This window comes from Gavia stellata, chromosome 4 (genome assembly GCF_030936135.1).
Source record: "Gavia stellata isolate bGavSte3 chromosome 4, bGavSte3.hap2, whole genome shotgun sequence".
NCBI classification, from domain to species: Eukaryota; Metazoa; Chordata; class Aves; order Gaviiformes; family Gaviidae; genus Gavia; species Gavia stellata.
In genome coordinates this window covers 40,969,296-41,113,474 of record NC_082597.1, presented here as the reverse complement: position 1 = coordinate 41,113,474, position 144,179 = coordinate 40,969,296, and the positions used below count along the sequence as shown (strand labels likewise).

At 39.6% G+C, this 144,179-nt stretch overlaps 1 protein-coding gene across 1 annotated transcript; it reads right to left on the bottom strand.

Moving 5' to 3' along the window:
• Nucleotides 1–27,555: 27,555 nt before the first annotated feature.
• On the bottom strand, nt 27,556–120,649 carry LGR5 (leucine rich repeat containing G protein-coupled receptor 5). Its single transcript, XM_059816428.1, has 18 exons — nt 120,438–120,649; nt 82,617–82,688; nt 67,915–67,986; nt 66,235–66,306; nt 52,848–53,063; nt 50,154–50,225; nt 47,497–47,565; nt 44,425–44,496; nt 43,569–43,640; nt 43,404–43,472; nt 43,183–43,254; nt 40,194–40,259; nt 39,911–39,982; nt 38,944–39,015; nt 36,909–37,034; nt 31,538–31,683; nt 30,445–30,528; nt 27,556–28,646 (listed from the first exon to the last, which is right to left on the bottom strand). Exons 1-18 carry the CDS (start codon nt 120,647–120,649, stop codon nt 27,556–27,558), a joined length of 2,727 nt encoding a protein of 908 aa, XP_059672411.1.
• Between the last annotated feature and the right edge of the window lie 23,530 nt (nt 120,650–144,179).

The window sequence follows — 144,179 nt, the reverse complement described above, 5'->3', positions numbered from 1 at the left end:
GAACACTGTGCAAAATGGAAGACTGCTTCAATTAGACAAGAGCAGTAGGTGAACTTCAACAGTACTGTAACAACAGTATGCAATCAGCATGCTATAGATGTCAGCTGGGCACCTCTTGTTCTGCTGCTGAGCTTTCGGAAGCTCTTCAGAAGAGCACTGTAGTCTTGCAAGAAGCTTGATGCACCGTCCAGCTTGCTATTAGTTTTAGCTGTTGCCAGCTGCCCTGCTGCCTCCTGTAAGCCTTGGTGTTCTCCTGAACGTGGTGGACAGTGCTCTTACATTCTTACAGGTAGAGATCACTACCTGGGGGCCTACTTGACCATCTGTGAATGAGACAAAACAGAGTTCTCACGCTGTGACTTACAAACTATTCTTTTCTGTGCTTCTAGAAATAACTTGTTTTCATTGAACAATATTAATTTCACTTTAGTCATGCTGCTTGTGTTTGGGGGCACTTGTGCCTCCTGTTTCCAAAATGTAAAAAATGAGAAAAGCCTCGAACTGTTCTTACTGCCTGGGATTGCGAGGCAGAACCCTGTGATGTCCGTTTCCCTTTACTTACTTGATTCTCCAATTCATCTGTAAGTTTCTTAAACTTTTGTGAGGGGAAAGGAGAAAGAGAACAGTGAGTAAGTCAAATAAAAAAACAGGAAGAAAGATCCCCCTGGGAGTTACCTTCTTCTAAAGAATATAGGGAATATCTACTCCTTGACTTCAGGCATCATTTATGACAGCTTTTTTTTTAGCAGTGCACGTTCTAAGGTTCCACATAGCTTCAATTCCACTCTTCAGTTTTTCTTAGGGCAAAGCATTGCCAGATGTTGAGTTATCCCCACCTCTTTTCTATTTCACTTTTTTGAGGTCCCTCTGAATGACTGGCTTTGCTCTGAGCTTGAGGCTGCTTGTGAGCCCTTACTTTCCTCTGGGATTCAGAAAAGAAGGAATTTTTCTCCAAGGTCTCAACTGATCAGTGTCTCAAAGCTAAGCAGCCTTCAACTATGAAAGCAGACCCACCGACGAATGGGATTTCCATCACTAATGTTTATACAATCAGTGGTGTTCTGAAACACTGGGCTAGTATTGGGTGACGCAGAGATGGCTACACTGGTGTTGGATACAGTCGTTCTGGATGACTGTGCCATGGGTTTATTGGCTCTGAACATTTGGCATTGGTATCTGTGGGTGCAGAAAGGGGATGGGCTCTGATCTGATGCAAATCCCTAGACAGCTGAGTAGACTGATGTCCCCGTGGGCAGGGACATCTTCCACTAGATCAGGTTGTTCAAAGCCCTGTCCAACCTGGCCTTGAATGCTTCCAGCAATGGGGCACCCTCAACTTCTCTTCACCACCTTCATGGTGAAGAATTAATTCCTTATGTCCAATCTAAACCTACTCTCTTTCAGTTTAAAACCGTTGCCCCTTGTCCTGTCACTACAGGCCTTGGTAAAAAGTCTCCACCTTTCTTATAAGCCCTAGTTCTTAAGCCCTACTGCATGTCAGATGTCAGTAAGAAGTGTCAGACTGAGAGTGATCCTCAGGCTCATTAGCTCAGAAGTTTTGAATGCTAGGAGTTAGAGCTGTTGGCCTCCACGTCTAGCAAGTTGTTTTGCAGCAGCATCCAGGCTTTTGAATTACAGTCATTGGTCATGGAAGCATACCTACTTGGTTTTTATTTCTGCTTATAGTGCTGAGTTAATGCTATTGCCATATGAATTGCATTCTGTGCTTTGATGGTAAATTCTTGAGCTGCCTGATGTGACTTTTTTCATGCTTCTAGGACATACTGTGAACACAGGGACAAGTTTTTTTTCTTTTCTATCCAGATTACAAGCCTTGAGCGAGGAGTGAAGGGAAGGAAAACAAAGCTTTGGCTTAATTCATTAATTTATTGACAGTTTTTCCTGGTTATATAAAACTGCAAAGATACCAAAAATGCAATCATATAAAAAGAATAGGACTTTTTACCCAATTAAAACATGCTTCCTCCTGTTCATCCATGCTGACAATTAATAGCCTGCTACCTTTATTTTTTGGAGTACTGATTTATATTGAGACTACAAGAGCTGTTTGAGCTGTGCATCAGAACCTGACCAGTACTTATAAGCTTAAGTGGATGCTGGTATTTGATACTAAAGATTTCATAACCAATTTCTCTCATATCTGACAACCCACTTAACAGCCACTGCAATGTTGTCACTCTCATACCAAGTTAGGTGTCTGTAAGGAAGCTAGACTCACAGGAGTATGTGGGGGGAAGATGCAGAGTTCTTCCATGGTCAATAGTCATGGGAAGTGGTATGCCATCCTCGTAGAGAAGCTGATGAAGTATGGACCGGATGAGCAGACAGTGAGGTAGACTGAAAACTGGCTCAACAGCTGGGTCCATAGGGTGGTGATCAGTGGTACAAAGTCTAGTTGGACGTCAGTCACTAGTGGTGTAGCCTGGGGATAAATACTGGGTCCAGTCCTGTTTAACATCTTCATTAATGATCTGGATGATGGGGCAGGGTGTATCCACAGCACGTTTGCTGATAACACAAAACTGTGAGGAGTGACTGGTATGCCGGAGGGTCATGCTGCCATCCAGACAGACGTCCACAGGCTGGAGAAATGGGCCGACAGGAACCTCATGAAGTTCAACAAAGGTAAGTGCAAAGTCCTGTGCCTGGGGAGAAATACCCCAGGCACCAGTACAGGCTGGAAGGCAGCTTTGTAAAAAGGACCTGGGGATCCTGCTGGACGCCAAGTTGAACGTGAGCCAACAGTGTTCCCCTGTGGCAAAGGCAGCCAACAGCCTCCTGTACTCCATTAGGAAGAGCATTGCCAGCAGGTCAAGGGAGGTGATCCTCCTCAGCACTAATGAGGCCACACCTGGAGTGATGTGTCCAGGTCTGGCTCCCCAGTACAAGAGAGGTACGGAGCTACTGGAGAGACCCCACTGAACGGCCACGAAGATAATTAAGGGACTGGAGCACCTCACATATAAGGAAAGGCTGTGAGAGCTGGGACTCTTCAGCCTGAAGAAGGCTTGGGGGAAGGTCTTATCAATGTGTACAAAAGGAGGGTGTAAAGAGGATGGAGCCATGCTTTTCTTAGTGGTGCCCAGTAACAGGACAAGAAGCAATGGCCACAAACTGAAATGTAGGAGGTTTCGGCTGAACATCAGGAAACACTTTCTTACTGTGAAAGTGACCGAGCACTGGCACAGGTTGGCCAGAGAGGTGGTAGAGTCTCCATCCTTGAAGACATTTGAAAGCTCTCTGGACATGGTCCTGGGCTACTGGCTCTAGGTGGCCCTGCTTGAGGAGGGGGTTGGACCAGATGACCTCCAGAGGCCCCTTCCAGCCTCAACCATTCTGTGATTCTGTCATGTTCCTGGTGTACATTAAATCTGTGTGCTTTCGCCACCTTTGTCTAATCAGCTGCATCTGGCCCCTAATTGCCTTCATGCTCCTTTAGTCAAGGGCAAAAAGCATGGAGCCAGGCCAGCAATCCAAGTTCTTTCCTACCATCCCTGGCTGAGACAGAGCTGTGAGCGTGTGATCTGTTGCACTTGACTATCTTTGTAAATATTTCTTAACTTAGTGTATACAGTAGCTTAAGAGTTAGCTATGGGCTTTATAGAGTTTCTTTAGTGCTTTTATTGAGGTGTTCTCCCACTGCACACCCTTTGTTTTATATAGTCAGTACAGGGGTTGCAGTTACTGATAGAGACTTTCTGCCCAGCTTTATTCTTTCTGGAGGTAACCATGGCCTTCAATGAAAGATGTATTTTTAGTTTTGTTTAGGTGATTGGCAGAAACAAAAAATTAATGGTTTAAATCGAGAAGACGAAGGGTGCTTGTTGATCTTGTATGGCAGGTGGTTGAGACCCTGCTTCAGATCTGTGACGGTCAGGTCTCAAAATCTGGCTTGCTCTCAAAATTCTTTGGGCATATTCCTTGTACACCTGTGCAGGTGCTGCCCTCGGTGCTCATTAACTGCTACTCAAAGGAGTGGCTAACTTTTCAAAGTGACAATATCCCGCCAAACAGTAGAAATCATCTTCAGAGAAGCTAAGTGAAAAGGGGCGGTGAAAACTTCCACATCCTCCAGCTTTCCTGAAGAGCCCAATACAGCTCAACCCCCTATATATTCATTGGGCTGTGACACTGTCCTGTATGTATACCATGTCCAGCCGGTTGCTTGGAACCAATTCCACAATACCCAAGGTTGAGATTGTGTTGATAATGAAAGACTGGGTCCATTTCTGTCTAATCAGGAAGCATTAGCTCTTTTTTTTTTCTCCAGGCTTTTACTATAAATGTCACCAAAAATCTTACCCAGCCTTGAAGATTCTCTGTAATTATCACCTAGGACCTGGGATTAAAATTCTTTGAAGGATTAATCATTGTTTTCCAGTCCTAAGGGTCTGAACAACAATTATGTGGTGAGAAACAAATCCAGTGAGAAATAGCAGAGGCCTTCCTTGCTGCCATTTCTTCCTCATTCTGCCAGTTCTTCATTTGCTGATGATAACTTTTTACTCTAGCATTTGGTAAATATAACGGCCAAATCTCTTTAAGTAGATGTCAAAATAGTCTGAAACTTTTGCCTATTCTTCAGCCCTTACTGCTGGAAAGACTATCCATGCCAGACAAAATTTGCTGGAATTTTCCATGCCACCTGTTGCTGATGGCATAATCTGTATTTAGCTGAGAAAACTGATGAACTACCCAGCATCCTATTTTATTTTTTTAAAAAAGAACATATCCACATCTATATTTTGCTTACTAACTGTATGTATTGGGTTTGCGTGGCAGCACTTTGGTAGCGGGGGGGCTACAGGGGTGGCTTCTCTGAGAAGCTGCTGGAAACTTCCCCTATGTCTGATAGAGCCAATGCCAGCCGGCTCCAAGATGGACCTGCCACTGGCTAAGGCCGAGCTGATCGGCAACAGTGGTAGCGCCTCTGGGACAACGTATTTAAGAAGGGGGGGAAAAACCGGGAAATGGCAGCCGGAGAAGAGAGTGAGAATCTGTGAGAGAAACAACTCTGCAGACACCAAGGTCAGCGAAGAAGGAGGAGGAGGAGGAGGTGCTCCAGGCACAGGAGCAGAGATTCCCCTGCAGCCCGTGGTGAAGACCATGGTGAGGCAGGCTGTCCCCTGCAGCCCATGGAGGTCCACGGTGGAGCAGATATCCACCTGCAGCCCGTGGAGGTCCATGGTGGAGCAGATATCCACCTGCAGCCCATGGAGGTCCATGGTGGAGCAGATATCCACCTGCAGCCCGTGGAGGACCCCACGCCGGAGCAGGTGGATGCCTGAAGGAGGCTGTGACCCCGTGGGAAGCCTGCGCTGGAACAGGCTCCTGGCAGGACCTGTAGACCCGTGGAGAGAGGAGCCCACACTGGAGCAGGTTTTCTGGCAGGACTTGCGATCCCATGGGGGACCCACATTGGAGCAGCCTGTTCCTGAAGGACTGTACCCCATGGAAGGGACCCATGCTGGAGCAGTTCGTGAAGAACTGCAGCCCGTGGGAAGGACCCACGTTGGAGAAGTTCGTGGAGAACTGTCTCCCATGGGAGGGACCCCACGCTGGAGCAGGGGAAGAGTGTGAGGAGGAAGAAGCGGCAGAAACAACGTGTGATGAACTGACCCATCCCCCTGCGCTGCTCGGGGGGGGGAGGTAGAAAAATCGGGAGTGAAGTTGAGCCCGGGAAGAAGGGAGGGGTGGGGGGAAGGTGTTGTTTTTTAAGGTTTGGTTTTATTTCTCATTATCCTACTCTGATTTTGATTGGTAATAAATTAAACTAATTTCCCCACATCAAGTCTATTTTGCCCATGATGGTAGTTGGTGAGTGATCTCCCTATGTCCTTATCTCGACCTACGAGCCTTTCCTCATATTTTCTCTCTCCTGTCCAGCTGAGGAAGGGGAGTGCGTGAGCGGCTGTGTGGTGATTAGTCCGGCTGGGCTTAAACCACGACACTGTAGCAAATTGAACACTCCCCCTTCACTCCCTCGCCCTAAACTCTAGGTATGTAGCAAGTGTCAAAGGAAGCCTTCCTGAGACAAGCAGAAGTGATCGGACTTGGAGCACTCTTGAGCTGGACTGTTTTAAAATTGCAAACCATGATGACTGTTACAGAGGTGAAATTATCCCAGTGGAGTTAATGATCGCGAGCACATTTCTCCTAGCAATATACGGATAGCAATGTATGGATGAGTTGAAATTTCTTTGATCAAGGAATACTCACTTCTAACATGTTTGAGGAAGCAATTGATGGTCCTGATGTGGCCTTAAGATATATAAACTCTTCATTGTAACTGCAGTTGGTACCATGGTTGTACTCTTCAAAATCTGGAAGCTGCAAATCTCTAGAGAAATTCTCACCTCTGAGATACTCACATGATGATTAAAATGGAGGACGTCTTCACTCAGAGAGGACTGTCAGAGACTCTGGCCTCTAGTGAAGAGGAGCGATTGGAAACATGCATCATAAACAGGCACCGATCACAGAAAGCTGCCCCTTGGAAGCAGGTAAATCATCAGTGAAGGAAGAAAATCATCATAAAATAAAAATCTTTTCCTTGCAGAAGCTGGTTTCTCTGTGTTCCTGAGAACCACTTGGTCTGGCCCTCTGTTAGTTCTTCTGCTCTTTTCTAGCAATTTTGGACATTGCCTGGTTTTGGTTTTCCTTTGGTCTATGAAGAAGACCACCTCAAGATTTTGGAAATCATCAAAATAGATTATATTTATCAAGTAGAGTATTTAATAGGATAGACTTGAATGAATTTTCTGATAGAAGAAAAAAACTAATTCTCGACTTGCCCATCACTAGATCTGTGGGATGGGTTTGTGTCCCCGAGGCTCTGGAATGCTCATGGACCTGCATCTCTCCTTAAGCTGGTCAGACCCTGAGTAAGCCCCTTCCTCCTCACAGGTAATTTGAGTTGGTGTCCCTTGAAATGTTGTTCAAAATTACAGGGCGACAAAGATTATGTTTTATGTGAAGTCTGATCACCCAAATTTATGTCATGGAACAATTCAGCTGAAGGATGAGTGTATCGGTCATCCGATCAGCTTTTTAGGATTATGAGCAGACTTCTTCCATAGGAACATGGAAACACAATCTGATTAATAATGTCATTTCTCCCCACTAGTAATATTTCTTCGGATTTCATATATAAGGTTCCCAAGTGATGGTCAGCTAGTCAAACCAATTGCAAACCCATTTCCCTTTGCAGTTTTATGTTGACTGACTCTGGTCACATCTCTGCTGGATAGCTTTCTGTGCTTTGGTTTTGTCTTTCTTTCCCCCTGATAACCATTAGCTTTCTGAACTGTTGTGGAACAAACTGAATTCCATCCTCTTGGTTTGAAGGACACCATTTGTGCATCCACAGAAAATCACAGGCTGTTTTACTGACACGGATTTTGGTGGGGTAGGGAGAATGCACGGTATTTACATTGGTGTAGGAATACAGAATTTTTAACGAACTGCGTGTAATCAAGCCTATTTATGTTTATGGAGTTTTCTTGTCTGTTGTTTCTTAAAACCTAGCTTTTCAGCATCTGACTAGTAATTTATTTCCTAGGTGCTGGCAATCTCAAAAGGAAATAATTTGAATAATTTTGCTAGATGCCGTGTCACATCTTTGCATCTGAAAGATTTCAAAGGTAGTTTCTAAGTGAGTTGAATGTAAGCATCTCTGTCTTGGTGGTATTTAGTTACAAGACAATAAATTTGTGGGTTATATATCCAATGAAAAGACTGTTAGTTGACTATCTCTACCTGCTTCATCTAACGTACAAGATATACTAGTTATATCTCTATCCTGTAATGGGAGTATAATTGTAGATGTGGCGATGCTCCTAACTAGCTTGGATAGAATACAAAGAAAGATGTAGCAGCATTGACTTCAACATTTTTCACCATCTTTCAAATTCTTTAGAAATTCGAAGTAGGTTACTGAGGTAATTATAGTGCATAGAAATAGATGGACCTGTATCTTACCTGAGGAATCTAGACTAAAATTAGCAGATGTCCTTGCACGTCCTGCCATTTCACCTGAAACTGGGGGTCATCCTACCGTTGGTTTTAGGGAGCGGTCAGGAATGAGATGAGAGCAAAAAAGGTTTGTTTTCCAGAGTCGGTCAGTATTTCATGCCAGGGGATATCTGTTGCTCTGAAGAACAGAGCAGGGGTGTTAGCTTATCTTTATCTGTAAGGTGGCTTAATGTTTGCAATGAACCCAAGATCAAAATTTGGCTTAAAAGAGGATATAGATGTTAACTGCTACTTTTCTTTTTTATTGCGTACTAGTATTTGTTGTTGTCCTACCTGAGTAGCAGATAATAAAGCACAGTATGGCTTGTAACTGAAACTTAACCTTGTAAAATTGTTGGCAATGAATTATCTATGTGTCTGTTTGCTCTCTGTTAATGGGAGCATAAAATCCAATCATAAAGTTTGCAGTGCTGCACCTGGGGGTACTGGCAGAAGTGACCGTATCATGGCTCAGTAAAATGTTGACAAAGAGTAAATGGGAAGAAGCCTGTCAGTGCAGACAGCAGGGCCTGATCTAGCAGAAAATAGCATAGAAAATACAGTGATGCTGTCATATAAGTGACTTGCTTCAAAGAGCTGGGGAAAACTCTGCATCTTTGAAAAAGGGAACGATTTTTAACTAATTTCTCAGGTCATCTGTGAGGAACATTTGCTCTTTGAGATTATAATCCTCATTGATTTCTATATCTGCTTTTTATTTTTGTGACAACTATCAATCTGGCTCTCATTTGTGACCCTTGTACTTAGGTCAGTCCCTTTTCTCGTCAGTTTGAGAAAACTGTGTGGCTGAGGAAGGATGGTTGGGGAACCTGTAAGTACGAGTCTCGAGGGCAACAATGTTTTCTCTTGTATTGACCAGAGTTAATACAGCATGAGTAGGAAGGGAGAAGAACTGCTCTGACAAGCTTGCATGAGGAAGTTTTAGTTATGACGATGTGATGTGGGAATAGCCCATATTTTTCAGCCTCTGCCCCCTGTAATCGCATCTGCCTTTCCCATTAGCTTTCACCTTTCCCTCCTGAGGCTTCCTTCTCCCTCTGAAACCTTCTGTGAACTTCCTTTCTCTTCTAGAAGAGATGTTAAGGCACCTTTTTCTGCCAGGAGTGGTTGGACAGACTTTGGCAGGAAGGTCACCACCAAGACCTGCACAGTTCAGACCTCTGTACAGTCAAGAAAAGCCAAACTTTGTCTAATCTCTTGTTGGGACAGCAAGAAATAGTTGCAGTGCATTCCTTACATGGCCCTAGATAGACCAACAGGACTGAAGCATGCTTTCAAAAGGGCAGTGGCTCCAAAGTGTGCTATTACAGGTATGATACCATTGTTCCTGTAAAGCGATTGAGGGAGGATCAACTAAAAATCTGCCTACACAGAGGAAAAACTCAGTAGTTTAAAAAATGGTATTCACAGAAGTCTTAAGATAGCTCAGGCTAAGCCTAAAGACACCAGTGCAAGTTATGCTGAAGGTCTGATGGCGGATGCAGAAGATGGTGTATAGCAAGACCAGATTCTGTGGCAGATGCATACTCCAGCACTGTGTGGACAGCACAGACACCTCTTTGCCTCCTAAGCCAAAGTCTCTCGGCCCAGTAGTGGGCAGAGGACTCTGAAGTACTCAGGTACTCTGAGGCACTCATTAAAGAATCAGAGTCAGGCTCCCTACTGTAATCACAGAATCACAGAATCACACAGGTTGGAAAAGACCTGTAAGATCATCAAGTCCAACCATCAACTAACACCACCATGCCCATTAAACCATGTCCCACAATGCCTCTTCCACACGTTCCTTGAACACCTCCAGTGATGGTGACTCCACCACTTCCCTGGGCAGCCTGTTCCAATGTTTCACCATTCTCTCAGTAAAGAAATTTTTCCTAATATCCAGCCTGAACCTCCCCTGGTGCAACTTGAGGCCATTTCCTCTTGTCCTGTTGCTAGTCACTTGGGAGAAGAGACCAACACCCACCTCTCTGCAACCCCCTTTCAGGTAATTGTAGAGAGCGATAAGGTCTCCCCTCAGCCTCCTCTTCTCCAGGCTGAACATCCCCAGTTCCCTCAGCTGCTCCTCATAAGACTTGTGTTCCAGACCCCTCACCAGCTTCGTGGCCCTTCTCCGGACACGCTCCAGCACCTCAATGTCCTTCTTGTAGTGAGGGGCCCAAAACTGAACACAGTAGTCGAGGTGCGGCCTCACCAGCGCCGAGTACAGGGGCACGATCACCTCCCTACTCCTGATTCTCTTAAAGGAGCCTATGTCTCTGTGTTACTACAGAAGGAGCCTGGCGAGGTCAGCATCCATGCCTCAAACTAGCTTTTGGTGCCACCAGTCAATAGGACAGTCTATGGCGTCTTTGGGAGGAGCACCGGGTACGGACTCAGAAACCTACGATAAACTTTAGAGTATAGAGACTAGGGCTTTGAGATACATGTGCTACACTGGGAAACAGCATTTGGCATTCCCTGTCCACCGATGAGGGCTCAGGCTACTTGCAGAAGATAATGTGCTTTTTATTATCCAGAGGATTTTGTTGGTCTTTGTGGTGCATTCATTTGCTGTCGCTCTGACACCACAGGTTTTCATGGTGTGTTACTGTGCTCCCTACAGCACAAATATATGATAAAGGCATTGTTGACTCTAGAAGGCACAAACTGGAAGAATATTGTGTATATGCATATTTTCTTTAAGCAGAAGCTGGACAACATCATAAAAGCAAGCACAGGTTGGTGACAGTAATTATCTCCAAGAAAGGGTTAGGCTTTTTTTTTTTTTCCCCTCCTTTCTTTCCCCCCTCCTCCCTGGAGACAGAAAAAAGAGGCAGGACTGTCTTGCACTTAAAACATTTTTCAGCCAGCAACCCATGGCATATTTTCTGCTAAATTGTCAGAAGACAATTGTGGGAGACTTGGATAAAGCCAAAGACTGAATCATGGGCAACAATCTTGTTTAGACTGCAAAGACCTTCTGCTTCTTGTTTTTACAGTGGGTCTGTTTGCTCCAGCTGAGCAATGTCCAGGGGGACTGGCATGTGGCGCTTGTGCACTATCTCTGAATGGAGTAGTTTTGACTGGTTAAGTAGGAAGTCCTGCTTCCACGTGTTTTCTTGTTGTAAAGTCCCAGTATAAACTAATGGATTGTCTGGAGAATAGTGTGGAGAGAGAAATATATCTCACCATAAATAATGTAAGTGGATTTATAATTGCATGATGGAAGTTAGGAAAGTGACCATTGGAATTCATCTGTGAGGCAAAAAGTCAATGTTTTTGTCTGAAATCAGCACATGAGTGGGTCAGTATCTGTAAAGTGTCAAGGAAGACAAAGCCTGTGCTTTTATCACTTGTTCAGCATAATCCTTCCAGAGTGCTATATTGAGTTGTTTTTGAAGGCCCTGTGCCAGGGCTTTATCAGATCAACCTAGATCAAAGGTTAGGCTTGATTATTGTATTTGTATATCTTTCTGCCCTTTTTTCTGTCCAATTCTACTAAGCAGTCCAGAGGCTTTAAATTATGAAAAGCGTTTGTTGAACTGGAGCAATGAAAACTGTTTCAGCCTGGCCTTCTCTCACCCAGCATGTAAATGGGTAGAGAACACAGAGGTACAACGCCAGGACCTGAGCTCACTCCCTGTATTGTACACGCTCTGGTTTCTGATGTGGTGGAAGTCCTAAATCGTAATTGGGACAAATGGCTACATAGAGAATCGTCCATAGAAACTTGGAGTTAAGAAGCCTTGATCCTGTCACAAAGCACCCGCTGATGGTCTACTGGACCATAGCCAAAATTGTTTTTTGTGTTTTCTAGCTCACAGGCAATTGGACAATGGAGTGGACTGGGAAGTCTCCAAGCAAGGCCAAAAATCAACGCAGTTGCCTGGGATATAGTGCTTCCAGGTCTGCTGGACACACTGATAGGATGATAAGCCTAAACCCTGGACCCTATCCCTCTGAACCATCTGGTTTGTTCCAGAAACTCCAGAAACATTGGTTGTGTTAGTGTGGTTGGGCAAGATACGGACTCGAGCACAGGCTAACAGTTCAACATGCTGTTAGCAGGCTCCCTGGCATGGTTTTGGCCCATGCAGCATCTGTCGCAGGTATTGTTTGGTGAATTATTAACGTAGACCAGACACTGTTCCCAATATGGTTTATGGAGAAGACCACTCTATTTTGAGGGAAAGAGGGACTGGGGGGAGTGTAAGCATGTAGACCTGGATTATGCCCTGAGGGCAGAGAATAGCCCCAGACTGTTTTAATTCACAGTACAGACGTAGCCACTGCATCTAGAGGCATGAGGCACGTTGTGTGATGGTATTTTGGAGCTAGCGGAGCTCACAGAGCTAAGCACACTGACTGGAGCACCCTGGCTTTTTGCTGGATGGAGCTGGGATCCTGGAAGTCCTGAGAGCCCAAATTGCCGAAGACGGTACCCTGACGCCTTTTCCTGGAGGCAGCAAGAAGTAGCAGCTGGACTGCTCCACTGCCTGAGTGCCCTTCCAGCTGAAGCCCTCCAGTGCAGCTCACATCTCTTTTCCTTCAGGTCCCCTGAGCCAGCATGAAATGTCAACTTTCTCAAGACTGTAGTGATTAAAGAACAAGTATGTAAACAGTTATGCAGGGTGAAAGAGGGGATGCTTTCCTAATAAAATGATTATTTTTCCATGTGGCTTATAGAAACTGTGGTGGTGGTGGCAATGAAGATTCCAGTTTGACTGAGCAGTCAAATGTGTGCAGATTATGGTATATTCTAGGACATTTTTGCTTTTGGGGAGTATAAGTCTCATTATACATCCTTGCCATAATTTGCCCTCCTGTGCACTTGCTGGGCTGCAGTATTTAGGTTGGGCACGTGGGTTGGGAGACTGCTGTCAAAGTGGGTTGCAGAATTGACTGTTTTCTTGGCTTCTCCAGCACACTTTCTAATGTCCCACCTGCCTTAAGATTTTGGAATTGGGAACTGTAACACTTCAACAGGTTCAGGACATCCCCGTCCCATCTCCAGCCTTCCAAATACTTTGGGTTTAAAGCTTACCTTTTTAGATAGCTGAAGCGAACAGGAACACGTGCTTTTTATAGAATAATAAATGCTTAGATATGAAGAAACGTAAGTCCCAATACACTTAGTGTCCTTGATTTCCTGACCACTCTTCTGTGCAGACATGAGAGTCTTCTGTGCACGATTTCCTAGTCCCTGTTTTCCCTCAGCTGCTTGGTTGGGGTCTGTTTTCTATGCCTTTGGCTTTCCTGCCATCGTTTTCCTCAGCGTGGCTGATGAGATTCTTTTTTCTTATAACGCTTGAGCCCTTTGATCAGTTTTATCAGTTGATCTCTTCGTCGATTATTTCCTTTCTGCAGTTCAGAGTGTTTTGCCATGACTGGCAACCATCTTGCTGATCAAGGATGCTGTGTTTCAGACAGAAAACCATTGAAGCCTAAGGGCTTCTATTGCCAGCCTTGTGCCCATCTCCACCACCACCAACGTGGGAGATCCTGGGAGCATCCCTTCGGCCAGAATTCCCAAAATCTGTACATGGAGTTTCCTCAAATTGTCCTTATGAGCTTTCCGGAAGAGAGATGACTCACTGAACCAGAAAGGGAAAAGGGAAATAAGTGTTTCACAAGGGCGGTGAGGCACACTTGGGCACATGGTGGCACTAGGTGCCTGGGGAAACAAGACCGACTTTCTCCAGCTGTCCCTAACTGCCTGCGACTTCAGATCTACATCTGTGAGGGAAGAGGCAAAAGCCTGAGTATAGCACTGCAAGACAAAGTAAGAAATCTGGGTTTCTAATAGGATGTCTGGGAACACTCTCTTAGCAAGTGTCTTCCTCCGTCTGTCACGCGTCGTACAAATTCTGCTTCTGGTCATGTTACACCCGCAAATCCCTTGGGGCAAGCTTTTCCTGTAATGCTTTCTCATGCCTCCCTTGCAAATAAACCCAGGGCACATTCCTGCTACCTTATTAAAAGATCTATGACATAGTTATCAAAAATCCTGCTCGCATAAAAGAAAATATTAGTTTTTTGAAAGGTGATGGCTTAATTTTCAATCTGGGTCCTTCTTCGGAATCTTTTAATGGCTGGTTAACATCACATTGGCAGACTAAACTGCGGAGCCATAAAACGTGAAACTTCTAAATTTTTTCCTTATGACAGAGGTATTTGGGGTAGAAAATCTGAATGACACGAAAGGAGAAATTTGCCAGGGAGCCTTAAGGGGAAAATAGAGCTGAACAATCTTTTTCTAATTATCCTAATAGAATGCCATTATCAGAAATGCTCTGTGCTCCATTGGGAAAGAAAGTTATGTTAATAGGAAACAAAGATATTTAATCCTTCGTAGATCAAAGCACTTTTATGATGCTGCTGTCATTATGAAAGGCTCTTGGTGTAAGAATGGTACTTAGCGGACAATGGCTGTATTGTTTGTCACCTATTTACCTTCTTAAAAAAAAAAAAATCAGACCTAGTGTATCATTTATGAGGTCCCAGATTTGATGAGAAATGTTTCACTCTACCATAAAGCAACAGTTTTTAGGACTATGCTGTAGTTCACTGCCTACAAACATGAGAAGTTCCACCGTGCAAAGAGGAATATTTGGTATGGAAATAAAAACTTGCTGAAATCCACTGAAGTGCAGAAGGTCCTCGCAAAGCCTATGAATTCCATAGTGGAAAGGCCTGTGGACTTTCTTACCCATTTTTTCCCTGCTTACTTGCAGTCAGAGTTTAGCTCTGAGAGCTTCCAAGCAGCCTTTTTCCTTTCGTATTTATGCAGCGCTTAGCACAGTGGGATGCTGGTCCATGACCAAAGCTCCAAAGTGCTCTCCTAACACAGATAATAATAAAAGTAGAGATCGATACTGAGAACAGTTCACCTATGGCTCACAAAATGGTTTTCTTACTGCTGTAAAACCCTCCGAGGAGGGAAAAAGTGCTTAAAGATCTGGAAAGGCCTATGTACGCCAGCAGTGTTGTGTAAAGAATAGTGTCAAGAGTACGTGAAAAGGAGAGAGAATGTTTTCAAGGGAAAGCGTATCAGTTCTTGTAGGTAGAAAAGCAGTATTCAGGGACAGAACTAAATAATTAATACTGGTAATTTACTTTGTCTTGTATTTCAGTTCTGTACAAGCTAGTATCACTTATTCCTATTTAAGTGGATCGAACAGAAGAAAAAAAGTCTTTGCATTCTGTATAGCTTGTCAGTTCACCAAACTCAAGACTTAATGAACCCAATCAGACACCATGATTTATTGTTTTGTTTGTTTTCTACTGACCTTTGTATAACGGTGTTTTTTAAATTATTTTTTTCATGGAAATGCTTTGTTTCTGCATTAGTATCTTTATCCTCTTTCTTTGACTGGTGCTCCACAAATAGTCTCATACTGTGGATGCACATACATGTCTTTCTTTAAGACTGGAGATCTTTCTTCCCCCTTTTGCAGTACCAATAAAGGGTACTGTACAGTCCTCCCCCACGCCCAGCAATGGGTGCATATGCAGTTTGCCCACTGCCATCTCAGTTTCTGTTTGCCGCTTTTTGGAATGAGGCACTTGGTGACTATGAGATTTTTAAATGCTTTTGCTCCAGCTTCTTCAAAGGTTATCTTTTCTTGTGTTTCTTCCAAATTCCACCTCTCAACCTCTACACAACCTCTCTGTGTTTGCTGTCTTAGAGATGGGCAAATTTCTGTTAAGTGCTCCGCTTGCAGTACTTTTAAGCCTAGAGCAAGGAGGGCCCAGGACTTTCAGTTGCAAAGCTGCTTGTTCAGGAAGCCACGGAGGCTGCATCCAGTTCCAGGGGTGGCATTTCCTGGAGCAGATGTTTTGGCACCACTCACTGCACAGACAAAAGCCTCCAACAGAAGGGCTAGGGCTGGAGAGTCGGGGGCAGGTTCTCTGAAGAAGTCTACTCCAAAAGAATATTTCTCTGACCTGTATTCTCCATTTTCCTAAGGTAAAAGCACAACCTTTCTGGCCCATGGTGATCTTACAGAGTTTCCAGTCTGTCCTGACTTTACCTCCCTGCCGACTACTACAGTGAAATGGTATTTTTCTCTCACAGAACATATTGAGTCTTTCTCTTTGTGATACTGAACACGTGCCAAACTCTGCTGTAGGTGTTCTTAGCTATGCTTCCACCCTGTGTCCTTTATTGCTTTACATCAGCAAAGAAAGAATGTCATTGTCCCTTAGATACACACTCTCTCCCAATGTCTCAGGGCTTGGTGACTTTAGCTCCCCACATCCTCCAGAAATGGATACATCCCTCTGGGTCGAGAAGCCCACTTGGGTGGTCAGGTTGAGCAGAACTGGGTCCCAGGGGAGCAGAAGCTTTGTGTCAGTGTTAGACTCTCAGGCTGTTCAAAATACAAGGCTGACAAATCTCACAGGGAATGCTAACATGTCCAGGTGATGACGAGCAGCTCAATTACCATGCACTACATCAAAAAATGGCATGCTAGGAGGGCCGCTTTTTTCTTTTGGGGGATGGTAGTTATGGAGGACAGATGCCTAGAGAGTAAGGCTGTGTATTACATCACTCAAGTCTGCCGATTTTCAGGTAGATAAACCATGTACTTCTGTATCATACCTGAGATCTGCTCCCATATTCACACATGGCCCTCTCGGGAGTAAGTTCAATTTAACACAGACCTCTTTGCTTTCCTCCTCATCAGAAAGCACCATTGCTTTTTTGGCATAGGCATCATTGCTGAGGTTTCCTTCAGACATTCCCTTCTTACCACATCTGCACAGCCTGATAGTTCTAGTTTCCTCAATGTCTTTGTTGGAAAATGCTCTGGTTAAAGTAAGCAAGAGAAGGGCCTGGTCATAGCACATGGCTGAGGAAGTTTTGGTGTCAGATCTTTGTTCCTTGGTAAGGTCTTCAAGACTGCTGTTATTTCCAGATCAATTCAGTGAGAACTGAGTCATCTGACTCCCTCTGCTTTTGAAGTGCTTGGTTTCACAACATAGGCATTGGACGGCTCTCTTTCCTAGTGTACTTCTCCAGTAAGAGAGGAATAACTCCTCACAAAGGATAGCAATGATGTATTAGTTGCAGTTACCCTATTATGTGACTTAGCCCCTGGTCCTGATAATCTATTTCCCTTTCAAAGTAATCAGTTTCGCATACTGGAGTTATTTCCCAAGTAACACTTCTATCCAGCTGGTTAGGATCAGTTTACCACCATTGTGCTCCATGACCCCTCCTGTAGATTGATTCTTTGCTTTCTATAGTCATGCAGTTTGGAGACTATTTCAAGATGGGGGAGTGTTTAACCCATACAGGGGACTCCGTTTCTGCAAGGTTTGACCCTGTGCTGTGCATCTGTGCAGATCCCTACTTGCTAACTTCATTTTCCTATTAAGATGGTTTTCTCAACTGTAATGGTCAAGAGCAAGAAAATTTAAGACGTTATATCTGATCTTCTTTGTATCTTATTCTTCAAAAAAAGGGTGGCAGAGAGACATAGTTAAATAGCTGTCACGCTGTGCATAGGCAAAATCAAAATTCTTAAAATAAATACAGAATGAAAAAGGTCTTTATCTCCTTGGAGTACACGGCTCCCTGAAATGGTTTTAGACTGGGTTTTCAGGTAGCAATGCAAACTTGCCCACAAAAGCAGGTGAAAAAATGTCAATTGACTGGCCTGTAACTGCAGTTGTTGTATATTAGTGCAATGTATGATTGGGTAATTCCTGTCACTGCCTCTGCATCAGCCTATTCTGGCAGTACCATTTCCATGTGTGCAGGACACCAAGACTATAACATCAACAGCTCTAGTAATTCATATGGGTATTCCGTAGTTTGGGAAGAAAGTTATTTGAAACTAGGGGGTGATACAGACACCCCTTCACTGGGACAAATGCAAGAGCACGTCCCCAAAACTGCAAAGCTTTCTGGGATCTAAACTGATGTGCCAGAGGCACATTGGCCAGAAGCACGAGAGGAGTGGGACAGAGAAGCAGGTAGAAATGGCAGTGAGGAAGTACCAGCATCACCCAGAAAAGCAGATTTTGTATGAACAGGAAAGTTAACAGAGCATTTGGGTGAATTTGTGGCTGAACAGAGAAATTGTCCATAGCCGCCTTCAAGGTGACAGCATTTTGGAGTGTGCAGTAAATGAATGGGATAGCGCCAAAGAGGTATCCTTACTCTCTGAGGATGTCCCCTCCTCACTGGGCTTACGCAGTCAGGGTATGTAACCGTATCAGGGCATTTTAAAATATGAATCGGAGTTTCTGCACAGGCACATGGGGATTCCTGTTCTCCAACAGGAAATGTTGATTGACTTCAGTTATGGCTTGAGTTAGACTATACTGTAAATGAAGTGCCTAAACCCTGCCAGGTGGGGAGAACTAGGCCCTGGCCTTAAGAAATTCGTTCTGAAGTTGAATGATATTAAATGGACTCTCATGAATGTAGTCCTATTTTTGCCTTTTAAAATATTAAGTTAGCAAATTGGGTCAGAATGAAAATTGCTAGGTTGAAGACCGTTCCTGAAAGTTGTGAACTGAGGTGCTTTCTTGCAGGGTAGGTCTTGCAAACTTCTACTTGCTGTATTGTCTTGTATTTTGGGGTAGGACCTAGTATGATGGATTTTAGATCTTCAAGTGTGAACATAAGCAATGACCATTCTGGCAGCTGAAGCATCTCAAGCCTCTCTATATTCAACAGGATAGAGATAGATATGGGCTGGTGTTAAACTTGTTTGCAAAACAGAGACAAGTCCAGTGGAAAATTTCATGTGTTACTGTTTTCTTCAAGCTTCCTACAATTTTCAAGCAGCTGTAGGTGAAACTTGAGGTAAGTATATAAACTCCATTTTTAAGGAAATTGCTTTCTGTCTCATTCAATTCTACAAATGGGCCTTCCATCTTGCTCATCTATCACACTGAATTTAACAACTATCAAATATACCATGTTATCACCAAACAGAAGAGCAAACGTGTAGAACTATGGCTACCCTAGTGGCAAGCAATGGCCAGTTTTCTTGAGGCATAGTCAGCTCAGAGAAATCTGTGTATAAATTTGTATGCAGTTACACTTTAGCACTGAGGAATATGCTGAAATCTCATGAAATCCAGAATATCACCAGTTGCCCAAACGTAGCAAAAAACCCCAACCAACCCATGGGAAAATTCAACAATATGAAGGATTGTGTATACTGGGACAAGTATATAACAAATAAAGCAAAACTCCTCATACTTTGCATTCACAGTAGGGCATTCAATTAAGTCAGGGAACTACTTTTCCACTTCATGAATTAAGATGCTGATGGCTGGTTCTTCCACTTGGCTAGTTTGCCATGGTTTAGACATGTTTTTACCAATCATCTCTTCTATATATGTACTTCCCTGGAACAATGATCTTGGCTCCTCTTTTGTTTGCTGACTGATGACGACGTTCAGGGAGAGAAGTGCTGAGGCATTTGTTAACGTTGCAGACTTAAGACGGATTTCATATCCTAGAATTCATTCCCTGGCCACACAAAACTTTCTGGAGTTCATTTTCATAGTTAACCAGAAAAGAGACCTAGGAGGATTTCACGGAAGGCTGTGGTACTTCCTACAGGAGATGAAAACTCTGTTTCTAGTAGAAAAATCTCCCCAATTACTCTTTTCTTAGAAGGCCAGAAGAGCTCCTTCCTCCAGGAAAAGCTCAGTTCATAAACTGGAAATGCTTATAATAACTGCAGTGACATCTATAGATAGTCCTGAGAAGCTGTTGTTATGCATGGAACCAAATTAATAACTGCAGACACCTGTCAAAACAGTGATTACATATCAAGAATGACACCAGACAAAAAAGGAGATGTTTGAAACTTCCTTCAAGTATTGGTTTTGGAGTCCTGAGACTTTCAAGGCCAGTTGGAGAAGACTCTTGGTACATGCATGCAAAATAATTAGTGGAAGTCTTTAGATCCACAGATGGACAGTTTTTTCCCTTGTTAATGAAGCATATTTTTTGCTTGACAAGTGGAAAATATTGCCACCTGTGAAAAGATTAAACAGCAATTTTGAGTGGACTCTTTGTCTGTGACTGAGTTTTTTAGAAAACCTGGCTGTGGGCCAGCTCTCAAGAGGAATATTCCTAATGTTTGTTTTTCCCAATGACTGAGATCAGATCCTTAGATACTTTTGACAATGCCACAACAAATTGCTTTATGTAGGGAACATACTCATATTTCCTATGTCTCCAGAGTCACTGGAGCACAAGTCTGTGATTCTCATTATGTGAACAAGATGTTCTTAAAGTTGATACCGCCTTTTCTTTCCAGTACACTGGCAAGTGTTAGGTATAACACATGGAATTCATAGAATCATAGAATCATAGAACCATTTAGGTTGGAAAAGACCTTTAAGATCATCAAGTCCAACCTGCTAAGTCCACCACTAAACCACGTCCCTAAGCGCCTCATGCACAAGTCTTTTAAATACCTCCAGGGATGGTGGCTCAACCACCTCCCTGGGCAGCCTGTTCCAGTATCTGACAACCCTTTCAGTGAAGAAGTTTTTCCTAATATCCAGTCTAAAACTCCCCTGGCACAACTTGAGGCCGTTTCCTCTTGTCCTGTCACTTGTCACGTGGGAGAAAAGACCAACACCCACCTCTCTGCAACCCCCTTTCAGGTAATTGTAGAGAGCGATGAGGTCTCCCCTCAGCCTCCTCTTCTCCAGACTGAACAACCCCAGTTCCCTCAGCCGCTCCTCATAAGACTTGTGCTCCAGACCCCTCACCAGCTTTGTCGCCCTTCTTGGGACACGCTCCAGCACCTCAATGTCCTTCTTGTAGTGAAGGGCCCAAAACTGAACACAGGATTCGAGGTGCGGCCTCAAGACTGAGGCAAAGAAAGCATTAAGTACCTCAGCCTTCTGGAAAGCTGCCCCACAGAAAAGGACCTGGGGGTGTTGATTGACAGCCGGCTGAAGATGAGCCAGCAGTGTGCCCAGGTGGCCAAGAAGGCCAACGGCATCCTGGCCTGTATCAGAAATAGTGTGGCCAGCAGGAGCAGGGAGGTGATCATGCCCCTGTACTTGGCGCTGGTGAGGCTGCACCTCGAATCCTGTGTTCAGTTTTGGGCCCCTCACTCCAAGAAGGACATTGAGGTGCTGGAGAGTGTCCAGAGAAGGGCGACGAAGCTGGTGAGGGGTCTGGAGCACAAGTCTTATGAGGAGCGGCTGAGGGAACTGGGGTTGTTCGGTCTGGAGAAGAGGAGGCTGAGGGGAGACCTCATCGCTCTCTACAATCACCTGAAAGGGGGTTGCAGAGAGGTGGGTGTTGGTCTCTTCCCCCAAGTGACTAGCGGCAGGACAAGAGGAAATGGCCTCAAGTTGCACCAGGGGAGGTTCAGGCTGGATATTAGGAAAAATTTCTTTACTGAGAGAGTGGTGAGACACTGGAATAAGCTGCCCAGGGAAGTGGTGGAGTCACCCTCACCGGAGGTGTTCAAGGAACGTGTGGATGAGGCATTGTGGGACATGGTTTAATGTGCATGGTGGTGTTAGTTGATGGTTGGACTTGATGACCTTACAGGTCTTTTCCAACCTGTGTGATTCTGTGTGATTCTGTGTGATTCTTTATGGCTTTCACTTGTATCTCTGACTAGCTCTTTCTCCTTGGCCATTCAAGTATGTGCAACTTCCCTGAGGACCAAGTTCCCAGATAAAACTCAGTAATGTATCTAGTGCACCAAAGCAGTGAGCAGGTGGAGTGCTCAGTTCTGCTCTACCTAAATAATCCATCGCATGAGCCTGCAGTAAGCTCTCAGTCAGTTGTTATTGCAGATAACACTACATGTCTGTGGCGTGAGTACTTTAAGGGAGAAGTCACCTGTACTTATGTGTGATAGTACATTGCCTAGAACACCGAAGCTGTAACCACAGGCACTACTGCTCACTATTTGGTACATGAATTACTAAAAATCTTTCTTCCAAGTACCAAGATGTATAACCTTGATGCCTCTTTTTCCCTTTTGCACAGAGGCTTTCACTACCCACTCCATTCTTCCTTTGTAGTTATTCTCTTTCCCTTCTATGTTCAAGCCGTAGTATTTACCTCCTCAATGTCACCCTTCTCCCTTATGGCCACCAGCTCTAATATTGCTTGCGCTGTCTGGTGCAAATAAGTGCATGTGACAGCCTCTTCACTGACTGTGTTCTTACCATTTCAATCTCCTCAGCCATCACACTGCTTCCATCCTTTTGTATCCACTTTGAGCTCTTCATCCTTCACAAAACTCCACTGTGCTTTTTAATATCCCATAAAGCTCTGCCCCTGTTTGCATCCTGTCTCTTGAAGTTCTCTCTCCTCCCTGGCTTATGCACTCCCCTATGCTATCTTTGTCATGCTTCTGCTTTTTTCCTCCTAAAGGTAATTAATGTCTTTCTCATCCCCATTCACTGCTGGTTCTGTCCCACCTCAATAAGACTATTCTGAAACTCTCCCACCAAAATTACTTCTCCACTGGTCCTTCTGGCTGAAATTACCCCATCCACTCTAGCTTTCTTATCTATGCTGAGAACCTGCATACTCACTGCTAAAATCAATTTACATCTAGAATCATTTTACGTTATTTTTTTTAATCTTTGTAATTTGTTACTTACCATATGGAGTGAATTTCTGACTAAATGATTGCTTTCTCAGAGTTTTTACTTCACTGGTATTTTACCTCTTTCTTTCATGTACTTCACAGAAATGACTTACAAATCACAATCTCTGAAAAACCAAGCATATGTAACTGTTCTGTGCTGCAGTCCCTCCTAACACGAATGCATCCACTGTCTTGCCTTTCGTTGACACCTAGATGATGACATGACTGTGCTTAGCTGCTGCCTGTCTTTAATTCAATGGAGATGTAGCTCCTATTGCAGCCTGAGCAACCTGACTCTTGCCAAGTGCCATGTTTTAGGCCCCACCTTTCATTTGCCCTTAGCATCTGCATCCTATGCATTTCATACATGATGGTGCTACTGCCTCTCTGCTGTGTATCAGATGAACTTTGCCAGCTGTTTGGTAATCCCTGACCTGCTTCATCTGCCACATAAGGGATTGGAGAGAAAATAAGGAAGCATGTGGGATAATTTGCTGTCTCACCAAAGCCTAGTGCACCAGAACCTCATCTCTCATGTCGTCCAATATGGTCTGAAGCCTGCTGGTAACTCATGCATGTTCATCGCCTGACCTGATTGTAGTGGGTTGACCCTGGCTGGACGCCAGGTGCCCACCAAAGCCGCTCTATCACTCCCCTTCCTCAGCTGGACAGGGGAGACACAATATAACAAAAGGCTGATGGGTCGAGATAAGGACAGGGAGATCCCTCATCATTACTGTCATGGGCAAAACAGACTTGACTTGGGGAAAACTAGTTTAATTTATTACCAGTCAAAATCAGAGTAGGATAATGAGAAATAAAACCAAATCTTAAAAAAAACACCTTCCCCTCCATGCCTCCCTTTCTTCCCGGGCTCAACTTCACTCCCCATTTCCTCTACCTCCTCCCCCTGAGCGGCACAGGGGGACAGGGAATAAGGGTTGCAGTCAGTTCATCACATGTCGTTTCTGCCGCTCCTTCCTCCTCACACTCTTCACCTGCTCCAACATGGGGTCTCTCCCATGGGAGACAGTCCTCCATGAACTTCTCCAGCATGGGTCCTTCCCACGGGGTGCAGTCTTTCAGGAACAGGCTGCTCCTGTGTGGGTCCCCCATGGGCTCACAAGTCCTGCCAGCAAATCTGTTTCAGCGTGGACTCCTCTCTCCAGGGGTCCACAGGTCCTGCCAGAAGCCTTCTCCAGCGCAGGTTTCCCATGGGGTCACAGCCTCCTTCAGGCATCCACCTGCTCTGTCGTGGGGTCCTCCACGGGCTGCAGGTGGATATCTGCTCCACCATGGACCCCCATGGGCTGCAGGGGACAGCCTGCCTCACCATGGTCTTCATCACGGGCTGCAGGGGAATCTCTGCTCTGGCGCCTGGAGCACCTCCTCCTGCTCCTCCTTCAATGACCTTGGTGTCTGCAGAGTTGTTTCTCTCACAGATTCTCACTCCTCTGCTCTCTGGCTGCCATTGCACAGTTGTTTTTCCCCTTTCTTAAATGTGTTATCCCAGAGGTGCTACCACCATCACTGATCGGCTCGGCCTTGGCCAGCAGCGGGTCCGTCTTGGAGCCGGCTGGCATCCGTTCTATCGGACATAGGGGAAGCTTCTAGCAGCTTCTCACAGAAGCCACCCCTGTAGCCCCCCTGCTACCAAAACCTTGCCATGCAAACCCAATACACTGATGCATGCCCTTGTCAAGCGGTTGGGTGTGCCGGTCTCGCACGTGGCAATTGTGAGAGGTTGTCACTGAGATATGGACACCGTGCACGGGGAGCAGGATCTGTTCATAATGGTCTGTGAGTGAAATTTTGGTAAAAGACTTAGCCTATGTTGAAACACTATTATTTTTTTTTTTTTCTCCCTGGGCACCTAATGAGAGCACGCAACCTGTAACTCATACTTTGCCAAGAATTCCGGACATCTAGGGAGGTTAGTGTAAGTATTACAATAACGTGGAAAGGATTAATTGAGGATGCATGCCATTTTCTGAGGTGTTAGGTCCTGATTAAATGTTCTTTACTGTGTAGTCACATTTTATTACAACTTACATATGTTTGGAACACTGATAGAAAAGAAAGCATGTCATCTATTTACAATCACTACACATTTACATTATATTATTTACAGATAATGAATTTAGTAATATATATGAGCAGAAAATATAGCAAATATCAATATCAATATGAAACTGTACAGGGCTTAATCTCACGTCCTTTACTGTGGTTGCATTTCACTGTAATAATAAATACAGTTCTATATTTACACATTTTACTTTTAAAATCTATTAAATGAATTTTAACAATTTCAAGTTTAAAATATCTGATCAAAATATTTCAAACATGCTTATAAAAATAAGACATAAAGCCTTTGGGACTTTCTGCAAGCTAAAAAAGTTCTGATAAAAGACGCTTTCTTTAACTAGTCTTTAGAATTAGAACATTATTTTGCTTCTCACTTTACAAACTTCTTAAATATAGCGAGCTGAGAGGAATCTCACTGACATTAAGCAGTGCAGCACAGATGGACCCCAGTTAAATTAAAGCTAAGTAAACATGGTAATAGGTATTGTGCAATGGTTGACTGATCCTCTGTTTAATCCAAAGTGGTTTCAGGCATCGTTCTCCAGCTGTATGCTGCACTGCTTCAAAAGCCACAAGAGATAAAGGATTAAGATAAGTACTCAGCTGACTTCATCATACATAATTTCAGCATTGGTTCATTTTTTTTCCTGAAGGATGAACATGTCAGCCAAAGTCAACTTATGCCATCTATAACTGCAAAACTAAAAATATGCCAGTGTGAATGGACAAGAAAATCAAGGCATATCCATTGTTGGCAACAAATTCTTCATTGTGAAAATCTGTCCTTTGAGTCCCAGGAGGTTTTATATACAGTAACAGATGAACAACAGAGATCATCTGTAACTGATTACCTTAATTACTGGGCTAGCCTAACCTTGGTAATGTTAAAAAATTAGTCTCATTCACCTGGAGGTTGAGTGGCCATTAACTGAGCAGTGAGTACTGGGCTATTAAATGTTACTCCTCAGGGAGCTATTTTTAACAACAAAAAAAAGTAAATTTGTGCACTTTCATGTCTTAAATGATCAGCTCACTTGAGGAAAAGGTTCCAGCTCTGAGAAGAGAATACTGGAATATCCCATGGTGCCTTGGCCAAGGTCAAAGACTGATATTCTAGGGAAGTGAAGGTGCCTCTGTTGTCTGAGATATTTTAACAGTAGACTTGGCAAAGAACTGAAGTCTTTTCTCTCTAACTGGGATGCTTCTGATGTCTAAACATACACTTGATTCAGCAAAGTATTAACAGATCTAAAGCCAGAGAGGAACTCTGTGTTAATCTAATCTAACCTTTTTCTAAACTAAAGCCATCAGAAGTTCCTGAATTCCAATAGCTGCTCCAATACCTTTTGTGGTAATATATCCAATTCAAATTTAGACAATTTTGTTGACAGATCATTTCACTAGCTAATGACCATCAGTGTCAACAATTTGCACCTTTATTTCTATGCTGCATATTCCTAATGTGAACTTCCAGTCGATCTTACCAGAACCTTCTCCTCTTCACTGAGTGGTCCTCTGCTCTCAAACTTATGTTTCCCACAAATAGCTACTTATAAACTATGATCAAATCACTTCTTTCTTAAGCTGCTTTAAATTTATGATATTTATATCCTTTTCAATTTCACAATGTTCTTTACAGCATGTGAATGCAAGAACTGTTTGAAATATCCCAGTAGTACTTGAATCAGCGCTAAGAACACAGGTCATACCACCTCTTCACTCCTACTTGATATTACCTTGGCTAAGGATATTGGCTATCCTTAGTCAAAAGGACACAGTGGCCTCTAAATCTTCAACTGACTAGTGACCGTGAACTAGAGGCTTTCTAGAATCACTGTTTCACAGTGATCATGCCATGAGCAGGACTACAGTTTTTGTTCCTAGATAAATGACCTTAGATGAATGTTTCTATGTGAGTGTCTTTGGTGTCCTTTAATTGCCCTCAGCATGCCAGTCTTTTTGTAGTGATGACTTTCTATGTGATATTTTCCACCCTCAAATTCTAGGAGTCATCTGCCAATTTTATCAGCAGTAATTCTGGGAGTAATTCTACTGGCATGGTAGCAATTCAGGACCAAACTGTGCAGAACCTCACTAGAAAAATATCAATGTGACATTGGCTTGCCATTTGCAATTACATTTTAAGCCCTTAACAGGATCTTGATTAACTTTTTTCACACCATGTTAATTTTGTAGGTTTAGCTGACAATTAAAAATGCTTTGTCAAGTCAAATGACTTCTAAAATCCAAACCCAATGCCAGTTAAACTGTTAATTCAGCTTTATCAAACATGGAACTTCACCAAAGTCTATTCTGCAGGACCTTTAGGACTTGAACAGGACTACTCTTCCACTTAGATACCTTGCTGAATGACCACCATACACAGATGCTTATAAAAACAATCATGGCACTGAAAAACTATTATTAAAACCAAACTACAATAAATGGGAAAAAAACCCCAGCCCCTGAAAACAAACTGTACCAGGTGATGCTTTGAAAAAAAAGCTTACCAATTTAACGTGGCATTTTTGCTCTTGACCAGCTGATACCCTTTCTGAGTAGTGCTACTTTAAAAGAGAGCAGCTGATACAACCGCACAAACTGCAGCAGCTTTCAGTTTCTCTCTTCATCCCAGCATTTCAGAAACAGGCTGAGAAGGCTCAAGTGTTGGATTTTCAGCCTGCTGCAAGTTTTGTCACTGCCTGTTTTCTGATGTGTGTAACAATAATTCAGAGGCACTCTCTAGCTTGTATACACACACCCATACTTACTTTCAGGATTAAAAAATTTGTAAACATAGATATTTGCTGTACTGCCACTGAAACTAGCGACATGGAACAAATGCGACTGAAGAAAGATTGCAGCTTTCTGTCATTTGATAAGACGATGGCATTAGTGAATTGCTGGTAGGCATGTCATATGATATGCTGGCACTTGTGAAGGTTACCAATGCTTGTGTTGAGTCACAAGATTGTTTTTCTATGTCTTCTGAATTCACAGAGATCAGACTAGCATGTTTTGATCTCCTCCATAACAAAGTTTGCTTTCGCAGACTTCCCAAGTCCCCCTTAAAGTGTGGATTAAAAAGTATATAAAAGAGTGGGTTTAGAGATGCAGGCAGTGGGACAATAACTAGCAGTACTGACTTAATCACTTCTGGGCTGATAAAAGTGAGGTTCAGTAAGGAGGAAAAAGATAAGAAGGCCACAGGGCAATAAAGAATGCAATTAGTAAAAAGTAGCAAGGCTATATGTTTGACCATAGAGCAATCCCAAATGTTGTCTAACTCTCCCTTTTCTAAACTACAGTAGAGCTTTGTATAAGCAATAGTCATTACCAGAAAACAAAGGGAGTTCAGCAATACTAGTGCTACCATGTAGCCCATAGCAGTGGGTTCTCCAAATGGCAGTGGTAAACAAAGCGGAGAAACCCCATACTCACTCCCCGTGAGGAGTGGTATCACTGCAATGATTAGTGCTAACATAAAGCAAAAGAAAATGGCAATTTTTACACTAGCAATGGAGGATTTTGTTTCAAACTTTGTAGCCTGCTTTACAGAGAATGCACGTTCAAGTGCAGCTAGGGTAAGGAGGAAAATGGAAGCCTCTGAAGCAAAAATGGAGAGAAGGCCAGTTATTTGGCAACCAATTCCACTTTCCCACCGTGCTCCGTACTGAGCAAAGCTACCAAAAGTTGATGCATCCACGCTAGCCAGTACTCCGCTGGCCAGACCCATCAAGGTATTTACAATAGCTATTAAACCGATCAAAAGTTTTATGGAGGACACACACAATGGAGATCGGAAAACTGTAACAGACACGAGTGCATTGCAAATAAAGGTCAAAACCACTATGGTCCACACTCCAATTCTGATCAGCCAGCTACCAAACAGATGGTCACATGGTTTGAAGGGACCTGTAATGACAAAATAAAAGGGGCAAGGGAAACCCATGTAAACTAAAAAATAATTTTCTGCTTCCTAAGACATTAAATTTCACGCTTCTCAGGTTCACAGCACAGCCAAGCAGTGAATTTCAGTCCAAAAGGGGAGCTGGAAATTTGCTCTTCTTTGGAGTAATCCGAGACCTTGATAACAAGCTGCTTATATGCATGTTGCATTACTAGTACACATGAGTCTTTGTCCCTTGACCCGAATTGTCTATGCTTTTTTTTTTTTTTGCCTAGCAGTACAAGTGCAATGTGAATGACCAGCCTGTAGTTTCAAGAAATGCTGTGATGTTTGTCAGTGTGTGAAAAAACCTGAAAAAGATACTCTCACTAAACTAGGACAGGTTGCTAATGAGTCCCGGTGAAGTGTGATGTAATGGATATGGACAGATGCACTTTTGCTACCTTATAACACAGTCCAAGAAAACTTGAAGCTGTCTTTGCATTTGGAAGTGCTGCCTTTTTGGAGGGGCTTCTGATCACTTGTAGCTGAAGTCAGATCATTATGATTGAAGCTTGCTGTGTATTCTCATAGAATTGAGGTGCATATGCTGTGCAGCTGAAGCTGAATGCTCTGCAGTCTGAAAAACATTATTTATCTTAACACCAGCCAGCTATGCTCTCTCAAAGCAAGTCCTTCACAGTGGTCTGTGCTTCTCCATGAAGACACATACCCTGCAGCTGAGATGTACTCCATATGACTACAGCTGTTCCCATCAAGTAGGCATAAACATCTATTGTGTCAATTTGCAAGTTTTTCTAAGATACCATTTGAAAGATCAGCACGGAAGCTAAATTTTTCTCTTGGGTCTGGTGATAACTCACCTTAAAGACAGCAATGTTTTCGTGAACTCAGTGGTTATATTTAGGCCATAGAGAATATGTGATAGTCAAATGGTTCAAAATTCTTTGGCTTCCTGGCTCTTCCATTCCTCTTTACATAACTTTTAAAAATTTATTATTATTATTTGCTCTTACAAACAAGAATCTTGGCTTGGAATGAATGCTGAAGTACTAGTCGTCACTTGGGTTTTTTTATTCATGTTTCACAATGAAACTAGGGAAAATGTTCGCTGAATCACGTAAGCAAAACTTACGACCACGGCTGTTAAAGCTAGAAGCGACCTTCCAAAGACATGTTTCTTTCCGTGACTTAATGGAAACTTTCAGTGGAATTGGTTGCCTGTAGCTTTGCAATTCAATAGCTATATTTCTTTTTCCTTTCTGCCACACTGCAAAGCCAGGGATGCACTATTCTATAAAGAAAATGGCGGTGCTGGGGTTCCTTTGTAATAGACTGCGTACATCAATACAGTAGTGTTTGGTATTTCCTAGACATTGAACTAAACTGTGTGTTGTTCAAGAAGCTCAAGTGTAGACTAACTCTAAGCTAAGTTCAGAAGAATTACTTCAGCTTTGCAAAAGACTGAGCAAGCAAAGATTCTGCTCCCCTTTATTATCTGTGTCTTGGCTCTCTCATTCTCCTGATAAGGGGATCAATTCCTGTGAAAAGGGATCCAGAGTGAGGATCTGCTTGAGGACTGGGTAAAACTTCTGCTACATTCATAGATGAATTTAGTAGCTGAACAGTTTTCTGGACTTTAATGCAAAATTTTATATTATTGTGCAATCTATTTGTATTAATCTCATCAAATTATTGCAAAACATCATGTTACTATCCTAGTATCAGACTCAGAGTTTGTTCTGCATCTAGAATATCTGGTAATACTGTGCTTGGATTCCTATCTGTATGGCAGTTTCATACCTGGAGAAGGTGAGCATTGAACTGAATGATGAGCTTTCAAATCTTCTTCAAAGTCAAGAAAAAAATCTTCAAAGTCACGCTCATCTGTGGGGGCGAAAATACCTAGATTTGATACTGCAATTTTCAGGAAAACTTCTTTTAGTACAAATTGCAAAAATGTCTGTGGTATTTAAGTCCTGGTCTTGTCCCTTTGCCTGCCAAACTGTGAGCAGAAGCAGACATATGCCTACTTGGTTTTGAATTACTGTACTCAGCGTTATTTGAAAAGTTGGCACTGCCACTTCTCTGAAAATAATCACTTACAGGTACATTCTCTATTACCTAATTTGCAGTGTGACAACTGCCTAGGAAGGAGTTTAAAATATTAATTCTGCTGTTGTGCCAGGCTACTAAGAATTAACACAAGTTTTTCTGTGTTTCTTATGTCCTCGCTCTACCACATGTTCTTGGCTCTGTTCTTGCTGGTGCTAGCCCTGAACTCTTAGTTACTGGTTTGCAGGAGCAAGGATAGCACAGAAAGCAGCAGGATGGTATAACATGTATGTGTGCGCCTATGTAACGGGTAAGAGGTCAAGTAACAGACCTTGTGTGGAAGGGGAAGAAAAATACAGTAGTCTTCTATCCTGGAGAGCAGATGCACTCTCTGGTACCCAGGAAGTGCTGGGAAAAAAATATCGGCAGCTATGCCAAAGTAGCCACATAAGCTCTGTGACTCATCCTGAAGCATGTGGACAGCAAGAGAGCCAAAGATGTGTTGCTACTTCCAAGGCTGGCAAGAAACTAGATCTTTGCTGGCCTGCTTTTGTATGGGGTTACATACCAGCACCACTTCCCCGTCTCTCACATAAAGGGAAGATTTCACTTCCCACATTATTATAGTTATTATTTGGATGGAAAGATGAGCGAGTGAGATTTTTGAAAGGCAGACCTGAAAAAATGAGTTTGCTAAGCATAGGAATGCTTGAATAACATATCATCGGTCAAGAGAGAGGGAGAGGCTGCCTCTGTGACTGTAAAGGAGTATTGGATTTGTTTAACATCATAGGCTACTCACAGCCTTCAGGTAGATTTAAAAGCCAAAGATGACGATTACCTTGAATTTGTAACAACCCAGCATCCTTCCTGTGAAAATCGTCAATGCTGCTATTCTCATCTTTGTTCCATTGGCTGGAGATTTTGTAGTGGCTTTCACAAGCTCCAAAGGCACAGCACTGATAAGCATAAGGCATTTCCATGACCCTGTAGAAGAATAAGGAAGCATGCCATGATACTGCTCTAGCACCAGAGTTACTGGATTGTACTGCTCCTCTACTGTTAGCACAAAGGAACTTGTTTTAATAACCATGACTGAAAGTAAAAGTATCTATGGGTAAAAATCAGTCATGATAATACAAAACGAGGACTCACAAATAAAATTCCACATCAGAAATGCAGATGATTTCTAGGCTAATTTTAGTAAAAGCACAATGAAGTTTTCTTATGCATTTTTACAGGAGATATGAAAGTGGAAGATATGTGCCTTAGGTGAATGTTACTCTTAGGGCTGTATTTCTATTTTATGGTTTTGAATAATTTTACAGTGTAACTCAACAGTTTCTCCATGTTACTTTCTTAATGGTTTCTTTTAAAAAAGCAGATCCAAAGATCACAACTGCATCTACCTGCCTAACAGGCAAAACCAAAACATCATTTCCCAAATGGAATTTCTCCAGTTTTGGGAGAATGAGATCTTTTGGAATTCAGACTTCATCCACCTCTTTCTACATCTGACTCTTTTCACAGTAAGATGGCAAAAAGGAGATTGTCCTTGTGCACAGATCAAGAAAGCAGTGTTCTAAACCAAAACGTGAATGAATCAGAAGGGCGCTGTGTGTGAAAACAGATGTCACTGAAGAAAAGGTTTTACTTTATTAATTGTCTTAGAAATGAGCATGGTCGTTGCAGGACACTGGATGCTCATTCCTAACTCTTTTAAGACCATTGGTATTCCTAACACATAACTGAGTATAGGTCAGTGAGTTTCAATGATTTTGAGGGCTTCTTTTGTCAGAAAATTGCTCATTTCCAGTATGTTTTGAATTTAATTCCTTTGGGGATGTGCAAATTCTGGGGTAGCATAGAAGAGCTACATATATTCAAGTTCTGTAAACTACTTCTTCTATTCCTTGGATATATTTTGTGCTTTGGAAGCAGAGATACTTCATTTGCACATTTTGCCAATAGTAGATAGTAAAACCTAACAACTCACCTTAATTCCAAAAGCCCAATAAACCAAAAAACTCAAAGATAAAGAAGTGATTAGAAGTTATTCAGACTTAACTTAAAAGGAATAAAATAGAACTAGATCCTCCTATCAGATTACTTTCAACAGGTTAATCATGTAAATTAGCAGAATGAGCATTCCAAGCAACCGCTAACCCCCTGGAAAATCTGCAAAGAAATCAGTCTGAATTAGGCCCAGTACCAACAGGACTTACACTTGTGCGCTAGCCAAAAGCTTGGTACAAAGGGGAATAAACGGAACCCTAAGCTCTAAAGCAATTTTTAAATTAGTGCATTTTGGGGCATTTAGCTTCTATATACTTACATTTCTGTTGGGAATTAGCAATAATAATCTGTACCCTTGTACCCAGTACAAAAATCTGCATAAGGTATTTTTAAGGTACTCCAACAAAAGTTCAAGATAACCAAGATCTAACTATCAAGCAACCTCACGCCAGCAGATTTAAATATTTAATTTCTAACTCATTTCTGTGCATGCCATCTTTTAAAATAATGATATTACCTCGATTAAACATTTTTGAACACATTTCCGGAAGCTCTTTTTAAATAAACTATTATTAAACGCACAGATTACTAGACTGACCCATAGCTAGTCACATGGACTAAAACCAATCCCAATCCCCAAGTAGAAATCACAGAATCATAGAAGCACTACAGCTGGAAAAGACCTGTAAGATCATCAAGTCCAACCATCAACCCAACACCACCATGCCCATTAAACCATGTCCCACAATGCCTCATCCACACGTTCCTTGAACACCTCCGGTGAGGGTGACTCCACCACTTCCCTGGGCAGCTTATTCCGGTGTCTCACCACTCTCTCAGTAAAGAAATTTTTCCTAATATCCAGCCTGAACCTCCCCTGGTGCAACTTGAGGCCATTTCCTCTTGTCCTGCCGCTAGTCACTTGGGGGAAGAGGCCAACACCCACCTCTCTGCAACCCCCTTTCAGGTGATTGTAGAGAGCGATAAGGTCTCCCCTCAGCCTCCTCTTCTCCAGGCTGAAAATGCCTGTTTTCTGAAAAAAATCCCCACAAGCAACAACAACAAAAAAACCTTATCAAAAGAAACACTGACAGTTCTGCAAGGTGATCACTGCAACTTGTGGCTTCAGACCTTTTGGAAGACATTGATACAGATGGGGAAATGAACAGCTAGTGGATATTTTAGGTCCCAGGGACTAACAGAAATGTATACTCTGGTTATTCAAACAGCTCTGTGTGCTTAATAATGACAGATTTTCAGATGCAGTTGCGCTTCTACCAGCCTGCTGGCCTGTCATACACTGGAAACACGGACCTCTCACATTGTTCTGGTCCATTACTTTGATGAAGTAGCCAAAAAAACCCACCACTTTTAAATTATCTATAAAGAGCAAGACTCCCAGTTCTTATCCTCTCTGTAGGTCTTTCTAGCATCCTTTCTTAAACCTGAACAGTTTTTGGGTTTTTTTCCCCTGGGTTCGTAGGATATGCGTATAGGCCTCAAATGGATGAATGCTTCCGAATCTGTGTGCAAAGCATAATTGCACAGAATGACTGGGACCCAGAACACAGAGGTCAAAACATACTTTGCAATGCAGAGAAATTAGTATCAGCTCTTCCTGGTGACAGAGGAGTTTCTTTCTCGCAAAAGCTACATTTAACAAGAAAAAAAAAAAGGAAGCAACTCTCAGCCATACAATGCTGGAAGACGTCTTTTTTATGGCTGGTGCTTATTTGAAGTGGGTGATTAGATTTGGACTTTGTCAAATTAAACTATTTTAGAAACACTGGCTGAATTTATTTTTATGTACTGCTTATCTTACTGATGATATATGTATCCTTGACAATTTTTTTTCTGCAGCAAGGAATGGTTCTTTTTTCTGTTTTTAGATTAAGCAGCAGAGAACATAATGTCATTTTCTACCTCACAAAGGTGTGGGGTTGACGGTGAATGCGAAGGCACAGTTATAATGGATGGAGCAAATCACTGAGTTCTTTACAGCGTTGAATTAAAGCACCAGATAAAGAAGGAGTGGCTGGCAGCCTGACTTTACTTCCTCAAAGCTTGCCATAGCAGGCTGGGCTCAGCTCTGTATAGCATTCTCGTGCCATTGCTGAAGGTGGGGCAGAGGATGCTCAGCTCTTTGATGTGTCTGTGTACTGAACAGCAATGACCCATTTAGATGAGCAGGAAGCTTTTATGCAGGAATTTGTCTTTAATGTTGGAACCACTGTCTAGTTCCAACAATTACAAAGGGTGAAATTTCATTTTGTTTTAGATCTCTGTTCAAGTTTGGTGCTTCATGCATTGTCTGTGCAGTGATCCTGTGTGAAGTCCTGGCCTCATTTTGATTCATGATGAAAGTCCTGCAGACTCCAGGTCAGGATTTTACCCCATTCTCTCCTGACTGGGTATCATTTGTTCTTACAGACGTTAATCAACTCTAGATATATTAATCCCACTTTTATATCTTTTTTTAAGACTTAAGCTACTGCCTGACACATCCTTGTTAACTACTTACCCAGACTAAATACACTGTAGTTGCATTTGAGCAATGTACATGATTTTACTGGTGGAAAAATAATATGAAGTATAATTTTGATAAAAGAATTATAATTCAGTTGGATAGTGGATTATTCTAGGACTCCTGCAGCACCTCTTATTGCCTCTAGGCCATGGTATATACATCACTATATATTTGCTAGGTTGGAGTAATCCATTTTCTTGTGTTTACATTCTGTTAAAGAACCTTCAGGCATTTTAGAACTGTCACCTGCCTCAACATGTGGGCAAAGTCAGTAAGAGAAGAAGAACTATGGCATTAGCTCAGCCTCAACCATTCATGATTTCTTATGGTACTTGCTTCTTGACATCTCAGACCCATCTGAAGGTCTCTAGTGTGAGAAAGGCATAAGGCCTGTAGTACTTTGAATGTTTATGTATATAGAGTAGTTTCACACACTGTGAAGTCACTACCCAATCTCTTCTGTGACAAACTACAAATACTGGGTTTATTAAGTCTTTTAAGGCATTGTTTCCTAACCTTGGAAACATTTTTTGCAGCTCTTCTCTCTGTTTATATTAACATGCCATCACAGAAGTGTTCTAGTGTGGATCCCTCCAGTGTTGTAGGCAGAGCTTTAATCATCTCTGCACTTCTACTCATGACCCCCTTATTGATAACTCCAAACACTGCAGTCCTTTTCATCAGTGGTAAAGTCTCCTTGAGTTGTCTGCCTGCTAAGACCCATGAGACTTTTCCAGTGCAAAAGATAAATCTAGTGAGGACATACGGATGGAGTCTCCATCCTTGGAGATATTCAAAAGCCGTCTGGACATGGTCCTGGGCAACTGGCTCCAGGTGACCCTGCTTGAGCAGGGGGGGTTGGACAAGATGACCTCCAGAGGTGCCTTCCAACCTCAACCATTCTGTGATTCTGTAACCATGTGCACACTATTTAAATGTTTCAAATTTTATGATATCAAACCTTTTACATTAAAACATAGAAAAAATGTATGTTGCACTTGTCATCCTCTAGTTAAAATATAAAAACAGGGGAGAGTTAGGGGACATTCCCAAATACCCTGAAGTCAGAGGCAAAACTGTCTTTACTGTGATTTCTCCATGGTCATCCAGTGATGGGCAGAGCCACATATGATCTCTAGAGAACATTTCCTTCCTGTACCACAGACCATCCAGCAGAAAATTACTAGCGTCAAAATGTTTTAGTAATAATGGCAAAGTATTATCTGAATCTTAATCAAAAGATTACAGAAAAAACATGTTCAAACGAAAGAGGCCAAATATTTTGGAACTTCAGGAGTATATTCTTCCCTTGATATTTGCTGTGTTCTTATTAAATATAATGGAAGTTCTGTAAGCACAGTCTAGTAGAAGAAGGACATATCACTAAGCTGCTAGCAATATTGTTTTAACAGCTTTTGAAACATATCACCAGGAAGCAGATGTGGCTCGTATTAAGCAAGTACTGGGGTTAATATTTCAAAACCCTTCATAGTTTCTTCAGTTAAAAGTGAGCATAATAAAAGAAGTCTATCATTTTTATCATATTTGCTTTAGTTTTAATAGTACAGATCAAAGACTGACGATACGAAGTAACATGCGTTACACACTGACACACCTTCCATTGCACATGAACACAAATGTGGCTTATTAGTTTTAATGATATACTCACTTGAGTTCTGGAAAATTTTCAGATGATATCAAACTTTGTAGGGCATGATTTCCTGTTAATTTTAAATGAGTTAAACCATGTAGCCCCGTCACAGGAAAAGAGGACAAAAGGTTGGATGACACATCCCTGCATAACAGCAAATAAAAATCAGCTTATGAGTTTTCATTTTTTTTCCTGAGCACTAGAAATGTCACATTGGAAAAACTGGTCAGACTTTTCTAGCTCAGTCAAAAATGACTGCATTAAACAGAGGTCCCAGTCAGCAGAGCAAAGCTGCAACACCACTCAGGAGTATGCACGTATGTGTCTAGCCGAAAGCTAACAGTAATATTTAGCAGTTAGCTAAGTCTCTGTTGCCAAATTTTGACACCAAACATTCATAGTGCCAGTTTTGAGACCAGCAAATGAATTTAAAATCTGTTCATTAGATCGTTTGAATTAAAGGAAGCCAGTACCAGAACAGCTTCCCGCAGTTTAAAAGATTCAGTGTGATGCTAGAGGGCACGGCTGCTCTGAAAGCTCCACAGGAAGCAGGTCAGGTGTACAGGGAAGACATGTGTTTCAGGGTAGGATGGGTCTGGGCTGAAGTAGATAAAGGTGACAGTTCTAAGCTGAGGTTTGTCTGAGGAGCTGAGGGAAGACAGCACAGATGAACTAGGTAACTTGGGGAAAGTAAAACAGGTGAATGAAAAGTGAGAGTGATCAAGGAGATATGGTAAAGTAATCAGAGGGGGAAGTCCAGAGGTATTCTGTTTATTTCTCCCCCTCCTATTTATTCTATGAGCTTTTTCAGTCCTCTTCACAATGATCTACACTGCAATACTTAAGATGGTCATCAGTCAAGAAGGAGGAAGAAGGGGAGTCTGATGCTGCCAAAATGCTTCTATGCCCAAGGCTGAACAGCAAAGTTCCTGTCTCTTGGTCTATCTACTGAAATCTAAGGGCTAGACATATAATAAGGTATGTTGATGGACTGGTCTTCTACCTATCTGGTTTAATGTGTGTCCTCTTGCTCACAACATAGTTAAATACCAAAGGTGAAATACTGGTCGCGCGCGCGCGCGCGCGCGCGCGTGTGTGTGTGTGGTGGGTGTGTGTGGGGGGGTCTGTGTGTGTGGGTGTGTGTGGGGGTGTGTGTGTGTGTGTGTGTGTTAAAGGGCTTTTTTCTTTAACCCTCTCTGACTGTTCTATGCTATTGACCAAAGCTACAATTTATTGCTCACCTCACAAAGTAGGAGGGCCCCAAAAGTGATGTCATGGACAATATTGTCTTTATGGACATTTTTCAGTGCACCATTCAGAGAGGAGGCTTTACTTTTGCTTTTGAACACCCCTTTCCAAATTTAGGTTTCCCAGCAGTTACTGGCTTATCTGTGAGCAAATGCCCAGCAGTGTATCTTTGTGACAACCATGCAGCAGGATGACTCCAGAGGAATTTTCCCATACACCATATATTCCCCAGACACCCAGTGCCTCAGGGATTCACCTTAAAGAGACATTAAAAGGACAGTGGGAAGTAAGGAAAAGTTAGTAAGGACTGAGAAGTGCTTGTGAACAAGGCCTGCAAAATTGGTTGCTGATGTTTTGACCACCAACTACTTTCGCTGAATTACTAAAGAAGAAAAACTATTCCAATCAATGAGGAATGGTGAAATAAAGATACATACTAGAAAATGTTTCTTATTTAATTTTGAATTCAATTTCTTAGTCCTGGAGCACAACTAACAGGAAATATTCCCCACTTCTACAAGAGACTAAACTGCTAACAAATTCAATGAAGAAAGGCAGATACACTGGTGTTCTTCATGGACCCCAAATCACTCTGATTACACAGTGTTAATATGCAGCTTTGCTATAACACCTATGGGAATTGGTGAAGTACAAGAAAGCAGGCATTTAGATATGGATTCAACAGAACGGAAGATTAGAATAGAGAAAGTCTCAATTTCTGCTAGGGCATCAAGTTATTAAATTTTTGTATGCTCCTGGAAGAAAAATGTGAAAATTTGAATGTAAAAGATACACAAATACTTACAGTTTGATCAGAGATGGTAAAGAGGAGAAGGCATTGGGGTGAATAATTTTAATTTTGTTCCAAGCTAAATCCCTACAAGAAAAGTGAGTGGAAAATTACATACCCACTGAGGGAATATAGAAGTTTTCATACACTTGATTAGAAGGCCTAAATATAAAAAAGGTGTTAATTGCATGCAAATATTTTCAATAAGCTTCTGCATATCTCATAGTGCAAAATCTTTTTTCCATGTTTAAATTATGTTAGTCAGTTAATGGTGTTAGTTATTAAAGTGACAACTTTCTTAAAACATCTTAATGCCTTCTACAGTGTAAGGCAGTTATTTTCAGTCTGCTTCACAGCTTTCTAAGGCAGCAGAAAGAAGGGTGGGGTATATGGACTACTTCTAAGAGGTCCTCATGATGTGACTAAGAACAGCAAATCCATTGTCAACGGGCTTAACTTCCTAATCTCAATCTTCATCACCCCTGAAAAATCAAACAGACTGAAAGCAACTCTTAAAAAAAAAAGTGTGGGTTTGATCCTGCAAAAACTTACAACCATGAGTAATTTCTTGACAAAATTACTCTGCTAGCACATGGGTCTGTGTGAAAGCTAGAAACCTGCACATGACTGGACTCTATTTCTTAAGACACTGTTCTCTATAAAAAGATTTCATGCTCCCTAGAGCTGATTATTGGGTGAACCTGCCAACAGATACCAGCTCTGGCTCACTCTCTCTCTTCACCTCCATCAGATACATTTAAAAGTAACAGGTTTTATAGCTATAAGTTTACATCTTTGAATTCATTGTTGCAGATGCTGAACTTCACAATGTTAGTTCTCCTTTCACAGTTACGACCTAATGGGTGAAAGATCAAAGTGAGGAAAAACAGAAACAAGGACGTTTTGAGGCATATAGTGAGCAGACACTATATACCCCATGTTTTTGAGAACCAGGGTGAATGGCTGTTAGGGCTGTACTCACAGAGACCGAAGAGCAGCCAGCTGCTGAAAAGTGTCTGCTTTGATTTCACTGATTTCATTATGATGCAAGTCACTGAAATAGCAATAAGAATCTCCTCAGTTTCAAAGGCACTTGGAGGACACTTGGGGTGGTTTGAATTGTGTTTATGATCCACTTCAATATAGTGTAAGGGTATATATTTGGGATATGTGAAATTGGCCAGCAATAACCAAGTTAATGATGCTCAAACACATTTGTATATAGATGCTTCCTTTTAGCTTTTTAAGGGTAGTTTGTCGCTTACATTTTTTGGAGTTTTTTACAGGCAGTAAAACAGGGTAAATCTTCCAGCAGATTATAAGACAGATCCCTGTAATACACATGAAAAGAAAAGATTAACATCAAAGTAACGTTAAAAGGTCTTTCATTGTCTACCTTCACGCTCAATTTAAAATAACTTTTTTTATCCACACTCACAGAAGAATAGGAATGTGCAAACTCACTTATGTCTCATCTGTCAGATTTTGATTTCTAACTGAGGAGGAGAGAGAAGGGGAAAGGCAAGATGTATTAACTCCATATTCTACGTTTGCAAATTCCTTGCATTGTCTGAAGATTTCCTGCCTGAAGTGTAGACTTCTGCTGAGTGTTTTACAGTAACAATACTGGCCATCTGCTCATAGGGAATATTGGATTTACATCACAGACTTCATATTCATCATGTTTAAATTCTGACAAATATTTAAACCATTTAAAATAATCTACTAAATATATATACTCATATTTTTTCAGAGAAGATCCTGTATTTTTCTGGAAATAATCACAATGGACAGTATTCAGCTTTCCATTCTAAACTTTTAATTAAGTGCTATTGCCTCTGATCCTTAGACTGTTATATCTTATAACTGAGGGAAATGGTTAAAAAAAAAATATTGGAACTAACTTTGAAATCAATCACTACATTGGGGAAAAAAACCCTTAAAAAGACTTGAGCAAAAACTCAACAAATTACAGAATAGCTGAAACATCTGGACTGATTTATAGTATAATATAACTAATCAAAACCAAGCCCAGGCAATTTGCAGAAATTGGAGGGGGAAAAAAAAGGAACAAAACACCCGCCCCCACCACCCAACAGTCGCATCCTATATATACATGTTGCTCAGGGAAAACTGAATGGGAAATTTGCTGGTGAAAAGAATATAGAAACAAAGCTTATGGCTACAATTAGGAAAAATGTCCTTTTCCACAGTTCTCCAATATTATAATGTAAAAGAGTAATCTCTTTTCACTCCTGTTTCAAATTCTTTAAAACTTGTTCATCTCCACCCATTTATTTCCTCGATAAAATTTTATTTTCACTGTTACTATTCCAACAGGAGCATTTAGACTATTCTATATTTGATTTGTGGAAGTGGAGCAAGTAATGACTGTGTGTGTTTTTAAGGTATTCTACTCTGCTTTTACTATGCACAAAGGCTACCATCAATATATCTGTCTTTTTTGTTACAACAGGAAAGATTACGGCTTCTGTTTTTGTATTTTTCACAGGTACTCTGTGGTCCAAATGTCCACATGACAGAGGAGAATTCAAGTGAGCTGGAGGCTTTTAAGCCAAGGTAAAAGATGTTTGGTATGTCTGGTGGATTGTGGCTATTCTGTCATGCACAGATTTGTGACTTAGGTCTTCTTAAAAGTATGTTATCAGTTTGAATTTTGTACATACTGACATCCCCTCTTCACACATAGGAAAAAAAAACCCCAAAACCAAAACCCTCTCCCCTCAGTTTCTGTTACAGCTCCAGGAAATATTTTACTTGTTCAGCTTTAAGGATTTTTCCCCACTTTCTTAATACAGTAGGCTCTTGGCAGCAGCAGAAGGCAAGTGGTTTTGGTTCCTGTGTTGAGGTGTGTACCCAACTGCGCTGAGGGTAGTCTCTTGAGGACTGCTGGGACCGTGTTCTCACATACACCTTTACTGCAGGTGTGCAGATACCCAGGAAGCCTCCATATACATTAATCCACATTTGGAAGTATTGGTGGCTAGATAGGATGCACAAATTGTCTTTCAAAGCAGCATTTGCACTTGTAGTGTTTGTGCATGTATCTGAGCCAGGAAGCCCCTTCAAGATCGCAGTCTCCAAGTAACTTGTGGGGTTCAGTGCACCATTATACTTCATGGCACAGGCAAAACTAATGTGCAAACCTAAATGTGGGCTTGGCATGTTCCAATCTGATGAGAATGGGGAAAGAGCAACTCTGAGTACATGAAATTGCTGTTAAATTGGTTCCCCACCCTTTTAAATATCAGCTCTAATAATACAGGGTAATACTCAAAAAATGTGTATTTCCAATGGACAGTCCTACTCTACTATGAACTGTACAAGTTATTAATTACTTATAGTATTTGTTTGCCTTCTGTTTTGAGATTATTTATTGTTTTTGAATAATACAGGACATATTTAAACTTAAGTCTGTGTGCAGACTTTCTTTTGGCAATAGACTCTGTTTCTGTCTTTTATTGTTCTGGAACTGATTATATTGAGTTCATCAACTAAAACTTAATTTTTCCTGGAAATGTTCATAACATCCACACTGGTATTCAAATAATGTGTTATAATTAGTGCTATTTCAATGTTGGTTGGAGAACTAATACCAAATACATTCCTAGTGATGTAATACATAGAGGAAAGTGCTGTTGGCTCATTCTCAAAGAAGCGGACATGATTACTTTCGTTAGTGATTAAGCAAACTCCAAGGAAATCTCCAAGCTAAAATAATATTGGATATTTAGTATAAAAACTATGTCCCAACTATGCCAAGGAATAGTCTATTAAAATTTCAGTCAGCTACTTATGTCTGGTTGGAAAAGAAACTAAAAGAGGAGCATAACAAGGACTCAAAACTGCACTCCTTACTCAGTTATATTTTCCATTCACTTCACTGAATTATCTGTGTCAGCGAGGAAAAAAACCCCAGACTATTGTAGGAGAGACAGAATGGATCAAAATAAGGTAGTTCTGTTGTTTTTTAAACAAAATCAAGAACTGTTATACCCTTTCCTAAAAATATGCAAAGTTATTATCTTTTTCAGCAATGTATGGGAAATCCTGACTGATAAGTGGGTTGTGAACTTTTTGAGTAACACGGGGGCCGCTCCCTGAGCTGAATTCCTAAGAAGTAACATGATATACAGAAATAGCAGTAATTGGGTAATTTTGAAATCATAATGATTTCATTTGTCCATTAATCTCTTGCATTAACGTAATGGTAATAATCTTACTGAGACGTACAGCACTTGGAGATTACGTAACTGGTCACAAGCTGATTTGGGGAGAGAGGTGATCTGTGCTCCTGTGAGTGTCCTGTTGAAAGTATTTAGAAAAAAAAAAAGAAAAAAAAAGATTACTTTTTAAAGATTGCAAAACAAATTTTTTTTTGGGACATTCTTTAGAATAAGTCAGTATCCAAAAAAAAAAATAAAACAAAGCAAAAATACTTCTCTAGCACTTACAAACTCTCCAGACTTGTAGTCCCTGTCAGATCAGGAAACTCTGTTATCTGTGAAGCACCATTTAAAGTCCTAGAATTTTAAAACATCATTTCAATACAACTGTGGTGAGAGAACTCTAATATTGCAATATATAAAGACAATTAAGACAAAAAAGTAAACACGTACAGAGTTCTGAGTTCTGGTAAGTGTTGAAAAGCAGATTTTCCAACAAGCTGGATAGGGTTATCATAAAAATGTCTGCAAAAGGAGGATAAAAAGACATATTATGAAAAATATTTTAAAAGATTCTAAATATACTACATGATTATACTATAAGCAAATGAGTAAACTCTCTATGATGAATCACAGACTGTGCACCTCTGGTTGTAGCAGAGGTGCACCTCTGGGCTTTTCTGACCCACTAATCCATCAACCACATTTCACATTTTGAATATTCAAGTAGTCATTGTTTTCTCAGTTTTAAAGCCAGAAGCCAGTCAACAAAATATTCCCTCTTCCTCCCAGGTTTGCAAAGATAGAAATCCAAATATGAAGAACTTTGTTATGACCTGAGACAAATTTAAGGTTAGCAGGTGAAGAAGTCAGAATTTCACCTACTCAGAAGAGGTTCCCTTGCACTTTTGAAGTCATGGGGCTTTTGCTCATAGAATAATATTCCTCAAGATGAGTCATTATTTTTCTTACATTTATTTTATAATTTCTTATTTTGAGGTTTGCCCATTAAATGCATTCGTATGTAAGACAATGGGAACTCAGACTGGAATCCATCAAGAGTAGTTTTTGCTAGCTTCTACATTGCCAGTAATGCTAAGAGACTTAGAAAAAATAGTTCAAATAAAAGGTCAAAGGCCAGAGACCACTACTCACTTCCCTTAAACAGGGCATGCAAACTGCCATTCTTTCCACGAAGTTGGTTGTATAATGATGTGCTACGCAGTACGCTCACAAGAAGAGCTATTGGACATACTTAGTTCCACATTCTCTAATAAGAAGAGTCACTGAAAAGATTCTTATCACTTACATTGTAATAAGTGATGGATTACCCACAAATGCACGCTCAGGTATTGACTTGATGTTATTGCTATGAAATCCCCTACAAAAGGAAGAATGGTTTACATAATAAGAAAAAAAAAGTGAAGGCACAATCTGTGTTTGCAATGCACAACATTTTTTTTTTTTTGTAATACAAAAAGTGCCTGTATGTAAAGGTATGTCCTTGTTTTCTGGAATAAGACAGAACCAAGAAAAGCAAAAGAAAAGAAAAGCAACAAAATAGCTGGAATTCTGCATTTTTCTAAATGAACAAAACCATTTGGATGAAGTAAACTGCAAAATGGCTTTTTAAAATTCAGATGCTCTCAGTCGGAAACTGCTTCATAGCTGTATGTCATGTATCTATGAATCTATGTGGGTATGCATGTAGATATAATGTAAATATACACACACACATATGAACTAATAACATTATCAGATAATTATTAATAATTAAATAAATAACAATAAAATAATATATCTGTTTCCCCCTGTACTTGTTAAACTGCAACTATTTCTTTTGCTGGAATAATGGATTGCACAAGTTTATCAAGTAAATGATTTTATACATTATATTGTAATATGCTGAGCCTCCCACAGCCACCTTTTTCTTGAAATATTTTAGAAGTGGACATGAACAAACTCTCCAGTGTAGTTGTGCCTGCTGGATAGAGGGCCAAATCTTTGTCTCATCATTAATTACTAGATTTTATTCATATGAGTAATTCTCCATTGTGAAAAACAAAAGAAATAACTAAGATTTCAAAAGAACAATGATGATTTGTGTGGGAAACTCCCATTAGTTCAGTCAGGTATGAAAAAGGCTTCCCAGCTTAAATTTATGCATTTAGAAAGCCTCAAATTGTTCACTGATGCAAGCACACTTGGCCATTACTTGAACAGGTCCCACATTATTGGTTTTACTTGTTTAGGCATTGTGCTACTGCTGATGAGCTACAGAGCAAGGCTCTAAATCCCTAGGTCTTTTGCATGCAATAAAAACTGCATCCATGCAGATGCAGACTCTAAGCAATATGAGTATCCCATATAATCCAGGACCAGCAAACAGACTGGTTTTGTGGCTGTATTGAATGGGATCCCTTGCATGGCTGAAAAGCTGAGGAAATGGAATGACTACTTCCCAGGGCAGTATCCGGCCCCTCATCACCATTCTGACTTGAGTTAGACTGAGGGAGCAGCCCATCATCCACCAAAAGCAGACTCCAGTGCATTTATGCACAGAAGAGCCTGAAGACTTCTGAACTGGTCAGAAGAGAGCATGCTCACAGCTGCAGCCTGTGTCCTGGCACACTGTACCCAAGTGATACACCCTGTCTGAACTGAAGGCACTTTACAGCCTGTCAGTTCACATACTGACCAAAGAGCAGTAACATCTATCTGCACCCCTGGGTAAAAAGACTATATTAAGGCCACAATGGGAAAAATGTTTCTATAGGTATCTTCAAAATCCAGTCTGGAAAACAACGTACGCATTAACTTTGGGTAACAGCTATAACCACTTAGGAGAGGTAAGTACTCCTACAGCTGAGAACTCGAAGTGCAGAGCATTGGGACAATGGTGTCCCTGTGGCATCAAACAGATACGGCCCTGACTCACTGGCCACTTGACAGCAGAACTCCAGCTCTGACTTACTGCCTTGGATGCCTCCAAGCTGCAGACAAAAAGCCATAGTCCGTGTTTTCAGCCCAGGCACAAATTCTGAGAGAGAAATGAGGTCCAACCCAGAAACACCCTTACTAAAGTGGCCCTAGAATGAGCTGAACCTCTGTGGGCCTGGGCTCCCACTTGAGTAAGAATGGCAGGGCGTGCACAACCTTGTGGGAGACACCTTGTGCTTATAAAATTGGTTTCCAGGGCCCAAACAAAGCACTGAAGCACATGGTGTCATGGTCTGTGCTGGATTTGGGATGTCAGGTTGCAATTTCACACTCCAAAGATTTCTTGCACCTAGGAGCTTATCTGAAACAACAAGTTTGATACTTAGAGGTGAAGTCCTACAGGGCTAGTGAGTAATCTGCCATCAAGCAGTTTGCTGGACTGGGCAAGGTGCATTTACTGCAAACCTAGGTTATCCATGTTTGGCTACTGACTTCAGAGGTTAGCAAAGAGGCACTCCTTCAAGGCCGCTGGATTTCATACCAATTATTTTAGCTGACAGATGACATAACAGCAGCTGAGAACAATTGGGCTGAGAAACTCACATCCCCACTCCCTCCTCCAGAGCAGCACTCATTGCCAGCACTGGAGGTGGTGAGCTGGAGTCAACACTGCCTAGGGATCCCTGCTTTGGAAAAAATTCCAGGTAGCTACTTAAAGCGGCTTTAAGATAAGTCTGTCATGTAGCAGGGGTACAACCATGTCCAACTACTATATGATTACCTATTTTTTTCATGCTGATGGTACCAGTAACATGGTAAATAATTCAAATGGAAAGAATTCTGAACATATGCATTGATGTCTACATTGTGTGTATGATGTGTGAATATAATTTTTTTTTTTTTTTTGTAATTGAGCTTACAATAAACTTGGCTGGTTTCTTTTCATTGTTGATTTTTTTTTAAATGCAAACTATGCCTGTGCATCCAGAATTATTTTATTTACAGCATTACAAAGGACTATTTCTATTGAAAAGAAATGGCTTTAATTTAATGGGGGGAAGAGAGGGAAGAAGGTAAAGACTTTTAAACCTGATGGACTAGTAAGGGTGCCACACCTTATTCTTAGACTATAAGACTGTGATATATTGGATTGCTTGCAAAATCCAGCTGTTGTGCTTAGGACTCAAAGTGAATTAATTGTGTTTGTATTCCAAGGATGATGTTCCTGGAAAAAAACACTGCACAGTGCAGTATAAAAGTTGTCAGAACATGAATGCTCTAAACTGAATGTTGAAAATGATCTTTCATGCATGTTGGCATGTTTATTAGTTTTTCCTAGGATATCAGTTTTTAAGAATTACTGATAAAATCACCAGCATGAAAAAAAATAATCACACACTAGACAAAACATCCTCCTTCCTAATATGAGCTTTGTACTTACAGTTCTTTTAGGTTTGTTAGTGTCCTGATAGCAGTGGGGAACTCGTCCAGATTGTTGTAATTTAAATCTCTGTGTGAAAATAGATTTTATTATTTAGGTTATGCACCGCATAACGGATAACACAGAATTGTTGGCATTTGTAATGAAATATCATCTCCCATGCATTGAATAAATACATACAGCCAAAAGCCAGGAAATCCTCAAAAGTGTATGGATGTTTTCCAACAAACGCTATTTAGGGCACATTATCATTCCTATTTTTTGTCAGCATCCTATTTTTAGTTATATCTTAGCTATTCTGCAATAAAGAAAACATAAGCGGATTCAGATACTACTAAGGGATTTGCTGTTTTGTAAATTGCCCATCCTTTTCATTGCTTGAAAGTATTAATGGGAAAAAAATCTTTCAAACAGAATATTCAACAACGTTGTATGGTGAGATGCATTTTACATGGCTAATACATCTCACTATAAAGGTTTCATTTCTGACTCACTGTCTAGTTGTATTAGTCTTTCTTTATTTTTTTTTTTTGCTGCTGAAAAAATATCTGAAGAGATTTTTCCCAATGGTTAAGTATTAAAAATAGGAGATACTGGAGTTTGGAGGGTAAAAATGATTGGGGGAAATCTCCCTCTGGCTAAAACAAGTGGGAAAACATACAGTAAGTTCAATGTTACCATTAACTGTGTTGTTAAATCTAAGATTTGTCAATATTCATACAGAGAATGTTTCTAACCACACAAATTGTAAAAATGGTAGTTTAGCTAGGGTAGTGACCTATATTTTAAGAACTGCTCATGTTGCAGTGGTAATTATACTTTATTCTGGTAGGCTGAATAGACCAGAAGCCTGCTTCTGCCCTTAGCATGACATGTGCATCCTTTAGCATTCAGGAGACACCTGAAACAAAAATTGAGATATGCCAGTTTACTATGATGCTCTCTGGCACTGCTTTGTGAAAACTATAGTCTGAAAAACTTGAGCAAAAGCCTTTTTGAACAGGCAAAACACAAATCACAGTTTACAATAGATTGAAAGTGAAATAGTATCAGGCTGAAGTAATGCAGGCAGGAAACTGCTGTCTGAACTCAACAAGGCTTTCCTTCCTGCTTGTAAACCTCTCTCTCCTGCTTATTGACAAAAAGAGATTACAGGCATGTACGGTTTGGTTTTGCCCTCCAGTGATACGCGATTTCCAGACCTATGTGTCGATGCAAACAAATGATTTTAAAGCTGGAGTCCATCATTTACACCGAGATCTCTTTAGATTATCTTGAAACTATCTGGAAACCGGTCTACAGAGTATGCAATTACTGTGCTTGAGGCAAGTGCTACATTCTCCTATTGCAGTGAAATGCCTGCACCTACACTTATTCCCAGGTTCATGTCTGTCCTCTACGTTTTCATCTCTCTCATGCCAGGTGGCTGGGACTGGGTTTGCAATTACTTATTCCATTGTTCTGTTTTTCCCCATTTTTGACCAAATGCCATGTGAATCTCAGTTAAAAAAACAAAACAAACGATTACATTTTCCTTCTCCCTTTCCTGTCCCCCTTTCCGGTGCTACACTGAGGGACTTCCTCTCAACTCACAGCCGGCTAGAAGTCGAAATTGTAAAATTGCAATTCAGTGCCAAGGGATCAATGTAATCAAAACTAGTGATTAAAAAAAAAGCCCAAAACTTCTTGCTTTCTGATCTTAATGAAACATGAAAGTGGGCAGTACATAGTTCTGTGGATGAGAAAGCAAACAGTCACCTTTAGACTAGCATTATCCATATTTGAAACTTTGTCTATTTGTTCCTTATAACAGGACTTTTAGCCTCTGTCCTGGTTGAGTGAAATATCTAAAATCTCTGAAAATGATGCAGCTGATTCTGGCAGGTGCCGGGGGGAGGATAGGACTGTTCCTGTAGCATTTTTGGGGTCTATGGTCTACTCTAGCAGACAACATCTTTATTCGATTAACTCTGTAGGAAAATACTTTGTGCGAACTATCAGCACTGCATTCCTGTTTGGCGTTCTTCTGTAGAATTATTAAAATACTCAAGAAAATTTGAATTGGTCTGAACAGAATTCAAGTGAAAACTTGAGGAAATGTCAATCTTTACCAGTGCTATTCTTTACCAGAGCCCTTTAAAGACAAAAACTTGGATACAATTGAAACATTTCTCTTCCCCCCTTGTAAAACACATGCATACTTTGGCTACCTGGCACTTTTGCATTTTCCAGGGATAAAAAAAGTAAACCCATCTAATTTTATAACCCTCCTCTATGGTGAGACAGTTTCTTAATATTAAAGCTTTTCATTGTGATGATTTCCCAGTCTAGCTATTAGCTTTCTTGATTAAACAAGACAAACAAATAGTACTAAACTAAGCAAAAATAGCTGTTCATGAATAGCCACTTCTTTTTCAATGCTCAGTACAGTTTTCAACTGTCCTTCAATTTATCAGTTGACAATGCTTATTAAAAAGGCAAAGTAATTTTATAGTAAAAAATAGGATTTGCTACATAAAGTCATTGTAAACCATTACTTAGATCCTGTAACGATTAGGCAAGCCAAAAACCACATTTGGCTTTTAGGCTATTTTTATTCTTTCAGAATATTAATGAAAACACTGAATAAAAAGGAAACAAATAAGAGGTCAACTCACAAAGTCTCTAGGCTGTGAAGCCCATCAAAGCATTTCTTTCCCAGGGAGTAGATTCTATTGTTATGGAGATGTCTGCAGGGGAACATTAAGCACACAGTCAGGAAAGCACACTGCACACAGTGGACTTAAGCAAAACATTTTGATGGTTAAATCAAAAGAAACTTATTTTCAGGCATGCACTGATTATATGCAAGTCATGCTTTTGCAAGAGCATGTATAGGAGGCACCTCCACTGCCCTATACCCCCTTTCTCCCAATATGACCCCACCCACGCAGGCTTCCATTTGGTTTCATAGAAGGGATTTGTATACTGAATATTGGGAAATTGTAGACATGTTCTCATTGGTGGTTAATTAACATGTTGCCTTAAAAACTGTGTGTGGGATATGAGGTGCATATTTGGAAGATGTATATTCAGACAGTGTTAGAGGATATGGCACAGAACAGGAGCAGGTGATGAGATGGATAACACGGCAGACAGGAAAGGGGCGTTAGGCTTGCAGAATGAAAGAAGACACAAAGCCAGAGGACAAAAAAGTCATAGCTTCACTGAGATGAGTAAACTAACCGATCTTAAAAGTGCTGTAACTTGCCTTCCTTTGAAACTATAAAAATCAACAAATTTTTGTCAAATGTTTAGCAGTTGTTATATATTTCAACCAATCCCCCCACGGGAAAGCTGAGAGTGCTGCCTATTTCTAAGTCTTTTAGACCAACGTGGAAAAAATCCACTCTGTGTGAAGCTCATTAATGTGAGTACATACAACTTGGAGCTACTTCAGGTTGTTTTTTAAAAAGGATGCCTTTTTCCCAGCAGATTTTTCCTTTTATTTTATTCTTGACACTCTACCTCTATGGAGGAGGGAAACTCTGGGAGTAGCACTTTAAAAGAAAAGAAAGGCTGTGAATGAGGGGCTGCCAGGCACTTTCCCTTCAATGCAAATTGAGTCTACCTGTCCATAAAAGGCAGGGATTCTGATGGCAAAATGCAAACGTTCTGTGGGCTTTTCCTTTCCTAGGAAGAAACCTAATCAAATTATTTTTTTAATGACTACACTGACCTTTAATGCTTTAGTTTGCATGAAAAGTGCATCTTTGATTTCCAATTATGTTCAGACCTTTAATGATAGAGCTTCAAACCTGCTCCAACTGACCAGGCGTTTTTGCATTGAATTGAAAATTTGCTAGCCTGAATAGAGTAGCAAACAAAAGAAAGCAGAACCACACACAAAGATTCTGATGAGCCAAAAATATCAGATGTTGTGGATCATGAGGAATGATTCCATTATTAATCAATATGAAGCCCAGAAGATTAGAAATAAGCAAGGCAGATCCAAAACAAGGAAACCTAACTGAGCAGAAGCAATCAGGGCATGAAAAGAAATAAATTTCTCCTGCATTTCTTAGTTGTCCTCTTACCACCATATTTCTGGTAGGGATCTAAAGAATAACATACAAGACAGTCTTTTGTCTTTAGAATTACTGAGGTAAGTCTAGAAGCTCAGTCAATTGACTTGAATGGGACTGATAATGTAAACAGAAGGCAAAGATTTTGTGGCACATGGCAGCTGTTACCCTCCATTTCTGGTGCCCTATATGCTTATATGAATATATTAAGCACTAAGCAGAGATGGTGATTATAACTGTAATAGAGAACCCTGGAGTGTGCCAGGTTCAGTGCTTACACTGGGGCTAGAATATGCTAAAATATGTTAAGTATCTTACAGACTATGGTTTCAGACAGCTTGTAAAGCTTGAATATATTATTCTCTCTTTAATAATGCTAATATTTTCCAAAGTATCCTGAAATAACTTCTCCATCTCAGTTCTCCTCCTCAGTTTCTCCAGTCAGTCTAGAATTTTTTCCACTCGGTACATTCCCAGAAGCAAAAAGCTGAAACTGCGCTCCATAGTATTCCTTCCAGATTTTGGTGTGAGCTACACATGTTTCATTTAGTTAAACTGGTATGCAAACATAACAAAATATAAAACTACATATACTTTCTATGAAGTGAAATGCATACTTTTTCTACTGGACAGCATTCTTTCCGAGTCACCCAGAAAGCTTTCAGTTAATTTCCTTTTCCTAATCTTCCCTCATTCAGTACACACTGCCTTAGAGTCTTAGAGGACACACAATTCATCTCTCCCTGTTTGTTTTGCTGTCCAGATAGGGTGATTTTTTTCATTCCCTTACATAGGTCTTTACTGGAGATGGAAACTTTTAAGTTAGATCAAACCAAGTGATTTAGCAAATGCTAGTTTAACTGTAGGAAGATGTAAAAAATCTGTTTATCCAAGATAATTTTGCAAAATTTTGTTTTGTAGTACATATACAATCCAGAAAACTTTTTTAAAAAGAACATTTCCTGCAACAAATGGAATTGACCTCTTGGTAAAGGAATATCACTAAGCCTAGTGCAAATGTAGAAGGGAAACTGCAGATTTAGAGCCCCAAGATAACAGTTTAATACTACGACTGTAAGACAAAACAGACGTTTAATTAACTCATGTATATAGCTCTTTACCTATCATTCGCCAGCTGGGAAGGGACTAGGGAAATATTTAATTATTAAAGGTTGTTTCAAGCAACGTCTAAATTAAACATTGCATCTTCAAGTAATTTATCACAAAATGGCCAAAGTCCTGCAAAGAAGCAGAGACTGTGGCTAAAAAACAATTGATAAAACTTACAGAACTACCAAACTAGAGAGGTTTCCAAAAGCATAGTCTGGTATGTAATGAATTTTATTCAGTGCCAATGTCATTGCCTGAAGTGCTGGTAAACTTCTAAAAGCTTGGACGGGAATTTCTGTCAAAGAATTATCGTCTAGCCACAGGTGTCTAAGGGAGACCAAGCCATTGAAGCAGTTGGGGGGCACATAGTTGATGTGGTTGGCATCCAGACGTCTAGGAGAGAAAGAAATAGAGAAAATTGACTCTGAGAAAAGAACAGTGGACTTACACAATGGATATCAGAAATTATCACCAAGAATACAACCCCAAAGGAGGGACATGGGTTGCCACATCCATTCTTTATTTCCTGGAGATTCTACATTTCCACAATGTTTGCAACCTCACCCCTGAGACCTCACATCATGTTTACAAGTCTCCTTGTCCGCTGGTTCTCCACAGACAGCTCTCCTCTGGAGCCATCAACTCACTGAGTGCACACACAGATCATTTATGAGCAAAGCCTCTCTACAGACTGGGTATGAATTTGTTTCCTTTCCCAATTATTTGAAAGTATGGAATAAAAAAAATGCAAGAAACTTAGCCAGTGATTCTCTTTCAGAACCTATAAATGACTGAGCTGCAAGATGATTTGGGTTTCCATACGCTAGACACCCATTCTAAGAGCCAAAAATAAAACTCCTAAGTCTCTGTTCCTGTTTTAACTTTCTTACATATTGTTTATTCCAATGATTCTAATGAGGACTGAAGTTCATATTTTTTAGTAGTGGAGCAAAATGTTTTTTAAGTAGAGATCAGTGTTGCTAAGGTGATGTATTTATCTTGAAAAAGAAGTTATTAAATACACTTCAGTTGCTGTAGAGCCAACAGAGGGAGTTCAACTGCACATTGTACCTCTTCAGAGTCTGCAGGTGGTATCTTGCTCTCACACTTGTGTAAATAAGGATTAAATCTACTGAACCTTTTGCAGATGTGGTGCTAGAAATATTATGTCATATATTCATCACTTTTGCTTTTGCTTTGTTTTGCTTTCCCATTGTGATGCTTTCAGGGAAATATTCAAAAGTGTGCTTCAGATTTCTGAAACTTCATGAAACATCCAGATGGTGATATGTACTCCGATACACTTTTTCTGCTTTTAATGTGTTGTAGTAACTTGTACCTTGTTCAGAACATGAAAGCCACACTCTAAAACTTTTCTTGAAGATGTCTGTACAGAGGAGTAATTAAGTGAATGGTGAAACAGAAATAAATTTAAATAGATGTTTGAAAACATTACAGAACAAACAGACACACCCAGGGTACAAAGAAGTAATTCTGTACAACCTAAATTTGGTCTGTTTGAGAGAAATGCAATACTCTTTGTGGCGGGCATACTAATCTCTTTATTTAAAGCTGCTTCTTTATTTACAGTCATGTAAAATGTCAGGTCCATTCTATCTCCTGCTCCATGCTGCTCCTACCTACTGCACGAGAACAAATAATGACTGCTAAGGCTCCGTGCCAGGTTGGCAAATAACTGAGACAAGGTCAGTTGGAACAAATTTATAAAGTTCAGTGTCAAAGCCCTTGTACAATTAAATTTTCAATATAATAACTGACATGGCAGGCAGCAGAGACAGAGCTTCCAAAATAACTCAAGGGTCTGTCAACAAATGGGTGAGGTTGGAAATGTTTAGAAATACTCATGCTGTACCTCCCCCATTCCCCAGGCAACAACCATGCTACGCCTGTGTTTTCAAATAAGGTATAATTTGAATGAGTAGATGAGGTTTCTTTGTGTTCAGTCAGAAGTAAATTTCTTCCCTGGGTGATGCTGGTATGTAAACTAAGAAGTTACAGTTGCCTTAGTTTGACAGTTACACTGATTAAAGAACAGAGGCTTTATTCAACATAAATGTGTTACTGTATTACAGCTAACATCTTGTTCAATACGAAGCTTGCCTGTGCAGCTCTGATGTCTCCATTGACTCCACAGGAGTTACTCACAGGATGCCTGGCTGTGTGGCAAAGCCAATTGTCAGTTGTTTATATGTGACCCTGGGGCTGAAATGGCAATATTTCTGCTGTGGTGAGTGAGACCAGAATTTTTAACCTTACCAATATTTGGTAGCAAATAAAGGAACTGATTTTGTTTATAGCTGAAGTTTCCAGATATAAACCCACCACTGGCTATGTAAACAAAATACACAATATAGAAAGAAAAACAGGACTGCTGTAATAAAAATTAGATTCTGTGTAGTTGGATTATTGTTTAAATAAGCTTTGGAAGAAATCAAGAAGCTACGATGATTCATGCTGCAGGTCCTATAACTGGATTACATATACTGCAAGTGTTCATAAGAAGTACTGCCTCAAGTGCTCTTTTGTTATCTAATCTTTTTAAAATTTCCAAGTACCATTTTCCCTCTTGCAGATATTAAAAGGTTTCAGCACTGGTTATGTTTCCTATCATACTGTAAGTAATGCACACTGATGTATAAAGCATTGATCAAAATCGCCGTTTTCAGCCAATTGTTTTACATGCGTTGATCAAAGTTTTGGCACTTCCAGAACTAAACCCATTAACTCACAAACATGACCCTATTTATAATTGAAAATACATAGATAACATGTGGTGAGTTTGAAAGCTGCTATTATATTCCAGAGAGAGCCAATTTAGAGAAACAGAAATGCTTGATCTCTTCTGATAGGCAGCATGTAAATAAAGCAGCCAGTATGAAATTCACCATGAGCTCACTTAAAATGTCCAAACCTTTCAAAGTAAATGCTTGAGCTATGCAGACTGTATCCCACTGGTGTTTCCTGTGACATACTGTGAACGCTACAACCATATGCATAAATGATGAAAAGATATTATTCATATAGAATTGTAAACAGGACTCATTTATTGGTACTCTGGAATGAGTGAAGGTAGATGTTTGAAAAATATTTGATTTGCATTTTTTTTATCAATTCAGTATGACTGGATACTTCGTTTTACGCCACTGATAGGTTTCTAAGGGAATATATATTTTTTTCCTCTTTCTGAGTCTTCTCTCAAGAGCAAGCCCAGCTACAACCTGGATGTACCCTGTGATCAAGAAATTCCTTAATGTCTTGTTGGAGTGTCTTGCTCATTCATTCAGGGTTAAATCAAACACTAGAAAAGGGATCAGGAAGGAGATTTCTCCCAGGTCATTCTCCCCTCTGAAATAAACAGCTATTACATGGATTGCCTCTTCTTACAGTGGATAAGGGCCTGAATACAACAAAGGAACTGGAGAAGAGGAAAGCCACAAAGACAGGTAAAGAAGTCAAGGCCAAAATATTTCTTCTGACATTTATGTTTAAAATAGGAGAGGTAAAAATCAAATGACTATATGTAACAGGCAGGGGAGGCAGACAAGTGAGAGTACATGGCAGATTAAAGAAGGGATGCGCTCCTCCCTTTCCTACCACCTTGCTCCTCTCCCAACCTGGCTCTGTTATGCAGGGACAAGCCTCTCCACAAGGTACGGAGCAATGATGGACAGAGGTTGGGTAGAGGGCTTGCTGGGGAGGGTTTAACGGGCAGGAGGGTGTCACCTGCAGCCCCACTATCTTTGCTAGTGTGTGGTGACACGGACCCTCTTAAGGGTTTGTTCACGGGAGTTTGATTAAAGCCTCATTTAAGTAATGGCAAGTGACATTGAAACTGGCTCTGAAAAGTCGATGTAATGAAAATATAGCTGGCTATTGTAAGCCATGTTTTTCGAACATGGCCCTTTACGCAGGATATCCCCTTCAGTCCACAGGGGAAAATGCTAGGACTACTGTAAAAGCTTAATTACAACACACCAGCACAGCAGTTTCCACAGCTCACTTGCAGCTCTGCCCTTATATGGGCTTCTACAGGACTGATACAAAGAACCCTGTGTGGCAACAGCAAGACCAAAAAAGAAAGTCACAAGTCACAGTTTAGGAGCATTCTTTTCTGTCGCACTGCTCAGTTTTACATGAGGAGGTCTCTGCAGCTCTGGGAGTTTCAATCCTTAGTGTTTCTCTTCATATCCAAACATGCTGCTCAGGTGTTTTGGTAAACCTGCATTCAAGACAGTGGGCCAGGATGCTAGCATGTTGCATAAGGCACAAACGTCCAGTTGCAATGCTATGTTTATATAAAAATTGGCTCTGATACCAGATACCCTCAATCCCCACAGATGGGAAAAAGTGGGGGCCAGCAGGAGTTGTTGGGTTACCCTAGGAATCTGCCTGCAGACTCAGATCAGGAGTCCACAGTTAGACTGGCACATTTGGTGTGGCTGGGAATGCTTCCAGGTCCTGCAGCCAACTGGCTCAGAGTGGCCCGCGTTACGCTAGTGACCTCTCCTAGCCTCCCAAACGAGGTGGCTGTATGCAGAGCACGTACAGGGGACAGTCCCAGGGGCATGCGAACTGCCAGATGGCCCACAGGAACAGTTTAGGCAAATGTTATTTGGCACGGGTCAAAAGTGTGCCAAGGACTCTGTTAACAGTGCAGCAGGACAGACGGTCATGGCTGGTGCCTAAGGAGCACTCTGAAGCACTATTTGCTTTGCTAGGCTGGCTCTAGCAACAGTCTGTCACTGTACGGTGCCCAGGAGGATCTCTTGATCTAGTGTGAGCCCCCACACTGCTAACCACTCCAACAGTGGCTTCTTGTCCTCCTCCCATGTGTGGTGTACGTCCTGGTGGGCTTCAGCCATGCAGGATGATTTTTGGCTAGCAGTTCTGAGGTTGAGAAATTTGTCTGTCCCTTACAAATGTGATAAAACAGTCCCTCTTTTTAGATTGCTCCGAAGATAGAAAAGAGTGAGATGCCTAGTAGCTTCTACTGGATGAAAGAACATCACCCACTGGCCTGGAATTGCTGATCTAGTTCAGCCTAATTGGACCCCACTCGGAAAGCAACAGCTGGTTGAGTTAGGGACTGCACCCCAAAAAAAGAGTAGCACATGCATTTTAGGGAACCTTGCACCTCTATCTTCCTCCCAGCCGCTTATCAAGCTAGAAAAGTGTCTGTGACTGAGGGGGTGGTCTGATATTGTACTAGCGCTTCACGTTTCAGTTACTCTTCTGTTATCTAGTGTGCCCCAGAGCTCTAGTAGCTCAGATGGTTAAGACGTGCAATAAAATGAGGAGATTGCAGTGGTGAGTTTTGAGACATCTTTGCCTATGTGTACAGACACCTGCATGTGTACACACAACCTTGATTTAAACTGTGGGAAATTCCTCCTCAGGGAGTTTGTGGGTACCTGTGAGGTACTGGGTTTCCTAAGAAGGATAATGCCTTCTGTAGGCTTCATTATCATGGGGTGTGACATGGAAAACCACAACTAAAGCTCCTGTCTTTTCATGAAAACAGTTCTCTTGGGAGAATGTGATTTCATTAAAGTTGTTTTTTGATTATTAACACAAGCATCAAACCAGAAAAAAATTGATTAAAGTTATCATTTCTGAATAAAAAGGCTTTTTAACTTCAAGCCTGAACTGGAAGCATTTCAGAACTCTGTGCCCTCAAAGTCTTCAACTCTTTGTTCAGATTAAGAATGGAAACTTCTCTTGAAATGTCAAATATTTGGAGGACAAGGAAGATGAAAAATCCACTTGCTGACCTGTTCGAGCAGGCAATTTTTAAGAACATCTGAGATGATTTCTAGATAACCTTTTATGTAAAACTCAGTGTCACCATCAGGTACTCCACAAAACTGAAATATCTTAAAAATAAAATTTAAGCTATTTACAAATTCTGTTAGGAAATTTAAAACAGATTTAATTGATACTATTTTCTTGTTAATTGTATAGTCAAATTAATTTGCTGCACTAAATTCCAACTTTGCAGGTTGTCAAGGGAGAAAAGATCGTTTAATTTTTCCCTCTATCAACTGTTTCCAGTGCTTTGGAAGATGGGCTATGTCGTATTCTGTCCCATTTTCTACTATTAAAGTAAAAGTCCTCTTAAATTTTACAGGAATGAAAGCAGCTGATATAGCAAATAATGCTTGCTTTTAAATGTCCTTCATGACTGGTTTGGCGTGGGCAGTGAGATAGAATCCGACCTGTTCTTGATTTTGACTGTTCCTGTGTCTGACAATGTAGCAGTAAAAGCTGCTCATTAGCAATGATGTCTAAACAAGAAAATAAACAGGGAGTGAAGTTTCATCTGTAGTATTCACTGCAAAGAGATGTATTACAATAGTCCCAGTAAAAGAATAGCAGAAGCTTTGCTTTTCCATCAGCAATGCCAATTACGCTTTCCTTCTTTATTTAGCAACATTTGCAAGTGGAGATCTGCAACTTATCGGTTGCTAGTAATAAAATTTGTGTTAACATGGTCAGGGAAAAAATAAAAAAAAATTTATTGCTATGTCATTTCCTGTTTTACCAATCCCTTCTTGTTCAAAAATACTTTAAAAATATGTCAATTCTGGTACCTAAGGAATGTCATGAGAAATGACAAGACAATTACAGTAGAGAAAAAAAGATACCTATTTAAACAAATACATACATCAAAAGAAAGAAGTTGGACAGAAAACAAGCTGTTAATAAAGTTATTTGAAAATCAATATAAATATGTAATAGGCTTTTGGGCTATATAAGTATGTTCAAAATCACTAAAAGGCTTCTTGACTTAAAAGCAGAATGGATATATTGATGCTGTGGGGAAAACAAAATCCAAAGACCATCTGCTTATAGTTGGTTCTAAAGAAATACATCTGCTCAAGGTGAGTAACAGGGAAGACAGCATTCAAGTGATACTTCAAACCCTGCTGCCAAGATCTAAGTTGTGACACATCAGTGATTGTGTGTTCCTCCCTTTCAATCATGATACCTGCGAACATTTTTTCCTCTTTTTGGCTTAACAGAAATAAATGCCATTTGAAATGTTAGGACGAGTAATCCAGATAATTTGTATTCACACTAGATTTCAAGGGAAAATTATAGCCCATATAATAAGCTGAAGATATCCTTCTGCTGAACTTGGGAGATCAAAACTACATCTCAAGATCAACATGTTCTGGTTACTTCCTTAAATCCTCCTGCCACAAAGGGAACTGGAGTCCTACACAATCATTGTCCAAGCTCTGGTAGCTGAACTGATTTATTAATCAAAGTAGCACGTCACTGTTGTTGACTATTGAACTACAAAGACCTTTATAAAATTTGAGAATCACAGAATCACAGAATCACTAAGGTTGGAAAAGACCTGTAAGATCATCAAGTCCAACCATCAACCCAACACCACCATGCCCACTAAACCATGTCCCACAATGCCATGTCCACAAGTTCCTTGAACACCTCCAGTGATGGTGACTCCACCACTTCCCTGGGCAGCTTATTCCAGTGTCTCACCACTCTCTCAGTAAAGAAATTTTTCTAATATCCAGCCTGAACCTCCCCTGGCACAACTTGAGGCCATTTCCTCTTGTCCTGTCGCTAGTCACTTGGGGGAAGAGACCAACACCCACCTCTCTGCAACCCCCTTTCAGATAATTGTAGAGAGCGATAAGGTCTCCCCTCAGCCTCCTCTTCTCCAGATTGAACAACCCCAGTTCCCTCAGCCGCTCCTCATAAGACTTGTGTTCCAGACCCCTCACCAGCTTCGCCGCCCTTCTCTGGACACGCTCCAGTACCTCAATGTCCTTCTTGTAGTGAGGGGCCCAAAACTGAACACAGGATTCGAGGTGCGGCCTCACCAGCGCCAAGTACAGGGGCACCATCACCTCCCTACTCCTGCTGGCCACACTATTTCTGATACAGGCCAGGATGCCGTTGGCCTTCTTGGCCACCTGGGCACACTGCTGGCTCATCTTCAGCCGGCTGTCAATCAACACCCCCAGGTCCTTTTCTGTGGGGCAGCTTTCCAGCCACTCATCCCCAAGCCTGTAGCGTTGCATGGGGTTGTTGTGACCCAAGTGCAGGACCCGGCACTTGGCCTTGTTGAACCTCATACAATTGGCCTCGGCCCATGGATCCAGCCTGTCCAGATCCCTCTGCAGAGCCTTCCGACCCTCCAGCAGATCAACACTCCCGCCCAACTTGGTGTCGTCTGCAAACCTGCTGAGGGTGCACTCAATCCCCTCATCCAGATCATCGATAAAGATATTAAACAGGACAGGCCCCAAAATTGAGCCCTGGGGGACTCCACTTGTGACTGGATTGTCAATATTGTGACAATATTTTAATATTGTTTAATCTTATTTTTTGCTTCAGTGACAGAAAAAAAATAGTGTTGTTTGTTTTGAGGCAACAGTATAATGGTTTTCTCACAGATTTTTGCTGTTGAAGATGAAATTCACAAATCTTAGGGTTTTTTGTTAATTTTTTTGTGCCCATTTCTCATTTTAAAGTATTTGTTGAATAATGTCTGCTCTCTGAAGAAGACTGATCTATTCTAGACATAGTTCAAGCTTTAAGAAATTTATGAATATTTATCACTCAAACTTGTCACGCCATTCTGCATGCCAGCAATATTACAACTTGGGCAAGAAAGTGGAATAAATTGTTGCTGATTCCTGCAATACATAGCTTCTTGTTCTGTGTGCCACAGGCCATTTACCATCAATTAATGTATCTATCAATATTCATACCTATACTGTCATTTTTGAGCCTGGAACTAGATAATAAGGAGAGCATATCATCCAGAAGTACTTTTTTGTGCAAAAATTTGTGACAAATTTGCATTACGAGTGAATACGGAAAACTTGTGTGTGCACATATATACCCATATATTGTGCATACACACACACAATTATATATGTATACTTATATAAAAATGATTTTAACATAATCCTCTTCACATTGATTAAGGTAGCAAGGCAGTTAGTATGGCTTGCCCCTCTACATGACTGCCTTTCTTGAGTAAAACCACAAAAGGCAGAGATTTGAGTCCTGTCACCAGTTTTCAGTTTTTCACATCTATACTAACCTAAAGCAAAGGGTTAATGAGGCTTTCAGAAATCATGCCACCTGCATAGTTAAACATAATAAACACAAGAAGTTACTATCTTATAGGAGTTGTCTTTGTGAAGGCTTTTAACCTCTTAATTACACTCTTGAAAAGACTCCCGCTATTTCAAAAGTTTCAAGAAATAATTCCTATTGTAAATCAGAAACCAATGCAAGAACCACCTTGTGAACAGAAAATGCCTGGACTATATGAAACAAGAAATTAAATCTGCGCACACCTTTATCTGACAGGCACAACCCCGTTTAAGCAAACAAAAGAATAATAGTTCTCTTTTCCTCAAAGAGGTCTCTCTTGCTGGTGATCGCCTTTCAGGTGATAGTAGCTTTTCTGTACAAACCCGTATCATTCCATCTTCGGTCTGCTACACAGCTGTTTAAAGGTTTCCACTGACCACTCCTATTCTCCCTCTGTTTTAATTCTGTCACAAAATATTGGTCCTTTACATAGACTGCACAAACTATGTTTGGTTTACTTCAACTTTTTCACCCAAGGAAAAAATATTTGCAACAAAGCCTGAGTAAGACTGTCATTTTGTTTAGAAACTGTGCTGAAAATTCAACAGTCTCTTTCAGAGCAACAAAGGAACTCTTGTTTGCTTGGCTTATCACATTTTGGTCCAGAATGTGTATAGAGTGATGTGATCTCAGCAAGATTTTTTTTGTTTGTTTAGCAGAAAGAAAATCTAATATAGTCACTAGACCAGCATTTTCTCATGACTTTTTCAAAGATCAAAGGAAACAACTGTAACCTCAAAAGTATATGGCTGAGCTATTTCAGTCTGTGTCTGGTCAATAAAGAAAAAAGGCACTGACCAAATAACAATTAGAAGATAATTAATTCTTAGGGCTCTTTCACCTTTAGAAACCTTAACGAATGCTTTGTATATTAAGGAGGTAAATGTTGTTCAAGACGGACATAAGAACCTGGGAGCTAATACAGTATAATGTGTGTCTGTGTAGTGGTAAGTTATACACAGATGACATAATTTTGCTGAAAATCAATTCATTTCATTAATTCTGCTCTTCAGATTTTGGCTGAATTGAATGTATGCAAAATATGTTAACCTTCTGGTGGAGCTCCTTTATACACAAAAAAAGAAGAGCATGTTCAACACAGTATATTTCTCAACCAATATGTCTAAACTCTAACCAGACTGGATAGCTTGGTACATATGTTCACTCTATCCTTGTCATTGTTAGACTTTTATCAGTGACATTGGTGATCACTGCACACTGTAGCAACATTTTCTGTGATAGTTATTTGAACTTCCAGATTGACTTCCACATTCAGATCTTGGAACTTTTTAGGAAAACAATTTCATTTCAAAGTAATTCTGTGAAAATATAAGATGGTCAACTAAAGCACAGAGAAGAGTCAGTTGACATTTTCTCCTGTCCAAAGACCCTGCCTGCCTATCTTCAATCATCTAGATATTTTATGCTGCACATTCAAAATCAGTAGGTCCTTTAGAAAATTTGGTAATTTTTTTTGTATCAGGTGACAATGGAATTCTGTGGATAATTCAGAAACATACTCTATTTACTGCATCCTGTGTTGAGACAGCAAGAGTGGCCTTGTGGTTGCAAAATGTGAAATGCAAGTGCAGCAGAAGGAACTCATGATACTCAATTGACTGAAGAACATGGCAGATGTTAGGTGTCAAGTAAGGCACTTAGGGAAAGGCAATTCAAACTTTACATGAGAAACTCTTGAGTAGTTACTAACATGCTAGAAAGAGGTCTTGCAGTTGTAATAAGTATGCAAATAAGAGCTCAGTGTTCAGTAAAGGTTAAAAAAATTAAGCAAAACAAAGTTTGGGGAGTTAGTAGGAAAGTGAACCAAAAAAGCATCCATAGTTCCCCTCTATAAATCAATGGTGTGCGAACACTTTAAACATGCTGTGCAGGTCCCTTCTTGACTTGTCTCAAATCAAATATATGAGAACTGAAAAAAAGTTCAGTAAGAGTGACAAGGATGACCACAGGAAGGGAATAGCTCCCACATGAGAAACAAACCTAACAGCCTACATCTGAAAAACATGACTAATGGAGATTCAACAGAGGTCTATAAAATCTGGTGTACAACAATAAGGAACTGCATTTCCACTTTCTCCTGATGCTGCACTTAGGGGACAGCAAATATGGTGTGAAGTTCCAAGTAAATAACAGGAGGTACTTCACCATGCTGCACAGGACTAGCTGATCAGCAGATATGCTCCCACAAAAAATCATGAGTGTTAAAATCAGCTCGTTCTGGGCGTCATCTCAAAGCATCTGGAGGAAAAGAAGGTCATCAGAAGTAGTCAACATGGATTCACCAAGGGAAAGTCATGTCTGACCAATCTGACAGCCTTCTACGATGGCATGACTTGGATGGATAGATGAGGGGAGGGCAGTGGATGTTGTCTACCTTGACTTCAGCAAGGCTTTCGACACCGTCTCCCACATCATCCTCATAGACAAGCTTAGGAAGTGTGGGTTAGATGAACGGACAGTGGGGTGGATTGAAAACTGGCTGATAGATAGAGCTCAGAGGGTTGTGATTAGTGGCACAGAGTCTAGCTGGAGGTGTGTAACAAGTGGTGTTCCCCAGGGGTCAGGACTGGGTCCAGTCCTGTTCAATATATTCATCAATGACCTGGATGAAGGGACAGAGTGTGCCCTCAGCAAGTTTGCTGATGACACAAAACTGGGAGGAGTGGCGGGCACACGGGAAGGCTGCGCTGCCATTCAGCATGACCTGGACGGGCTGGAGAGTTGGGCAGAGAGGAACCTTATGAAATTCAACAAAGGCAAGTGTAGGGTACTGCACCTGGGGCGGAATAACCCCATGCATCAGTACAGGTCAGGGGCTGACCTGCTGGATTGCCGCCCTGTGGAAAGGGACCTGGGAGTCCTGGGGGACAACAGGATGACCATGAGCCACCAATGTGCCCTTGTGGCCAAGAAGGCCAATGGCATCCTGGGGTGCATCAAGAAGAGGGTGGCTAGCAGGTCGAGGGAGGTTATCCTCCCCCTCTACTCTGCCCCGGTGAGGCCGCATCTGGAGTACTGTGTCCAGTTCTGGGCTCCCCCATTCAAGAAGGACAGGGTGCTGGTGGAGAGGGTGCAACAAAGGGCTACGAAGATGATTAGGGGACTGGAACATCTTTCTTATGAGGAAAGGCTGAGGGGCTTGGGTCTTTTTAGTCTGGAGAAGAGAAGACTGAGGGGGGATCTTATTAATGCTTATAAATACTTAAGGGGTGGGTGCCAGGAGGACGGGGCCAGTCTTTTTTCAGTGGTGTCCAGTGACAGACACAAACTTGGTCACAGGAAGTTCCATCTAAACATGAGGAGGAACGTCTTTACTTTGAGGGTGGCAGAGCACTGGAACAAGCTGCTCAGAGAGGTTGTGGAGTCTCCTTCTCTGGAGATATTCAAACTCGCCTGGACACATTCCTGTGCAATCTGCTCTAGGTGAACCTGCTCTGGCAGGGGGCTTGGACTAGATGATCTCCAGAGGTTCCTTCCAACCCCTATCATTTTGTGATTCTGTGTTACATTGGCTCAAAAAGCAATCATACAAACTCATAGAATAAAATTCTTTAAGAGCTATTAAATTTGAAGAAGCCACAATAGGCTCAGTGAGTCCCTGAGTGCAAATCTCCAGCAGCTGGGACAATTTACCAAAGGAGTATTATTATATTCTTTGCCAGACCTTCTAGTTTTCCTTTGGCATCTCCTGGATACTGGGCTAGGTCAGCTTTTAGCACTACCTGGTACAACCATCCTTATGTTATGGGGCAGAAGCACATCAAAACAATTTCATTCATACCACGAAGCAGCCAATCCTCACTCCCGGTCTAGCAGTTCTGGCAGGAGTTCTGTTAAAACTGAAGCTCATGGACTGAGTCAGCATGGCACAGTCAATAACTATAAATACAGAGACCTGCCTGAAGCACAGAATATAATTAAGCATCCTCTAGTACACTTTGTTTCATGAGTTAATAGTGTTTTCCATACTGCTTAAAAAGAAAAAAATTACACCAAATGAAAAAAAACCAAGGGAGTCATTTGGGATTCTTTCTTTTCCCTGGTAAAGAATCTTAACAAGAAATCATGAGAAAGACCAGTGCTCAAGGGACCATATTCTTCTTGACAGACAGAAAGCATTGCAGGGCAAGGAGTGTCTTCTCAGACAGTGAACCAGTTTATAACGCTGCAAAGAAGCTGCCGGTGTCATGAAATTACTGGAATGAAATCAGTCACTTTTGATGTTTAATTGAGAGTACAATTCTCTTGAAAAGCAGCTCAAAGAGAGTTAAAAGAAAAAGTTGATTCAGCACATTATTAAGTGATATTACCAGGTAATAAATAGGTAATCATATATTATTGTTCATGCAAGGTTACAAGTTGATTTATCAAGTATACTCACAGAGACTGCAGGCTGCGCAAGTTCTGGAGTGCTTCAGTAGGAACTTGGCGTAGTTGGTTATTCTGCAGCATCCTACATTTTGAGTAGCACAAAAACCAGAATCAACACAGTAAAGATAATTTCTTTCTATTGTAAATTTTCTTCCAAGCTTACCTCCTTTATACTGGTTCTACTTCAAGATTAGAAACAAAGGAAAGCTACACAAATACTCTGTTCCCCTGTCCCTGTCAAATGCCAGCTGTCTTCAAAGCAAATAAATACCTGTAGTGTATTAGCTTTGTTAACAGCTACACATCAGCTTTGAGCAGGATTTTCAAAGCATCTGAGGAATTTAAAAGAATAAATCCAATTTGCTTTCAATAGGGCTTGAGTTCCTAATTGTCTCCAGTGATTCCGAAATTGTCATCCTCATGTATTGATTTTGTTTTCCTTCTCAAGTGCTTCAGTTTCTTATGCTGACAAAGCTATGAAGGATTGACTCTTTGAAATCCTTACTCAGGAAAATGCTACTATGGCAAACAGAACTTTTAACTGTATGAGGAGTTTATGATTTGGTTTATCTCTGTAAAAACTGCTGAATTTTTCCCAATGAAATCAATTTGCTCAAATGGAAGGTTGCTAGCAATGACCTGATAAATCTCTTTTCTGAAATATTACATCATTTAGCTTGCAAAGACTGAAAAATCACTTTTCATTCCAAAAGAATCTTTTCCTCCCTTTGAATATGGTTTCATTCACACTGCCTAGTATCCTTGTTTGGACTAACTCCTACATATATAAAAGGATTCTATGTGGGTAAAACTGAAGTAGTACATGCTGCCTTCAAAATGAGGCATACTCGATGGGACATTGTAAATGAAATCACTTTTGGCAGGCCTAAATCTCCTTAGGCCAACAAGAGCTACAGCTGGCCAGCTTGAGTAGATGGAGTGGGAAGCTCTTCATACTTCTTTCCCACTTCGGTATTTTTTCAGTAGAGCTTGTATACTCTTACAGTAGCATCTGGCTTGGCTTGACGCTGCCTAGGAGGTTGGCGTTCTTGCTAATAATACATTTTCTGTGAACTTTACATAGGCAAAGATCCCCTCTAGTATAAATATTGTGAGATGTGGCCTGCTAATAATTTTAGTAACTATATGTACTGTCTTATTACTCCAAATAATACAGGGTTTTGTCATATTTTTTTATAATTTGTCTTATAGTAATTACATCACAAAGAACAAGATATGAAATACAAACTGCATTTTAAATTACATGGTGTTCTACAATAATGGTTTTTCCCCCCGGCTCTCAAGAAAAGCAAAAGGCAATTTACCCCCAGCTTTGTGTGATCATGAAAAGTTCACTAAGATTTTTGACTTGAAATCAGAACTTTTCAGACAATTAAAGAAACTATTAACCAAACCAATTTTTACCTTTGATATTGTACAGAGACATCTACTTGATGAGCAAGTTGTTTTTAGAATGCCATTAATGTTTTCCAACCTTTGTGTTTAGGATATTTTCTATACAAGAAAACAAAGATTTAATGATGTTCATATGTATCTTCACTTCAGTTGAATTGTTCAAAATGAGCTGATCAAAATACGTAATTTACTTGATCAAAACTTCACTGGTTAATTAGTTCCCTGGAGCATTTAGGAAATCAGAAATATATCAAACAACACACAGTTTACTTACAGCACTTTAAGACTGAAAAGGCCAGCAAATGCTCCCTTAGGAATGTATGTCAAGCCATTTCCTGCAAGACGTCTGCAAAGTTTGAAAAAGGAAAAGAAAAAGAGTGAATACTTTTTCTCTTCATGTGGAATTAATTTGGTTGTTAAAAAGTGCAACATAGCTATGTTTGAGCAACTGATGCCAGAGGCAGTAGTTTAAGAGCCTTGTTTTAATACACTTTTAAAAGAAAAAAAAAAGAGAAGCCCTTTACTGTACGGTTGATTTACTGACAGCTGGACTGCAGAGACAAAATGCAATTTCATTGCAAATCAAGCTTATGGTTTAGAATACACATGAAACTCTTCATATTGTTCTTTTTAAGGATTAGAGGAATCTCAGCAACTAAAATACAGATATACTGGCAACAATTAGCATGACTGGATTTACAGGCATGCACTTTTGGAATTGTGCATGTATGATGTCTGTGAACATTTAACTCATTTGCACTAATATCAAAATATATCCACATAGTAATGACCGCAGTTCATTTAAAAATAACTACATATAAAGCCGCTGTACTGGTGGAATCATAGTTTTCTCTGTGAGCATAATAGGTTGGCATAAAGTGTATTTGCTAAAATTTGTAGGGCTTTTTTTCCCTCCTTCTGTTGCATCTTCCTTCTCAGAATGCCTGGAAGTATTTTACAGACCTAGGTAAGTAGAAGAAATACCTCTGTAAAGCTTGTTACTCTGACAAAAAACCCCTGTATTCTGTAAGGTTTGTGCCTAGGAAAGAGGTCATGTATTTGATGTGAAATAATGGCATTTCCATGTTCCTCATCAGTGCAACTCCAGAGCATCTTGCATTTAGCCTCCTGAGATCTCAGTTCAGCGTGAATGGGCTATGGTACCTGTACCCTAGCTGGAAAACTCACTGGTAGGGGTCAGATTCCCAGTCAAGTTACTTTGTGTCAGTAGAGCCATGGTGTCTCCTCTTAGCAGGCAACAAATGCGCATCGATATGATGTAACCCTCTTCTATTTGCAGACCAAGTTAAGCCAAGTGGAATTGGTATTTCCCGCCAGCTAAGATAGAGCACACCAAAACTGCAGACAGTTACCATAGACCAGCTGATGTGATAACAGTGTTGACATTTGATTTGGCCTCTGGCCACGGGACTAGATCCAGAAAATGGCTTAGGTACAAAGCTGCCAGTGAGGAACCTACAGTACTGAAGTAGGCACCAGAGTCACCAATACTGTTGATGGGAAAAGCCGGGTGCTTATGACTGCAGTCCCAAAGATCCGGCACTGACTACTGGCCCTTAAACGTTGTCTTCCTTTGGAGTTTAGTCAGCCCAAGCTAACTACAGGGTCCTGAGCACACCTTCTTTTTAGATACCTCTTTCACACAGAAAATAAAAATAAAAATTGGGCCATAAAGAAAGAAAATGTGATTCTAGATCCCAGCTCCAAAGACTTTTCAAGCATTTTCAATTTGTGGAAAAGGCTCTTCCCTGTACACACACATCTGCTGAGTGATGTGACTGTAACGCCAAGCAAGTGGCTCTTCCTCTCTCTGTTCAATGAATTTAATTGTGCTCTGCAGGGGCACTCAGCTTCAGACAGAGCTGCTGAGCTTGTCTCTCACTTTGGACTACACTGGAGTCTGATGTTCAGACATCTGAGGCTCGTGCACCTGAATTCCTGCAGGCAGATGAGTGAACCAAACCTGGCTCACTCTTGCTCCAAGGTGAGGCACTCACAGGTTGAGCCTATTTTTTTTCAGATATGTGAGGGGCTTCTCCAGCTTCAGCTTTCATTCTGAACAAAAATGGCGATGACTTTTGAGCTGTTGCTGGATCAAGCAGGTGTGTTCTTTTGAGCTGTTGCTGGATCAAGCAGGTGTGTTATAGGTTGCGTACACCAGACTGGGTCCCTGAAAGTAAATGCCATTTGTGGATTACTGAGTAGTAGAGGCTTAGGACGTATCTAATGCTGATCTCAGTTTATATGATTTTTTTGGAAAGACTAAAGACTGCTTCACCCCCACAGCACCCTTTTGCTCTGTTATTTTAATGACATGATTAGACATAAGTCTGGACATAAGGCTGGCATGAACCAGAAAGTGAGGAGTCTGCAAAACTTTACTGGAAAAATAGTAGGTACAGGTATTGAGGTTTTCACTCACAGCTATCAGTTACTGCTTTGAGTGTCATATGTAAAGCTTGATAAAGAGCAGAGAATTAAACCCACGTCTAAAGACTCAAGCTGGTGCTCTTTCACGCCACCATCTCTTCTTAAGAGTGGCTGTGTTGCGGCAATTTTCATAATTGTCTTAATGCAAACTGCCAAATACACTGCATGTTCATACCACCTGTTTGAACTGGAATATTCTTCATAAAATGGGCTAGCTGAGAAAATCAGACCTGTTTAAGAGCTCCTGGAGAAGGGCTCTGGCAATTACCAAGCATGCTCCTCCCTGTTGCAAATGCAGAGCTGCAGCAATTTAATTGGGACACTGTGCAGCTTTAAACTTTTGTTTCAATATGTAACACTCACTTTTCCCAGCTTCAGAGCATCATCACTTTCTGCGGTAAGCCTTAATGTTTGGCATTTTTTGAACATGGACTGTCATAATTTTAAGACATTTTTATGGTACCTGTAATGTGTATCTAATATATTTAGAATAAAATACCTAAGCACTGAGACACACCTATACATGCACATGCTACACGTCTCAGTGACATTCAGGATGGTTTTAGTGAGACTGTACTGCATTGGGCTGTATTTGAGCTAGTATCTAATGGCTAAAACTTTCCCATGTAACTTCTTTCCCTGTTTCCTTTTGTAGCCAGGTTTTCTGTTAAAAAAGATTTGCCAGATTAAACTGTTGTCATTCTGACTGTAAGGTCCATTTGGATTATCTGGCCACCCACAATATACCACCCTAAGAGCCTGACCGCTCCACATGGCCCCAGCTCCAGCACCTTTTAGAGGAATATCCAAAGCCAACAGTTAGCTGTAAGCAAGGGATGCTGAGCCATGTTCCTGAGCTGTTCTGAGTGATAGTTACCTGCACTGTTAAACCGAGACGTAATTTTTTCCTCTTTTGTTTTGTTTCAGATTCCAACCCTTGTTTTAAATTCTGCTTCTTTTCCTTTTAGATCACAACTTCTCAATTATTAAATATGTTTTGTACACACACTTTAGACAGATGAAACCACATGTTAAATCTTCTTTCTGGTAGACACAGCTTCTGCATTTACTCCTTATGAGTTTTTCAAAGCTTAGGTTATTCTTGAAGTTCTGCTTTGAATGTTTTTCAGTTTGGAAAGAGCTCTCACTAATTTTGCAGACAGTGATTAATACTATTTTATATGATACTCCTCTACTTATGCAGCAGAAGATCATGCTCATCATGTATAGCCTTACAGATTTCAGTAGAGGGCTACATCAAACGTATCATAAATGCCAAAATACATGTATAGCCATGTAGTTCTCTCACCAAGCAAACTGACAATGTCAGAAAAGGTAGACATCTGGCAACAATTATTTTCTATGTAATGATATTGCCTGACCTTCAGTTATCATACTAAATTCTTTCTCACGACCCCTTTTCATGATTTTCTTTGGAACCGACTTCAGGCAAACTACCTATCTATGCCCAAGATGCTCTGTGAGACCACTTCTGAACACGAGGAAAATAGTAGCATCTTCCCATCCCTTTGGAATTTCACAGCATTGTGCTATTTGGTAAAAATCAGCAAAAATGATTCACTCTTTCAATATTCTTGGATGAAAGTTATTATACTAGTTCTTTAAGGCATGCTGCAAAGCTCATTAAGTTTGGCTTATTTGTTCCTGACCATTTTTAATGCCTTCCTTGCAGGTTTTTCCTATTCTCAGTCTTGGCATAGGGGAAAATTAATCCCCTTGTTGACACTACAGTACCTATCAAGTATCTAGCAGGGTTTACTCTTCTCCATTTCAGGGATTTTGTTTTCCATTTCCCTAAATTATTTGAGGGAAGCTACCCAGTATTTTACTGAAATTTGGATGGACTTCGGGTAGTGATTTTAGTCTGGATGAGTAAATATAGCTTTCCCTGAACAGATGAGGATGGACATACTATCTGTCTCTATAGTTCAGCCTTTAGTTAATGATTTCTGAGAGCAGGAATGAACTAGCTTGTTTATAGCGCTTACATAACCAAATGGCTGGCTTCTATTGTTGGAAAAACCTCAAATTTCATTTTTTAAGTTATTTTATTTTCAGCATTTCTGACATTATTTTAGAAATATCTCATTAAGTACCTTCAGGCTCAAATGTATCACATCTCTTTAATGAAAAAGTAATCAAAAGTACACAGCATTATTGATTTTGGATCATATTTTTTGAGCTATATTATTTTGGAACTAGATTTTATTTACACTGCTTCACATAATCTTGCAAATTAATGGAGGCTTGAAAAGTTTATGGGGAAGTGTTGCAACGTGCTTCCCTCAGTACCTGCTACTTGCCACTGTTGGAGTCAAGATACTAGGATACTTTTGGCTTAAGCATAGGCTAAGTTTTTATACTACTGCACGTTTCTTTCTAAAAGATGTAAAATAAATGAGCTGAGAGAAAAGCGTGTTGCTGCCATCCTTTCAAATGGTAGCAATTTATAAACTATCTTTAAACGCACTTCAGCCCAGCTGGCAATCTCTGTTCACTGTTGGAATAGCTGTAGTGCTGCAGGTCAGGTTTGTGGCCTGTGGCTGGATCTAAGAAAAGGTGTGTCTGGGCTCTTCTTTGAGTGTTCCCCATCTGTTTACTGCTTTGGTGTATTCTGACCTCTCCTGCAGTGTCATAGTTCTGAGAAATGGTGGTCACCAAGTCAGGAGAATATTCCCAAAGACAACACAACTAATGAGACACTCACAGAAAGCTTTGAAAATGATCAGAAACTTTTTTTTATTTTCCTTCAATTGAAGGAAAACATCATTCCTCAGAAAGAAGCAAATAAACATGAAGTTGTGACTGAGCACACTCAACTATTTCCTTTACATTTCTAGTACAAGAATTTTTCTTTGCCCACTCAAAACTGCTTTGTGCGTGGATGTTTTCTGCATCAGGACAAGCCTTGCCTGGCACCAAGCATCTCCTCATTACCTGCTGGGATGGAAGGTGAACTTGAAACACTAAAAAGTCTTCTCTCTACAGCTAACAAACTGTGGCATTTAATAAAGAAAGCACCTCTCCACTAACTGTGGAAAGAAGCTGTGGCAAATCTAACCCAGCTACTTCTCATTGTCTGCAGCAGACAGTGACAGTACGATTCAGGTAATGGCTGCTTTTCTTCCTTACTTGAGTAAGACCTAGTCCAGGAAATGCTGAACAAGCACCTGTAAAGTCTGTTTCAAAATCTAGTAGTATCAAACCTATAGGAAGGACATGAAAGGAAGATAACAGTATCCTTGGGAAAAAGCATACATTTACATTAATTAATATTCATGCCGTGTTCTAAAAGGATTAGCACAATGAAATTTTCTGGAACAAGTTACTGATCAAATCTTGCAAGGTGCTGAAATGTAGGAGAATAGATGGGACTTTGGATCTTGGAGGGGCTCAACATATGACAGGAATAAGCAGTACGAAAAGAGTCAAGCTCCACTATTAGAAGTGAAAATCCAGTAAAATCTGTTGTAATTCTATTTCAGAACAGATACAGTTAAGTAGAACTTCATTACACCCAAACTTATGATAAATATATTGGACTCTTTATTTATTATGCCAGTAAACTATAATAGCAATACCAGCCTGACTCAATGTTTCTAGACTAGTGCCAGTGCATGCCCTTTAATACAGATTAGGTTATATATCACTACATCACTTGTGTTGCGTTGTATTTAATCAGTCCACATGTACTGCAATATCATATATAGAATGTAATTGTAAGTGCAATCTGAAATCATCCTTCAGCTGTGCACAGATACTGAGGGACTTCTACAAAAATAATTCCGTTAACTTCTATCTTGCCTTGATGTCCCTTTGACTCTGCATTTTACTTCTGTTCACTAACTGGTTTGCTGATTTTATTTAAGGAATGAGAGCAAAGACTGCACATGCTAAGAGAATGCTATCATGAATTTGGTTATATATATATGTATGTTTAAAGATCAGTAGGTTAACATCAATAATGTCACAATTCAGTCAGTTTTATATTTGCCTGTTTTCTTGGAAAACAGATGTTTCATTCCTCCTTTGCTACATTATATACTAACTCTCCAGACAGAAAATTGAAAAGAAATTATGTAGCAGAACGTAGAGACTGGGAAAAAAATCTTTGCTTTTGTGAATAGAAATTGAAAGTACAGAAGGCCTGAGACAGTGAAAAACCCCAACAGGTGGGACAGTTCTGCTGCTATGTGGTATTAAGCTTCCTGAATTTGGTGCTAAAACACTAGTATGCCATCTAGAAAATTCTATTAAAATCCATGCAATCGTGGATTGTGTCTTTTTTACCTTGGGTACAGATAAGAAATTCTCTTTTGTAATTTGAAACTTCTTTCTGAAAAGCCTGATCTGCCTCTCCAACTGTCATAATTGTTCTGAATAACTGATAAAGATCCGTGGTGAAATCTTAGTCTCTTTGATGTCTGTGGAAAAATTTGTGCTAACACAAGTAGAAATAGGACTCTCATTTGCATCCTACCTCAGTATTGTATTTGCCAGTAATTTAGTCTTCTCTGAGGAGTTGTACCAATAGCACTAGTACCAATCCTAAAACTATTATCTCCATTTCTAATAAAGGAAATGGCTGTTTGGGGAGGAACAACATGGAAGTATAACAGTAAATTTCCAAATCTTTTTCTAAAATAACTTGTTCTGGTTATAAAAAATTGCCTCTGTTCAAGGAAGAATTACCGGTCTTGAATCTTTTCCTTCAATTTGGTTTCCTGTCAAATTTAATCAAAGATACACAAGCACACGACTACACATATATTTAGTTCAACTATATAAATATAAAACCAATATATAATTTATATATTTCCATGACCATAATTTTCTTCAGCTTACATATAGGTAACATGAAATATTCTTGCTTCCTACATCAAAAAAGCTTTGACAATATGGATACTCATCAAGCACTTACCCAAAGTCAACTAAAATTTCGAGATAAGAGTTTAAGTTCATATTTATTAGTGATTATTCCTGGGCCAATGCAATAGAAATGTATGAATTAAGGTGTGATTAATTACTGTGTTAATTATTAGTTAATTAATGGATGATATCAACATATATATCTTTCAAAATTATTTTGAGGAATTACTTTGTTAGACTAGGAATTTAAACGTTACTCTATATTTTAATTATCTTTTTATATTTCAATCTGTCATGTTAATTAAAACTGTAATCATTACAGTAGTATAAAAAGAAATGTGGGTCAAATGATATATTAAAAAATCTGATGCTCAGAGAGATCAAAGAAGAAAATTTAAAGATATCCTCCTTTCTTTAAAAAAGGGAAGGGCAGTGTGCAAGTCATGATTGTGCTGTATATTATATTTATTGCTACTTACAGTTTAGTTGGAAATTCAAATATAACACAGTCTGCTCTTGCTTTAGGGCCTAATTGCCTTTTAAAATGCATGTGCCAAATTCTCATAGGGTGTAAACTGGAATAACTCCAACTGACCTCAAACAGTTGGAATGAAATCTGTGTGTATTTGATCTCGAGCTCGCTTTGATAAAACAGATCACAGATTTTTGTCAGTTAAGGATATGGTCTAAAATGTACTACTTCTCTCTCCACTTATAAAAGGCAGAGACTCTTTCTGCACCTGGCATGAGTGTGATCCAATAACTGCTAAAGACAACTGATCTCTCCTTTCGTGAAGCTGCCCACGGCCAGCGCTGAGAACAAGCTGTTTTGCTCTCAGTGCTGCAGAAGGCAGTGCCCTTATACAGGGCTCCAACAGGGCCCTTCTGCTAAACAGGCAGATGGGTATCTGCCTTCTGATCTCAAGGATCAGTGGATCTCAAGGATAGAACCAATAAGAGACATAACTTCACTTCTGTGTTTGAAGAATGCTGTCACGAAATCACTACTCCCAGAACAATATTAAATTTTTTAAAATTCCTTTCTCAGGGTTTATATGTTACAGCAAGATGGAGCAACAAATGGTGGATCACATACACCACATTTCCTAGGCCGGGTCTTCCAAATGTCATTTTAACTTCTGATGCTGGTTTTGGTTTTATCCCAGTAGTGCCAGTATCACCAGAAAGGGGATAAGAACTAATAATAATAATAATAATTAGTAACACGAACTGGCTGAAGTGTACCACAGTACAACACACCATGATCAAACTATCAATAATGAAAAATGTATTAACTGTTTTGTCATTCCTGTGTGATAGGCAAGGACACAAATTGTGTAGATCCAAGTTTCGAGGTTACTACCATTTTCTGCGTGGTACAATGAAGAAACACCAAAGAATTACTGGAAAAATTACTGCTACTCCTGTTTGGAAATTCAAAGAACCAGCTTAGAGAGAAGTTGGGTTTACTGTCCTTGTGAACCAATTAGATATAAATGCGATATTGGCTGAATTCATTACCCATAATCCTAAGCAAGTGGAAAATTGAACAGTGTAGGTATCAGAAGTGTTCACTGCACTGAAATCAAGCAGTCTACAAACAGACTGAACTTCCACTGACAAAAAAGGAAATTATTTCTGCATACTTGCTACTGCAGTACACAAAGAATATGTAAGGCTTAAATTAAAATCCTGCCTCAGGATCTACAGATATATAGCATGTTTAATAAAGCATCGTTTCACCTTAGTTTAATTAAGTATAATTTCACTATCTGTATTGATCTCAAAACACAAAAAGCTCTTCCTATGACTTTTTTTGATATTCTAAACTAGTTCCTAACGAATATTGCTGGATAATAAACTACAAGTTCCAGAAAGCATTTACAAGTTACAAGCCAAAAATAAACTTTAACACATGCTCAGTAAGAGCAACACAGCAGCACTGACAAGGTTTCTTGGATATCAACCTAGAACATTTATTATTTCTGCTTGCATGCATATCTTACTCTTTTCACTTCTCTTTTATCTTCTTCCTTCCCCCACCTTCTCCCCTTCCGCCCCTTGACACCACAGATGCACAGCAGTTCTGGTGTCAAGGTTGCTCCATGCAATTTGCATTAACATTTCCAGAATAATTGTCTGTCAGCACAAGCTATTCAACAAGCAATGGGAGCAGCTCTGATTTAGTGAGGCATTAGCTCTGTTGTTTCTCTTTTTTTTGTTCCTCATCTTGTCATTCTTGATAAGACGGCAAAAAGGGCAGTTTGGAGGGTACCAGGCTGACACATCCACATGGGAGAGTTCTTTGTTGTTACTTGCTTTGGTGGCATCAAAGGGACAGCAACAAAGGCAGTGACAGCTCCAGAACATCAGGGCCCTTGCTTTGTGAATGTAAAGGTTACAAGCTGTACAGTAGGAATCGTCTGCATTTGGGTTTGTTCTTTTCTACTAAATCAAACTAACTGTGTATGCAAAAACCAGGGGAGAAAACTACCGTAATTGTTTCCAACTGATTAACTAAATAAATATCTTCTCACTTTTTTTACAGATGTATAGTTCATTCCAAGATGACCAGTGCACTTCCTGCTGTCAGGACTTTGAGTGCCTCCCTAGCTGTATTAAAGCAAAGTTGAGGAGCCACAGCCCTGAGTTATCAACAAAGTCTGTCTTATGGCACAGAATTTATAATGTGCCATGGGCCACTTGCCTGGCTGGTGACAGGTACCTCTCACTGACAAACACCACGTATTGAACACAGTGGCATAGTCTGAACAGATTGTCTCTACATGTATGCATGTATGAAGTGCAGAAACCAAATTCACAATTTGTGTGAAGAAATCGAATACACATCTTATGTGTTAGATTGTGCGCAGCTCTGAAATTACCTATGGGATCGTAAGTTATTTTGCAGTGAAAGTTCTTGAACCTTTAGCTGACAGAGGAGGCACAAGCCAATTTCCACCAGGAACAGCTCCACTAAAATCTGCTGTGCAAGAATTGTAAAACTGGTATTTAAGTGACATTGGAAGGAAGCATGTGTGGACAGTTTGAGACTACTAGATGATACTCTTACTTTTGTTGTGCATGTCAGTTGCAGGTATTTTTACTTTATTTCCTTGGAGGTTTTTAAATCTATGCATATTAATCTTTAGGAAAGATTTTAGTATTTAAACATCCTGTTCAAAGATTGTTGAAGTAAATTACAAGATTCCCCCACTTTCTCCAACAAGTTTTGAACTATGACTCCAGCACTGTTCATGTTTTCTACTAGCTTACATAATAGTAAAAATTACAGAATCAGTTTTCAGTGCTAGCCACAATGTGCCTGCACCAGCACCAAAAATAAAGACTGTACAAGACCCCAGGAGTTAATGCTCTCTGTTTTCAAAGGTGTAAAAGACCAGAGAGTTCAGACCCACTGCTCAAAGTCACGGGGAAAAAGAACACCTAATTCCCATTAACAGCTTTGAAAACCTCTTTGTAGGAAGAAAGAGCAAACATAGAGAGAAGTAAAGGGAAAACAATAAATGAGAACAGATGGTAATGGATTGTGCCTGGTAATTTAGGACTTCACATATACAGTGGCCTCTTGACCACTTCTGCAGTGTAAAGGGATTTCCAAGCAAATCATGGTGAGATTCACGTAATACGTCTGTTTTGTAGTGTATCTGTAATTCTGCACTTCAGTATTGTAGTAAAATGCACTTTTAAAGGCACTTCTGCCTGAGTGACCACTGTAATAATACTGTGATCAATCTGGAAAACTTTGTATGTATATTTAATTCCCTTCAAGGTATTTTAAGAAATAACACAGGTGTAAGTAGACTTTCTTGCACCTGTATGTAGGTTGCAATTAATTTAAGGTTGCTTCATTGCTTGATTTTGTGAAATGGAAGTTATTTAGAACTATCTTAGTCTGTAGTTAAAATAATTGTAATAAAACAGTCCTTTGCTGCTGTTTTACTAAAACACCTATTTTAAGTTGCTCAAAAATAGCAATGTACTAGAAATGACTTGGAGTTTTGCTTATCTGTGGAATGTTCCCGTGTTTAAAATTAAAATAAAAGCCTAATATATGTGCATGCGTGGGTATGTGTGTGCATACATTTAAGTATATGCATATGTTATGTATGTGTGGACATATATCTAGTTGAAGATATTTGTAGTTAGGTCTGACTGAAATAGTTTTAAATTATTATTGGCTTTCTTCCTCACTCTTCATAGAGACATTAATTTATAAAATAAAACAGTTCTAGGCACTGCTTTGAAGTGTTACTAATCACAAAATTATATGTCTAAACTCATATGTAGTTGCCTCTTAAACTATTAAGAGTCCTACCCTAGGTAATTCTTTAACCTTTTAAAAAACCTTCTTTTCACGCATTACTCTAACTTACTGCTGTATTAATATGGGCATTCTACGCATATTTTAGAATGACATACGTTTAGAAATACTCCACATGAGATCAAGTCTTGGACTCGGTCATACTGATAAATATCTGCAGTTATTTTTAATTTATAATGAAGAATTTGACTTAATGGTGTTGTACAAGTTCATGCAGAGCAACTTGCTGATAATCAAGCAGCTGAAGCATATTTCTTCCTTGGTGGGAGTTCCATCATATGCACTTTAAGAGAAACTTAGGCCTGAAAGGCTGAAAGGCCCATAATTTTCACAAATAAAAGATCCTGCTCAAAACTAAACTTTTTAGGCACTAGAACAGCTCAGTTTTCAAAGGGCCACAATGTTTTATGAATTTTTTAGAGAAACATGCACCTCAAAATACAGCACAATTTCAATATGTTGTACTTCAGTGATCAAAGTCTTTGGGTAAGGATAAATACCAGGCATGATCATCAGGACTGCAAGAATGCTGCTTGCAGAGGTGTCTAACCTTGGCTGGAAGAGTGGATCAGATTCAACCTAGAAGGTCAGAACTGGCTGAACAGACCTGGCTTATACATCCTTGCTTTGGAGTCAAAACAATTGGTTTAACTGTCTTAATAAAATCTCGGTTCTTTTGGGGTAATGACTTATCAGTATTGCCAAACCACGCATTTAGGACATAACATCTAAGCTAAAACTCAGTGGATCAGTCGTTAGCCTTTATCAGATTTTTGAACCAGACCTCTAATAAAGGGATTAGTAACACTTTTTTCAACACTAAAAAAAACCTAAAAAAATGCATTTTAAGCTCCTGCTATTGTTGTATTTCAAAAAGCAGATAGACATGCATTTTAATTTCATGGAAACGTTGCTTTGGTATAAAGATCTCATAAAATCTTATTTTTACAATGTCTGCATTATAGGCCAAGTTATATTTTGCAATAGTCCCCTTTAACTGAGCCACATAAACAAAACACAGAATTTCCAGGTAAGCTGGGAATAAAAATCATGTGGCAATGGCTGGATGGGCAAAAAAATTTTCATATCTACAATCACTGCTCAGAAATTAACATAGGGGAGCATGGCAACTACAATGGCTGTTACCCCCAACCTCAGAATTGAATATCCAGTTCCCTTTCCATTGTCTGTACTTTTTTCTGTGTAATACTAGACTGAATTGTATTACATGCCACTGAACACAGAAGAATTTCTCAGCGCAATGGGTTTGAATCTTTATTAAGAAGAGGTAATCAGGTGCCTCACCTGTTCAAAGGCTTCACTTTTCTATGTTTATTTGAAAAGTGAATACAAACTGGAAGGGTTTCACAAAACAGCATCACAATTAAAGAGAAATGGAAATGATTGGCTTGTGTGAAATGAATGGAGGCTCTGACTGCCTATATGTAAAACAAAACATAGTAAAGAAATAAATATATTTCTGGTACTACCAGCAATGAAAGACTGGAATTCCTCAATTTGCAACAGAGGGTTGTAAGGATAATGGTTTACTATTTCTGGAGGAAAAAGTAGGCCCAACACAAGAACGTGGTAAGAACACTTTCAAAGGTCTTGATCAGCAAGATGAAGTAGACTGCTGAACAGTTTCTCAAACAATGACATAAGTCTCACTATTTGGGACATCTAATTTTGGACCGTAAAATGAAAGAGTGAAGGTAACTTGGCTTAATGTATTAGAATTTCCTTCCAGGAAAAGTCCAAGCTTTTGTTTTTCTTCTTTTCTTTAATGGCTGGAGAGAAATCATTGGGTTGGAAGCTTTTAGTAGGGTTATTACAGTTGACAGGAGATTGGACAAGCAAATGTGAATATAATGCAAAAATCCACAAGCAGGGTCTTTGTGGCATGATTTATGCACTTGATACTGTTAACACTTGTCGTGTGACATCTCTCCTTGTTATGTCCATATCTGTATGTTATTTGAAAGTTGCACCAACAGCAATACAGATAACGATAACGTAAGAAAAAAAGTAAGTAAAGGAAGAGAAAGAATTAAAAGAAATAATGCTTTCTAAATACAAATGCTGCCAGTAATAAAAATAAGACAGGAAAGGAAAATCTGTTTGCAAATAGGGTATTGTTCAAAGTTAGCATAATAAAATGGTTTTAATTTAATTTTTTTTCATAGATGCCAGCTGGAAAGACCAGGTGGCAAAATTCAAATGAGTGTTAGCAAGGACACCAAAAGTTGTCAGTGCAATACCCACATAAATTGCAGAGGACTGTACACATTTCATAGCTTAAAATGGACCGTGTCTTTGCAAGAAGGGCAGCACCTTGACTACATATCTTACATGGGTTTTATGCTGTGTTAGCAGCTAAACGTGCTGCAAAAAAAGGAGGCTTTCACTTTTAAAAGCCTATAAACCACACTTCGTAAGAGGCTGGATGCCTAGACAATTCTTTTAATCAACTTTAAGAGGTACTCATGCAAATGCAGATGCCAGTTTTTTCCCACAAGATCTATGGTGCATCATTTACAGAGTCTCCATTACTCCTCAGGAACCTAAATTTTCTTTTAAGCCTGGGCCATTAAAACTAGGGTCACTGTCAAATTCAGGTTTCATAAACACACAATACTTTTCACTTTTGGTTAGTCACCATCACTTCAAACCAGCATTCCTCTTTTGATGTTGTGCTTGATTAGCTAGTTTTTGCAGTGTACTTTTTCACCTCAGTGAACGTACTAGATAGCATAAATAAGCTTTTTGCAGGATTCTGCATTTTACAGTCAGCCTTCAGGGATGCTAAATTTAAGAGTAAGGAAACAGTAATTAAAAGTGATTAGGACAAGAAGCCTTGATACTATGAAATGTGGACTCAATTGTCCTTGACACAGGCACGACGAGGCAGCAGGTTTTGGTTTTGATTATAGCTTTACTTGCGATTTTCATAAACATGAGCCAGTATTCAAACTTTTAATATCCTGCTGCTTAACTATTTCCAAAAAGCAATCCAGGTCTATTAAACAGCCCTTGTTTAAAAATTTTAATTTGTTTGGCTCTGTCTCTGCTTAGAGAAGTTTTAGCCTCACGGTAACTCTTTTATAAGTTCATTTCCAGAATCACAAGCAATTGGTTTTTTTTCAACTAAGTGTTTCCGCATGTGCCAAAAGTGTCAGGCTGACAGCTTTCCTGCACCGTTTTATCTGGTTCCCACAGTAAGTATGAAAGACAAACACAGGAATGTGTCTAGTGCTGACTATGCCCATCAAGGATACAATGATACTTACAGCTCTTCCAGGAAGCGGAGATTGTGCACAGGGTTTGAGGGCAGCTTAGTAATGTTGTTCATACTGAGATCACTGTAGGGGAAAACAGACAGAGACTCAATATGGCATGCCACAACTGTGGTATCCAGCTGTTCATTCCACACATTTTTAAGTACTACATTAAGAAAAATTAGTTCCTCTGCCAGAATTGATGAATCATTATCTAGTTAGCACATTAAACAGTCTTCTTTCATATGAACACAGCTTTGTCAAACCAAATACAGGCTGTGGCATGTTCCCTGTTTCCAAAGATTTTGGAATGTTTTATCACGCTCTATAAATCAGCTGGAACACTAAACAACCCTTTTAGTCTACATAATTTTAATAAACCACTGTACTGTATTAAAATTTTCTTGGAGTAGTAAAGGAAAACTACTATGATTTTTGTGTTTTTGTAGCACCATAGCACTCTTGGTTTACTAAAGTAGACAGGCAAAAGTGTACAGATATAAACTATCATCTGTATCATTCTTTACACTTCATGAATATGGAAACATTTTGCTTTTGCTGTACAACTTGCTGCATGGTTGTACCAATTTGCCTTGCCTTACATTAGGCACATCAGATGTCCCCAAAACCCAACTTACTTGAGTCAAAGAAATGACATATTTTCAAATAATAAACATCCCCTTTTTAGAGTGCTCTTTTTTTGCAGTTTCTCAAATTGCATTAAGTAAGTGAAATGAACCATAAAACAAGGGTGTAATGTGATCCTGCTCTGTAGCACACTTCCTGGTGGGGTTCCACGGTAGTTCCTGGCACAGGAAACAACCAGCCATATCAGCTCTGTCAGAGCTCATTCAAGCTATGTTTTAGACTAAATCTCATATAGTACCTATTTATTCTTAACATGCTTTTTCATTGTTTTCCTTTGCCTTCCTCATACCCCACAGTATCATTATAATTGCTTTGCATTAAGTATAAAAACTGTAAACAAAATGCATAATAAAATTCTGTGTGGAAGATAGGACTTACACAACTATATCAAAATTCCTGTAGACTGTTAAATAAAAATATCAGAGACCTGCATATTTTATGCAAATGTTATGTGATAATTTTAAACTCCCCACTATTTAAACATATATATATATGTATTTGTAGCGGTGCTTATAGTTTCCAGCTACTTTGGGTAGTATTTAGATAACTTTATTTCTTCCAGCTGTTGAGAGCTCACACGGTAAAAAAGTTATCTGTACTATGGTGGGCAGACGTTCTACTCCTATTCCTATTCCATCTAGTTCTTATTACTCACAGTCTGTTTCACATTACAGAATATATGCTTTTAGTCAGCATAGTTAATTTTGATGTTTGATCTTTTGGTGAATTTTAAAATGTATAATTTAAAAACATACTTCACGTAGAGATTTTGAAATAAAAGAAATGTGTTAATACTTTACAACAATTATCAAATCACTGTTGGGTAAGGTCTCTGCATTCACTTCAAAATCAAGGTATAATTTGAGAACTGTGTACCTATTAAATTCATTCTTTACTGTAATACTTTATCACATAATTCTTTCATACTGTTTCACTTTGATAAAGGCTCAAAGGATTTATTCTGGCAAAGGAACAAAAACATGTATTTATTTGGCAAAAGAAAAACTCATCCAGGTAGCGAATCATATACTACCGAATGTTAAGATAAACCCAATATTTTAACAATACAATTTTGATCATGAGATTTTCAACACATGTCTTAATGGGTTTTTGTAAACATACCAAATCACATTTTAGACTTAAAAAGCCAGCCTTGGTGGAAGATGGGAGTGATTCATCTTCAGATAAGACACATGTTTAAGGCATTCCACAAAACCAGCATTAACCAGTGCTCTGGCTGACCAGGGAAACCTGAAGGCTATTTTTCTAGCATATTAATTTCTGTTAGTAGTAGGCAGTACTTGTCTGCTTGTATCACCCACAGGACCCCATGATGATACCAGTCACAAGCAATCTACAGACCAGACCCTAATATCTTAAGAGGATCAAAATAAGAGAAGGTGGCTCTCATTACGTGCTTTGATGCACAATGAGAAAATCAACAATACATGCGCTTTAATTAAAACATCTTTAGACCCCAGAGGTGGATTTACCAACAGTGGACTCCAATGTCCTAGTCTCCTTTTTGGACTCCACTCATGTGATGAAGTATGTGCTCCACATCATACGATGGAGGAGAACCTCTTCTTTTTCCCAGTCTATACTGCAGCAATTGCTAGCTCTTTTTAAACCTACCAATTAAATAATCTTGTTCTGTTAGATAGGTTTCTTTTCCCAGATTATTCTTTCTTGGAACATAAAGTACAAAGATGGTTTTGTGCAACAGAACTACTAAACATTACCTATGCATATTTCATAGAATCATAGAATCATTTAGTTTGGAAAAGACCCTTAAGAAAGATCATCGAGTCTAACTAATGCTACCAAGTCCACCACTAAACTATGTCCCTAAATGCCACACCTACACGTCTTTTAAATACCTGAAGGGATAGTGGAGGTAATGGAAACTATTTCCAAATGTATTCAATAACGTCTTTCCAAACTAGTTTTTAACACTAGTTTTTAATACACAGGCCACTCCAGTCTATGTTGGTGGTGTGTTATTGTTGTAGCTGTAAGGGTTTAAGAATATAAGGGAGACTACTGTAGGGAGAGGTAATACCTTTGATTAGGGTAGCTGATACAGCTGGAAAAACCGAGAAACTTTCAGGCGCAAAAATCAAAAATCTCTACTTCTTCCAACTGTACCAGTTGGCTAAATAGGTGACACTATTTCTCCCTAAAAACCTCACATTGCTTACACTGGCAAAGCAATAGTTCATCTGTGCTTACAGTTTTTAGATTCAGAATAATCTTTTGGGTCAGAATCACCTTGGATGCATTTAATCCAATTTTTGTTCACTGAAGTAACTAAGGGACTTATGAGAGAAGTCCCATGACCCAGAGCTACTTCTGGGGGGATGTGTGGAGAAGTGAGGCAAACACAAAGAATTAATGCAATGCAATCAGTCACTGGGTCTCATGTGAGCAATACTGCAAAGCTTGGGCTGCTGAGCAGAAATTCCTCACAGTGCTCCAGAGACAATAAAGAAGGTTCTCAGCAAACTTGCCAGCCTTTGGACCATATTGCCAAGAAGACATAGCTAGGATGAGATTTATGGGCATTAGCTAGATCATGCACAGCTAACAGCCAGAAAGAGCTAGTTGGTAAATTGTAGGCTTAGATATTATTACTATGAAAAAAAACAGTAACAATTCTAACACGTTGTCTTATGTCCTGCATCTGCAATGGTTTCTTTCCAAGAAGTGCATCAAATGAGTTTTCTGATTTCTCCTTTTAGTGCTAGCCTGTCAAAATCAGCAATTTGCTCTCTCTAGAGAAGAGAAGGGGGTGAAAGATGGCTTGCACATCAGGATTTGTAGTGTAATGCTGAAAAATATTAAAATCAAGATACTAGATCTTTAACTATCCTCAGTGGAATGGTTCTGATTTTATATCAGATCCATTCTCCAATTTCCTTTGTGTGCCTCTGCATGTATACTCAGAACCAAACCAGCTGAAACAGCAAACATTTCTTGTCAAATTTGGTAGACTCTTACAACCTTCAGTGATGAAAAATTTACAATTATTAGAATACTGAAAATCTTTAAATAAGCTAGTGTAACAGAACTACTCCTATATCCCACCACCAAAGCACATGCAAACCCCACCAATGTCAGTAGGAGTGGCATTGTAAGAGTATATTCTGAGTTTTAAAATGCTCCTAACGTAAACAGCAATAGTACCAGATCTACCTTTACGAAAACCATGAGCTGACCATGAGCTGATGTACCGTACTGGAAAGGCAGTAGGTTATTTTGAACAGTCAGTTGAACACATCCTTTGTTCTCCCATCAGCGTTCCTGCAGCCTGTTTCCAACTGCTGACTACAAAAGCAACATACCAGCAAACAAAATTTTTATCTTTTCAAAAGATAAAAAGTTTTGCTTCAATGACTGCATTGGCAACACAGCTCATTATAACGATATCTTAATTAAACTCTGTGCCAATCAATCACCATGCTCTGTCTCTGGTGACTTGCAAAAGGAATCCTATCTGTGATGAAATCTTTGAGGAACCGAAAATATTGCAAACTGCACCATGCATCTATCTGTTTTTTCCCGGTGACTATATGGGCAAATTCTGAGCATTTGCAAAATGGAGTCCAAGAAGTCAAATACAACCGGTCTTTTTTTCCCCTCAGTTTTGTTGTCCATGCATATACATGCTGAAAAAATATCCAGTTACCATCTTAAAAGTGAGTAGTTCACAATGAATTCCCAAAAGCGAGTAAAACAAGTTAAGTGAACTAGTTCTTAACATACAATAGATGAGTCAGGAGGCCAAGTTACTAACCTGTTATTAGCTGTTATTACAAGAGATGTTTCAGTGACTATTCACCTTGGAAGATCAGTTTTCCACATTATATTTATGTCTTTTAAAGGAGAACAAAAATCTGTCTTGGGATATAAGCAAGGCTTCCATTGGCTTTCACCAACCTGTTAATCTACTACTAGACTAAACTTCTCTTATACTGAATGGTACAAACCTGTCTGCCCATTGCAGGGCTAATACAATAATCTAATATTAAAGACAATTAATTTCGTAGCCTATCTTTTTTTCAACAGTTACAACCTGGTTGATTCTTAGAAAATGATCAAGACTTGTTATTAGAATTATTAATTATGTTTCCTCTAGGCCTGCCTTAGCCCAACAAGATGTGTTAATGATTATTTTTATGGAAGTCTTTGATAGATAAAGCATTCACATGAAAATACTGACAACACACTGAATGCACTCCCTGAGTTCTTACCAGCTGAGAACAGCTCCTAAACTAAGACAATCTCCTTAATCCATTTACAGCAAAATCTGACACTATGTTATATGTAGTAATACAAAATAATGAAAAGGGGTGAGAGTTACTATTGATCCTCCCTTGCTATGCCTATCTTTTTAACAGAGCACTCTTATTTCTGTTGTTGGCAGAATACTTTACTAGCTCCACTATACGATGGAAGAATATGCTGGCTATTAAGTGCATGCCATCTGCTAATGCAAATGCCTCACTATGGATATGAAAAATAACTTCATCTGCTACAGTTTCTTAAAGTAGATGGATACATCTATTTGCCAACACTGTAGTAGTAGTAGTTCCTATTTCTTACAAATAAATTCCTACAGCATGTTTTCATTCAAGGGTCTCAATAAATAAATAGAATAACACTTACCATCATTTTATAGAAGGGAAACTAAGACACCTAATGGCGAAGTGACATGCTCACAGTCAAAAAGAAGGTTATATGCCACGGAGGAACCAAACACTGATGATGATTTGCCCAGTGCCCTTTTCATTAGGTCACACTGTCCACCCCATGGCATTTACACCAGTTTTCCAAATGGTGATGCATAAGCTGTGAATAGCCTCAAAAACAATGACCATGTTTTCATTTTAATGGTCCGAGATTACATCATCTTCCAAAATCAACATGAAAATTGGTAGTCATGTATTTGTATGTTTAATACACCCATTCAGAGCAGCACAGGGCAGAGTATTTGTATGCATAAACAAGCATTGTAAGCACTTCCTGACAATTAAATCATAGCATTCCTTCTCACAACTAGCTTCAAACTTCATTTGAGGTTCTTTGAAAGACTCTGTAGTAAACTACGATTAAGATGTGAATTTCCACTAAATGATTCACATTTGAAGCAGTACATCTTTGTATTTGGAAAAATCTTCCGGAAGAAAAGTGGTACATTTGCAGGAAGAAGCAGTAAAGAGAGAAAATTATAACAGACATTACATGGAGCAGGCAATCTCTCTATCAAGGTATTCACAGTAAATAACAAGTGGCAATAGCATGGATATTTCTGCCCTTCTGCACACTGATAATGACAAATGCTAAAATTAAATATTTAAAAATCAATTATCCCATGTAATATTATTTGAAATAGCAAATTATCAGCAACTGATCCCGTTTTATACTTTTAAAAATTAACACAGAAATGATGCGAAGTTCAACAGGATTGCTTGTTACTCATTTTTTACAGAAAATTTCTGTTACTTGACATTGAAGTTCATTGTTTCCAGAGACCCAACACCTTTGTATTAAAACAAGCCCTGCAAAAAGCAAATGATGTTGTGTGGTCGCATGAGAATACACGCTGCAGTGAGAGTATGTGTGCCTGTGCGCCTCACAAAGAGCTTTATGCCATTAAATGGACAGTACTCCCACTGTCCCCCTCGCACTGTCCTTCCCTTCCTTGGCACACCAGTGGTGCTTGTTCCAGCAGTGCATTTTGCTTACAGAAGATATAACCACTGCAATTATAAATAGATATCTATGAGAAGGATCAGGTGCCTTGAACTTAGGGAAGCCTCGAAGGTGATCCAGCAAGGTCAGGAGGGCTCTGTCTATACCTCTTCTCTGTGGTTGTGGATTAGCCCATAACCCACTGGGTGAATATTAAACATCAGATCCCGGCAAACCAGGCTGATAGGCCACGTCTAGATTCAACATAAACTAACAAAATGCTTTGGCCAAAATTCTGCACTCCCAACACCTGTCAGTGGGTTCCTCTAATGTCACAGACAGCAAAATGTGGCTTATTACTGCAGAAGCTCTGTAACACAGTCGTTTTAAACAGCATGCATTATTCCTGAACATAGTAGGCAATTCTGTCATATGAACAGCCATCAAAGACTTACTTAAATCTAGACTGCAGAACATTTGTAAAGCAAACAGTACGTGCATGATTAATCTTTTCAGGAAACAATTTTGCCATTCAGTTTATCCAAGACTCCAGCAGAGGGAGCAGGGCAGAGCAAACAATTAGGGTCAAAAAGAAAGTAAAGATCAAAGATCAGATCAAACACACACAGTGCTGAATTAATCTGACAAGTACCTGACAGTTCATTTTAGGTACAAAGATTGTGGCTCTCTGCTTTTTTTCTATATCAAATGCACGATGCTCCCTAGATGAAATTATCCATTTACTTTCAAAGCTGATTCATGGCTGTTCATTTGGCGCTGAAGACTCAGTTTGCTAAGTAGTAATTACCAGGGTAAGTTACAAAAACATTCCAACATGTCAATCATTTACTGTACTTAGCTCACATATTTTAAAGCTTAAATAGCTGAAGAAATATTTTATAATACAGAAGCCAGCAGGAGCAATTAAAAGAGGACTGACACCCATGCCCACAGATTATATTAGTATTATTTTACTTTGTGAGTTATTACTTGTTTCTGCTGCACTAATTCAAATAGATTATACGAGTACTGCATACACAATTCATCTTGTTCAAATACTGAAACAATACACAACAGGAAAATCTATCAGTTTTTATTGTAATTTATGAAGACAACTGCTAGAATGTTTGTTCTGTTTTTCATCATTACCTGTTTGTTTCCCAGGTACTGTTTATTTTATTTTTGATGAAGAACAGTACAATTAAATTGAGAAAAGATATTCATTAGAAGTGACCAAGTCTAGTAAAAAGACCCCTTGGTCTCTCTTAGTTTCAGAATATTTTCTGCAACTCTAAAAGTTGCTTATTTTTACAACTGTTTGTCACAAAAATGACAAAAAGATAGGAAAACATCCTTTTTTTCTGAATGGATGGACAGGTTCATCCATTTTAGAAACTGAGGGTCCAATTTCCTTCTATTTCCAGGTCTATAATTTCATCCCTCTGAATTCAATGAAGCTGTTCCTAAATTATAGTTATTTATATGAGAGCAGAGCATCTACAAAAAGCACAGCATAGTTTGCTTATTAGCATACTACACTTTGACTACAGCAGAAACTAATTCAAAATATATCTGAGTGTAGACAAAGACTCAAAATACAACCCTAAAGTCATAAAGTACAACTTTCCTAAATCAAGTATTATGGGCCACACAGCCAATTGGGCTGAATAACCAACTCAAGTTATACACAGCATTGATTACATGTTACACAAACCAATTTTAAAACTCATCTTCACCAAAATATCCAATGTTACTTCAGTGAGGCTGCTGAGGGTGGAAATTAATCAGGATTAGCCTGATTTCAGTCATAACAAGATACACTGTAAGTTATTTGTTTTGCTGGTCTTAATTTGCCTCAACTCAATTCCACAGCATGGATTTGGAGAATTAAAAAGCAAACAGCTCTGAGAGCATCTGCTACAAACACATTCTAACAGTGATGGTGCAAGTCTGAGTATCTGGAAATCTGTGTACAACACACCTGCATTTGGAGCAGGAAATATATACCCTACATTGCACAGTGTAAAGGTCCCCAAGGTACAGATGAGTGAGCTGGGTCCAGAGCTGGAAGTTACATTACCATGATAGGTGCCCTCGGAAAGGCTAATTATCCCAGGTACAGCAGGATACTGTTATGACTGTACTAATTTCACAATGGAGGGTCTCTGCACAACACTACTTTGTGTGATGTAATGTAGCAGTTGTTATATATATAAACTTGGTATTCCCAAACTGGTTCACTGCCAAATACACGTACTCTAGACTGGGTGAAATTCTGGCTTGGTAAAGGAAATGGCAAAAAGGTCATTCAGCAGAGACAAGAGTCCACCTCTTTGATCCTGGCTGATTTTTTTATCTCAAAGGAGTTTTCAGTAAAATTGTGGTTAGGATCTTCACTACTCTTATTCTACAGGTTCCCATTTTCCTATGCATTGGTGCTGAATGATTAGACTTATTTTAACACAGCACTGCCACTTCTGCTTTTATTATAGTTTAGTTGTACCTTGTGTTGATGAAGAGTAGTTGAAGAGTTTCAGCAGAGAACATAATGCTATGCTATATCACAACTACTAGAGTTCTACTCTGAATTACTAGTTTGATCATTTTTGTGTTGTTGCTTAGCTGAAATAATTCTTTACAGAATCTTCTCTTTATTGCATGGACAACCCAACTGATGTCATATTACCAGCACGCTCAGTTTCATCCAACGTTGCTACCAAAAAAATTACTCCTGATCTCCCCCCCACCGCAGCACTGCCCATTCCTTTTGAGGATGCTGTTGAACCAAAGTTGGCAACTCATCTGGATTAAAATCCAGCAGGAAAAAAAAAGGTTTTAATCCAAATCAGTTCCCTGAGCTGGTTCATTGTGTTGTTGTTTGTGCCACCACAAGCTGAAGTATAGAGGAGGAACAAATAAGAAAGGTGATGCGGAACTGTTTTTTCAGTGTTGGCTTAGAGTAATGCAGGGTGATCCTATACCTTGGACATACATATTGTAAATCTTCTTCAGATATACAAAGTTGTGGATTTTTTTTATATGCACGTCTTCCCTTTATCTTTGACAGAGCTTGTTTGCTGAAATACAATGGGCCTCCAGATCTGCCAGTTCCTGGCTGGCTGACAGCCTCTTCCAACACCTCCTACAGAGCTCAGAGGAACAACAGAGCTGCCAGATTTTTCACTGACAGATTGAACACCCAAACTTCTGCAATAGTAAGTGGCATAAAATATGTATAGCTTGATTCTTACAAAGATAATGCACTTAAGAACACTGCATTTCTCCATCAGGTAAAACTTTTTTGTGTAAGTGTTCAAAATTCACTTTCATCATGAGATACCTTCACATGGGCTGGTATAAAATAGTCTGAATATACATAAACACCAGGTCCTTAATCTTATACTGACATCACGTACACCTCGTCTCCACACATTTTGTTTGCTTGTAACTGAGCAGCTGCCCTTGAGATAGGCTGAGTACTGAAATACCTGAGCTAGCTTTAAACAATTCAGGACAAGGAGCAGGGTTGAGATGCACTAACTTACCCTGCCAAGGAGAAATCTCTGGTAGAGACCTTACCTGTTGGATTGGGCTGGCATGTATTTTTCATGTGGTTATACTGGCACAATATTCAGGGAAAAGGGCTGTGCTCCTTCTGGTATAAAAGTGTCTTCGCTTTCAATAAATTATTTCCCTTTCCAATAACTTAAATTACTGGGATCAGAGCTGTACAATTAATACGTGGAGGCAAAATACTTCAGGACTATTTCTACTGAGATCAGCTGGGCTGTTCAGAGGATAAGCTAATATTTAGTATGAGTAGAGGCAGCAGACTCTGATCCAGAATAAATGATCCCTGTTTCCTTCCTTTTATTAACAGTGTTTACATAGTCCACTGTTTGGCAACCTCATTTTGAGGCCAGTGACCCACCACTTCTTGGGATTGTTACAATCATCAACAGTAAATCTCTTCAGGGCAAGCGATCAACTGGTGCTCAGTCAAATCCACTGCTGTGTCTCAGTTTCAGGTTTCAAATATCAGGTTTGGGTCTTCCTGGCGAAAATATTGATCAATATCACAAAACATCAGTAGCCAAAATAAATCTCTAACAAATGTAAACTGTTGCTGCCAACTCTACTGCACCTGTGTGCATATGTGAAATAAGTGTGTCCCCCATACTGCACCTGTCTGCTCTGCTTTTTTTGCACATGAACTTTCCCAGTTCTCTTTTCTTTAGCTATTCCAAATGCTATAAAAATGCTAGAGAGAATCAGTCGCCCTATTATTTACATATCTTAAAACTTGTAACACAGCAAGTCAATGTCAGCACTAGAACAGTGCCTGGGGGTAAACACCTGGCTCCACTGATGCTGGTAGCAAAACTCCCATTGACTCCCATGGGAGGAGGACGTCATCGCAGGCCTCCGAGGGCCTAATGCCAGGTTCTATCCAATAGGCAGTATTTCACAGTTGTGGAAATCATGCAACAGCACATCGCTTTGCCTGGAGTAGTGAATGTAGTACTGCTGGGTTCACTGGGAAGATTTCTACATATTTTTTCCAGCCCTTTTATAATTTCTAAAATCTGTTGAGTTAAAGGCTGGACACCTTCGGTTTGGGTCACTAAGGAGAGGAAAGTGAGACATTTTCTGCTGACGAAATCATCCTTATACCTTTTTTTCAAGTGAGGATGTTCAAAAATCTAAGGAATTGGTTTATTTCAGTTTCTTTTATTTCCGTGTTGTTCACTGTTAAAGCTTTTGTTTCTTTTCTGTTTGGTTGTCATGCCTGCTCCCATTATTGGGGTACTTAACTTTTCAATTCTGGTGTTCTGCTTCCGAAGTGATGTGCTGATTCTGCTCATTTTTCCTTTCTCACCCTCTCCTTTCCAATTTTTGTTTCACATAAAGTTCAGCTTTCCAGTCAGCTCCATCAGGAAAACAGAAGGATTACTCAGAATAATCTGCATTGTGATGGTTCTTTCTGGGTGAAGATGAATCACCATTTTGGAACTAGAAGGCTTAAACTCTGACACTTGGGGAGGTCTCTCAAAGGCTTAATTTGCCTTGCAATGAACAAGTAGCACAAACAAAAACAGCAATGCCCACCTCCTACATGACAGAAACTGCTGATGACCACTGGTCTCACCTTGCACAGGAGTGCACAAGACATTACCTGCCACATACTGCTATTGCTGCACTCCTCCCCCAAATGGTGACAAAACGGATGCCAGCTTGAAAATGGAGCAGGTGGAAATGAAATATAGGACAGAAATAAAGTCAAGGCACTCACTAAGCAGAAGCAGGTCTTCTGCTGAGAGGTGTTACCCTATTTTCCACACTCTGCAGAATCCAATCGGCCTTGCCTTCCCTTCATGAGAGGTTTGGAGTTGGCGGGATGCAGACTGGTGCTCCTCTTCACACCACACAACAGTATGAAGAGACTACCTCAGCCCACAGGCTGGCTTCATTCTCCCATCCCGTGTAGGGAGTGGTGTGAAGATTAGAGAGGTGAAGGATGCCCCTCTCAGTCATGGTCTTGGCATGTGGATCTCAACTTTCACATACTTGTGGCAGACTGAAGGTGACAGCACTGCATGACTGATTCTACATGCATTAATACTGTTGCTATTGAAAGGACTGCAAAGGGTGTTTTATGGGCATTCAATGTGACTGAAAAACACAAACCCATCAGGAACTTCCTGAATAAAGCCCCAGTATATCCTTGCATGATCCACCAGAGATTCCAGAGAGATCCGTTCTCCAGAACGACCAGCGGGTTCTGCCACTTTTTCATTTGTGCAGTTTTATTAAGCTCTTCAGAATTTTCATCTTGAATCCTGCAGATTCAGCAGAGCACAGGAAAAAATGAGGGCTTCAAGCCATCCTGATCCTAAATTAAAACTCTTTTAACAAAACCATGATAATCGAAGGTGTCTTTTTTTCTAACCTAATCCCATAATGGACATTTTTTAATAAAGGCATGTGGTTTGAAAATGAGCTTTTAAATAACCAGAGAAAAGAAAGAACGTAGAAACAGGTTTTAAAATGTCTGTGGAAAAAAGACAGGGCATTATTTTAAATAATTAAATGCAAAAGCTCAGGTGATTTGTCTTGTCACATGTATAATGTATGAGGTTACTTTTCTTTAAAAGCCAGTGTTAAAGAAGGAAATGGTAGCATCGTTAACAAATGCTATAGGGCAGAGAGCCTTTTCTGGGCAATTTTTCAATTCAGTAAAATTTTCAAACTTGTATTTCGCCATTTCCAGCTCCCATATTAAAAATCTATTAGCAGAAAGCCTATTGAAAAGCTGACCATGAGCACAAGAGACTTCTTCTGGAAACACTTCTATTCAGTTCTCATGTCTGAACAAAAGCAGATTGGCACATTCAGTTATATACAAATGCCTTTGAAAGGGACCTCCCCCCCCTTTCCCATAGCCACGCGTTTCAGGGCTCTATATGCTGAAGGAAGCCAGTGAAAGGTTTGAAGGGGTGGGGAGACCAAGGGCTTCCACCGAGATCCTTCAAAGTCCTCGTCTTCTATAGTGGGAGGATTTCCCTCTAAATCCCTTTCAATAGCATACTGATGGCTTTGAAAGCTTAAATGGCATTTGTCAACCATCAGTAAATCTTGAAAACTGTTTCTGCAAATAGCCCAATTCTGAGTCTCAGCTTTTCCCATTAATCTGTACGTAAGGCCACTGAAGACTTTTTCAGAACCTAGATAATGCCTGGATTAAAAGGTCCATTCAGAAGGGAAAACTTTAGCATTCACCTTGTGTACATAGCCATTTCACCAGTGGTATTCATGGGTTGTTATTTCAACTCCGCATTTGTCCTGCAAACAAGACGTTTTGCCACAAAGACTTGGTAGAGACATTCTTCAGTGAATTACTGAAATCTAGCCCCGTTATTTGTCATGGCTTGTTATTTTTATCAAGTGTAATCAGTTCAAATAGGAATCCTAGACTGACAACTTTACAATTACGTTACTATTTTAAGAGTGGAAGCTATGTTTCTTCTAATTCAACAATGAAATTGATTAAAGCACAACCTGATTGCTTTATCTAATGAAACAGTCTAAAATTCCCCTTAATCAGATGTCAGAAGACTTTTGGTTGTTTTATATTAAAAGTAGAGACAAGAACTTTACAAAAATCATTATTCAACATTTTTACTTTATGATACTTTATAAAAACTTCATACATTTACAAGGTGTAACAATTTATAATATGGTACATACTACCTTGTGTTCAGATTATAGGGCAATACTGTATTAATTTAGGGTTCTCCAAATAAATCAAATGGACAGACTTTAAACCCTCAGAGCCTTTGCCTCTTACACACACACAAACTCTTTTTTTAGGCTGTTCTTAGATCCTAACAATGTTTGTGTTCTCTTCTCTCCTTTCTAATTTTTTTTTTTTTTTTTTGCATTTTGCATCCAATAAGTTTTACCAAAGCCAAGGTACGAGCTATTTTGAAGGGCACATGGCATTTTGTTATTATTATTATTGAAATAATCAGGTCAAAATGTTTATGCATCACAGAAAAGAAGAAAAACAGAACAAGATCACACACTGGAGACTCCAGGCAAATTTTGAGGTGCCAGTGATGCAATGCTAGGCAAATTTTTTAATATTTAAAAAAAAAAAAAATCCCTGTCAAATTTCCACCAACCCAGATAGATCTCATTGTTTGAACAAACTGACCTTTTCACCATACTGGACAATTTACTGTGAACATCAAGAACACCCAGCCGGGGGATCAGTGAAGTTCACTGGACATCCCTCACAAGGATACACAAAGATTATCGTTCTCTCTAGTACTGTTGAAAGGGACAAGCTTAGTCAAGGATTTATATTTGTGAAATCACATGAACTATGGCTGAAGGTCATACCTTGCACTTGCTTCTTTTGTTTGCCTTATTGTCCACCTATGTGGACATGTCCCACCCATTTTTTGCTATCAGTGGAAGAGACCTCATAATTCAAACGTGAAAACTCTCTGCAGCTTGGATATGGTGCAACAGATCATCCATGCTCAACCCAATTCACTGTAAAATTAATATGAAGCCTATCACACAAGTTTAAACAGAAGGGTTTTTCTACTCCAAACCTGCCCCCCTCCCCCCACCCCAAGTTACTTTGTTAGTAATACTGCAATTCTCCTCATGTCTTGAAGATTTCTAGGGGAACTATGTCATGGCTTTTAGCTCATTATAAATAAACTAGGCCAGGTTTTTTTAACTGTGGGTCACTTCTTGAGATGACTTAGGGTATCCTGCCTGGCTTCCAACCAACGTTTTCCACACAGTAGGGGATGCACTTCCTGTAGAGGCCCTGAGGCAAATTGAGCCCACTATACAGATACCTATGCTTAGGCAATTGCATTGACCTCTGAGACTGGGATTCTGCTCCTAACACGCGTAAGTAAGTTAGCTGTCTGCATATGACACAGGCTTCTGGGCTCCTAGTGTAGTCAGTTAAATCTAGAAAGATTTATTTTATTTTCAGATAAGCGACTTTTTTTGGTCAATGCTCTCCAACGACTAGGCCTATTAGGAGAGTGAGACACTACTTACACTACACATCTGCATTTTAGATCAGCATGTGAATCTGGAGCTGAATACCAGTTCAGTTGACTTCAGGAGCCACAAATTTACAAGATAAAATATATGCACAATATTTATACTAGTGGTGGTGCAAGGAAATTAGATGAAGAAATCTTCTTCTTTGATTCCTTCTCTGCACCAATACAACTTAAGTTTTCTGACATCTGAAGCATACTGTTAATGCCTGGTTACTTACTTAAGCTTTTCTTTTAATTAAAGAAACTAGTTTTCTTTATGTGGGGAAGTGAGAAGCTGTCTTTACTTTCATCAGCATATGTTAAGACTTGTGACTTGATTGCTGGGCTTTGTTTTATGAAAATATAAATAGGTACCTCTTCCTAGAAATATAGAATACTTCATAAGGATGATTTAATAAAAAATATTATTATAAAAATGAAAGTGAATGCAAGTTAGGCTGTAACAACACTTAAAGACTTTTGAAATCTTTCTTCTCTGTAACTCAGGATGTGTTTCATGGAAGTAGAGCTTAGGGAGCCCAACTTCACGTGAGTTTCTATCTTGTAGTCAGACTCCTCTCAGTTCAATGAGATGGAGCAGGTTTCTCTCCCATGCAGGTTCTTAGGTGTCTCTAGATGAAAACCATCCTTTTTGGTAAGGTTAGTGCTCAGGTAAGGTCAGGCTCAGTGCTTTGCTGATGGTTTCCAGATGGCTCAGAACACAGGCAGAGCTCACACACATCTTCCTAAAAAATTCTACGTAGATATGACTTCAGATGTGTGTTGAGTCCTTTGGGACTAGAAACGAGTGGTATCACAAAAGTGTGAAGTATTCCTGTAAAACTATTTTTCTGCACCATTTTGAGAGTCGTGTACTTCCATATTACCACAGGAATGTTATTTTAAAAAACCTTGGCCTTATAACGAACAGAAGGCTATGGAAGAAGAACAACTTTCATAATTAGGGTCAGTGTTTTCCTCCTGTAAGAGTCACAGATCCTTTGATTTCCTCATGGTTTTTATTATGAAAAACTCTTAAGGATTTAGGAAACTAATTTCTGTGCAACTCGAAAAGGGGGACAAAAACAATCCCCTGTCCTTCCTCAAATTTGTAAATTACAGCTGTAGGAATCTGCACTCAGCTCACATCCTACAGAAAATGTGATGTAATTCAAAGGTCTGAGACAGAACTGCTATCTCTTCTCTTGGGAGTGCCAGGGGAGTAACTTCTGCCCACCCATACCCAAGAATGATGTGTATTGGCAGGGCGTGTGGGGAGAATTTTCAGGGCCGAGGTAATTATGTACTTGCTGGCTTTTCCCTCCTGCACTTTTTGTACAGTAATATTCAATTATGCAATACTTTTGAAAGAACAACATAAAGAAAGAATTAACTACTATCTAGGAGTTGAGGAGACTGCAGAGTAGGAGACAAACTAATTTTGCTGTGGCACTAAGCAATGCAATAAGGAAACAGAAGAAAATACAGATCTGAATCTCAGGTCAATGCTTTATCTATGAGGTGGTGCTGCCTCCTTAAGTAAAAACAATAAATATTCCCAGGCTAACTGCAAGTCTCAGTGGTATTTCAATGAATGCTTCTACTTTTCTTTATAACTCTTCCATCAATTTTTATTTTTGTGACCATGTTCTCACATTCAAACTAACATAGCTTTTGCAGCTGATATCACATGGGTTGGAATACAAATACTGCAGATGTTCACAATGCCAACATATTTTAGGACATAGAAAGACAACTGAAAAATCTGTTACCTATTTAAGAGTGTTATCATATGGGAACATAGGGTTTTTTCCCCAAATACTATTCAATGCATCTTGCTGGCAAGGGAAATTAATTTTCCAAACTCAGTCTTTAAAGGATATTATTTTTTTAATAGGAGCGTCTTTGAGATAGAACATATGCCCCTGTTTCTCTATCCACACCATAAAATGGTTTTCCCATTCATCACAAATAGCTGGTTTTTTCTTATGAAAGCCTTTATAGAGCCTGCCTCTGTATTTTAACTGTGTGTTTTAACCATATTTTAACAGTGGATTCACAATCGTAATTATGGCTGTGGACTGCATACCATAAATGATAAACAGAGTTCTTATGCTTATCTGACTTTTTGAATATAACTTTCAAAATACAAAGAGGTAGGTGGACAGAATTATTAAGCAGTCTGGCTGTAATTGCCTGCTGAACTACACAATTCATACAAAAGATGGGGAAACCTGGGGGAAGAGGTAATCCTTAACCTTCATTTAGTGCAGCCTAAGGTTACATGATTCTTCTCTGCATTATTGCTGCATAGCACAAAAGTATGTACAAATGTGAGGCCCTAATGCTTATGGAAGGTCTGTCTAGCCTCCGCAAGGAATGGGTGTTTCAGGCCCCTAGTGCCCCTCCAAAATACCTTTTATACCCTTTTAAGTCAAGTTTGTGAAAGTGGGATGCAGTCCAATGCAGTCCAGTAATTTCGTCTAAGTCATGTGTGATGGACAATTTAGAGATTATGATAATAGCCATGCTACTGACAAAGCACCAGACTGCTGATCAGCAGCAGTCAAACAAAAAATTACAGGAACATAGTCTTTGAAAGCTTCTTAGTTCAATACTAGTTAAGATGGATAACAAATATTTCCAAAACAATCTTCATTTTAAAGACAGGGATGAAAAAGGGGGATTCTGCAGCCTATGGACTTCAGTTAGATTATCTGAATGAGTATGATTTGCCTGAGTTAAGATGGCAGTTCTGTGTCCTGGCATTTCATCATGTCTGCATATTAAGGGTTTTATAGAGAAACTTAGTATCGTTCAAGGTATCTTGATGGATACTTAAATGGAATAGCGGAAGCCAAGGAGGAGAGGAGTAACAGCTCCCAGAAAACTTAGCTGAGGCATACTATACCACAGCGCATGTGTCAGGCTAACAGTCACAGTTTGGGCCCACAGAACCGCAGTCGTTACCTAACAGAATCAGGAGACGGGGATATCCAGTCATTTGGCTTTGGCTATGGCTATGGCATTTTCGATTTCACTATGTGGCCTTAGAAACCCTCATCTTAGAGCCTTATGGTATCAGCAGATCCAGACTTTAATTAACTACTGAATTATTCTAATGCGATTGTCGAGAAAGATACCAAAATGCCTTGGGAAATCAAGCAGCATCCTCAGAGAATGGCAGACATACTGTTTACATGGGATATATTTTTTTCCATAAAAGAGAACAGAATCTAAATATACTAAAATTCATGTGAAATTAATCTTCAGAAACGTTTAGCTGCGTAGCATTATAGATCATGGTGTACAATGACATCCCAGCCCATAAAACCACCTTAATCAGGGCCTCTCTCCTATGGCACCATCCTATTTTCAACTAACAATGCTTTCAGATGAGCCGAAAAGGGGTACTTTACTCCCACCATTACAATTTCTGCTCTTCTTTTCTTTACCCTTTTCAAAAACATGAAAGCATTGGATTGCTAATTACTTTTATCCAGCCTATAGGAAAATTAGTTTATCTTCCTGATCAAAGCAAATTAGGCAGAACACGGCTGATTAGAATGCAACAGTAAAATCTCCATACTTTCTATTCCACCCCCTTTTCTCCCAGAAATGGGGCCTGTGTCAAATATGTAGGTATTTCCCACGGCCAGTCTGGACTCCGTTTCCAGCGGGCTCTGGGGCTGGGACAATGGTTCTTACACAGACACTGAAGTTCTTTAGTTCAGTCATTGTGCAAGGAGAGAACTGGTAACCCCTTAGCTAGCATTTGATGAAACATCTAGATTTACATATTTCCCTAATTGCATTTTTTGAATGTGAGTGAGATTTATCTGACCAGAGTTAAATGCCTCCTTTATTCTGCTACCCAAAATACAAACCTATGCTCTCCAGGCAAAGTTGCATTTGGTTCTGATCCCAGCATTAAAATGTTGGGTTTCACTATAGTGGGACAAAGCAATGTCTACCTTTACTTCTCAAAGCACGATCTAAAGAACGGCTTGGCTAGTTGCTTCCAAGGTGGCTGCTGCATTACATTGCGAAACCAAATACCATCACTCCTTCTAAGTAACTGCTTCAAGCAGCATTTTCTATCACTGTAATATTTTAGTACTCACTTTTTACCCTTCGTAACTCATTTCCCTTCAATTTGTGTTCTACGGCTTTAACAGATGAAAGCCAAGTTATACTGCTACTTTATTTATTACCAATTACTATAAATTAACAGTAAATCTCACATTTAGCTCCATTTAAACATCACTATGCAGCTGCCCATTTGAAAATAAAATGGTTGCCTTCTTTCACTTCAGTGGGCACAATACAAAACATCCATTGAGCTTTTCCTTTATTGCAGCTGCCAATGCCCAGCCGACTTTTAACAAACCAACCAAGCGGAATAACAATGCAGCTGCAACATTTTATGGTATTTCTGTTAGTTCTCTTTTGAGACTGAAGGTGTTAATTAGGAATCAAAGAATACAACCCTGCCAGCTTTCTTTCACAAACTATACACTGGCCACTGCAGTTTTCAGAAGAAAAATAAACCTAATAAAGGGACAAAAATGTTGTTTGTCACACCAGTAACGTGTATTTAAGACCCTTTGATCACAAGCTTTTTATGTAGTCTTGTCAGACAGGCTGAAAATATTTTTTCCTCTCTTTTCTCCTTTCTTGAGGCTTTTCTGAATACTGATTCTAGGGTTGTCTGGAAAGGTGAAAAACCCGATAGTAACTGGAATGCTTTACAGGTTAAAATGGCTCTGCTGAGCAAGCCAGCTTTAAATCAAATCCAATCATAATTGTTCACTTCTCTGATTCAAGTGTAAGTTGTTTTGAAATACAAATGATCTGCTCCTGTTATGGAGTTTACTAATTCTGTGTATCATTTAATATTTCAAGCATTTAAATACATGCAGGTATTTTAATATTAATACATCAATTGTTTTGTGGAATCTCATTTTAAACCATTGAAAATGACAGTTTAAGGATGTTGTAAAATATACGTTACATACATATTTTCACATGTGCACCATACAATATATATTCAATATTTTATTTACACTTATTAACCATAATCGTATTAGAGTATCATACACTCAAAGGTAGCAGTGTGAAGTCATTACCTTTAATCTTTAGTCAAAGTTAAAACCTTAAAATAGGTTTATGAAGTTAGCACAACTGAGAATTAGTCAAGCTTGCTAGCTTACCCAGCAAGAGCTTTCACTGTTAAATGCACAAATCAAGCCAAAATCCATTAATCCTGCCAGGGAATGGCAGAGAGAAGCTCTGGTTGTTGATTTAATATTGAACAGGCTCTTAAGGCTACCTGCAGAGTTTTCTAAACTGTAAAACAAATAAAGTCAATTTTAAGAAACACTTTTTACAGAAGTATATATAAGTTTTCTTTGCCTTAAACACTATGTAGGAGAAGCAAGGTTTTAAAATACAATTCTACTTATCTTTTTATACGTTTAATAGAACTCCTTATAATGTTATAGATAGAGAATGTGATTATAAAACATATTTGGGGGATTTGCTATTTGGTAATCAAGAAATACAGAACTGGCTTGAAAATGTTAAAATACAAATCTTAGTAGAAAAAAAGTTCTGATCAACATTGTCATGTTGTATGTATCATGTAAAGTGCAGTCTCTGGCTACTGTAACAGACACACAATGAGACGATTCATAGTTCTAAAAGCAAATTTTCATTAGTGCCCCAAGTGTACCATTTCTTACATTCCTGAATTTTAGAAAAGTGAAATATAAAACTGGAGAATGGTTTAAGTTTTCTAGAAACACAAACATGTTTACCTTTTGGGGGTTTTTTTTGTAAAGCAATATATGAGATGATAACCTATTAAATGAGAGTGACATTTTTATCTGTTTACTTGTTGAGCATTGGTAGGGGATGCAGAATTTGGCTTTATTTTCAAAGCAAGCAATGGCAGCTGGGAGGCAGAAGAGAATATTCCCTTTCTGCATATGGAATAAGGTAAAACCAGCAAATATATTTGAAATTGGCTGCTGCAATCACTTCTTACAATGCTTTTTTTCTGTTATTGCATCATAATAGTGCCACAGTGTCTAAAGGAATGAAATTATTCTTGTAGAAAGATGTCAAGCCATACTGTTCTCCATAGGGTTAATAATAATGATCATTCTTGTAGAAAGATGTCAAGCCATACTGTTCTCCATAGGGTTAATAATAATGATCAGAGCCTTGTTGCTAATAATTTGTTGAAGTTCTGCTTTGGATGATATTATTTCACAGCTATTTCAGAGTAAAGTGGCATTTTCAACTGTAAGCTCATATCTGATGAGTCTTCCTTCACTCTCTTAAACATGGTCTCATGTGGTCTATAGGCTAAAGGCGTATATAAATCTTGGGTGAAGTTTGCCATTAAGCAGACAAAATGTTTTACCCGTGGGTACTTTGATATGGAGTGGAGGGGATATTTTTTTCCAGTATGGAGGAGTTTTTTACCCAGTCATTATTTTGAAATTATTTGGTGCATAAACTTCTTATTTATTTGATTCACAAATTCAAGAACTGCTCTGTGTGATTGTTTTAATAGAGCTATGTTGGGGTGAAAAATTTTCTCTCAGTTGACTACTAAATTGAACCACTGTAAATGAACTCAAGTTCTCTGAGAATGTTTACCTGCTCAGTTTTGCTGAATTCTAAACTCATCTGGAATAGTCTGAAGAATTTATATTGTGCCTACTATAAGCACCTCCAATGGAATTTTTACAAAATGCTATGTTTATCAACTATATACAATTAGTCAAGGCAAAAGACTTTTGCTAAAAAGCACATGACTACAACTAGATTAAAGATAAGAAAATCCCATCCCTGTGGTTTTTTGTATGTTCATTTTTGCATTGGAAACAATGGTACAAGGGTACTTGAAAAGTTTTCCACTTCCCTTCAGTTGCTCACTGAACTCCCAATCAGTTGTCCCTGTCCCTTCAGCCATGCTGGTTTAGCTGTTTCTGTGGCTATGCTCTAAAACAGATTGGTAAAATGAGATATATATTTTTCAAAGACCAAAAATGTGTTTCTTTTTAAAGTGGATTATTTCACAGATCTGCTTAGGAGCACAGCCCAACAAACAGCTGAGTCAGCACAGCCGAAAGAGACAAAGCCTAGAGTAGGAGGGTGGGAACAACTGGCTTCAAGGTGGGGGGAAAGCCAACATGAACATCTTAAACTGTCTCTTTTGCAGAGGGACTCTTAATATGGAAACACATTTTTTCTGAGTTTCCTATTCCAAATCCAATCTTCCAGAAAATTCTGAGCATTATCTTCTTCCATTTCTGTGAATTCAGAAACTTAACTAGCAAAGACAAGCAGCTCCTACTCAAGGAATTCAGCTGCAGAAAGCAAGTTCTTTCCCCCGTGCCCTGCCCTGCTAAGTGAAATCAGCAATTGTGCTTCAGCTGGGAGTGTCAGGAGTCTGCACACATGCTGGCACCTTGGAAGTTCACTTTTGGTGATCTACCTCTCCTAAACTGTTTTTCCTCACAGATCTAGCAAGTCCTAAATCTGTTACCTTTCACAGCTTGGAGAAAAAGTCCATTTTGGTTTCTTATGCTTTGGTATGACGAGATTCTGTACTGACGGGACCAGAAGAGAAAGTGTATAGAAAAAACATATCAGAAAATAAAGCATATTACTCAAGCTTTTCCTGCCCTCTTTCTCATCTTTTTCACTAAACCATCAATGTTACAAGATTTCATGACTTACCCTCAAGTACAATCTTTGGACCAAACTCAACACGCCCCTCATTCTGTTGTACTTTCAGGCACAGTAATTATAGCAAAGAACAAAATTGGGTCTCAAAGTTGGCTTCTGCAATGGCACTGATTTTTGATTACTCTGTATTTTTTTTATTTTGGTTAGCAAAGAATTGGGAAAAAAACAAACAAATTTTGTATTCACTGAACATTAACTATTTATTTTGAGAACTCTAATTTAAAGGAATTTTAAAAAAACTTACCATAAAAGCATACAAAAAAAAGATTAAGACTGTTTTGTTTAGAGAGGAGATGAATGCAATGGTTAGACGATACATATATCTCCTCTTCATAATCAGAAACAATCCTCTTCATAATAGATACCCGTAATAATAAAGCTATCAATATTTAATACTTTAATAAGCACTCTATTTGTATCTATAAAAACTGTTGTCTTGAGGTAGCTGAAATTAGTATTTTGACAGCATTTAGAAAGTGTCAGTGTGCTCTCAGGAATAAGAATATTCACAAGTATATTAAAATACCGTGGAACACAGGGATTTGTTTTCACTTATAAGGTAGCAGTTAAATATTCTCCAAAGCAGCTAGGCGTGGTTGCTGTTAGAATGAGATACAGATTTTATCACCTTGGTCTGATGCATTTTGCAATCTCTTATTTTGCCCTTCAGAATACAGGTTGCCTAATAATTCAACTCTGATTTTCCCCATTTTAATTGCTTTGTCATTTGTAGACTCTTCAATAATTTGATTCTATTTTATCAGAGCTTACACAGTTCACTGTGATAACAAGACCGCTCAATTTTCAGATTTATTTGACAATAACTACTTCCACAAAGAGGATGCACCTAGGAACATGACAGAAATCTAGTCAGTAGTCTGAGGATCAAGTTTAGACAGCTATCTTATTCTCGACTGCCTGTACACTTGCAGCCATACTCTTGTTGTTAATCAATGTAGTTGTATAGGTTTGCAGATTTCCAAAGTGGCTGCCAGGCACATTTAAATTATATAGCATATAAAAATTAATGTAAAAATAAATATTCTAAGGCCCAAATATTTGCCAGAACCTCCTTCCCAGCCTGTATACAGGCACACACAATATCTGTATGTGTTCTACCAACTGCAACTTAGAAAGGAAATAATCTTCTTCATCTTACCAGTTAATGTCTTAAAAAGTGAGAGATGTAATTCAGACTCAATAACTAGAAAAACCTTATGAAAAACCTCTTCCTAGATCTGGAATAGTAAGCTGAGAAGCTTGAAAAAGTTTTGTTTTCTGATGTAAGGCATCTCTTTCCTACTTTAATAGCTTAAAGATGGTAAAGATAGAGGTCTTAAAAGCGGTATAGGCACTTAGAGATGCAGACAGCAAACAAAGACTTACTAGGAAAGGACCAGGCACTGAGAAGATGATATGGAAGTAATAGTCCCCACAGTTGGATTGCCTGATGTCACACCAGCCAGACCATGATCTGTCTTTCATTCCAAACACAAAACAGCTAGGTCTGCAGCTGTATCCAAAAGTATGTAACTGCCAAACTCCCATGAATATAGGATACCTTGGTATCCAAGGAAAAATTTAATATGTAACAGAACTTCAAAAGTATTTCCACTTTGACAGAATGAAAGATTCAGAATCTGAGAAAAAATACACTAATTTCTATATCTTAAAATATTTTACACTTTAAGAGCAAGACAATGTGTATGGAGGTTCTGCACCATACGGAAGCACTGCAGCTGAAATCATTAGCCTGAAGATGCACACATTTGCATTAGCCTGCATTTGTTTATGTCTCCAGAAAACATACATACAATAAATCGAAACATTTTACCAGAGACCTTTACCTAGAACTAGCAAAGGAGTTATATTGTCAGGTCTTCTACATGTGAAAGTTTAAGAACATAGATGTAAGTTTTTTAAGGTCCAAGAAAAGCCAATTATTTCAACTACTGAACTAAATTGATAGTTCTAACAGATCATCATTGTTAACAGAACTGGAGAACAGTGCTTCACTGACCCAGCTGTGGATCAGTCCAAATGGGACTCACTTGCACCTAAGAAGCCCTCTCAGGACGAGGCAATGGTATATGGCAAACCTCCTCAGAAGCCAGAGAAAGACATTTTGACAGTTCTGACTAGTGGAACAGTTCCCAGGATGTCTGTGAGCTGACTGCTTTTCTAAAAAGCAGGCTTAGGTCTTTTCTACTTTCTTTGTGAGCTGTGTTGCTGTCCTAAGTAACCTACAAAGGACAATATTTTAAAATGGCAAAAGGTACTGCTATCCACCCCTGCCAGGCCTGGATTTTAGAAGCAGCATAAACTCTACTCCAGTATCCTTTACTGAATTCTTCTTAGTTAGTGTCTTTCAAAGTCACAGAATCACAGAATCACTAAGGTTGGAAAAGACCTGTAAGATCATCAAGTCCAACCATCAACCCAACACCACCATGCCCATTAAACCATGTCCCACAATGCCTCGTCCACACATTCCTTGAACACCTCCAGGGAGGGTGACTCCACCACCTCCCTGGGCAGCTTATTCCAGTGTCTCACCACTCTCTCAGTAAAGAAATATTTCCTAATATCCAGCCTGAACCTCCCCTGGCGCAACTTGAGGCCATTTCCTCTTGTCCTGTCACTCGTCACTTGGGAGAAGAGACCAACACCCACCTCTCTGCAACCCCCTTTCAGGTAATTGTAGAGAGCGATGAGGTCTCCCCTCAGCCTCCTCTTCTCCAGACTGAACAACCCCAGTTCCCTCAGTCGCTCCTCATAAGACTTGTGCTCCAGACTCTTCACCAGCTTCATCGCCCTTCTCTGGACACACTCCAAAGTCAACTGCATCACGCACTTTGTGAAATACTGAAAGAGTAGCACGAGGTACAGAACTGGTGTTAAAATCAACTTTTTGTTCATTTTAATATCACTCAGCCTCATGGTGACATCTCAAACTTATTTCTCTACAGCAGTAAGCATAACTGTTATTTATTTATTTATTTAGAGGAAATGGCAGGTCTATTCCATGTCATATGTTTGAAGACATTATTCCATGGTCTAATGTGTACTTTTGCTTGTCTAGTTTGAATATTTATCCATCAGTATTGTGTCTTATGTTAATACGTTAATAATACTCAATATATTACATTAATGCAATCTGTGCTCTGAGTGCTTTACAACAGTTTTAAAATTAGTTTATGATCCCATGCCAGCAGTAAACCTAACCATCATCTTGCCTATCAGAAAATTTAATTATGTATTTTTACTAAATCTGGCAGTCAGAGACAACCCTGTCAAGAAAATTATTATGAATATGGAAGAAATTCAAAAAATATTCCTAGGAAATAAAAGTCTTGATTTTACAGGAGCGGCATTATCTATTCTGATGGATGATGACGTAAAAGGAAAGACAGGTATCTGAATGTTGTTGGGGTTTCTTTCTCCACATTTAAACCCCTGTGCACTGAGATCAATTTCTGTGCACAGTTATTTCTTTATACTTGCCCTGACACATGACAAAATATTCAAAAACTGTCTTTTTTAACAGAAGTGAAAAATATACATATATTACATCATTAAAATACTTACTCAAGAATGATATGCTCTGAAGCAGCACTGTAGAATCATCTTAGAGTGCAACTTCAAAGCCTTTTTCTCATACTGTAACTACTGAGAAAGTCCACCTCATATTTCATCTTCACCAATAATGGTGCCATAGCGCATAAAGAAAAATTTCAAGCTCCCTTTGTTCTGCGTCATCCTTCCCACCTGGTGCAGCCCTGGGCTGTTTCCCTCAGGTCAGCTTACATAGTCTTGAACCATGTGTTCCCAAAGCGCACCCAAGGTCACTGCAGTAGAGCAGGCCTGCTCTAATTGCACCCAAGTGGACTGACTCAGGCGTTTGCAGGTCACACTGTTTGAAAACTTCAGTTTGCTTAATAAGCCAGGAGCTGCTCCATGAGTTAAATAGCATACGAATATACTAGTTGCTTTGTCAACTCTTTAGATCCATCTTCTAAAGAGTCACATTGGCTAGTACTGGTCTAAGGCATTTCCTTGTGAACAGACTTGATAGCACCCAGGAACACTCAGATTAATGTCTAAACCTGCTAATAAATGTTAGATTACCAAAGGTTTTAATCGCTGGAATTGTTTCTGATAAACAACACCATTTTACAGATAGAGAACAAACATAAGGCTTATTTCATGTCTGATTTTGTTTCACTCTGCTACAGCTAGGTATGTATTTCATTTATCTTTAATGCTAGTAGCGATATTACTGATTGAAAGAATATAGACATAAAGCTTTGCTGCTAAGGTGTATTTTTTTCTCCTTTATGTCTGTGATTATTCTCCTGTGGCTAGGACATCCATTCATTTACCAAATTCGTATTGTTACATGATGATACACACAGTGCATATTTTCATTTGGTCCAATCTTGATCAGTACATATTTATCAACAACCACCTTAATGCTGCCTTATAAAAGCTGTGAACACTTTAATGGAAGCTCTCCATGCTGAGATAATCAAAACCACTAATGAATGTCATTTACAATTAATTACTACCTTTGTGTACTTAGGTAATTATTCATTCAACAAATATGAAAAACAAATGTGTTTGTGTACTCAAGATATGGTGATATTTGGATAAAGAGTGAGTAATTTCCTTTAGATTAGACTCACCATGACCCAACAGAACCCTCTACAATAAAACTGTGACATACCAGGAGCTCAATCCATATCATCAAAGGGAGTTTCAGTTTTAGTTTCATTGGGAACCAAATTGGCTCATAATTAGTTTTCAGAAACCCTTATCGGAATAGATTAAACTAGCAGCATGTTGAGACCATGCAGCATTTCCCTGTATACTTCCCACACAGAGATACAACACTGTAAATAATACCATCCAGTGAATCTGGATATTACAAATTCCTTGTGAAATCTGATGCTCTTAGAGCACTGCTCTATGGTCAGACAGGCAGGAACATAGAGCTACATGACTGCAAGATGCTGTATCGATGATTGATGATAAATGTAGAAAACAGACCACATCTGGCTTCAGGTTTACAGGATTCTTCACAGATTGACCGGAGACAGACATTGAAGGCAGAACAGCTGAGGCACCAATATGTACAGAAATGCGATTTTGATAACTCTATTTGGTGTGACAGTTCTTTTTGTCTATGATAAACAGAACGAATGTATCACAGCACTGTGTAAGCATCCTCAGAAAAAATCTGTTGCTTTTTTCACTGAATGCTATCAACGACAACAAACAGACTGAGAAACGAAAGAAAATCCCTCCTTCCTCGAACTGCTGGAAAGTCTGTACAGTTGACCACAACTCCCTGACACAGCACAACACAACTTTCCTGCCAGCGTCTACAACCTGACACAAACAAGGCAATAGTGATCACTTGGCTGTATGCTTAAAATCTTTTTTTCTAAAAAAAATTTGACTTTTATTTATTTCAGAAAGACAGACACCATGAACAGTTATGACATATGAGAAGCTTTTCTGTCAAGAGCTGGCACATTAAAACTGAAATGAATGCTTCATTTCCATTATATTAATTAACATTTTTCCAAAATGTTCAAATTTTTCAAATTAATTTTTTTTAGCAGTACCAATTCCACAGAATTAAGTTCGTTCCATTAGTATAAGCAGAGCAAAAACCCACCTGAAGTCTTTCTTGGCATAAGTCTATTAGATTACACATATGGAATGACATGCAGAGATGAATCTGGCACTGGGTCTTTTTTCTCCATTCCCTATAATGATTTATTTTAAATATTCCATCCAAATAACCTAATAAATAGTTCTGCTACAATATTCTTCCACATATATCTGTTACTACACAATGGCGTTTTCTCTTCTAGATGGAAGTTTTTCACCTTATCAGTATTCAGTAAGCATTTGTTCTATTCTAAAAACAGGTACTTCGAGATTTCAAGAATGTATTCAGCTATGTTCCGTACTGTCTCTGGCCTTCAGGCAGATAGGATATTCCAAGACGCTTGTCCTGCCCTTTCTTTCTACATCTTCTGTCTTGGCCAGAAAGAATTAGAGTTCTGGCACTCGGCAGTTCACACTACTCTACATATGTACAGGTAAGAGGCAACATGAAGCCTCCATATGCTGAGGAACTTACAGCCTTCCCAGATGCTATTCTCAGATCGTGAGCTTTCACATTGTCCCTTTTCAGTGCTAGGCCTAAATAACACCATGTGAACCCCTTATACTGCCACCAGTTACTCTTCCACAGTGCCCCACACTCAATTTTTAAAAACACTCAGCAGCAGTACTGCAAACCCATACTGTTCACCCCACCACAACTACATGCTTAGGTGGTTTTTGATAATAACTATGCCCAAGGTAACTGTACCCTACAAAGTCTTATTGCAGACACATGGCACTAATGTAAACTGTGATTTGCATTACTGCCACTTCTCCTGAGGGTTTAAAATTGTTTGAGCTGCCTGATGAGCACCACATTTCACTACTCTGTAGCACCGATACAGATGGATTCCCAAGCTACCTGCCGTCTCCTTCCTCACAATGCACTTTTTGCTTCTCTGTTAATCTTCTTGCAATTGTGTGTGCCTGTTGCAGATTAAAATCAATACAGTGAAGCTTTATGCAGGGACACTGTAGGACTAGAATTTACTCCCCGAGACCCTTATCAGGTCACAAGGTTGATCCTGCACTTCTTTTGGCCCTCTTTCAATTCCTCGTCTTTGCACAACTTCAGCACGAGTGCAGGCAATACTTCCATATTGCACCAAGCATATGGATCCTGTATTTTCTTGTCAGCAGGTCAAATACTGCTTCCAGACGCCTGCATAAACTTCACTTGTTCCAATAAGAAACTTATATATCACAGAGTTCAGCCCACATAGACAGCCATGAGCAAAACTGAAAGGCAGACATACATCCTTATGAAGAGAAGAAAATCCTTCGAGATTTCACCTTATTTTACCATGTCATACTCATAATTAGCACCTCATTAAGTGTTTTTAATCTACAGATCTCCAGCATTTATCAGCCACTACCAAATTAGTCAAACTCAGATGTAGGTAGTTGTCCCAGCCATCACATATATAGAGTAAGGCTACAGAAAAGTTGCATGATTTGCTTAAATTTGTAAACTACCTCATTACTGTGTTCAGAACACAACTCAAAGATCTCGCTACCTAGATACCAGCTATAGGTATCTGATCATACTCCCTATTCCCAGAAGCAGTTCGTGCCCTTTCCTCATGCTTCCAAAATGGCAATCTCTGTGAACCAGGGTGTTTAAGAAACTTTGGTTTCTATGCCTTCATAATGATGAATCTCATTTCTGGACACAGGACAACTTGGTCTGCTCCCTACCACAAACATAATTGCAACCTCATCATGTGCGAGACCAACAGGAGAAAGATTTAATTTCTGAGGCAGCCTCCACGCCAAACTGATCAAGGATCAAGCCCATAGGCAAGTTACTCATCAAGGTGGTTCAGAACAGGTAACTTTCAGTGATGGGTGAGAGAGAGCTTTGTCTTATCGTACTTGCTTCCTTTGCCAGCTATGACCTACTTCTCCCCTCAGGGTACACAGAGACTGATTTACAAACTCAGTGAATGCCAAATCAGTGCAGTTACACTTCCCTTAATGCTGACATCATCTTGCATCTGTTCTCTCATTCACTTAGACTAGCATTTATATTATCACAGGATCCAGAAGACATGGTGTAACTGGCATTATAAGATGCCTACTGCTGCAGAAACAAGGGCTAGGGAAGTTTTATTTCTGTGTCATATCAGTGCTGTAACTATTCCATCCTCAAGCAAAGCAGACTGAAGTGTTTGGTAAAGGAACTAATAGCAAAAAGCCTGAAGAAAATAGAGAAGTAGTAGTACTAAACACCAGCTTTACTTTTCTACCTCCTACCTCCCCTTCATAAATATCAGCATCAAATTATTGTACACTTTTCATGGGAAAAGTATGATACAAGTACAAAAAAGATCATAAGACTTAAAGGGTTAAGTTTATACAGAATCATTACACAAATTAAGTCCCAATGTAGCAAATACTTCTGCATTACTTAAGTACTTAATGCTTAAGTTTGGTAACATCAGTAAGCATGGTTACTCTCAGTAGAAAAGAAAGCATTTATTCAAGTGCCTGCAGAAGAGGAGGCAGATTTTGTGTGGTGGGATCTATAGTTGTCTGTACTGCTTTAGGCTGATAGATACTTTTTTTAATTTGCCCAAAGCCTATCTATACACACACATCTCCACACACACAATATCGTATCTCCTGTACAAAAAGACTATACTTTTATACTACAATGCAAAAAGTTACAGCAATTTTTAATCAAAAACATGCCCCTAAAATTACTTCATTGCAATTACATAACTTAAATACTGTTGAAAGACAGTGCGTTCCAGATTAAACTAAATATTCATTTTAGGTAAGATTTTGAAAAAATTTGAAAGAAAGGCTGTTAAATGATTTATGATACACATAATGCTCTAGGCTGTGTAATGAGACAGTGTAGCAGAACACCTTACTGAAACTATTCTGCACAAATGAGTTGATATTTGGGGAAGGGGATAATTGTTTTAGAATTATTCAAGGACTTGATCTGACAAACACTTGCACATATGATTTCAGTAGAAACATTCCTGACACTGAAGTTAAGTATCTCGATAAGTATTTGCAGGACTGAAGCCAAATCATACAATTGGGCCCAAACTAAGAGCCCATTTGTTACCAATCAAATCTTAATTTGGGAGTTGATTGTTGGGCTGATTATTATACTTATCATTGTTGGATAACACTACACTTCAGAATAATTATTTTTTGCAGCAGTGACTAGCCATGAAAATACAACTTGTCCTTTCTGGGATGGATCTTATAGCTGTGGCCATCGCCCCCAAAACCCAAAGCTCATAGCTAAAAATCAGTAAAACATCGCAAAGTAATAAAACTGGAAGGTGACACAGAATGTGCTGTCTGAGCAAAGGCCTTATCAAGCTGGGGACGTACTGTACCTGTTCCTGGAGATCTGCACTGCTACCCCATTTCATTCCTGCTTGGAGTTCCAGGTATTGCTGGTGCCTAGTATAATACTAGCTGGCTTGTGCTCGCTCAACTTGAGTGATCGCATCTCTCTGAGCAGCAGCTTACAGGGGTCTTTTTCATCTAAATGGCAAAGACATTCCAGGATGGTATTTCTATTTGGGTGCTGCTGTTTTAATACTCATTCCAAGGTCTCCAATTCAAAAATTCCAAGCTGCTGTCCATAGGCTTTTAGAAAAAAAGCATGCTTCTTGGGACTAAAACCAGGGGTAACATGAGTTACTGTCATATATAGTCGAAGCTGTTCATTGTCTTAGTTTTGTGCATTTTTCATTTAAACCTCGATTCCAAGAGACAGTAGAGGGTAGTACTCCCTCAACAAGTAACAGTAACATCATTTCAGGCCCTACCCCTCCTCAACTACGTTTATTTATTTTATAATTCTCCAGGCATTAAATTTCTCACATCTGATCAGTAAAATTGTCCAGAAGTTTCTCAGGTCTTCTCAGCAAACAGTACAGAGCATGTAGCATAAGGATTTGCCACATGAATTGCTAAATCTCTGAGGAGTAAGCATGCTTTGATCACATCTCATTCTTTTTAAAGAGGTTAGGGTATTTTCTTTTAACTGATGTCTAAAGCTGTTTTGGTATGTCAAAAACACCACATCATGTTCTGCCCTCAGTCAGTTTACTTGGAGGCAAAAGAACTACACCTTATTTACCATGATTTTTACTGGGAAAAGAAGGAGATCTGCTGGACAGTTCAAGGAAGGAATTCAGGGAAAAGACCATTTAAATAACCAATAGAGAATTAAGAAAGCAGTGCATGCAGATGAAATATTATCTTGGCCAACAAACAGAATAAAAGAAAGCAATCTGGACTGCTGCAAAATTGGTAGCAATTTTAAGCATTTGAAAGACAAATGACATTGGAGAAAAGACTGGGTTAACAAGGGAGCACTTGAGGAAAGTCTAATCTCCACTGGCATGCTGACTGGGAAGGTCAGCCCAGTGCACCCGTTCTCAGCTGGAGTCAGGCTCCCTCTGCCTGGCCAATTGTCCTACGCACTTCAGATACCAAACCAAATTGAAGGTGCCTTCACCCTGACAGCTCCTTATATTCTACCAGCTTAAAGACAGCTTCCTTTTCCCTGTCAATTTATGCAGCGTTTCCACAGAGCAACTGCTACAAAGGAGAGAGGTTGTGTGTGAGTGCCTTTTTCCCCTCTTCTGAGCAGCACAAGGCTCTTTAGGAAGCAGTGTAAAGAGTTATTTTTAGCACGGTATTCTCAAGTGGGAAGAGTGACATTCTCTTCTTAAACACATTTTTAATCCAAATTTTTCACAAAGCAACTAACCTTGAGTTGACACATTATGTTTTGAAATTTATAGCAAATCCCTTGAAACCTGGCAAACATGAACTCTAAATAGTTTGTTACTTCTTCAGTTTTTATGTATCTCTAATTTATCTATGTGTACATTTTAGCTTTGCATACCTACTATTGCTATGAGTAGAGAGGAAATGCTCTCTTTTCTTTTCAAAAGGGGGATTTAACACTAAATTCTAAATCCAGAACCTGGATTCACCTTCATCCTCAACTGGGACAAGACTCAGATTATTAACTGAAACCACATGGCAACCATTTAATTTATTTCAACTAGAAAGGCGCAAAAATTGTTTATAAATTTTGTAGCTCTGTAAAGAAGTATTTTCTAAGAAAAGGCAGACATTTTACTAACTACCTAACACCTAAATCTTGTCAAGGGATCTGGAAGTTGTAAGAGACTTTATAAAGCTTACTTTTTCATAAGAAGATACCTTGCTGTTTGATCGCTTTGAAAAACTATGGTCATTCCCAAGATACCTTAGATGAAGATGCAGACAAGACTTGAGTTTGCACTGTGTGATCATAATGACTAAAACAGTGCAAAATTACCCCAAAGGGTTGGTCTTAATGTTTTTGGGTATTACTGACACAGAAACAACTATCTTTCTTATTTCAGAAGTGTAGTAAATTTCTGGGAATATACTTTTTAATCTTCAGAAAGTAAATAATTTTTTTTCCCAAATTCTTTGTCATTTTTTTTTGCTGTTTAGTAGTCTTACACACTTTCAGATACCCTATAGAATTTTGACTGTGCTCTACAGGAATACTTATCATCAAACACAATATTATGGCAATGAATGAAGCAGAAGGCAAAAATTTATTTCAAGACTAATATTTTAGGAACCTTATAATATCCACTGATTTCTTCCTCATAGATTTTACTGTAGTACTATCAATGTTATCATAGCTTTGAGAAAGAATTTTTTCTTAATCAATTATTTCTATGAAGAATTAAAAATTTTATGAATCAGATTTTCCCTAATGTTACTATGCATATTTAAAATGTACTCAAAATTAAACTTTTTTAATGCAAGTAACACATATCCCAAAATAACTCATTAAGTAAACTATAATGTAAAAGGTAACGTACCATATGCTGCAATATTTATACATGTATACATGCATGTCTATGTTAATATAAGAAGGTAACTTTATGAAAATATTCTGCTTATTATTCCACTTAAAATACTCCACTAAATTTATCATTGTGAGTTTTTGATCACAAAGAATATATCATCTGAACTGTTAGACAGCCCTTGCATTTATAATAAATTTACTTTTCTGTTCTACCCAGGCACATAACAGAGACCCTCAAAATCTTTAAGATCTATCTTCTATATTGTCATCACATGAGATACGAAAACTTTTTTTTTAATACTCGACATACTCGATATTCTTGAACAGGAGTGGCCAGATTTTACACTATTTTTAATGAGTAATTATTTAGGAGACGAATGGTCTTATTGTGGTTGACGAATGGAGTTAGGATAAGGCATGCCGGCTTTAATTACTGGCTTTGTCATAAACTTTACCTCTAACTTCGAGCAAGCCCTTCTTTGCCTCAGTTTTCCACATCACAGTAAATGGTAATAATATTTTACTAACTCACAGGCTTGGTTTCAGAATTAATGAGTGTCCCATGTGCAAAAGACCTGTAGATCCTGGCTGCTTCTTTTTACTGTGTACTGATAGGAAAGTGACATGTTCTTAATTTGAAACAGAGACTCAGTGCTGCCCTTCATCAGCACATGGAATTCACATTTATGTCAACAGGCATTGCATTAAATACACTGAGTACATTATTTAGCCTAAAAGTAAATGAAGACAAAGGAATGGAAAGAAACTCCTGGATTCTCCTTGTCTGTTCTTAAAAAGTCTTAACAGTTCATGGCAGCAGACACATAATCATAGATAAAAAGATTTTTGATGGGAGGCTAGAATTACTGCCTGGGAATATAAATGAGAATGGAGAAATGTGTAGCAGGTCCATCTGTAGACTACATTTAGCTCTGCTGCAAGAGCACCATCATAAAAAACATGTAAAATTCAGTCACTGTAATATATCATGCTCTGTACGCATTTGTCCCAACATAAAGAAAACCTTAACGGCCTTGGCATTTCAACTTTTCACACAATTTCCACTGCATACCAAGAAAACATTTACCTTTTTTTTTTTCTGTGTGAGTGTCCAGATAAGATAAAAATGACAGAAATTTAGAAAAAAACTTTAAAAGCCCAGACTTAACACAAGGTAGTACCGCAGACCATTTTTGGACCAGTACGTCTACTGTGCAAGAACGGAATTGACTGAGTACACAGTTTTAATCTCCTGCTTTGATTTGAAGTAAAAATTGTCACAGCACAAAAAGATATTTCTGTTTTTCTGGGGAAAAACAAACAAAAAAATAATCAAGGAGCATCTGGTCGGCCACTACCACACTCAAGGAGGCAAACACCTCTATAACAAGCAGGCATGTTTTAAAATTTGCCATTGCTTAGCCATCTACAGAAAATGAGACTTGACAGTTCTTTACGGAAGGCAGGCAGGAGCTACAACTCTGCATAATTAGGCAATAATTAATCAATCCAAGGATAACAGCCTCGTAAATTTGAAAAAGGGTAAGTATAGCTGCCTATGTGTATGAACCAGTCTTTTATACTGTTAACACTGCATGTCTTTTATACTGTTATACTGCCTGTATGCAGCCTTGGTCATTTAAAAGTCTGCCTCTCCCACAGTGCGTTTTTTTTACTTCAGGATGTATGCTACTGAACAGTGCAGAATTCTTGACTGGAGAAAGACATTCCCCTGCTGAAGGACAAGAGGATTTAAAAACAAAAGCGTGCACCCGATCACAATCCTATCGAGAAGCAGGTTACTGGAGGTATATATCTTTTTAACAGAAGACCACAGCAGTAGTGTTTTGATACCTATCATGCATATTTATGTTCTCTTCTCCTTCATAAAACAGTCAAACATTGGGTTCTCGAAAGTTTTTCCAGTTTCAGCATTCCTCTAAGCAATCATGAATTTAGGGCATCTACTTCTTGATACAGGATATGTACAGCTTAAGTATGCATTTATACTTTCATTACCTATCTTTCTGCTTACGACTTTCCAAAGCACCAGAAAACATTGTATCTTGCGTATACCCACAATCCTGACCTGCTGCTTTTGAAACCAGTGGCGGACTTTGTATGTGTCTTAAACATTGTATCTTTATTACCTATAGCCAAACTTCTGCTCTACTGTAAATGGTCATTCATAACGCTGACTCCTGCCTCTCAGCATTACTAATAGCTTTGACTTTGAAATGTTTATGATAAAATAAGCTAAGCCTGATCTTATTAAGACAAATTTCAGAACAGTACTTACATGCGTAATATTTAGAAAAGTCTTTCAGCTGCACATCCTCTGTCTAAACCAATGCTATTTTCGCTAAGCTAAGCTTTCTTCTAACATAGGCTTAGTACTTAGATTTCATTGGTTGCATTTCATTTCTACCTTGCCTATGTTGTCATGTTTGTACTTCTCTTAGAAAGGTGATTTCTAGTTTAGTTTCATCTACTTTCTCAGATACAACATATGTTTTATGTCCTTTGAAGTACGGTATTAGCAGAGAAGTGAGTTCAGAATTATCACTTTAGTGTCCCAGACACACAATACTGTGAAAGCATCTTTACAGTAACCATAGTAGCAAGCATTTCAACTGTCAAAATATACAGATGGATGAACACATTCAGAAACTGACATACTGTATGCTGGATACGAACGATAAGTATTAAATTAACAAGCTACTGGCCATGAAACCACGAAGAGCTGTTTGAAATCAGTAAGGAGAGCACTGAAGTAACACTTCTAGCGCACCAGCACTTTCAACACGCAAAACCAATAGAGGCTAAACGAGGACCCTTCTGCCAAAAAGAAGGAAAGAAAGAAAAACTTTCCGCACGGTTTTGGGTGGGTTTTTTTGTTAATACAAAGTTTCTCCATTCTCGCCGTCCCTGTCCCTACACGCTGTAATTCAGCCCGCCCGAGATGCAGAGGAGTTTCCAAGCACCGCAGCCCGGCCGGGCGGGGATGCCCCATAGGCGGGTGCACTGAGGCAGAGGGAGGGCTCCGGTCCGGCGGGGTCGGGTGCGCCGGCCCGGGCCCGGCTCGGGGCACAGCCACCTGCCCGCCGCGGCGGCAGCGCGGGGCCGCCCGAGTACCGCACCGGCCTCTGAGCGCTGCCCGCCTCCTGGGAGCTCGCTTTATTTATTGCCTTTCCTCAACCCCAGGGGAGATCTGTTAAAGATTAAATCAGCAGCAACCGCGGTTCAAAGCCCTGTCCCGGGAAGCAAAGGCGAAGATAACGTCCCTGCAGATCTAATCGAGTTTCTGCTGTTGCAATCGCTTTTAATTACCCTCTAAACGGCACATCACACAGCGATCCTCCGGGCGCCGGACCGGGCACCGAGATAGCGAGATACCCATAAACGCTCTACAACCCGCCCGCTGATTAAAAAGCGATTAGAAACTTATTTGAAGTCGGGTGTTTTCCACAGGCAGTGGCGCGGCAACGCGCCGACCCCGCGCGCCTCCTGTCACCGCCGGGGGCCGGCCCGGGCCCTCCCGCGGGGCCGCCCCGCCGCGGGGGCGGCCGCCGGTGCCCCCTCCCCAGCCCGCCCGCGCGGGCTGCCCACACTTACAGGTAGGAGGTGAAGACGCTGAGGTTGGCGGGCACGGCCGTGAGCCCCAGGTCGGAGCAGTCGGCGCGGAGAAACATGCCCTCCTGCTCGCAGCGGCACGGCGCCGGGCAGCCCCGCGGGCGCTGCCCGCCGCCCCGCGCCCCCCGCCGCAGCCCCGGCAGGCAGAAGAGGAGGAGAAGGAGGAGGGCGCGGGCAGCGCGGGACGTCGCCATGGGGTCCGGGGGGTACCTACAGCCGCGGGGCAGCCGCTCGCATGCCCCGCGGCGCGGCGGGGGCGAAAGGCGGGCGCCCGTCTGGGCTCGGGGAGCTGCTGCGGCCGCCGCCGCCGCGCCGCTGTCTGTGGTAGCATCTCAGCTTACACGCTGCTTTAAAGCCCTGGAGCCGGCACCGCGCGCCCGCTGACGCCGCCCCAGCCTTGCCCGCCGTAGCGCGGCGGGCCCTGCCCGCGCCGCCGTACGAGCGGGCGGGCGGGGGCGGCCGCGCGCCCGGCGGGCGGGCGGGGAGGCGGGAGGCGGGGGTTCCCCCCCCGCCCCCGCCCGCCGGGCCCGCGGCCGCCGCGCCTCGGGGCTCGCCTCAGGGCGGTGATCTCCCCGCAGGGCAGCGGCGCGCGCAGTGGACGTTTCTGGAAGGCGGCGGGACGGGCGGCTGGGCAGCGCGTGCGGCGGTGTCGCGCAGAAGAACAGCCAATCCGCCCACCCCCCCAGTTACTTTTGAAATCAGAGCGTCGGTTGGCGCGGGGGGGGGACGGTTGGAGAGGCGGGGGTATGGCCCTGAGGCGGTGGAGTTAGCGGGGGGGTTCTCTGGGGTGGTGGGACAAAAGCTTTGGTTCTCCTTTGGGCTGGAAGGGAGGCCTAACCCAGGTCTTAATTACGGTCAGGAAACCCGCTCGTCGGTGAGCGGTCCCAACTGCAGACTGAGCCATGGTCCTGTTCAGAGATGGGGATCACTCACTTCCCTCGCTCCCACTTGGTTAAATCACAGGCTTTCCAACAGGCACCAGTTTTCTAAAGCAGACCCGCTGCAGGGGGAAACTGGCTTTGTAGCGAGGCTGCCTTTGAAAGCTGTTGAAAGCTCACCCAGCTTCTTGCCAGAGGTTTCCGCTCCTCAGGTTGTATGGAAAGTGGCCTTCGTGCTATTCTGTGGCTGAGTATGCCAAAGCCATTGGTGAGGGAAAGGTGAGGATGGCAATTTTTTTAATCCTTTTTTTTCCTCCAAATCAGTTTTCAGTGCAAACAATGTTGACCACAAGCTCCAGACTTGAGACTAGCTACCAGTTTAATAACCCAGTCCCAGTCTAATTCCTGTTTAGACTGATGACTAGATTGTTGGTCAGGCTATTCAGTATGCATTGGAAAGCATTAGTTAAAGTTTTTCTGCTACACTGTCTTTGAATTTACAATTAAGTCTCAAATGAGAGCCTAATGAAAAGGCCGGCAAAATACATGCCAGCAAAATACATGCTTTTATTTTCTACCCAGTTTATAATCCCTATTCCCACCTCTGGACCATCATTTGATGTAATCTGAGCTGCAGAAGGATCTTGTACTGGAGTTCAAGTGCTTTATTTAAAATAATAAAAAAGGAATCTGCTGTCTGGCGGGTTAGACAGGCCAGAATGTTTTGTAAATTTAGGCCTATAGGGCTGCTGGGAAGCTTTTCCCCAAGCACCACCTTATCCTAAGCTAATAAAAACAATGGTTGAAAGCATAGATTGTCCGGAAGAAATGCCTGAGGAGAAAAATTCTGCAGGAATCGGATTTTTCATTATGTACCATGATATCTGTCCAGGAGACCTGTTCCCCCAAAACCTCTGACTGTTTCATACCCATGTCTAATATAACTGCAAAGCAGCAATACCTTCATCACTGAAGTTCATGGGTTTTAAGAAGTTTCGTGCTGTGCTGAATAGTTGCATGCTAATGGTTTGATAAATTGTGAATACTTTACTTTCTTCTAGGGTGAAATAGTTTCTATTAGGCATCTGTACTGCATGATATTAGAGTCCTTAACATGCGCTGCCAAAAGACATCAGAATAGTTGCAGTTAACAAATAAGTAAATATTTTCCATAACTGTAGTGAAATAGTATTTATATAACGTGAGGCTATTGCACACATATTTTGTTTGTTCTAGAAAGCAAAGTGTATATTGTTTGTTCATTTTCTGTTGAGGATTTATCAGCTTGTGCAAGATATCTGAAGTTAGACAGATTAATTAGTAGCAAGGGTTTAACTGTAAAAATCCTCCTTTGAATGTTGTTTATTTTGCATGAATACATTTGTTCAGCTAGTGACTTTATCTGAAATATTTAATGTACTTCTGCTCAATTTTACTTAAAGATTTTTTGAAAGAAGAGTAGTTTGAAGATTAAAAGAAGGATTTGATAGGAATGGATATGGATAATTCCTACTTTTGTACATTTAAATTAGGCTGTATAGTTATTTCCTTTTCATGTTTCTCATAGGTGTCTCGTTCTCCATGAAGAGAAAAGGAAAAACATCAGTCAGTTTGGTGATGTCTCTGGGAGGTGCTGTTACTGTTCCAAAAGGCCATTGGGACTGTAAGATTTCCTGCTGGTTCTGACATCTCAGCATAATGTCCTGGTCACTTGGAGTGACATCCATGGTACAGCCATCAGTGGTCCTTGGCCTTCATCAAGGTAGTAAACAAATCCTTTAGGGATCTCAGTAGGGTGCCTGAGACTCAGGCAAAAAACCCTGTCTTCTGAATGTGATATATAATGTGATGACCCTCCATCTAAGGTTTATCAGTATAAAAGATATCTTTATGGAATGTTATGTACGAATAAACAAAATTATATATCGTGGTATATATTGTTAGCACACAAAAAGCATACCAATTCTTATGTCAAGAATGCACAGCAGAAATGTATTTAACATGCATCTTTTAGATCATTACTTACAGCATTACAGATTTTAGACTTCCTGTGAAATCTGATTTTAAAATATAGGTCTGTAAAAAGAAAATCGGGTACCCAATATAGTCACTGCTATTTCTGTTTTGTAAGCTTAAACTGGATGAACTGATTTTGAAGAAGAGTGTGGCTAAAGCATTTAACAATGGAAATTTATGCTTAATCCTGAAATGATCAGTTGTCCCAGCCAAAATGGAGTTTAAAGCAGAAATGTTAACAGGTCCTGCACCAGCAAAGTGCTTAGTGCTTAAATATTAAGGCAAGTCCAATACAGCGCCAGCGTAAAAAGCACAGCAGCAAAAGACAAGGTAGTTTACATTTGAATGTAGCTTGTTTTTCTCTTTCCTGTCTGTGGATGAAGGGTAAGTTGCTAGAAGGCAGTATAACCGTGTGGTTAGGCTGCAGAGAAAATAAAACTCTTGTGCAGGGTGGGATTTCTTTTTCTGCCCATTGGGAGAAGAAGTTCTTCATTAAATGTGTTGAAGTCATTACACTGAAAGGGTCCATTAGGCAACTGTGAAGTTGCGCTAGCCCTTAGGCTGTGCTACTGTAGAGCAGTACTGCAACTGCCCAGTGATCAGTGCAGAAGCATCCTTTCCTCTTTGCAGGACACCCGATTTGTCAATGAGAAATCGTGCATGTCTTAAGATTTATCACTATATAGGGGTTTTATACATACAGCAGAAAGCTATTTATATACTGTGTTCATTTGCTTCCATATTTACCTATCAGTATACATTCACATTTATTTGCATCATGTATCTGTCATGTTTCACTAAGGATCTTAGGCTAACACATGTATTTACATCACTTTATTAAGCCATGCAATGTTCTTCAGACCAAGGCAGATAGCACCTTTTCTGTTTTACATAGTGATAAATGCTCATACCTGATATGCAGGATGGTTACAGCAGAGTCACTCCTAGAACCAGAAAGAAATACAGGAGTTTTAATTACCTTGGCTCAATTTACCACATGGCTACAGCTTGTCAGTCACAATAATATCATGGATTATGTGACATCAGCTTTGTTTTTTTTCAGGTTTTCATGCTATTTAAGGCTTGATATGTCATGCATATTTAGAAATCATCTTTTTATATTGATTCTTTTGTTTGCCACACTGCCACTTAGCTGCACTCTTCTCTCAACAGCTCTGTAGTTAGTGTGATGGTAGGACCAAGATGAAACATTTGACAGGTAAGATTAACTTGGGTTCACCTGAAATATTCTTCAATAGTCAAGTTGCTAATGGGAAGAAGGGGCAAAAATAGAAACACAGTTTTATTATTACTGTTACAATTCATACAGTGACAGCTGACTTATCCATATAATTTTGAAGCAAGTGCTGACATGGACAGTATTTTCAGTCTGAAAATACCTGATAGTAAAGCTTGCAACATTAGTGGAAAAGTCAGGATCACCCAGGCACATTTTAATAGCTAGGCATTTGGGGAAAAGAAAACAAGGAAAAAATGTAAATACATAGGATGTAGATTTACTGAATGTTTGTTTGGAGGGAATGAAAGCTGATCATTACAGTAATTCTCTGTTTAGGAAATAAAATCCATGTGTTAGAGTGAAGACACGGAAATAAGCTATATGAAGAGAACCTTCTATTATTTTGAGTTGAGGTGGATGTGACATCATTTAGGGAATTACAGCCAGGCCTCAAAAGCATTAAGTGGATATTTCACCAACATATGAACTATGTGCTTTAAACAATACTTTAAATGATGCTTTTTAACTCTTAACATTCACTGGTCTGTTACCTTATCCTTGTATGTCTCACATAAAGCCAAAAGAAAGAGGAGGACATGTAAGCTATGTCTAAAGGTACATGAAGAATGGAGAGGCATTAGATGAGGAGTAATACCTTTTATCAGAACAACTAATATTTGAAAACAGACATGAGCTGTCTTTTTGGCTCATCAGTCTTTTTTCTAAAGCTATATCTAACTGCCCATTTAAAGCTTGTCTCACTTGTAGCTCTAGAGAATCATATCAACAGCTGATACAGTTTCTTAAGAACTGTGCCACATGGGAGCCTGGCAGCTAGGCAGGTCAAATGGACTGTAGACTTCCTCTAGTCAGGTGTTTGTATTGTGGTCTTAAATGTGCCTTCTGATAGTCAGTAAATCATTGCAAAGGGTCTCTGAACTGATTTTTCCTCTTTTTACATGCGCAGAAAAGCACGTAGTAGGTTTGAATCCAAATGGCAAGTGGGCTCAGTGTTTCTCAGAAAGGACTGAAAGAAGGATGTAAATTTTGGAAGGATATGTTGAGATGGATGAATCCCTTTGACCATTTCCTGAATTGCACTGTCTTGGGACTCGACTTTCTCACCCCACAAAAGTAATCAATAGCTACTTGTTCCATATAATAGCAGGTGTCAGAGCCAAACATTTAAAAATGCATTACTGTGCATTAGAGCACAGTAGTAAGTCCAGAGAGTGCAGCATTCTGTGTGCTTGTCAGTGGGACTTTGAGGAAGGTCTCCAAAATATTGTTCACTTAATGCAACAAAAGTTCAGCACTCCCATGGAAAGTCAATACCTCCACATCTGTGAGGAAGTTACTTCCAGTTCATGGAGCGTGGCAGGTTTTTTTTTTCCTTAACACTTGTAAAACCTAAAACCTTTGAATATGTGTGTGTGTGGAGGTACGTGATATATTTCTGTGTCCTCTACGTGCTGTGGTGATCTGCATTCTTCTCTGGGTAAAAGACGAGAGTTGATACATACCATGTGCATGCATAGAGTAATTTCTTAATTTAGCAGCTCATATAGAAATTCTGTCCAATTCTTTTATCCTTCCTTCTTTCACTGTGTCTGTGTGGCAAACACCCTGGGGTTCCTGTGGTTTTTGAAGTGTATTTGCACGATACTGTATAATGAGCGATTACATTGTTTTGTAGTTGTTTGAAGGAGGTCACAATAATGGGTTTTTTTCTTCTTTTTCTTTTTTTGTGGTGGTTGTAATAATTTTAGTCATTTTGGGATCAGCTGTCATGCAAAAGGAAGAAATGTATCTAAGAAAGAAGCACCTAATTGTGACAAATTGTCGGAAGGCTTTAGATGTGGTGTAATACTTTGTTTTCCTGTAAATTCTTCTCTAGAAGGGGGGAGGGGTCTGTATTTTTATTTCTGCGTCTGTGTATTTGGCTTCTGAGGTGTAAGCACAGAAAAAGCAGATCTCTGCAGAGAGGGAGGTCAAGAATTTTTCATTAGTGAGTAAGACCAAAAGATTTCAAACATTTCTATCATCTTGATAGCAGTGCTTTTCCTATTCTTGACTAGGACTTTGGAAAAATCAGACAGGAAATACCTTATAGGACTTCATTTTTCAAGAAGTTTTTGAAAAGCATTTGCATATTGCCCAGTGCGAAATTGATCAACAAAGCTTTTTAATACATACTTACTCAGAACAGATGTTGAAGTGTCCATGTTTCTGTGGCTTGCATGCTTCGTCCTCACTTTGTACCACGGTGATAAACTGGCAGGATAGAATGCTTACACGGATGTACAATAAATACTATTTCTTCTGCATGGCTGGCAGTCATGCAGGGCCCCTGCTGTAGGTGGAGGAAGGGAACTGATGGAGAATTTGGGCAGAGCAACCCGCAGGAAGGAAAAGTGGGGTTGTGTGCCTACAGCTGCCAAGGAGCTGAAGGTAGAAGGATCCCTATGCAGGGCAGCATGGAGCAAAGGGAGGAAGAATGATTGCAGCGCGGATGTTTACAGGAAGATGAGAGTGGGTGAGTTGGAGGACGCCTTGTGTTTGAAAAAAGAGAATGGGGACACTCAGAACTAATAGGAGGTTTAGAACTGGGGAATGACAGGGAGATCTTTACAGAGAAGGGGGGGAAAGTGGCCCACAAAAAACTTGCAAGAGCAAGAGGCAAGAAGTCTTGGTACCTGCAATAAACTCAGCCAGTTGAAATACACAACTCTGAAGTTTCTGTGCCCTTTCTTCTACAAACATTGCCCCTGGTAGTGTTAATACTCCATGAAGTGCTATGTATTTGTGTTAAATGTTTTTGAAAGATACAGAGATACATTTCTGGACTGAATGTCAGAATTGGGGCCTTATATAACATTAACATGTTTATAACATGCATTGGGTTGCTCTAATGTTCCTTGGCAAGGCTGGTTATGTGACTTCAGGGCAGGCACGTTTATTTTGGGATGTGTTTGCCTTTGAGGCAAGCAACTTATTTGAAAGAGTTTTGTATTTATAAATCCCAGCTTAACAGAGTGTCAGCATAGACCCATGACATGTAACATCTTTACAAAAGCGGGGAGCAGGGTGTTGCATCATTTAGCTTCATCTGTCGTCACTGAAGACAAAGAGGTACCTGCAGAATCCACTTGGCTGGCCTCTGGCTTCAAGCTGAGAGAAGTCTTATCTCTGTCCATTGAGATCACACAGGGAACCCTAGAACCTCTTACAAGTCTAATACAGTTGCCCTTGCTGGGTGTTTTGAATATCCCTCCCATTGCTGTCATTAGCACTGAAATTCCCAAATGCATGGTTGCTGCAGGACTTTCTTTTTAAAAGAGTATCTGAAGTAAGTTCAAATTTATAGTTTATAGACCTGGTTCAGATCTGTTAAACTCTTGTAAATCCAGAGTGAGGTTCATTTTGTTGTAGTAGCTGAGAAGGCAAGATTCTCAGCAATACAAAATCATTACAGTTTCACACAAGCCAATATATTTATTTCTGCTAATAACTCAGGCCTCTGAGGGTTTGGCTACTTTTCTTTAGTAATTAGTGGAGACAGTAGGAGATGAGGAGAGAGTGTTCATACCACCCAAATTTAATCTCCCAGGCATCTCTCTGAAGCTGATTAAGAGTAATAGGCTCCTCCAGAAGGTGGTTCAAAGCACCTATATTAATTATTTTATATATTTGTTGATAGTTAAATCAAGGTTGCTATGCAAAAGTATCCTTGCGTTGATTATGATTAGAGTTGCTGCTACAGTAGAGCAGAACCCTGAGAAGTTATATGCAGGAAAGAGGAAACTTTGTCAAACAAGGACTAATATGAAAAGCCCAGGCTTAGTATATTCTGTTTGTGTACATTTTTTGGTCTGCATTTGGCTCAATATATGAGCCCCTGAGATAAGTGAAACAGAAGGTTGAAAGTAAATCAGTACTAACCATTTTGGTCTGATGCCACTTGGAATCTGTCAGAAGCAGCAGTGGTATAGAAAGCAGCATTTGGTCAAGTTTAATTTTTCTCTGAAATATTTTTGTGAACTATGGTAAAAATAGATGGAATTTAAAACATAGAAAGAGAATGACAAAAGGAGAAAGCAATGCATTGTATTGAAAAATAATTACTTTTAAGTTTGCCCACTTGGAATGGATTTCAAAAGTGTCAAGACAAAAGCAATGTATTGGTACTTTTTCACTTTCATTTCCATTGCAGGTTTTCCTTTTCAGGGAACACATCTTTATCTGTAGAACAAATACACACTTAATGCACTTAATATTAAGAATAATAACGATTAATGCAGAATTTTAGAAAACGTTATTATGGAAAGAAGTCACAAGTGTCAGGTCTGTTGGCTGATGATTTTAGGGAGTATTTCTTTGAACATGGGAACTTAACACAACTGAAATGATTTGGGGAGAGAAGAAGACTTCACAAGGCATGTTGTGTTGCTCATGGGTGGCCATGCAGAACTCAGCTGTCCTCTTAATTTGCTTCAGACTTCTGTCCTCTCAACAACTTGCAGCTTGACCCATGTGTAACAGACAGCAAAATCTGCCCCTTCCCTACAATGTCAGAGTTTTAGGATAAGTTGTCAGATTATGTGTTATGTATATGTATATGTGTATACATTAACATTGTATTCAACTTTTTTTAGGGCAGGAACATATTATTCACATGTGAATTTGAGTCAAATCAGATACTACTCTTTAGTAATGCTTATTTGTGCCCAGAAATATTCAGATTGCAATATTTCTATTTATTTACATTTCCAAAACTTAACTGCTAATTTTGAGACATTAGTAGTTTTTATTGTCCTTGCACAACTTAATTACAAATTGAGAACAACTTAAAAACAGTTTGAAAAGTTAGACTAAGTAAGCTATTTTGAAATCCTAAATTCAGATTTACTGTGCTGATCAAAGAAGATTATTTATGGTATATTTTACTTCGGAGCTTTAATGTTTAGAATGTCCTCCAGTTTTACAGTTGTCCAGCAGTATATTAGCAAAGTTTTTCCCACTGCATTTTTTAAGAGAACCTTTTTCCATGCAGTAAGAACTCTTACTTTATATTTCTTGAGAATATGTATCTGAGAGACAGCATTAAATTCAACATTAAGTTAATTTTATCATTAAATTGTTTTGAGGTATAGAAGTTCGGAGTAATCTGGTGAGACTAAGTTATTTCATCTCTTTCTATTGTTGTGGGCTGATAGATACAAAGAAAATGTGTTATCAGGTACATAGATGTTTCTCAAATACAGCTTATTATTTACTGTGGTCTGTCCAAATAATAGAGGCTTTTGTGGTAGTTCCATTGCATTTAGCACACAAGGCTATTCTTCCTATTTCTATCTCAGCACCTCACCAGAGTAAAACCTAACAAGTTTATAATTGTGTTCAGGTGAATTGCAACTGTTCAGATAAATTTCTGTAAAAACATACCCATAACACAAGAAAAATATGGTACCTTTTATTAATGCTTTCACACACAGAGTAATTAATATGAGTTATAACCGAGCTATATGAAAAAAAAAACAACAAACCACCCAAACAATTAGATTTCAGTAAGTTGTTAAAAGAACAAACCACTCTTCAGAAAAGTCACAGGTATACATTATAAATCTACTTCTTGTACATTGCACAACTTCTTTGGGACTTTTCATATGGATGAAGTAAGTGCATATGTTTGTTTGCAAGGCTGCAGTCTAAAGCTGTGGTTGAACTGAAGAAGATGAAGCAGTAGATGAAGACATTATTTTGACTTTTGAAAAAGTAGTGACAGGCAAAAAGGCATATGAGGCCAAGGGTTAATTAAAAGATTCCAACTGTATCTCCAAGTTGATCTGTGAAGAAGTTGAATGGATTCCCATGCATTTGTGTATTCACACCAAATAATTCTTTTACTGCTTATTACTGGAAGGTGTGGATTTTATTTATTGTTTTGCCAAAAGCACGCACATCCGAGAGATAGCTACTTCTGCTTGAATTAAAGAGTAACTTGGCTACCATCTCCTACCAACACTTGAGTTTATCTGTAAGGACGCGGTACGCTTGATGTTGCCGTTTTACGTTGCTCACCGCTTTCCGTGAGACAAGACCAAGCTAAAAGCATGGGCGCCCTCTGCTGGCTGCTGGTGTTGCTCTGAGCCCTTCTCCAGGACAGTCAGCAGGCGCTCCAGGCAACAGAATTGAGAAGATACGAGTTGCAGCTTGTTTTGAACGATCACACTTTGAGGCAAAAATATAATCAAGTGGCTGTTAAAATAGATTTAATCTAGCCTTTAAAATACAACAACAATATAAAACTTGCATTTGAAATGCCCAGACACTCTGAAGTAATAATTGTTTTATGGTGAAAGGGCATCAGACAGACCAGAAAAGAAAATACTAGACAGAAACAAGTTTTTACTTTCTGTGATTTCAGGTACTAGAAGAGGTGGGGGGAATGGAGAAGTGAGGATGCAGTCTAACCAATCCTATCTCCTGTGTAAACTCAACAGAAAACTAATATTCCATCTCTCACTTCTTATTAGCTGTACCCAGACTCTGGGGCATAATTTATTTCAAGATCCTTTGATTTCTTTTCAGATCTCAACTGAATAAGGCCTTGAGCAACCTCATATGAAGTTGGTCCTTGAGCTAGAGGTTGAACCAGATAACCTCTGTAAGTCCTTCCAGCATACATTGTTCTATGTCCTAAATGTGAGAGAAAGGTTAAACTTATGAAGAAGAGTTTGTATAATATAGCCTTTAACCCCATGCTCATCTTGAAAGGCCTTGTATATTCCAAGCTAGAAAATGCCATTCTACCTGTCTAAAGAGAGGGGCCTGGATCTACTTTCTGCACTTTCACCCTTTGCATACCAGCAGGCCTTTGGAAGAAGAGAGGTGTAATACAGGTGCAAGAGTACAAGGCTGTGGATTAGGGACCTCCTCAGGCATTAAGAAAAATGGCTGCATGTCCCCTGTACCAACTAATAGCTATTAATAAAGCTGTGGAAAACCACATACAGCTCACTTCAAAAGGAATCCTGGACACTATCTCTTAGACTGAGGGCTCAGGTGATAGTCTCTGACATGTCTGTACAATGAGGGAAGGCTGCACAGGCTATGTGAAAGTAAGGGAGTGTTTTTAACACCCTCTCAGTGTTGTGACCAAGAGTTACCACAGACCTGCTTGACATAACCATTCACTGCATGGGAGAAAGAGTGGATGAATGTGAACTTACCATCCTTTCCCGAAGTACTGAACAGCAGTACATCGGTTATATGAAAAATAAGTTTACAGTGCCAGAGGAAAGCAGGGAAACATACAATATTCACAAGAGGGAGAGGCTTCTTTAGATGATGGTTCGCAGTAGAAGCCATAATCTAGGCATTCTTGATTTTCCCCCCCAGTACAGCTTATCTCCTTCTATCAACAACGAAAGTAGCCTAGCAAGTCTGGTCTTCAAAGGCTAAACTTAGCCTTTGCAAATATTTCTTTCACTTCTCTCACTCCAGTGTCCAGTGTGGTTTTCTCAGTTCTTTAGGCCATGGATCGATATGGAGTTTGTTTTTTATCTGATGAGTTTGAATTATATGTGAAAAAGTGGTGAGATCAACTTGCCGGAACAGATTCCCATCATCCTGCCATGAACATGTCAGGTGAAAGGTTAGTTTGGGCCTCTGTTGTGAATTCAGTTAAGGGTAACTGTCAAAAAAAGGACTATGCTTTTTCTACTAATCTTCTGGAAAACTGCCTTTACAATCATGATACCAGAATTATTATGAGACATATTTCAAGATGGGCTTTATTTTGGAATTACTAAAGCCCAATATACAAAGGGCAATTCTGATGGAACAGTCTGAAATTTTTAAGAAACCGGGTGACCAAATCAGTCACATGTTAGCAGTGATGAACCCAGCTACAACATAAGTAGGTACGAGGAGGAAGGTTAAAAAACACCCTGGTAGTTTCAGGTTGATAGTCCTGATGAGGACACTGCATCCCCAATTAGTCCTCCCTGGTCAAAATACCCTTGATTTACTAGACAGTTTTTCAGGAAATAGAAAAAAATCATAATCAGAAGCTACAGAGGTAACCTGGAGAAGCCTTATGTGATTCTTTTTACAAGTTGCCCCTCTATTTTACCAGGAGGAATTGGCATTGAAAATGTCATTGGCAAAACCAGCTTTGAAGTCAGTGTGTGTTATACAGGTTGGTTTTTTTTCAGTAATACTTGCTGAAAATGCTGAACCTATAATGTAGCCCAAGGGATGGTAGTACTGGCATGTGCCCCGAATTGAGCCTATCACAAGAGTGAAGGAAGCTGTATAGCTGGTATTGCCATTCTTTCCAGATGCTGTTGTAACACCTGTCACAATTGCTCTTAGATTTGCTTTGTAGCATGATGTACATTTACTTAAAATAATTTTAGTTATAATAACCTATCTGTAACTTTTTTATCCTTTTGATACTTAAATGGGCATGGTAGTAGTAGTACACAGAAACATGACAATATTCCATGCGGTTTGTGAACCATCTGCGTCTTCAGTGTTTCAGCAGTCACCCAGACATTGCCAGCACAACAGAATGCAGATGTAGTTAGCCTTTGTATGATACATATATAGATTTAATAAACTGGAGATTTTTAGAACTCACTGCTTTTATGTGATTGCTTTAGAAGCACCCCATATGAATAGCGTCTAGTAGATAGCTCTGCACAATTCACTTGCATTCAACCCATTAATCACAGAATCACTAAGGTTGGAAAAGACCTGTAAGATCATCAAGTCCAACCATTAAGGCACTGTCAGTAGACACCATTTACCACTCTAAACTCTATGCGGGCAAATGAATGGAGCAAAAAACCTGCTTTGAAAGCATCCTTACATTAGGAACTTTTCTGTCCTTTATACCTGGCTTTGAGACATGTGATGGACAATATTGGGATTTGAGGAGTGAGTTTTCAAGACCTGGTTTTTGTGCCACAAAAAAAAAAAAATCTATTAATTGAGCTAGAATGTAGTTATGAATGGTAGAGGGGTCAGCTCACATTGAGCCAAATGTAAGTTCAGGGACCCATTCCCTTCCACAGTTCTCTTAACTCTATAGCTGTAGGGGCCAATCTTTCAGTTTATAGTCTGTTTTGCTATTTTTAATTTAAGTCAGTGGAAATCTTGACTCACAAGGGCTATATTATAACACAGAACAGGGGTGTTTACATGCCTCTGTATATCTATGTTGATATATATACCTGAGCTGGCTTTGAGAGAGCGGACACATCTTTCAGGACAAATGCAAAGCTGAGCTAGCTCAAGTCGTGTGAATAGCCAAGTGGCTGCATTAGATAGTACTGCACAGCACAGATGCACTTGAAGAATCAAGGCCATTGCTAAACAGAAATTGCTTTCTGAAACCAAAAAAGGGGCACAGCTTTAGCCATTAGATTTATTAGGCTTTTTATTTTCTAGCACATTTTAAATATACTGGAGAACAGATTATGCTGTTGATATGGATGCCTGGATTTTCAAGAAGTGATGTAAAAATATTAATATGATTACTCTCAGTTCTATCTGAGTTTTAGCCTATTTGATCCTATCGCAAAATGCAAGAGAAAAAAGTTTTCCATATGCTGCCTAAAAAATCCTGGGAGAAGCATACACTGTTCATTAAAATACAGTGTATATTCTATGAAATCTATTTTTTTTCTAACTTCATTTTATATTGGGTGTATCTGCTTTACAAGCATAAATGCTTTTAAAATAATTTCTTCTGCACATTGTGTTTGTCTGCTGTAATAATAACATGGGAGAATGTTTGCTGAAATGTACTTAATCCCAGCCTGTAGCTTGTGCCTTTGCAGTCATCAAGTAGGTGTTCCAATTTATGAATAATAGGTTTTATGGAAGCAGGCGGGTGAACCAACACCACTGGCTTGCCTCAGTAACTTCAAAGGGAAACTTTTTTTTTTTAGAAGAGACAGAAAGATCACATTTGGACGTTGAAAGGGTGCACTGCACCCTTTAGCCAAGACAAGGAGAATCAGCCAGCATCTGAGAGATCTCTTCATCAAATTATTTAAATAGAAATACAAAGAAAATGTTCTTTAAGTTGTAAGTAGCATGGATAAAATTACTAATAGGCAAAGTGGCTTTATTATTGTTTCCAGATGTAAATTTTGAAATGCAGAAAGGGCAGTTAGCATTTGGGTCCGTTAAAAGCAATATAATTCAGGACTCATTCAGCCTCATAGACTCTCTCTTGGATGTGAAAGGGAAGACAGGAATGAGAACCTAGTGCAGTTGAAGGCACTAGACAGGGATGGAGCCATAATGTGGAGCTTGGGTAGGATATGTTACTTGAAAAGCAGTATCTGGACACATATATACACTAGCAAAAATAATTGACAGTTTTGTTCTATGGCCAGAAAGAAATTGGGAAAAAAAAATTCTCTCAATCTGACTTTTTTTCCTTGCAACATCAAAACTAACATACAGATAGCCAATTTCAAAGGAGGCAAAGGGAGATACAGCTTCCCATTTCCCACTGAAATTCAGAGACTACTCCTCACCTTGTAGGCAACTCTGAGGACAATTACTGTGAATAAAGTGAAGGTGCCCACTACAAATGGTACCTTTTCCCTCCTATTGTTTGCTTCCGCTGTGTGCTGAGCTTGGCCAGCTTACTGTGCTGACTCTAGGGATGAGTGTAGTCCCTAGATGATAGTTCTCATGTAACCCAGAGGGCCACAGGACTCATGGTCTATAGTTATGGGCTACTTCGGGGGTCATGAAGGCGCTCAAGCACAGGGTAAGGAACCCTGAAGCATAAAATCAGACAGAAAGCAAGCCAGTGCTGGCCCAGATACAAACTGATGCACTACCGGGCAGGCCTTACTAAGCAGCCTGCAGCCTGTCCTTCAACAGTCATGTATAAGCAGCAGGCAGACAGGAGCTGGAGCACATGGTGCTTACAGCTCTTCCAAAGGTGGCACAGCCCTTGCCAGTATGTTTTAGCTGCTTTTCTTTTTCTGGAGAGACAACAAATTTAGTGAGAATGGTTTGGTTTATTGCCAGTCTTGCGCAATAACATATCTAATGGAGCTCCAGCTGTGGAGCATCTTTTACTGGTGATGCTGATGAGTATAAACTTGAGAAAACCTATCTTGACTTTTACATTTCAGGCCTGCTTTGGAGGGTTAGCATTTACAAAAGGAAGCACAAGCATATTTGAACTTGTAAACTAAATAAAATTGATAAAAAATCTATGAGGTCACTGGGAAATAAAAATACTGAAAGACCACAGTTTTACAGAGCAGTATTTTAGTACAAAACTGCATAGTGAGATAGGTTTTATTCTGCGAATTCCCTCAGGACACTGAGTATTTATATCTTTCTCACTAAGGAATATATAGGACCCAATTCTTCTGTGACTGTACACTCACAATTGCTGTAGGTTTCAAGGGGGTGCCACATGTGGAACTGAGTAACTCGAATTATAGGACCCTTGTAAAAAGATCTCTACTGAAGTGTTCCAGCTTTTAAAGTTTGTCCCTTGTTTCTGCACATAAATTTCTATGAAGGCAGATTTTGTCTGTAAATGGATGCTGCCAAATGTGTAGGCAATGCATATACATTACTTAACCAAAATAAAATTTTCATGAGTAGAATTTATTTTGGCTTTTCTTTATCCTGACAGTGTTACTGTTTTAAAAATACTTAACTAAAAAGCACAAACTGCACTTCACATAAAACCCTCAGGAAGTACAATAATACACCACAGGAGAAGAGAATAAAAATCATCAATTAATAATTCATAGCATTTCAGTAGCTATAGTAATATCTGCTACTAAATTAATAGAACAAACAACTTTACAAAAAGCATAAAAAAAGATTATACCAGCACTGGCTCTCCTGAAATCATTCTTTCTTGGATGACCTTCACTGTGGGATTTTCACAGAGCAAGCCAGAGGTCATGACATATCTGACTCTGTCCTTTGTTTGTTTTATGCAACTACCTACAGAAATCCTTCATTTCTTAATAAAAATATGATTCTACTGTTAACATAAATCCCACTGAAGTTGGTGGAAAGGTTCACACTGAATTCAGAAAGACCTCACTGGTCCCTCACTCACCCAAATATCTGTCTGTTTTCTCGAAATAAAGCTGCGTTTGAGGATGCAGTTGCGGCACTCGCTGGTGCAAAAGTTAGGCTCATAAAATATACGGCTATCAGGCTTCATCTTACGAAAATCTGGCCTACAATGCAAGGGGATAGGGAAACTTTAAGGCACTTAATACTCTTCTGATTTAAAGATGACCATGCATAACTCATTTGTGGCTTTACTTCAATCGACAACCTGCACTTTTGTGCATAAAGTCATCCAAGAGTCACAACTGAAAGGGGCGTATTCTAGGGGGCCACAATTCCTTTGACACCTCTTTAAAAGTAAATGATAAATATAAATCGCAACTGAGAGAATCTGGTAAACCTGATGCAAAAATATCTAGACTGCCACACTCTACTAAGTACCTTCAGATGGCAATAGGCATTTCTGGAATTAAATCTTTCTGAACTAAGCTATATTGCCTTACCACCACTTAGCTCTCTAAGCTGAACTTGGAGATTGCTGAAACTGCATTGAAATGCAGGACCTAATTCCTGAAGAAGCAGCCAAAAAAAGCTATTTTCCACCATGACCTACATCTGGTGCTGCCTAAAATTCCCTCAGTGTGACCCTGATTGCTCTTGAAGTTGCCCTCAGGCCCATGCAGAAGTGTCCCCAGGGTGGGTAACAGGGCCCTCTTCTCCCACCTGAGTTCTACTGCGTTGCAGGAGTTTGGAATGCCTTGCCCATCCAAAGCCAACCTCGTATTTGCAGTCAGTGGTCAGGCCCTGGCCACTTGCCCTCTCGAGCAATGTCAGCGCTGCTGTCCCATTAGCATCACAGTATTCAGCCAGGAAGTGAGAAGGAGGAACTCCAGGTTCTCTGGAGTCACTGGCTGTCACTTCCCCTGAGAGTGCGGAGGCTCCAACTGCGGTGCGTGCTGAGAAGAGACTCCTTTTGTTAAACCCAGATCACTGTGCTGCTGGGAACACAAGAAACTGCTGTCAAAAGGAAACTGTAAAGTTTGGCTTTGCAGCTTACCAAGACCAGGGCTCCTGGATCAGGAGAACACACACATATGCCTGTTAATGCTAGCTACAGAGCTAGCCTTGGAATAACTGCTTTGTCTGATGGAGGCAGAAAATTATCAAATTATGTGAGAGTTGTGTATCCTTTGTTTGGGAAAGTGCAGGTACCCTATAAGCAGAAATGTTTAGTAAGGAAAATAAGGATACTTCTGTACAATATACTTTAAAATATTCAGTTAATTCAAATACTGTTTGGATTTAAGAGAACAAGTAGACTACAAAGCTGGTTGTATATAGACAGGGTTTCCTTCTAGAGAATTATATTATGTTGCACGTAAATTAACTTCAAGGTTTTGTACAGTTTAAAATGATTTTCTTTCCAGTGAAAATTTTCAAGATTTTGATGATGCTGTCCATCCCTTGTCAGGGCAATATGTTGACATTTCAGAATGGTTGTGAACTTAACTATTGCTTTGACATGAATTGTTCTTTTTTGATTGTTTCTAAATATATAATTCCATTTTTAAGGTGTATTATTTCAGCTATTACTACCTTACATTTTAAGATTAAAGCTTTGAAAGGAAATCTGATCAAACAGAAAATTAGTTAGAAAATCGTCTAAATAACTCTTCTCAATAATTTTGAAATGTTTATCTTTTTTTTATAAGGCGTTCAGTGCAGCTGGATCATTTGCCCCAAACAATTTCAGTTTAAATAATTTTGTATCTTGTGGCAAATGTAGATCTCTTAAAATTTTCCATTCTGCAGTATTCCTAATCCTGGTGGAGTAGCAACTCATTATTATTTCTTTCAATGTGATGATGGATAGGCAGTCTGCTTTTTACTTTTAAAGTGTTACCTGATGGTTAGAAACATAAACATAATACAATATCTTAAAACCCACAAATGCCTTAGTTATTTAATAGATGAATTAAACAAAAAATATCATTATGTTTTTTCACAACCTTGAGGCCATGTAGTCACATTATAGTGAATACCTATGATTTACACTGGTGACATTACACAAGTATTTTATTGTATGTATCAATATTAGTTTCCAAAGAGGTTGATTTTTGGGTTTCCTTTTAAACATCAGAGGTCTGTTAGTGTCAGTCGTCTAACAGAAAATGTAAAGGAATTCACTAGGTGAAAAAAAGGCTTATAATGAGATGAAACATGTTCAGTTTTAGGTTTGCAGAGAACGCTTTGAGCATTTTATATTTTACAAACATTGTTAAAATCCCATCTGGTGTTTGTGAAGTATTTTACTATCTCCTGCTGGGCTAGGCAGACGTTGGTTTTCATGTCTGTATGTTTCCAAAACATTAGAAAAAAAATTGAATGGACCTGGACCAAGTGCAGCAAAATGATAGAATACCATATTTCCATTCTTCTGCATTTGGGAATGGAGACAAATGCCCCTGATTCCAGAAAAGATCCATCAGTTCCCATAATGGAACTTCTTGTGAAAAATGCAAACGAGTAAATTTCTCTAAGTAGTTCAACATTCAACATCTTGCGCATGATAGATTTCTATGAGCAATAAATATATAATTTCTGTTTCAATTATTTTCAAGACAATTCATTCAGAAAATATAAAAGCCAGATGAAAATGTGTTCCATTTTGGTAGATGCATTTTCCCTTTATGCAGTTGACTTTACTTATTAATTGGGTGCGAAAAAAAAAATAAAATACCAAAACAGAAATGCAAAGTCCTCCTAATTTTGTATTCATGGAGCCAGCATCATGCATCCCGATGGCCCATCTTTTCTGAAGTCAATGGGAACAGACTCATTTCTGGTCTTACACCATATCTACAACTGGTATAACTTTTAGTTATTTTAATTTGGTTACTGAAGCAATAAGAGAGGAGAAAAGGGAATCAATTCAGAAGGGGAAAGGGTCAGTGGGTATGCATTAGCTGTTGTTTGTAGAAGGGAGATAATTATCTAAAATGACATGGCAGTGATAGCATAGCTACTGCATACAACTGCATTTTAATAGTTTAAGAAATATAAGTATTTCCAAACAAATACATTTGTCGCACTGAAGATCCTAGAAAGCCTTTCCTACGTTCACTGATAATTCATAGAAAATGTAGCTACATTGCCAAAACAAATAAAAAAATCTTAGAGGAACAGAAGTTATAGACTGATTGCTTTTTAAGATGCAGTGGTCATACCATTGGAATACCAGATGGAACTTCTCATAGACACTTTTGTGCCTTTTACCTGATAAATGGCTGGCATTATATCAGAAAACATTTTCTGTGCATGCCTTTGTTTGTGTATTTGCTATCTTCTTGAAGGACAGACTTTTGATGGGAGTATAATTCTTGCTGCATTTGTTCATCCTTCATTCCTCCTTGCACACATAGGGCCCATCTTCCTTCCAGGGAAGGTGGGGAGCAGGTTTACATGCAGACACACATTTCATATAAAGTTCATGTGTGAGCAACCCAAGCGATTGATTGTCTATGCAGATAGTCAATAGGCACATCCCCACTTCCATATAGTTTTGGCTCATGTGAAACACATTGTCCCTCTCATTCCGAGCCCTCGGTTTTCTCTCTTTGCTGGTATCATGCCCATTCTTAGAGCTAAAGATCAAAGTTGAGAATGTGAGGTCACCAGACCATCTGATGCATATGTAAAAACCATGGAAATTAGATTGCTTTCTGCTTCTTACTTTCTCTGACCAGTGTAAAAACCCACTTACTTTGCTATTTATAATGGTATTTTCAAATATTGATCTAAGTAAACATTGTTGCAGCAATCTTAAATGTCATGGTAATCAGCATTCTGGATAAATGGCATTTATTTCTATTTGAGGCACTTTGCTGAATCTGTATACACAGAGTTTGATAACAGCTTTATACTTAGCAGCAAATGCGCACTGTTAACTCTCTGGGAAACAGGGCAGAGGGGTGGGGAAGCTCAGCTGAGCTAATTGCTGTCTTCTCCATAAGGCAGATATGCAATACGGGTATTTGTTCCATGAAGATCTGAATGTCTAATAAACTGGAACTGGAGGAAGGCTTAAAGAAAGGTAAGAATCTGAGGGGGGGTAGGACTTGCTAAAGTCTATACCAGCGAAGAGACAATTGCCTCTTCCAGCCCCTTTACACTTTTTTACGGGATATGGTGGTCAGTAGCGAGCTGGTGACCAGCTGTGGAGGTGGCGGGGGGGAGGAGTGATGGGAGAAAGGAGGCCAAATGCAGCTCTCTAGCAGGTGGGAATGATTATGGAAAGAATGATGACCTGTACCGTACAAGTTATTGATGATAGTTCCCAGAGGAGTTGAGTTAATAAAGCTGCAGCCAAAATAAACCACATCCCTTGCATCTTGTCTTTCTTCCTGAAAGTCCGGAACAACACAATGAAAGTCTATTGCCTACCCTTCCCCCTATGCCTTCCCCAACACACTGAAGTTTTCTTCTACTCTGTTCTACACAGCTGTGTCATGGAAGGATTTAACTTTTGCTTTCTGTTAAAAGCACAAAAAATATGAACATTGTGTATATCCTTATTCTAGTTTTCTAAAAGGAGGTGTACACTCGAAGTGAGAAAAGGAGTGGAAAGCAAACGAGCAGAAATGTTACCTGCTTGATGTAACAGTATGTTGGTTTTGCCTTTAGCATCTGTTCCTAGATCTGTGGTAAGCTGCATTTCTCTAGGCTGGGCAGAAATTACTGTGTTTGCACTATACGATCCGTAAGGGGAGCTAACACCCAGCAATCAGGTGACAGTCTTTTGAAGTGATTGTTCTTTTTAATAGTATGGGCTTGTAGAAACGGAGTTGTTCTGAACAAGAATAATTGTCGAATGGGACTGTAGAATGGAATTCAACTAGGGTTGAATTCCTAGAATCCAAATTCCGTCCTTCTCAGTGGTTCCTGTTGATCTAGAGCTATTTTATTCTAGAATGTCTTTCTGGTAAAAGTATATATTGTCCATTTTATAGACAAAGTCACATTCTAGGTATTTTCCACAACAAACAGCACATGGCAAACCTGATCCTACATCACGTTTTTCCATTTGCTTTTACAGCTCCAGTCTTAATTTCCATTATTTTCATCACTGATGCTAAATGGCATTCTGCAGTACGACTTGCGTTTCCAAGCCCTGTCAGTATGGAAGAACGTTTGAACTAGTGGGGACTGAATGACTGGCTTCAACACCATGTCTATTATTTAATAGCTTTGGCTTGCTATTTCCTTTTAAAAATTGGTTTGTCTGCTTCCAAGTCTATCATAGGAGCCACATGTGCCAGAATACTGCTTTGTGTAGACATCAAACACTGATTCTGTTGCCCTGGATATGATTTTTGCACAATTGTTTGTACAGTCCATCTAGGGACTGGCCTGTTACTGAAGTATCAGAGTTCTTCCTGAGCATTTAAAAATAGAAATATCTGTAACAATATAAGCTTCTCTTTTTTCCTTTTTCTTCTTCCAGGGTCTTCGAAAAATATCTATTAGTTCATAGTTTGCCTGAATGGACATTTGTGTACCTGTGTATGTGATTGAGTGTGTCTGTATTTATACTGAGAAGTCATAGTGAAAGTTATATTGATGATACATTTATTTCTGAAGGTGGTGATATTTCTGCTTATTCTCCTGTGAGTCCTACAATCAAGGTTAGTGTTTCCCAGACAGGGGAGCTGTAGCGTTCATGGGGAGGTCATCACCCGGAAGTGGGGTTATGGTCCTGAAACTAGGTGTGCTGATATGAAAGCTTGGGAGCAGCTCATCTTGGTCAAACTATTGTTAAAGGACATTTGGATGGAAGATTATACATATATGTAGGTTTTAAGCCCACGAGGCAAGGAATTGAAAATTGAAAATTTAGAATAATAGGCATGGGCTGCACAGCTGTTTGCTAGCAAGTCAGGCATTTTGCATGCAGTGTTTTGTTGCTATTTGCGTATCTGCTGTTGTTGTAAAATCATTACATCTTCCTGTAGCAGTACTTCTCAGTCTTTTAAAAGCTGAGCTCACTTTCAAAATGAAATCAATCAAACCCATTGCTTTTCCATGAGCTTTTAAAGTCAACCACCTTAGCATATGTATATTGCAGTTTATCCTTACTACGTGCTATTTTTTACTGCTTACTCTCAGAAACACTGGAGTAAGGATTGCTACTAATGTACTTTTTCTTTTGTACGTGCCTCAGTATTGAAATAGTGAGCAGTATTGGCATTAGCACCTCTTGTAATCGGTGGATTTAGTGCATGCCTAGGAGTATAAGTTGCAGGCAGACCCTTCTGAACCAATTGCTCCATTTTTTGCAGGCACCTTTCACAAGCGCAAGAGTTAGAGCTTTAATTTTTAATAATGGCAGCTCAGCCTCCGTTAGGAGAGTTGCCCACCAAAGTTAGTTCATATCCTAAGGAGTGTTCTACATATTGAGAAATGTTATTCTATAATTACTAGCATAACAGCAGGCAAGTGGAAAACTCTTTTCATACATAAGTATTAGACCTTTTATAAAGATAAAACATTTTGCAGACTGCAGAAATTTTGCAGTCTTGGTGATGATCTTGGATAAAGTTAAAATGAGGGTACTTGCTTCTGTTGACTGAATTCCAACATTAATTTAGATCTAATCATACTTAGCTCTAATCATCTTGTTCTCTATTTCCCTATGAGGGGTGGAAAATTTCCTTAAAATGCCTTTTGTTACCCTGGGTTTTACTTGGTTTGCAAATGTAAGAGTCTATCCCTATAATTTTTTCAGATGTTCTCTGATGTGAAAGCCTTTAGGGAGCGAATCACTCGACTGTGGGCATTTCATGTTCTATGAAGTATGATTGTATTACTAAAGCTTTAGATATCAAATGTTTTTAATTTGTTGAGGTACAATTTTTCCTAACAGCTACTGATGCTCAGTATGTAGGAAGCTTGGCTAGTGGATCCAATGACCGGGGATAAGTGAGTAGGTCAGATGTGGATCCTTGATACCCTGCCCCAACCTCCCAATTTTCCTAGGAAAAAATAAAAAACCACAGTGTGGATGTGTACCGATGAAGGGTCTGTAGCTGTCTGCACACAGCAGGATCTGCTGCGGCATTAATAACTACAGTAAAGACCAGCATTCATTTCATCAATTGTTTTTAAGCAACTGGGTCAATGATATTTTTGACAATGTGAATGGCAAGCATTTAAATTGCTTTCACAAAAGTGGTTAACACATTGTACCACTAATTATGTGATTACAGGGGAGCTATTTATCAATTTACTTTTACAGGAACTGTTTATTTTGGACTTAACCTTTGAGTTTTGCTGTAGTTTGAAACAGAGCCTCTCACAGAAGGAAGCTGTTAGTAGTGGCTAGTTTATAGAGTTTGGGGCCCAACAAAAATACCTCAGAATCATCCAAGGCCAGACAAGTGGTTTTGTGAAAGTCTCCTAATTTCACACATGAAACATGAGTTAAATTTCAGTTTAAAAGTGACCAGATTT

Excerpts from the sequence above, each read along its gene's own strand:
- LGR5 (XM_059816428.1), bottom strand. The coding sequence starts at position 120,649 with ATGGCGACGTCCCGCGCTGCCCGCGCCCTCCTCCTTCTCCTCCTCTTC. Across the intron at positions 82,689-120,437 it reads AGCGTCTTCACCTCCTACCT|TGATCTCAGTATGAACAACA; the intron begins GTAAGTGTGGGC and ends TTTCCCCTACAG. Across the intron at positions 39,983-40,193 it reads TGTAAAAAACTCCAAAAAAT|TGACTTGCATCATAATGAAA; the intron begins GTAAGCGACAAA and ends TTGCTATTTCAG.